Source organism: Vanellus vanellus (assembly GCF_965231255.1).
Source record: "Vanellus vanellus genome assembly, chromosome: 15".
Classification (NCBI taxonomy): Eukaryota; Metazoa; Chordata; class Aves; order Charadriiformes; family Charadriidae; genus Vanellus; species Vanellus vanellus.
Window position 1 is genome coordinate 2,939,445 of NC_138920.1, and position 144,179 is coordinate 3,083,623.

General features: G+C 41.9%; 4 protein-coding genes across 4 annotated transcripts; 1 reads left to right on the forward strand and 3 right to left on the reverse strand.

Annotated features, from left to right (window-relative positions):
- Nucleotides 1–3,000: 3,000 nt before the first annotated feature.
- On the reverse strand, nucleotides 3,001–9,254 carry DYNLRB1 (dynein light chain roadblock-type 1). Its single transcript, XM_082491284.1, has 4 exons — nucleotides 9,104–9,254; nucleotides 6,762–6,837; nucleotides 4,620–4,787; nucleotides 3,001–3,497 (listed from the first exon to the last, which is right to left on the reverse strand). The coding sequence occupies exons 1-4, from the start codon at nucleotides 9,251–9,253 to the stop codon at nucleotides 3,454–3,456; spliced, it is 438 nt and encodes a 145-aa protein (XP_082347410.1). The 5' UTR covers nucleotide 9,254; the 3' UTR covers nucleotides 3,001–3,453.
- Nucleotides 9,255–11,221: 1,967 nt separating this feature from the next.
- On the reverse strand, nucleotides 11,222–76,447 carry ITCH (itchy E3 ubiquitin protein ligase). The gene is made up of 24 exons (XM_082491150.1): nucleotides 76,422–76,447; nucleotides 49,051–49,141; nucleotides 46,326–46,464; nucleotides 43,447–43,571; nucleotides 42,049–42,186; nucleotides 39,789–39,831; nucleotides 37,543–37,712; nucleotides 36,139–36,373; nucleotides 34,755–34,850; nucleotides 33,315–33,489; nucleotides 32,280–32,346; nucleotides 30,366–30,450; nucleotides 28,266–28,394; nucleotides 27,529–27,601; nucleotides 26,542–26,613; nucleotides 24,285–24,373; nucleotides 23,451–23,610; nucleotides 23,040–23,173; nucleotides 19,041–19,181; nucleotides 17,145–17,265; nucleotides 16,003–16,107; nucleotides 15,675–15,771; nucleotides 15,222–15,294; nucleotides 11,222–14,738 (listed from the first exon to the last, which is right to left on the reverse strand). The coding sequence occupies exons 2-24, from the start codon at nucleotides 49,118–49,120 to the stop codon at nucleotides 14,639–14,641; spliced, it is 2,637 nt and encodes an 878-aa protein (XP_082347276.1). The 5' UTR covers nucleotides 49,121–49,141; nucleotides 76,422–76,447; the 3' UTR covers nucleotides 11,222–14,638.
- An 11,510-nt stretch (nucleotides 76,448–87,957) lies between these two features.
- On the forward strand, nucleotides 87,958–117,851 carry AHCY (adenosylhomocysteinase; the record flags this gene model as incomplete). Its single annotated transcript, XM_082491093.1, has 10 exons — nucleotides 87,958–87,985; nucleotides 89,809–89,999; nucleotides 92,852–92,927; nucleotides 94,810–94,962; nucleotides 102,644–102,756; nucleotides 105,219–105,426; nucleotides 106,264–106,351; nucleotides 107,279–107,396; nucleotides 113,327–113,521; nucleotides 116,842–117,851. The coding sequence occupies 10 exons, from the start codon at nucleotides 87,958–87,960 to the stop codon at nucleotides 116,971–116,973; spliced, it is 1,302 nt and encodes a 433-aa protein (XP_082347219.1). The 3' UTR covers nucleotides 116,974–117,851.
- Nucleotides 117,852–130,121: 12,270 nt separating this feature from the next.
- Nucleotides 130,122–137,519, reverse strand: ASIP (agouti signaling protein; the record flags this gene model as incomplete). The annotated part of the gene is made up of 3 exons (XM_082491232.1): nucleotides 130,122–130,298; nucleotides 131,943–132,004; nucleotides 137,339–137,519. 3 exons carry the CDS (start codon nucleotides 137,517–137,519, stop codon nucleotides 130,122–130,124), a joined length of 420 nt encoding a protein of 139 aa, XP_082347358.1.
- Between the last annotated feature and the right edge of the window lie 6,660 nt (nucleotides 137,520–144,179).

Below are 144,179 nucleotides of genomic sequence, written 5' to 3' on the forward strand. Positions count from 1 at the left end.
ATACTGGTTCAAGGAGCTGCTCTCACTCTACTAACGCAAGGCCAGCCTGTACTGGTGTAACTATCTATGCCAGGCTTTCATCCCCTCCAGATGTAACTACACGTAACAGAAGTGTTAAGACAAGATCAAACATCACCACCCCGCACGCGAAGAGGAGCGCTGCGCAATCAGAGCTCAGCCTTCGCAGGCAGAGGGAGAGTTGCTTGGGAGGGCGCTGGGGCAAACACAAGCTGGAGCAGCTTGGAAGAGCTGCGCTAAGACCCACAGAAGATGAGTTTCTACAAGACTGGCTTTTGCTTTATTAATACGTTACCACCTCCATTCCTCTGCCAGAGCCTTATCTGGGAGCAGAGTCAGCACGAGAGCACGTCCTTGGCCCTCAAGCGCTGCTGTTCACAGCCCAGAGCCATACCTCAAACTTCCTTTCATTAGCGTGGTAACACGTGAGGGTTTGTTTTCCATGTCTCAGCAGCAGATGCTTCCTCTGCCTTCAGAGAAGGATCCATGAAAACTGACTTCTCCAAGACAGCAAATCGGGCCAGTCTCCAACCGTAACACAAAGCAGCTCTGAGGCACAGATCGCAAAGGTTATTCGAGCCCTCCTTTGAGCCGTCTCGCCATACTTTCTGGCTAGAAAAAAGGACTGGAACCATAATGCTGGTTTTTCTATTCTTCCTCAATTTGACAATAATTTTACCATATGAATGACTAGGCCCAGACTCAGTAAACACAGGACAAGAAGCAGAACTTTATCCCATCTCTTTCTTAACCCTCTTTAAGATAACTTGGGAAAAGAGAAATCCTCCCCTAACGTGCACAGAGAAATTGCTTCTGCTCAGATCTCTGTGACTCTGATGTTCCTGATCCAAATATGACACTTTTTTCTCCATAGTAGAGTATCTAAATAGAAGTTGTTGTTCTTCAGCTTCATCCACCCCTTCCCGCGTTTAAAAAAAAAACAACTGAATTAACTTTGAATGCTGGTGTAAAGGCAGAGCTAGCATGGCATAAGCAAGGCCCTGCCCTGACCAGATGGATTTGACAAGCTCCACCAGACTCTAAAACCAGCTTCTTCAAGAGCCCTTTATTCAAATTCCTGCATAATGCTAACAGTCCATGAAAAAAAAGCAAAAACCAAAACCAAACCCCCAAAGCACCCTAAACCAACCCCTAGATCCTCTCCAAACCCCCAAAACAATCAGCATATGGCAGGAACTCGGTAATTTCACTGCAAATGTTTGGTCTCAACACAATGCAGAAAATAGGCATGATTTGTTTTGCAATAGGGTTATTTATTGCAGCTTGTTTAAAAAAAATAATAATCCCAGCACTCTCTGTCCCAAACTCAGATATGACACAAATCACTGGTAGGACAGCTTTCCTTAAGGAAGTGTTCAAAAAAATGCAGGACACTAAAGAAATTCTTCACTGTTCAAAAGATTAACACTGCCACCTACTAAAGAAAGCCAAAATACATAAGCAGGTCACCACCTCCAAGGAAACATTTCTCTGGCTAGGAACAACAAAAAATAGAGGAGACAACTGAAGTCACATTTTTCTTCTGCCTCGCCTCACTATTCAGTTATTATCCAGAGCCTCCAGCTTGCTGGAGATCATTTCTTTTTGGGAGAGCATTCAGTTATATTATGACAGATCACACGCGTTGCATAAGCTGCTGCGTATCCCTAACTACTCCAAATGCAGAGTGGGATTTCAGCCCCTATTCACCAGTTTGATGTCAGGGCTTAATCCAAGATTCAACAGTAAAAGGACCAGTGAATGCGTGCTACACAAGTTACCTGTCAGTCTGCTATGACTAGGAGATGGATATTTACACCAGTCACTTCTTGGCACAAAATGTGATCCCAGGGCTACAACAGTTTAGCGTGGTCAGACACACGCTGATGGGAGAAACGGTTTATCAACTGAATGACAGCTGAGATACCCAAAATACTGTAAAGCACCCTCACCCTGGTGCTGCAGGACCGACCACTTTACAGACCTCAAAGTATTTCTGACCTTCCTGGTCGTAAACACTACCTAAAAAATTAGACAGTCTATAAATTAATGCCCAAGCCTGAAAACGCACAGAAAACAAACGTTGAACATACAGGTTATCTCAGCTGTTTGAGCTGCTACGTATCCACCCCATCACTTTGTGCTCTGAAATCCAGAGAAGTGTCCAAGTCAACACGGACAATTTTACTAAAGACTCCAAAACTGCACTGCAGCCAGGTGCCTGGAGTACCCCCTAACCTGCTGGGATCACCCGTAAGTTCTTAGTCTGTTCCTCGGTGTAGAACTGGACAGTATCACATGTTCCTGCTACTGCTTGTAATTTTGAAAGAGAAGGGCTAAACGTGGGTTATACGTTTCTGCTAGGAGACACGCGAGTCAGGATTGATCCCTCACCAGCATAAGAAACAGCATCCCACAAAGAAAATGCAGTGCCAGACAGTGTGCATCATTTCTGAATCTGGGCTATGGCGTTCTGCACGTCTCTAAGACTCTTCAGTACAAGGCGGAGTTGCGTCTGTCACACATGTGATGAGTATCTTCAACGCAGACGTTTTGCACAAATTCTTAAGCTCTGCATGCAATTACAAGGCTCTTTCAAGGCTACAAAAATAACCCCTTTATTATTACAGAGGAACCTTTTTTTGTCCTTAGTGGCCATCAATAAAAAATTACTAAAGGAAGATACCAGATCAAATTGGCTACCGAATTGTGACAGTATGAGCGCTGCACCAGGCAGTCTTGATGGCCTTCCTCAGCCGCAACCCTCCTCTGCCTGAAACAAAAAGGAAGTAGTAGGAAAATGCTCCTACATACGAGGCAATTATGAGTACATTCCACATGCACTTAGACTAAATCCTTGCTTAGAGAAAGCAACGGGTGAGTAAAAATATTCCTCAGAAGGTTCTATTTTTTGAAGAAAAACTCAATCAATCATAAGAATAATTAAAATATTCAGAAGGAAAAGACATAACACAAAACCAGTCACTGATGACACTTTTTAATTTGATATGACCAGACTTTTTCAAAGTTAACTTGTAAAACCAACAGAATAAGACAGAACTAGAGGATAAGCAAGTTTCATATTTACAGTCATTCGAAAGTAATAGTGTGAAAAGCATAACTCAAATAGTGGTGACAGAAGCATGGAAACATACAAAGAATAATCTTTTTTTAGAACATTATTAGATTTTTTTTATATTATCTTCTTAACTATTAAAAGAATCTTGCATTTTTTACTGCCTGATTCTAATTCACCAAATCCTCGTGATAAAAAAAAAAAAAAAGCCACTTGTAAACAACAATACCACCTACTTTTGTTTTTCCAGACATAATTGAAGTGGCACAGCAGAGTTAACACTAATTCCATTCTTTACCATTAAATTAAAAAAACAGTTGGGCAAAGGGAAAAAAAAACAACAGACCAAGTCAGTGTAATCATTCAGTTGGATTCTGGATGACGATCAGGAAGTAGTCTTTATCTGAAGGGAAAAAAAAAATCGTTCTTTAATTGCTGATATTTGTTCACAGCAACAGTAAATGTCAACATCTTTTCATATCTCACCAATACAGAGTGGGAACTATAGAGTCCTGACACTCATTCCCAATGAGCAAAACAGGCTGAGCATGTCAGATCACTTATTTTCATGGGTCTTACTGAGAAAATGTCTCGGCTTTAGGAACCGCATGCTCGCAAACCAATTGAATTTAACTCAGTTTCTGCCCAGGAAACAATAGCAACAGGCACATGCAATGACGGACTCAAAACAGGTGGTGCAAGACAGCGATTGCCCTTATCTCACAGGCAGACTGCTGGGCTGCACTGGCTGTTGCTGCATTTTTTCTGGAGCAATGCTTATACCTCTCTTTTCATCCTTCAAATGGAAATCAGAGGCTGCCTCAGCATAAACCCCAGAATCTGTTTTAAGATCTGCCCTGAACAGTCCCTGCGGAGCACTCTGCTTTGACGGCAATCCCCTCCTTTGCCTCTGCATCGGCACAACCCCACCATGGAGCCAATGCAGTGCAAAGGTACAAAGCTGAATTCCTGCCACGGTACTGAACTGTACTCATCTCATTGCTTCCCATTTCGTAATTTGTTGAAATACTAAGGATGTTTCCTGAAAAGAAGGTTGCTGCTGCTTTATTCTGCAACTCATGATTCCAGCTACAATATGCTCTATTACTTTTCTCTGAGCTGGAAAATCTATCAGACTGCTTTGCTTTATCACTTAGCCTACAGCGCTGAACTGAAATTGCTCTCAAAACAAATTCCTTTCCAACTCTTGTGGTTTTATACTGAAAGACAAAAAGCAGGAGAGGCTGCAACACGCTCTCAAACACTATTTAACACTTTCTACTTTGATCAGCCTGAAACAAGGGAAGTGATTTCCCGCATTCAAATATAAAAAAGCAAACTTAGGTCAATGATAAAAGCTTTCAGCTCTGAAGAAAGCAAACCAGCTTCTTGGAAAAGAAGAGATTATACAACATGAATAAAAAGCAGCAGGCAGAACTTTTCTCTCAGGCTGACAGTGTCAATCTCACAAGAAAAGAATTCTGCTGGATTCCCAGATGCCTGCTTTCACCCCACTCACTTTTACCTGGTGCAACCATGATTTCGTTTTTCTTGGAGCGGATCCGCAGGAACGTGAGGTCGTTCTGGGGATCGATGTCTCGCACAGTGCTCCTTGCCTTCATGATGAAGCTGTGCATGAGGCCCGCGTACTGAATTGTTGTGGAATTGTCCATAGTACTTTTGATGGGAATACCTGCACGGAACAGGGGACAGCAAGGGTCAGGGACAAAACTCCAAAACTAACTCCACCTTGGGCATCATCAGGTCCAACTGGGGTGGCCAGTTAACTTCAGCAGATGTTGTCGCTACACCAGGGATTAGGAGTGTTCTTTTTAAAGGCTTAAAAGCCTTTAACGTGAACAGAAATAAGATGTGGAAAGGCTCAGATCTGGAACCACAGGTGTAGGTGAGAAGAACTGTTCACCTCACTTTTTCTTTTTCATTTATTTGTTTATTTATGAGATTTATAAATAGAAATAATTAATAACAAAAATAAATATCTGGGGAGGAGAGAGGAAATACCAATGTTTCAGTTTTGTTCTCCCAACTGGGGACGGCTTTTCCTTTCAGAAAGGCTACTGAACATCCCAGTTCAATGATATTCGAGTCAGCTAGGCTGGGATCGCTGCTGATGGTGGAGGACATCAGCTGCTGCATCACACAGTGACCAAGCTGAGGCTCTGACATTTAGCCAGAAGAGTTGATGCAGTCCTGCGAGGCCCCTGGTTTGATTCCTGTGCACCAGCCAAGAGGACAGACACCCTGACGCTGTTTGGCCAGAGCTTTCCCTCCTGTATCCTTCTGCCACCCATTAGATATGCTTTCCCACAAAAAGCCAGTTCGCATGTCAGAACAATGCAACAGTCAACTACCAAATACCACCATGGCAGAAAAACTGCTGCAGGTCACAGAATCACAGAATGGTGGGGTTGGAAGGAACCTCTGGAGCTCCCCCAGTCCCACCCCCTGCCAGAGCAGGGGCACCTACAGCAGTTGCACAGGACACGTCCAGGCGGGTTTGGGATGGCTCCAGAGTGGGAGACTCCCCACCTCTCTGGGCAGCTGTGCCAGTGCTCTGCCACCCTCACAGGAGAAAAGTCCCTCCTCATGTTAAGATGGAACTTCCTATGGCCAAGTTTGTGCCCGTTCCCTCTTGTCCTGTCACTGGGCATCACTGGAAGCAGACTGTTCCCATCCCCCTGGCACCCTCCATTGAAGGATTTAGAAGCATTGATAAGATCCCCCCTCAGTCTTCTCAAGACTAAAAAGCCCCAAGTCCCTCAGCCTTTCCTCATAAGACAGATGCTCCAGTCCCCTCATCACCTTTGTAGCCCTTTGCTGGACCCTCTCCAGCAGTTCCCTGTCCTTCTTGAACCGGGGAGCCCCAAACTGGACACAGTGCTCCAGATGTGGCCTCACCAGGGCAGAGCAGAGGGATGTAGAGTAGAGGTCTATGTTCAAATAAGCGCAGCTTCAGCCTGGAGAGCCCAATCCACTATTCGCTATCATGAAAAAGCAGCGAGCAGGAACACAAGCTGCATACAAGTACGCAATGATCTCATCTTCAACATATTCATATGTAGCTATTATCTGTCATCTTTTCTGAGGATTATTTCTAGGTAATATTCAATTTAAACTGATAATCACCGAATTTTCAGAAGCTGGGCTGCTCACAGTGTATTCAGAGCGCTCTGAACTAGTCTGCTCTGTTGAACCCTTTGATGACTCCAGAAAGAGATAACTGGCTTACGAGTCTCAGGAGGCCATGAGCACGAGACAGCGGCTAAGCTACTCGAAGTCTGCCAAGACAGCGGCATTCTGGACATGCACAGCAGCAAGATTTGAGATATCACGAGAGCTTTTAGTGCTACTGATAAAGGGTTTGACAGAACACAGTCTCAAACACTGGCATAACTCAAATGTTTCTAAACTTTTGCAATTTATTTTAATTTATTTATTTCCTAAAATAATGAAGTGAGCTTGCAGAAAAGCAGGAAAGGGAATCCATTTTTCTCTTGTAGCCTAACTACTGTCCATCTTGCTTTGGCTACAGGAAAACTTTTGCAAAAGACAGACTGTAATCTAAATGCAAACAGTACAATCAGCAGTCCTTAAAGTGCATGTTTAGAATAAGTTATATCTCAGAAAACCAAGACTGACACGGTACCTTCAGAATTAACAACAATGATTCCTTGCACTCCTTTTTGGCTCTGAATACGCTTCAGTGTTTCTTCTACCTCAGCCTGAAAACAGAGAAAGCACAAATCAAGAAGATTACAGCTGCTGTTTGCCTTCCACCAAAGCTTTGTAATAACGTGTCTGAAAATAAAGCTGCACAAAGATGATTCAAACAAGTACTACCTACACCGTTCTATACAGCAAAGTGTCTGTACTACATGGTACTACCTTTTCTGCATGACCTTTTCAGCTGTTTTCCACCTGTTTTTGCTCTTCACTCATTTGTGATTATAAGCTTGTGGTAATTTGGAACTCCCCTCTAATCTTTCCCTCTCTCCTCCGCCCCAACCCTCCTGCAACCTCACGCATCAGTTCCTTACTGGGGGCTCGTAACTGGAACACTACTTAGTCAGACTGCTACAATTTAGGTGTCAAGCAAAAATCATTTATGAAAAATACACATGGAATTTATGAAAAAAGTAGAAAAGGATACATTCTGGGTGCAAGACTATCTTCCCTTTTATCAAATGAATGCTAAGAACAATTACAAATTACAAATAAGAAAAGTGAGGGGAAAAACAGTGAGTAAATGCTATTTATTTATAATTATGAGTCATGCTGGCATAGCTACAAGATTATAATCACTCACAATAATTTACAGCTTTGCAAAAGAAAAAGAAAAAAGGAAAAATGAAAACTGAAGGCTAAAGCAGGAGTCCCTTTGCCTTCTCTGTAAAAATCACCATCAACTTCAGAAGAGCTTTCACATCCTTCTGCACAACTTCCATTGCTACAAGACATCAAAATTTAACTATGGGTTCTCTAACAGGGTCATAAAACCTCAGCGCCTGAGCTGTTTTCCACAGCTGAGTGAATATATGACATTTTTTATTCCCATTAAAGGAAACAGAGACATGCAGCGTCTTTCAGATTGTGCAAGAGAGTACCACAGAAACAGTCTAGGAGGGAAAACAGGAACCGCCTGAACTCAGGAAAGGTGAGACCTGTACGAGGCATTTGGCCAAGGCAACATGTGTGTTGTAATAATTTCCTGACTTCTTACTAGCAGTATTTAAGTCCCAATTTGTTAAATACTTTCTTCATTGGTCCTTAAACAAACCTATTTGGATGTAAGGAAGCACCTATACAGAACAATAACAGTTTTTAATTTCTTTTAACAACCAACAGATACTGTAACTCACAAGGCAGATGATCTGCTCTAACAGTTCACTGCTGTTGACATGGGAAGGTCTTGCTCCCCCTCCTCTTATTCCCTGACATACGCACACCACTTCACACACGCTCTGGGGCTTGTCCAACACCTCTGCAAGCCAGTTCGACTCACCAGACCAGCAAAAATATTACTGAGAAAAAAAATACATATTTAACTCACGAAACAAACAAAAACTATCTTAATAGAGGGCCAAATAACTACTGCAAGAAAGAGTACATGGGGAAGGAGAGATGCATTCTGAAAAGGAAAATAAATATTCCCCCATCACCAATTTGCTCTTGTGTAACCTTTGCTGTATATACAGTACAACCACCTTTATCTTCCCATTTTCATTGAGAAAGGTTCAGCTCTTAGGTTCGCCTGAAAATTATGTCTTATTAGACCATTTCAATTTTCCATCTCCAACTTAGCTCAGTATTTATTTCTTCAGAAATTTTTCCACATATTTTCATCCCAAATTTCATGAATGGGCGCTAGCCAAGAATACATTTGGACAGAGAGCAACCTCCAATACGATTACAAGAAAATTAATACCTTCCAGGTTCCAAACAATATTAAACTGCCACTTATCCTAAAATTGTCTTTTTTCCTGATTGCTTTCAGCTTTGCGAACTGTAACCTGGCAGCCATCAGAAACACAAACATCCTCCTCCTCCAGCCTGCCGTCTCGTGGCGTGTTTCAGCGCCTGACAGAATTAACGTGAGATTTATGGCAATTACACGCTTTCCACCGCCACGATTTCGGGGCAGAAGCCCACTGCCCGCGCTGCCGGGCCGGCTGGGCTCGGTTCTCCCGGCGAAACCCCTCCGTGACAAAGCAGGGGCCTCCACAGCCGGCGGGCGCGGCCGCTGGCGTGTGACACACCGGCAGGCCACCGGGAAGCTGCAGCCCCTCTGCCCGAGGAGGCCCTCGGGCCGTCCCCCTCCGCCCCGCCCAGCGCCTGCTGCGGGCCGGGCGCCGGCGGGAGCGCGGACACGGGCGTCCCACGGAGCGGAGCCCCCCGAGGGCCGGGCGAGAGGCGGCACAGGGCCCCCCCCGGGCCCAGACCACCCCCCCCGGGCCGGGCCGCCTCAGCGCCCGCCACCGCCTCACCCACCATGTCGAGCCGCCGCCTCTCCGCCCAGTCACGGCTCCGCGCGCATGCGCCGCCCGCTCCGCCAATGGGCGGGGAGAAGGGCCGGGCGGGGCGTCCTGACGCACGCCCTGCCCCGGAAATACTTGACCCACGGAGGGGGGTGTGTGGCATCAGCCCCCGGCCCGGCCGCTGCTGCGGGGACCCGCCGTTCAGCTCCTGTAAACCCCGAGAACGTCACGGGGCGCTAATGGGGCGGGGACAGTGGAATCCCTGGGCCGAGGCGCTTCAGATGCCCCGGAGGCCCCCGGGCAGGGCGGGGAGGGAGAGCCCAGGCCCCGCTGAGGCCTTGCCGGGCTGGTAAAACCCCCGGGAAGGCCCCTGCCGCCACCCCGGGAACTCACGGCAGGTGGGTAAGGGTGCCTTCTGCCCCCGGTAAGAAGTTGAAAGATTATTATTCCCCCCCCCCCCCAAGTATTTGACATGGCAGATGAGCTCACTGGCCCTTCAAACCTGTCAGGGACTACGTTCTGCTCAGAGAAAACATTTCTCCAACAACCCCTGTCATTTCTGCAGTACTGCAGAGCTGACAGGCTGAGAGCGGACATGGGATCGGGCATCTTCAGAGACCAGGAACAAATCCTTCTTTAGGATCCAAGAGATACAGCTATTTTCTCTTCCAGTGGATATTTACAGCTCTGCAACCTAATTACAATTCTCATCAGCCCAGCCATAAGTCTTAAAGCTTGGCTACAGAAAGTCATTTTGCCATAGGTTGATTCAATTTCTGGTCCCAATCTAATTCACCAACTCCTTCTCAAAAGGACTTTGTTAGCAGGTGACCAATGCGCAGCTGCCACCAGAGACCTAAACCAAACAAGGTTTTGTTTAAACTGGACAGGTCCTCACAGCTTGCCACGTACAAAACCACCACCAACCCCAGCCAGGACTGGCACTGACACCGACAACATCATCACAGAAGAAAATAGGAAGGAACTAATGTAGCGCTGCAATGGAGTTGTACATTTATCATACCATGGAGTTGTACATTTATCATACCATACAGTTCAGTTATCGTGCATTGCATTGTGATTCTGTTTGGGATTTTTTTTTTTGTCCCCCCCCCCCCCCCCCCTTCAGCTATACGTGAAATATCCTCATAGCTGTGCTAACTTAACATTACCCAAAGCAGTGCCAAATTCTGGGGTTGCACAACTCACTAGCATGCTTTTAAGTGATTTCTTCCAAAGCACAGAGGAAGCAACTCAAAATTAACCTCTGCTGCAGGGGAAAAAAGGTAATTATTATTGCCTATATTTAATTGGCACAGAAAAGCATACTTGGGATTTGCTATTACCAACAAAATTGTATTAACCGAGCCTGTGAGAACATCTGAGAAAGTAAGCAGAGCAAAAACCCAGTGGAAAGGTCTGCAGCAAGGAAGATTACCCTCAGCGGAGGAGGATCTGTTTAGGGAACATTTGAACAAACTGGACACAAGTTCAGGAGACCTGATGGGATGTACCAGGGAGTGCTGAGGGAGCTGGCCAATGTCATTGTCAAGCAGATCTCAATGATCTTTGAAAGATCATGGCCATCAGGAGAGGTTCCTGATGACAGGAAGAATGTAAATACCACTTCTCCCTTCAAGGAGGAGGACCAGGGTAACTACAAGGCTGGTCAGTCTCCCCTGAGCTTTTTTCCCTAAACAGAAAAGAAAACACAAACTTGCACAGTCATACCTCATTTTTGTTATCACTGCAATAGCAGTACAAGAAAATGTGAAGCTGCGGCTCCTGCAGAACCTTCCTCCAGACCGTCTCCCTCAGAGTACCGCCGCTGACAGACCAGCAACCTCACCATCTCCTTGGGACAGCATCCCCAGGACCACGAGCGTGAAAAATTCAGGAATTGTTTAATCTGCAGTTTCTAAACCAGTCACAACAGCAGCTGTGTCTGATATCTCCTAATGAATTTCCAGTGCAATCAACAATGGCAGAAGAGGTTTCGGGAAAGAGACGTTCCTGAAGAACTTTGCTAGAAGGACAATGTCAGACAGCCTAACCCCTCACCCCCAGAAGAGCAGACAATTTATTTGCACACAGATGCTTCATAACACAAGCAATAATGACGAGACTGCCAGCTCTTTAAGTAGTTTATAAAAGTATTTGACTTACTGAGATACTGTTACAGTTACCTGAGTATTTGAAATTACAATGCAAGGAAATTTCAACAATGAATTTCAGTACAGTATTTTACAATCCAGTGCTGCTGATCCCAGTTTATATACGAGTTCACTAGAGCACATATACACAAACAGTGATTCTTGAAGAAAATTAAAAGACATCACAAAATGGGGGCTGGAGATACCAATATAACAGAGAGCGCTGAGATTACAAATCCAGTGCAGCATGTTTAATTTTTTTGGTTTGCATTTTTATTACAAGCATTTTTTGTTTGTTTTACTTTTCTCAGAATAATTAAATAAAACCTTTTTTTTTTTTTAAACCACAAGCAACTGGATTAAACAAACCAAACAACTTCCTTATTAGATCAGTGAAGACATGACCACGTCTTCCAACCCAAACCATTCTACGACGCAGTTACTGTGTATTTCATTAATATATTAACATTTCCTGAGCTACCCGGAACAATAAGGCTTTGTTAATTCTTAGATCAGCGGCTCAGCGTTTAATTTGCTCATGTCATTCTCATAAGGCAAAATTCTAAACAAAAGTTATTTTAATACTTGAAAATTAGGATCAATTGACAGTTGCATATGAATATATGTTTGTGACATAATATGAATTTATGCAGCTCAGGCTGCTAAATCAGTTGAAGTAGTGGGAGACAATTCATTAATCTCTGCTGAAAATTCTAAGTCCAATTCATAATAACCTGTTATCTGGGATACCAGATGCTGTGGGCTCATCCACACGTTGTTTTCACCAGATCCCATACAGAACAGAAAAGTGCACCAGTGGCTTATATTAATTCCTGTTTATTTCTACAGAACGTGATGTAAAAGCTTAACAGATTCGTTAGCATTCACAATGCTGGCAAAGTACAATGCCTGAGTGATCTTAACCCCTGACTTTAGAAATATTGCCAATTTAACACAGTGAAGTTGCTTTAAATTTTTTCTATGTTTCAATGGCCAATGTTTCACAGATTATTCCTCCCCCCCCCAATGAATTCTTTATTTGCAATATTTTAAAATTGTATCTGGTGCTTGGGATATCCAGCCCCCTTGCCCCCATCCTAATACAGCAGAAAAGACATATAAACATGCCATTTAAATTAATGAAAGAAAAATGGAATAAGTGGAATCCCGGACTGCAAAAATATATACAAGCATTTACCTTTTTCCTGAACTAAACATTTCAACCATAAAAATATTAAACAGCCATACCCTATAGAACTAGGGCTAAGGCTATTTCAATTATAACTATTCTTTATTTTAAAAATATAGGGCTGAAAGCCTTTTGGGTGATATTTATACATTAACAATATTTCTAGGTTCCCTACACGAATCGTAAAGCATTATGCAGAACACAGACTAGTTTTCATAGCTTAATCTTGCATTATCTTGCTTAATTTAATCTCTCTTGTAAATATGTTAGATAACTACATTTCCTTGTAAGAATTAATATAAACAGAAAATATTTATAAGGCTTTTTTCTCTCATGAGCTGTATACTGTAATGTATCCATCACATGTTTTGAAGTTGGCAGATTTTCCTCCTCATAAAACCATGAAGTAAGCTTAACTTTCACCATCAATGAAACTGTAGAAGAGGGCCATTTCTCTATCATCAGAAACTCTTCTCCATGCCTTTCTTAGAATATGCATGACAAAAGAGCTGTTCACTCTGAAGTCTAATCATTATGCCTTCCAATAAGCATGTATTGTATGACCTGAAAAACGCCTGAAGTCAGTTAAAACCTGTAGTGTCTTGGTTCTTCTTAGACCTGAACCAGTTTTTCCCTCTTATCGTTTAGACAGAAGGGACAGCAGGAAAGAAATACTCTTTTCGAGACCGGAAGTTCAGTTTTACAGTCTCCCACTGTCCTGTTTCAGCTCCGGTATCTAGAAGCCTCTTAAAAACAGCTCGTGTCCCTATGCTTTGAGCTGCGCTTACGCTTTAGTACGTGCTACATGCTATTTCAAGTGTCATGTCTCTTACTATGGCTAACAGCTCAGCTCATTGAAGTTTGCTTTCCTCCCTTCAGATAAGGAAAGAGCTGACCATACCCAAAAAGTGCATTCAGTCTAAAGGAGCAGTAAAATGCAAAATGTTATTGTAAACCAGAAGAGAATTGAGTATTAACAGTTTCTAAAAGGAAGTAAAAGATGTTATTAATCCAATAGGAACTCACTTACAAAAGTTACTAGCTATAAGCAGCTTAGAATGAATTACCTTAGAAACCTCCCCCAAAAACTTTAGTTTCAATCTTTAGAGAACGATTTACTGATGCTCCAGCTTTTCAAAAAATCTGTAATCCGTGTCTGAACTTCCTAATCCTTTTAGCCTTAGCCAGTATCGTATATCAGTTCATCAGCAAAAATGATAAGCATTACCATTTTCCGAATCCAGTTGTTTCGCCCCTCTTCCTGAGAGCCCAATAAAGCCTTCAGAGCAAACTGACTGCTACATGTAAGAGTAACACTGAGAATAATGTCCATTAACACTTTTGACAAGAAACATCAGTCTGCAAACAGGAATCTAAATGGAATCAGTGCAATCCCAGGTGGTCTTGTCTTTTGCAAAACAAGTGAAGTACCACAGTGTTAATATTGATTTAGAAGTTAAATGTGTTACACAGAAAAAAAGATCAGAATTCTTCTGAGGGCACACAGAAATGTTTCAACAACTTTGGGCAGGTGTCTATTTTGCTGAAATTAGCAGGATTTAGAAAAAAAAAACCCAACCAAAACCAAAGCAAAGCTATGCCCTGGATTTGTGCCACAGTTTGACATCCCCTTAACAGCAGCTTGAGTCCAGCTGGCATGTGAGCAGACTCCAGGCGGGGGAAAAAACAGTCTGGCCACACTTGAGTTAGAAAAAAGAGCTTTAGCAATGAATTTGCTCACGGTACACAGAGGATGGTTACGAGCTGGCTCGAATAACACTGCTGTAAAGAGGCTTATGATGCTGCTGCAGCATTGCAGCTACCAATGAACTTCCCAGTGCATCAGTAGCAAAAAATGCTACTAAAAAGGAAAGACAAAACTATTGTTAAAAATGTGTCAGTCATTAAGGACACATTCTAATTAATGAATGGTAAAACAAAGCAGAGCCCAAAGCTGTATTAAACCTCTACCTAGGTCAGAATTCATGTGTAGCCATGTCTGATTGCTCATTTGATTTCTGAAAGTGCTCAGTAGAAATCCAGAGTTAATGTGGATAAAACCTCAGGGTAACATCCATTTACTTACACATTAGTATTGTTAAATAAATCCAACTCAAGTCTACTTTACAATGAAGTGTGCAACAAGCAGAAGAAGTGAAGAACATACATCGTGTTGAGTTCACATTCTTCAAGGTGCAAATTTTAGCTACTCTTGCCCAAATCCTTCTGTTTCTTCAATTGCAAACAACAGCTTTTCCTTCAACTGCTCATAATTCTTATAGGGTGGAAGGTCTAAGCGATTGAAACTGAAAATAAAGAAAAAACTTAAGTACTGAAAAATAATTAAACCATCACAAAAAAAATCCTTTATGAATATGGGTAATTAAACGTTTTGCTATGTAGACGGATACCTGGATTTATACCCTGCGAAAAGCTGACTACCAACATAAATTTCTATATTTATGAGAGCAAAAGTTAGACTTCAAGCACTTGAACTGTGACAGTTTTCTAGAAATGCAGTGTACTTGGTAAGAAGCTCCACTAACTTTTCCTAGTTGGTTAACTACAGTCATCATTCACATTTGAAGCTACCTTTTCTCTAGGGAAGAGTGTGAATGTGGCTACTTCACTATCAAGATGGAGATCAATCCCACCCTCTTCAGACAGTACTGTTCATTACTTTAAATTTTCAGTAATATACAAATGTATGGAATTTACAATGGAATCTACTCCATCCCACAAGAGACCAACCAGAACAACAGTAACATTCTGATTTGTTACAGACTCACCAGGTATGACTTCTAGGTAACCAGTTTTCCTTTCCGACTTTTTCAATACAAAATTTTTGGGGTCCGTTGCTCCCTGTAACAAATTCAAATGAACAAGGCATAGGTCTAGCTACCTTTGTATCAGTATGTAATACGTTACAACTGAAGTACGAAAGGCTTAAACACCAGACAAGATTACCATTACTCAAATGGAAAAGAGATGTGTCTTTCACTACACAACTCTGTCTAGATCAAAGTACGCACGTGGTGAAATGCATAAATTTGAAGTGATTTTGAAACTCAATACAACAGGTGTAAACATTCCCTCCATCTCTTTTTCCATCAGAGCTCAACTATATGCAGGACTTACAAAATAGCATTCAATATAAAATTCATTAAAAATGTTCACAAACATATAGCTTGGTTCTTTTAAAAACAATTATCTAACGCGTTAGAGGGATTATTAATGCATACCCATGAGGTCAGCAAATCCTCCCACTGGTAATCTGCATGTTCCAGTAACAAACTGCAAGAGTCTCATTCTCTTCTCATTATCTATTTCTTTCACAAACTGAAAGATAATAATTGAAATAAACATTTAGGTATAGGTATGACATTTAGATTTTCACATCTTCAGCACCCCTAGATTAACAAATTATGTGACCGTTATGAATAGTTGGTTTAGCAGTAACAATTTATATTTACACACTACAGATATGTTCAATAATTCTGACCACTGTTTACTGCTGCAGCTGTGCTCTGTACCATCTGTTGGTACGAGAATAAAACAAAGTCTACAGACCTGCCAGAACCATATTATCTGTCTGCTGGTCCTGGTATAGTGCCGGTAGATGGTATGCCTCTGCCAGTCATTCAAATCAATTTCTTGCATTCCACATAGAAGCACCTTTAGGGGAAAAAAGGGGGAATTAACATGTGAGTACAAGTTATGACTTTCCTTCTATGACTTCCTACACAGCAAAACAGAATGTCAACTGCACCCGCACTTAGAAGCATCTGCAGTGACAGGAGACCATCTAGTCCAACCCCCCTGCCAAAGCAGGGTCACCCAGAGCAGGCTGGATAGAAACACGTCCAGGCAGGTTTGGAATTTCTCCAGAGAAGGAGACTCCACAGCCTCTCTGGGCAGCCTGTGCCAGTGCTTCTCCAGCCTCAAAGTAAAGAAGTTTTTCCTCATGTTCAGACAGAATTTCCCGTGTTCCAGTTTGTGCCCGCTGCCCCTTGTCCTGTCACCGGGCTCCACTGAAGAGAGTCTGGCCCCATCCTCTCGACACCCGCCCTTTAGATATTGATGCGAATTGATGAGATCCCCTCTCAGCCTTCTCTTCTCCAGCTGAACAGCCCCGGGGCTCTCAGCCTTTCCTCAGCAGGGAGTTGCTCCGGTATATGAGCAAAGATATGAGCTCTGAGATATGAGCATCTTCATAGCCTGTGCTGGGCTCTCTCCAGTAGTTCCCTGTCTTTCTTGAACTGGGCAGCTCAGAAACAGGATGTTTTGGTTTTACGTTTTTATCTTTTTAAATTGAACAGATGCTTCAGAAAGTGTAATTTTGAGTGATCAAAACCCTCTAGAACCTGGTCCAGTCTATATGAGATCATCCACTGGCTTTATCTTCCTTTCTGTCAAGTTACTCATTCTTTGAACACAGGCAAATCAAATTGCTGAGGATTACAAAAGCAATTTGACAAGGAATTTCTACTGGCATAAACTTAGCCCTTGGAAACCCATAAGCAGGCTGTGAAGAGGAAAATGAAGGGAAACACACTAATCAAATACTACTCCATAAGGTTTCCCTCTTATGCCCTATAAAACAGAGTTGTCAGCCTCAGTGAGTTCTGCTCTTCTGCTCTTCAGACGCAATGACTGGAGTTTAAGTATTTTATGTGTAACAACTTGGATGTAGCAATCGCAAAATCCTTTACCTCCAGTTCCTTGGCATCAAAATACTGCAGATATTGTTGTGGCAGAATTTCATTGAAGCCTTCAAAGAAAGCCTGTGTCTGCTCCTCAACACCTCGGGAAAGTCTCCATTCTGCTACTAGCCTGTAAAAGAAGACACAGAAAGATAATTTAAATGGCCTGTGCTAACCCAAGTTCACATCTTTGTTAGCCTATTTTGAGACGAACTGTAAGCTAAGTTAAAAAAAATATGGAAAGTCTGGAAAGTTCTGGGGATACGGCATTGTATAATTTGATTAGTAACCTTTACTCTGTGCAGACGATTTTGGTTTTTCTTCAAGTTAAAACCCTGTGTTTCCAACCATTCTGCTATGGAAAGTATTTCAGACTCAAAGAGCAGGCAGCATCTATTCACTGATTATATTAATGAGAGCACAGCAGTCCCTAGGTATTTGACGAAAGAAAAAACGCAGAGCTATATTTGTCTAATATTCTCCCCAGAAATCTCAGTCATTATCCATGAAAATTGTAAAATCTAGGTCAAGTTGTACTGGTGAAGATAAGTAGGACTGCTAGCTTACCAAGAAACGACTATGTCCATTTGGAAAGTTCCATATTTGTTTCTGTTAATCATGAAACTTTGCTCTGTGGCAGAAACTCCACTCTCCATTAATAAAAGGGTGAAAAGCAGGCAGGAGACCCGAAGAACCTGAACCCAGGGAGAAGCAGATATTATGCTGAATTCAAGCCTAACCTGTCAGGAGAACTGGAGCGTAAAGGAGAGATGGCTATTTTCTGATTTCAATCCTAGAAACTTTGGGGACTTAAAGCAGGACTCAGAGTAAGACAAAAGAGTACGAGTGAAACTGGAATCCGAGCTCTCCCTGGGTTCCTAGAAACTTGGAGAGAATGGTTTTCTGCAGATCCTCCCTATTTCCAACCCCAATATTAATACTTTGCAGAACTGCACAATGCCAGTACATTTCTTCTGCAAATACCACCTTTTCTGTGAATCACTGAAATGTCTTCAGATTACTCATGCGATGAAAACAAAATCCACTCCCTTCTCCCTCAGCCCTTCCCGTGACAGAAGCCTTCACAGAACACATCGTAAGAAAGAGAGGAAAATTCTACTGAGATTCAGTTTATTTTGTGCCTGCAACGTGTGACTTTTTTTTTTTTTTTTTTTTGCAAGCACATCCTCCAAGCTTCTATGTTGAAGTTCACACCTTAAAGCAGAGCTTATGTACTGCTGCACATTGAGGAAGAAGGGGCTATTTCAGCAGTTGACTGTTCACATTTTATTCTTTAATCGCTCTTAGGCTCCTTCCCTCTTAACCTATTGCTTTAAAACATTCTGGTACTGCAAACAATCATTTATGACGATACAACTTATGACATCATGCATAACACCGTCCTGTTACAAATGCTAAGACCTAATTATAGTATAAGACCAGTTCAGATAAAACTAGTTGCAATCCCAAGTATCATTAAAAAAATTAGAATCATCACAAAAGCATCCAAAAAAACCCCAAATGTAAACGGCTGGGTAGAGTATCAGCAGGCTATGAAGCAATATTAATTCCAGTAATAAACACATGCAACAATTTAATTGAATACCTGACTTTCACATTTGTTGTCATCATGTTCTGCTAAACTTAAATATCTCTAGGAAAAAAAGTGAACCTTCTACTAACTGTAATCTTTGGGAAAAGTGGATTTAAAAAACTTATTTCTCTCAATATTCTTCTTTCAAATATGATATCCAAACTATCGCCACTTGTTGCCAACACCAGCAATTACTCAGAGACAGAATTTCAACAATGCTTCAGATTACATAGTTTGACATTCTTTCCTTGCTAGAACTAAAGAAAGAAAACGAAAGTGATGAGTATTCTAAAATCTTCATTTATTCTTACCTAATGTATTCTTCTTTGTTTTCTTCTGTGACCAGAATGTTGCTACCATTTGGCTTCAAATCATGGCTTTTGATTTCACCTAGAATTTCTTTATCAACTGAGAAAAACATTTCCAAGCCACATTCTTCAATATCATTCTCTCTGTAAGGAAAAAATACAATTTTTAATAACTGTGTCGAGACCTTGCACTCAGTAAGACATGGGTATGAAGAACCTTAAGAAAAAAAGTTTTGGAGCTAAATAATCAAGATAAGGAAGCATTCCTTACACAATAATTATGGTTTTGCAAGAAGTACTGACTCATTTTACCAATGTGCATACACGAACTGTACTCCTGATCAGAAAGTTTGGATCAGTAATACTCTTAAATTTACCAATCACAAGGCTGACAAACTACCTGCAGACTACCATCTGAGGAATGTCTATGGAAAACAGAAGCTTTTCAAATAATGACATTTCTGCATATTTCATTGCACAATTGCTTCTTCTAACAGGTAATGTAAGAACTGTGTTAAAATGCAGCTGTCACTTTGTCGGGTAATAGCAGATAAGAAGCAACTAAGAAAGATTTTGCATGCTTAATGAATTATCTTCAACTCCAGTATATTTATGGGTCTATCTTTTAAGCACACTAAAAGCCTCGAGCTCCTGAGTTAGCAACGTATAAATACTTCTGCTAAAGAGGAATTCTCTGAGAAATTTCAACATAGGAAGAATCTGTAGCCAACAAACATGGCTCAAATAAACCTTTTTTCTTTATAGTTAGTAATAGCCAGGAGAATAACAGTTACAGCACTGTAATTTATATGTTGATATGTGTTTCTGTAAAGTGAAGTATCACCTGCATATGCAGAGGTCTTGATGGCCATTTCCCCCCCCCCCAAAAAAGTGCAAAATTGAGATATTTGTCCTGAACCACAACACGGAAACATCAGTCTTGAAACCATGGCTGTGGTTTATCTAGCACCGGGACACAACAGTGCTTCGGAACTTAATCTTTCCAAAACACGTACTATTGCATGAAATCTCAGATGAGGAGGGAAGGCTCCAGATAGATGGGTGATGAAATAAAATCACCCCTTCCTTTTAAAATAAAAGGATACCCGCTATAGCTCAGCTTGAGAAGAGAGGTTTGACTCTATGACCTCTAGAGGTCCCCTTCCAAACTCAATGATTCTGTGAAATTTTCAAAATTGTGGGAATGAGGAAAACGGCCACCTGAGAGGAGAAGCGCAAAGAAATTCAGAACTACTGAAACTTCTTGGAAAGTTATAAAACTTGCCTTTTTGGTTAGGAACAAAATTATGTCCACCCTGACAGACGTGACATTTTCCCCTACAAATCTGCAGTCATACCCTTAGAGGACAATTTCATCAGCGTTACAGATGAGCAGGCTCAACTACACTCAGCTTGAAGGCTGCGAATCTGTACTTAGAGGGCAATGTGCACCCCTCAGAGGGGTCTGAAGGTTTTTCTCCAGAATTTTTATATCCTGAAGTGTTTTTTCAAAGGGGCAAAGCCTTTCATGGTCTCCAGCCTAGAAGATTTCTTTATCACTACAGAAATTGCTACTGATATTTGGGTCATATTTACTCTAGAGACAGCCTTCAGAAAAGTTCTTGGTACAGCCTTAGGCTTCCTTATTGCTTTCTTCTATGGTAAAAAAAGAAAAAAAAAAGAAAGAAAAAAATCTAACACTTAATGCAGATTAATAAAGGCATACGTAGTCAGTGCAGCTTAGTCATTTGAAACTCTGATGTACAGAGTGAGATATAAGAGCTGTTCTTGACAGCAAGTTCTGAATTTTCTAGTTCCTCACTACAGATGCGGGTTCCTCTCGTCTTTGAAAAAAATCCTTTATTAGGGACCACTGACATGCAAGAATTCAGTCTTGGAAGTTTCACACCAACAATCCACCGGGTGGTATGTGGCAACACTGCATATTTAGAATTAAAATGAAGGGGAAAAGTAGACTACGATGTCTGTGACAAGTCCCCGTTACTTGCCAAAGACAAGCAGCAAAATACTGACTTCCAGAAGCCTTTGTGCTCTCTTTTAGACCATTGTAAATTACATATGCACCAAAAGAACCGTGCATAAAATAAATGTAACACACTCAAACAGCACTGAAAGACCTTACCATTATTGGGTGTTATAAAGAAAATTAATTACTTCGAAATGTGGAAAGTGGCCATCCCATGCGCACTACACACACAAATGCAAAGGTGCAATTGTCTCCCCAGATAATGGCTTAAAATAACACCTTTTTACTCTAGCCTCTCCACAAATTATTAACGGATTGATGCTGTTCGTGAGGTAAACGTTGTATGTGCAATTTGTTCCAATTTAGTCAGAAGATCATTCATCAGTAATGGCTTCCCCCATGATTTAATACAGATTTCTTCCCTATAACTTGTGTTTTTCAGTATCGTATTTGCTTGGTCTCTAAAACTCAGTAAGTCACAAGGTGACAAAAAAGTGCTGCTCTTTTAAAAAAAACACATACATTTACTGTCTACAAAACAGGTAACAGGATTGCTTAATTGCAGAAATCGGGACTTAACAGCTTTTGAGACCTCTTCTTCCCTTTCAGATCTCAGTTTCATGGCATCATCACTCAAGTAGCAACTATTTTAAGATTTCCTAATGGAATTTTAGCTCACTACACCTTTTCACAGCACATACATTGAGTATGGAACATACTACTGTTTGAAAACCACACCAAAGTTCCGGTCTCAATTTGTAAACATCTCGTAAAGCTGCTTTTCCTCCTCCTTATTATTCAAGATAATGCTTCCAAGATTCACTGCTACAGGAGGTTATAATCTTGTATTTTATATTTATTTCTGCATTTTAAAAACCAATCTATCCCCACACCTTTTAGTAATTTCTCAAAGCATTTTTAAAACTATTCTGGTTTTGTATAATTCTTAAGTAAAATGTTTTATCTCTCTATTCACATTTTTTTATGTGAATTTTTCTACTAAATTGTCTTTACTATAGCAGAAGCAACAAAAGTTTTAAGTAATTTTGTCTTTTTGTCTTTCCCTTATTTTTTTTTTTTTTTAAACTGTTAGGAAAGGAGAATCATCTGTTACTGAAACAAATGGTGCACATCAACCGTGGACTACAACATGCTGGAGTCCTCCTATTATAAATTAAGTACAGAATTACCATGCTTTAGATCTAAGGGGTTTTTTTTAAATTATTTCTTAAAATATTTTAAACATCTAAGTCCAAAATAATTATGGTGTACAAACTCCATATCGTTTTTAATTGCTTCTCTCTGGAGAGGAATCTGCTAAGGAGTGGAGAAGGAAGACTCAGAGTATGAGTGTAGAATAGATAAGATGACTGACAATGGAGGGCTATATGTAGGAATGGCCTTGCATCATCCAGCTTGGAGCAAAAAAACAAGGACAACTAGAAAAATACATCAGCATTAACTTCTTTAAAGCATTAAATCTTCAATATTAACCTATAAGTCAAATTTTAGGTATGACTAACAGAAGAATTATGTGGTAGTAAATAATAAACTAAATTTGTTAACTTCATGTTATTGTAGCACTAAAAACTTTTTAATGTTTTCTAACTAAATCAGGTACTAGAGAGAAACATTGAGTGGATTTTTGCTGATTTCCTTTAATCAGTTACTTGAAAAGTTTCAGTGGAATTTACTCAAGCCATTTTATTCGTAACAGTGTTCAAGACTGCCACAGCTGTACAACGTCTAGCTAGATTCATTAAAAAACAGCAAAAATGGAAGGCAAGATGCTGTGCAGAATATTCAATGAACCAGAAAGGCTTTTGCATTATCAGATTATTATCTAATTATTATCTATTATTTATCTAAAATTACAGTAAAACTCTAGTATTGCTCTGCAATTGATATACTTTCCAGTAGGGCTTTTAGTAATAAATTTACACCTACTTCCTGGCATAACTGAAAGTGAAAAACATCATATTGCTATTTCAAGAACAAAATCAAGTCAAACTCACTTTACCCAGATGAGAGAGTTGTAAAACTCTGGGTCAACAGACTCTAAATCCTTGAGTCCTACTGGCTTGTTTAGGATACGTTTATAGAACGGCAGAGAGAAACCAGTGTCAATGAATTTCCCATGGAACAAAGCCTGAAGAACATGAAAACAGACAAAATAACGCAAAGGATGATTGAATACTTCATATTACAACATTTTGTACTTTGTACCAATGAAATTTGAGAGCCAAAGAATTAAAACAACCTAAACCATCATGACTGCTGAATTAACTTACACCAACAGTAGTTATATCCTAACACCTGGTAATAGTTTCAACTCAAAAATTAGTTGTTTAATTATCCATCTGATGGTATAAAATTTATTTATAGGAAAATTACATGAGAACACCTCTTTCTACTCTCGAACTTACCATGGCAATGAATCTTCCAATAAATCGGAAGTATTTCAGATGGTCTGGATTAATATAAGAGGCTGGGTTTATCTGTAAGCAGTAGTTATCCTTCCCTGCATATTCAAACAGGCAATACATTGGGTTCAAAACTTCATGTGACAATAGAAAGAACCATTCCCTGCAATCACACAAACAATAAAAACACATTTCAAAATAAATTAAATTATACATTACTTTCGCTAACTCATGTTGACTTAGGAACTTGTTAGCACACAGTTAGTCAATGTGACCTCTTTACCAGAAAGTAAGTTAGACCAAACTGACACCAAATTGAAACTAACGCAAATTATGAATTAATACACAAAGTTACAATGATATTCAACTATCAGTGGTTTAGATAACAAACACCCTTATCTAAATGAGCAGATTAAAAGTCTACCACTGATTTAAACTTTAGGGTTTTAGGGAATGCTAATTAACATATGCACTTCTCAGTTACATTCCAATAAAGACTTTTGACTTGAAAGTAGATCTCTATTCGCTTTTTCAATAAACTTCTACCTTGATATTAACGGTTGTGATAAAGGCTTACTATAGTTTAGTAAACTGCGCATCCCTCTAATCACCGAGATGATTAAAGTAATTCCTAATGTGAATTTAAAATAGTTTTACACAGTTTTAAGACATGCATACATCTTAAGAAACTGTCTTCCTCAGATATTCCAAAGAAAGATAAGGAATAAACTTCACTAATATTTTGAAAGCACTGCAGTTTAAGTATCTACTTTGGGGAAGTCTTCACACCAACAACTTGCAGAAAAAGATATTATTTGCCATTTCAGTTTAGTTTACCTTGCAACACCTCCATAATCTAAGCCTTCTTCACCAGGAAAAATAACCCATAAACGTCTCCGTAGATCCTGAGGGCTGAAGCTCATTATCTTAGTAAAAGAAAAAGAATCAATTCTTCTTAAGAAAACAGCTATAGGAACTGGGTAGACTTATTACTGTTTGCTATCAAGCAATATAGTATTTCATAATTCAGACCATAAAATGAACTATGAGTACATGAAGCACCTGCTTATGGAATGTTCATGGAATTTGAAGCGTTAGTGCAAACCTATTTCCATAGATTGAAAAGTAAAAAGGTGTAAAAAAAATAAAAAAAAATTCTCAAATTAAAGACTTGGGATACTGAGGCCAGCAGCCTGTGCATAAGTATACGACAGAAATCCAGCCAATAAATAATGGGCCTGAAGTGAGTAAATTCAGTGTTTGCTAACTACCATAACGAATGATATCCCAGTTACAAGTAATGAAGCGACATGATCAAGGACTCAAATAAATAAATTAGAAAAAAAACAATAATAAGCATACATTATTTTTTTTTCTTTTTACAGCTTCATCTCCTAAAGATGATAAAAATCTAGCTGGATGGTTTGTTTGTTTTTTAAAAGTTAGGAAGAATCACAGATGCTAAAGAACTTTATTAATGCTTTTTTATAATATAATAATATTATTTATTTAATAAAAATATTAATAAAAATATATTAATAATTTTAATACAATGACCAAATTTGTAATTATGCTAATTTCATCAATTGTCAGAGGTTTACATAAAGGAATTTCATATAACACTTTTGTGTGTCGAAGAACCTTACGTTTTTGTTTGCGATGAGAGGTACAGAATTTGGGTCAAGATTTGCATTTGAAAAATCTCTCTTAGATGTCTGTAGTAATCATCACAAAAAAATGTATAACCCCAACAGAGATATCTGCAAATGCCAAATGACTAACAAGTATAAAAAAATTAACTCAGGTCTTTACAATTATGTCATCTAAATTATTGATAAGGCACCCTGTTTTCCTAAGGAAACCTAGGTCTGCTGATGTTTACATAATCACATAATCTACCCCTTGATTCTTTCAGTACAGTATAATTTTATCACCTCTGCGGTTACTGTAAAAGGACCACGTGCAATTTTAGAAATAAGGCTGTAGCTAACTGTCAGTTACAGGATTTATTTTGCCCCCTACTAACACCTTTTATTTAAAGACATCACTGTTCCAAAGCAGTAGCTAACTGCACGATCTGCTGCTTCTGCTAAGGCAGTTTACAGTAATTTGAACAAGAAAGCATTAATGCTTATTGAAGAGTAGATTTGTCTCAAAACATACTATTCCATTTGTTCAAATTTCCTGGCTTGACATATCTGTGATAATTCCTACAAGAAATGAAGCCTGAAGATATATAGGAAGATTAAAAAAAAAAAAACAAAACACAACAAATCACCTAGGGATGGAGGAAGCAAAAAGTTCCTATCTTCCTAGGTAAGGTTTGCATTTTCCTAAGTTACTTTTAAGTTAGAAAATACAGACGTGGCCAAGACGAGTATCTGCCAAGAGGAATTGTTCCACACACTTCCAAGTCTGTTTCTGTGTATCTTATTAGACTGACAAAGAGCTGCTTTGGCGTCAAAGCAATGGGAGCGATGTATTGCCACAAGGAACATTCAAAAAGTAAAAGTAAAATTCAAAAGCACTTGAAAGTATTGTATAGGAACAAATTTTAACCATGGTTTAGGTCTACAGATATTAACAAACATTTTGCTACTAATAATTTAAATAGAATTAATTATTTCTGTTTTCTTTTAAACATTTCATTACTCATTTAAAGCCCTGTAACACCCAGACTAAGAACAACTTAATATATTTTGGTACATAGCCCATGCTTATATAACACACTGTTAGGAAAAATGTGCCAACGAACATAAGCACAACATGAAAACTTCCTGAGAACGGGGAGCTGCTCTGCCACAGTGCTCCCCTCAAAATCCACTCCCATTTTAAAGAATTCTGAGGAAAAATTAAAAAAAAAATAATCTCCTCCTCTGTCAGGTGAATCAGTCTTCAGAGCCAGAACTTCACATTTTAGCATGATCTTTTAATATATAAGTATGAATGCATCCCAACTATTAAACTAGTATTTTTTGTTAGTCTCACTTAAAATATCATCAGAAAGGTATCAAAGGATCAAGAATGACATGTGACACTAAATTTAATCAACTCAACTTTTCATGCCCACTACTAACATGTTTTAATACAATACCTGTTGAAATGAGTCTTCAAATAATGTTTTTCTGCTCACTGTAATCTTTATGTGTTGTGGCAGTGCCAGTTGCTGAAATGAAATTTTTTAGAGGTACAATCACTTCAAGTTTCTAATACTGAGTTTGGACTGTTATTTATTGTATATACTGTTTTAAGAGCTACGGTTGAATTTCACTAATACATATAAAACAAACAAACTCAGTAATCAAGATATCTGCATTGTAATTTACTCCAAGAACAAAACGCTTCCAGTATTGATATCTACAGTGAGGTATACATGCCTCCAGACTCTGCTTAGAACAGGTTCAAATACTGTACTCTTAAAAGATATTGGAAAAAAATTAAGATCAGTAACATATTCTAAGTCAGCAAGCCTTTCTGCTCCAGAATTTAATAAAAAATTAGAAAATTTAGATTATTCTGCACTAAATTCAAAGTGAAAAATTAGACTAGTCTCTCTTCTATTTTTCAAAGGATAAGTCATTGACCGTGGAAGACCGGGACATTTAAACCTAAGACTTTTTCCTAAACACCAAGTTACTTACTATTTTGATATACATAATGTTTAGAGGACCAAGACCGACACGCTAGGACTTGATATTATGTTAGAGCATGCTAACGTGCAGCACAGTACGTTCTTCAATGTTTAGACTTGCATGTTCTTTGTCAAATGCCCTGCATTTTCTTCCAGAAATATGTATTTGAGCGGAAAGTAGACCTTGCATTAACTATAAAAATGCTGTGCCTCCATATATATTCATTGATGTATTCCTTGATGTTTTACTCTATTCTAATAAGTTTTAAAGCCACAGCTTACCTAGGTTTAAAGCTTACGTGAGCTTATACAAGTCCTGTATTTACTCCCTCCTAATTTAATTCACCTTTAACCTTAAAGTAGTTTGATTACCATTACTTGCAAAGGCATCGAAGAACATAAGCAAAAGCCAAAAATGCAAACAAATATTCCCAAGAAATGAATCCGTACCTGACACCAGAATCTGAAATAATGGACCTTTGCCTTGAAATCACGCACATAAGCTATCTGTGGTCCATTGTCTCTGGAACCAAAAGGAGAGAAAAAAAAATGACATTCAAAAGTGGTTTTATAATTCAAGTAAAAACCTGCAAATGTAATAGTTACCTAGTTGAATGGTTCAGTTGGTTATCTAGTTAGAAGACTCTTGTTCACATTTTTTGATTTTGGGTGTAATTTTCTTGTTTTTAAAAAAAAAAAAATTTTCCTTTGTAAACTGTGGAATGCATACACAGTACTTTTAAAACAGCATCTGATTATTAACTGTAAAAAAGATTCTAACAATAAGGACGGGATGACATTCAGTCAATTAAAGTTGGGAGTTAAATTCTGGTTTTAACTCCAATCTGGTTCCTCAAAATCAAAGAAAAAGGGTCGAGTGTACTTCTAAAAAGGAAGACTAATAACTCTAAGGAAGGGATCAGATCATCAACAGTACTGACAAAGCTCCTCCATTACCCTCAAATCTTATCTACTCCTTGGCAAGAAGGATTCTAAAGTGTTCAAAACATTGCCTTTTTCAGGGACAGTTACCAGTGGATGGAAAAAACAGAAAATTAAGGAGCATTATTACATGTAAAACTTTCTGCATAAAAAAATGTATAAAGAGGAAAAAAACCTCCAACCTTCAAAAATGATGGGTGCTAAACTTCACTTTGAAAACTTAGTATAATGTTAAAAACACTTACAGAGCAGACTTGCCCGTGCGGGGATCTATATATGTAGTGGTTCTTCTATTGTGATCGACAAAATATGGAATACCATCCACGGTAAATCGCATTTCCCAGCCCTCTGGTAAGGGTTTCTCATTTAATTGCCTAAGGAAGCAAGAAAATATATGGTAACTGATCAACTTAATACGTTAAGTCAATTGAACAATACCTGAGACAGTAAAAATTTTGGCAGATCTAGAACAACTATGGATTGAGAAACTTTCCATTCGATATCAGAAGTGTGGCTTGCAGGCCAAAGGAGGTGATTCTGCCCCTCTCCTCCACTCTTGTGAGACCCCACCTGGAGTACTGCATCCAGCTCTGGAGCCCCCAACATAAGAAGGACATGGAGCTGTTGGAGTGGGTCCAGAGGAGGACCATGAAGATGATCCAAGGGCTGGAGCACCTCTCATGAGGAAAGGCTGAGAGAGTTGGAGCTGTTCAGCCTGGAGAAGAGAAGGCTCCGAGGAGATCTTATTGTGGCCTTCCAGTCCCTAAAGGGGACCTACAGGAGAGCTGGGGAAGGACTTTTTACTCGGGCATGTAGGGATAGGACGAGGGGGAATGGCTTCAAACTGGAAGAGGGCAGGTTTACATTAAACATTAGGAAGAAATTTTTCACTCTGAGGGTGGTGAGCCCCTGGCGCAGGTTGCCCAGAGAAGCTGTGGCTGCCCCATCCCTGGAGGTGTTCAAGGCCATGTTGGACGGGGCTTGGAGCAACCTGGGCTGGGGGGAGGTGTCCCTGCCTATGGCAGGGGGGTGGGAACTCGATCTTCAAGGTCCCTTCCAACCTAAACCATTCTATGATTCTATGATATCTATTCTACCTTTTCTCCCCTCTTAAATTTTCATGTCAGGTCTCAATTAGATTGTTTAAATAAACATTAGCTCATTTGGTTGCACGACCTGAAATAACGGCAAATAGAAACTTAAAGAGAAGAATGCAAGCAATGTTTATCAATGCTTCCTCCACTTAATAGAATTTTATCTTCTAACTATTAGGTTTTTACTTGAAAGCTGGCATAATTTTAATAAGTAGCTTTTGGTACCTCATGTATAATCACAGCAGCCAAAAACTTAAGAGTTTCAGAATGATAAAAATAAAAGCAAATACTGCTCTTCTGTAATTTTTCAACAACTTCCAACTCAATTTTGGAATAAACAATAATAGATCTTGATATATTTGGAAGACCTGAGTGGTATCACCCCAAAGTGCTCTCAGAGTGACTTACCTCCACAGAACTACCCTGTAGGACTGTATTTCTGCCTGTGAAGCCAGCACATTTGGTTGTTGGGTTGAATGAAGAGTAACAGTCTTCTCCACACAGTCAGCTGCTGATATGTGACTGGGATGCGCAAGTTGCCATCTCTGGCTACAGCTACTACGTCTCCACACATAATTGGCTATTCCACTCCCCCTCCTCTTATTCCTCTACAGAGGACAGATGAAGTTACTTCACCAAATGGAAATTTTCACCTCAAACTGGAGGAGTTGGGAATGAATGCCCTTCACCCTCAACTTCCGGCCTATGTTCCCTACCTCAAAGAGTCAGAGTGACCAGAGCCCGAAATAAACAGTACTCCATTAATTTCAGTAGTGCCTCAAGTTCTCTTCCTGTCTCTCTTTTTCTTTTTTTAAAAGGTGTGAGGAGGAGTGCTGCAGTTTTTCAAGTTTGTCTTCTTTCTGTCCCTTACCTATTGACTGTCTAGGAAATAATCAAATTCTTATTCAGGATCATCTGCACTATCCCATCACCGTATGAAAGAAATCCCTCCCTCCCTCAGTGATACCGATGTTCAGACATGTGTGTCTTATTTATAAAAAGAGCAGGAGCTGTTCTGGGGAATGAACTTATTGCTGTTGACCAAGACTTTCCTGGTAATTGTACTGTTACTAAGTAATATTTTGACAGTTTCCCTTTTGGCTAGTACCTTTTAAAATTGTAACGGGCTGTCTGAAGTTTGTGTAGGACTGTCTGTGTTTCAGCTGTGGGCAGCATTTCATAGCTCACAGTCTCACTACTTTGTTAACATTTTCGTTCCAGACTTACATGAATCTGCAACTAATTTCTTACCCTTGACTCCTGGGATCTTCCCACTGAGTGATCCGTGTGTTGTGATTGACAAAATACACTCTGCCATTGCTATCAGTTCTCTTTTCTGAAAAGATGCAAAAGGAAAAAAAATTCAATACCTGCTCAATGTACCACTGAGACTACATCAAATAAAATAAATGAATAAAATCAACCAACAGACTCTGCCACAGCCTCTACTGTCTTCAGGTTTCTCTGTACCTCCTTTGACTCAACATCTTTTCACTTTCAGTGACATTATTCCTTAAGAGGGTACTCACAAACAGGAACCTGTCCTAATGCCACTGACTGCTAATAGTCATGAGGAACTGCACTTAGTGTTCATAGGCAAAATCTTTATGTCTCAATTCTTATCCTGACAAGTTCGGCTATCTCTACCTGCACCACTCATACCAACAATCCTGACTGGGTATCGTAACCACAAACATTTGCATGAGGGAAGTAGCTCATCACAGGAGATTTACCTTCGCTACATCTATTGGCCCAATTTTAAAAAGGTATTTCACTATTTTTGCAAGTCAAAAATTTATATGTATTAAAATATTGATGAAATTGAAATTTCTGTCTTAAGATCCTTTACTATGCTATTTATTTTTCAGTTGTAGGAAAATTAGTTGGAAGAAAGAAAAAAATGTAAGCTGTTTTCACCACAGGAACTTCCAGATGATTATTGTGACATACTTTACAAGCAATATAGACAGTAAACACAAAATAGGTACCAACCAGATGTATACACAAGTATCAATAAAGTACAAGGGCTTCATATTCAAATTATGAGCAGGGAATAAAAAGTGATCAATGCAGGTTCCAAGAAAATACATTTATATGTTCTGTCAGATAGTTTAGTGTATGCCCATGATTGAAAAAAGCTCACAATAAGCGCCCTGGCTCGGGCTTCCGTGCCATTCTGCAGCTCTTTATGCAATTTTTATTTAGTGTTGGAAAAGAAGTACAGAATATAGAATACAAGTTATAAGAACAGCCCAAAATACTACTACCATAAGTAAAATGCTTCAGTTTACAAGAAAAGTCTGGAAGTAGACACTTGTCTATGATAGCAGAATTCAACATGATGTGGAAACTCAGTTTTGTTGTTTCCTGGACAATGCCAGCCTAAAGCACTTTCTTTGAAATGTATATATGTAATGCAATAACGCACAAGTGTGGGGAGCAAAAATTTTATGGCACGAAATCGCATCAACACCAGAACTAAAAATCCCAATAGTCACGTGTGAAAAACAGATGAGCCAAAACGCCAGGTCTAACTGCCAAGCAGTTACTTGCTTTAAAAATACACAATTATGAGAACTTTGCCTATGTATCATGAAATCTGAATGCTTATATCTGCTTGATAGTCACACCCGAAATTAGTTTTACACTTGTGGTTTTGTACATCACCCCAATTATATTAATTGTAAATTGTTAACCCTGTAAAGTACTAAACCAAAATTATTCCAGAGGGAGGGGCAAGCCAAAAAATGGTTAGTTGTCATTATAAAAAAAACATTCATCTTCAGACAAACAAAACTCTCCAAGAGTTGGCTTGCAGAGGGAATTTGGAGTCTGATTTGGCAGGAACGGGATCGTGAGGGTGAATCCTACCCAATGAAAGTGCTAAAAAAAACCCAAAACTGATGACAGTGTGAAAGAAGCTATTATGGTAGTTACAGGGAGTAAACCAGAATACTTTATAGTTTCTAATCTACTTTGAAACTGCACATCCTTGTCAGAACTCTGTTTTAACAGCACATTTGATTAGATTTAATTTTAAAAGATTTTTGATCCAGATTTTCATTTTAAAAAACTAGCCTAGAACAGCTGACAAAATAATTTGGCAGGAGTATGCTTTAATGTTTAATTATATTGCATTACAAAACACTTTCAAGTCAGTCTTACCCCATCCATGTGGCAGAGGGCCAAGAGGATCAAACTCTTTGTTCTGTGTGGATGAGAAGTCCTGGTTCTGCAAGTCACACAAACAAATGGTGCATTAATGACTAGTCATTTGCTTTCCAGATGCTCTACCATAGCCACCATGAATTATTGAAGTAAATGCATTTTTGTTAATGTTACATATAAGCAAAGATGCCAACAATTTATTTTTCTCCAAAGAGAAGGCCTATTTTACAGACCTTGGCATGCTTAATTAACTACAGTGCCAAGAAAATAATTATTCTTTGTTTAGTAACCCTGCCTACGCAGAAGGGAAATTAGTACAGTAGCACCCAAAACAATCAGAAAGCAAACCACTTCATTCCTGCATTCAGTACAGTTCTCCCTACCACCATTTATGAGGTCCATTTTTATGAGGTCTACACATACAGCAATTTCAGAACCTACACCATTCTTGATAAACTAGTAGCATGAGTTGGAGTCTACTATTCAGAGGTAAACAATGGAATTAAAATTCTGGAAGGATTATTTTCAATTTCCCTGCTTTCGTAACATTCATTTTGCATATTTCATTTTACCCAAAGCAGAAATGTATGTTCTGTGAGCTTGCTTGCCTTGCAGGCCTTTGGCCAAGCCAATACAAGACACAATACAAATAAACCGAGCTTATTACTAAGCTGTAGATTGTTTTGAACCAGTGGCTTTTATCAATACTGTACACAAATTTTATCAAAGAACACCACAGCTGACAAATAAAAAAACCCATTACATTGCATGTGCTGCCTGCAGTCATTGAAAGAACGTGAACTAAGGTTACCAATTATTACTGCCTGCCATGCTACACACACAAAAATACTATATTATCATAAAGAATAAACCATAACAAAGTCCAGTATCTTTATGGAGAATGACCCACAAATATGCCCCAAACACAAATACATATATACTTTCAATATGCAGAAGAGAGACTGATGAATTGAAAATCTGAAAAAGAGACCTCTCTTACTTAACCTTTATAGTAATCATCATATTCCTTACCCCGTATATAAATCTCTGATTAAATTGCTGCATGGCTCCTTGAAGCTGACTGCGCTGAAGCTGCCACTGCTCATAATTTCGGACAGACTCTAGCGTTGGTCTCTGCCACGTCGTTGTTCTAGTGAAGTGGTCAACATAATAAATTCTCCCCATGTTGTCAACTCGTCGCTCCCAGCTTTTAAAAAAATTACAAGCAACAGTTCTCAATAGCAGACAATTTTAAGGGCTCAGAAGCACTTTTAGGCAAAGAGGCATTATGCTGGTAGTGGCTACAAAGCAAGGGCTCATCAGCAGACTTTTTTTTTTTCCTTTTACCCTCGACTAAAACTACGTAAGAGCTAAAATCGTTTGAGGAGAATCACTTTTACTCTGTTGCATACTATACCAAGTTAGACTCATTCCATTTACTCTACTTTTAGGATTTTTTGAAATAGTTTAAGAGCTACACAAACCAGTCATCACTATACTGTTATCACCGTATTTATCCCGCCCAACCCAAAAGACAATAGACAGCAAAACCCCTGACAGTTTGGGATGTACAATGCAAGATTTCCTCACACACAAATTTAGCAGAAAAGGCAGGCGTGGGCATTGGGGTTTGGGTTGTTTTTTTGTTTTGGGGCTGTTTTTTTTTTTTAAAAATTGTTTTCAGTTCATATGAAATCAGTACTACTTGTAGTACTTGAGTGAAAACACTACCATTCTAAGTAAGTTTAATACACTAGTCAAACAGTGCAAAATAAACTGAGTACAACAGGTGGGTTCCCTTTCTGAGACTGCCAGTTTTTGTTCTTTAATATCAAGTTCTCTTTACTATCCCATGTTTTCACTTTGCAATTCTGTAGAGCGTGTGAACCACTTGAGTATGAACGAAGTGCAACAGAATAATTCTTATGTTTTTCTTACATTTTTCAAAAAATAAGAAACAGAACAAATGTGAACACTGCTTCCATGGAGAGACTAACATCACCGGCTGTTCTGATGCTAACAGCTGGAAAAACCTAATATCCAAAGCTGGTTTATAAGAGCACAGTAAATTAGCAGCTGGGAACCCCGAGAGAAGAGCAAAGGACTGCAAACAGTAACCTCGGGATAAAGAGCCAACCAAGGGCATTCTTACTCAAGCTGATAGTTACCTCAATGCCAAAATACTTTTCTGTGGTTTTGGTTCTCTTTTACAGTTGGGGGGGTCTATTCTCTTTAACTTTAATCTGTTTCTCTGTACTGATGCACTTGCTTCATCTTTGACAGGAAATTCAGATTCTGTTATTTTTGACATTCAACTCTTTTCCATACTATGCATTTTTGCAGAACTCCTTGGAGACAACTTGGTGCGACTGTTTGCACTGGGTTCACATTTCTATTTACAAACGTACTTTCTAGCTTTAGTAAATTGTCAGTCAATCGATTTCTGAAAAATCCAGACATATCCCAGCTCACCTTGGAGGAAGTGGCTCTGGCCGATCCCACGTTGTTCTTTTTTCAACATGATCTACATAGTATACTCGACCATGTTGGTCAACTCTTTGCTCCCAACTGAAAATAAAACAATATTTTTATCTTCCTCCAGATCAAACTACTCCAACGTCTACAACATCTACAGTATAAAGATGAGAATTGTTTGTTTTCATAAATGCTTATTTCTAAATAAAATTCTTGAAACTAACACTTGGTTCATGAGATGCACCAAAATGTTGTACAATATACAATGTTCATATTAGCACTAATTCTACATCTACTAGAAAACATAAAATGCTCTACACAACCACCTTCCACTTTCTGGGAAACAAGCTAAAATTCATGCCTACACATACAATTTTAGCAAGCAATGAAGCAAAGTTTTGTATTCAATATCAAGTATATCAATAAGCTGTTGAACAGTATCATCTGTAGAGCATAATCCCCTTTTAAAGTAACATTAGTTCAATTTAAATCCTCAAAATATGCAAATTTTCCACCAATCATATATATGCAAGGTTCATCATAAGGGCACTGGTCACACATTTTCAGTATATGCAGTATTTGGGATGCTGACTTAGCCATGTATTTGCATCAAATGTAACACTGTGGGGGAAAAAAGCATGCTAATCTGCCATTTCTGTTGAAAACAAAATGGTAAAGCAACAACCGATGTTTTCAAGACTGCTTTTATATTTCAGTTATCCTTGAGCAAGCGAGGTAATTCAGATCTCTCCTACCTTTTGGTTCAACTGCCAGCAAATTACAGCAGATATTTCATCAATTACACCATTCACATGGAGTGAGGGAAAGCAAAAGCTTCCCAAAGAGTCCAGAAACAATTTTTTTTTTTTTTTTTCAAGTTTAGATTTTAAATGCCTCTTTGAGGCAACAGACCAACCATCTGGCAAATTCTACATGTGCTGAAACACAACAGTGTGACCATGCTGCTCCCAGGAGCTGCAGTATGAAGTCCAACACTTCAGGACATATAGCAGATTGTGTACTGCAATAGCAGCTTTTCTTCTACTTATCTATACTGTATTTTACTACCTGGCTTCATTCTAATTTGAAAACAACAAGCTGTCACGCTATTTAAAACTTCTATGTTTCACTGACACGGGAATGTATGACAAGTATCAAAAATATCTGACGGATTAATTCTTTTCTTGAATAAACCATGGCTTGAAGGCCTACCAGACAAAACAGTTATGAAAACCTCCAAATTAATATCGGGGGGGATTTCTGTTATGCAGCAAAAGGCAGATGTTATGAATGCTTTATTATACCTACTGTAAGTAAAATAGAGTAAAACCAGAAATGTCAGCACAAAAAAAAAAAAAAAAAAAAATCATTAAAGTCATACCCAGGTGGAAGAGGACCTTGACTGACTGTAGTAAGTGCCTGAGGTGGAGGATTTACTGGCTGGACTTGTCTCGATACTGGAGGTGTGGTGAGCGCCGCAGTCGCAGGAGCTGTTGTTGCGGCTGCTGCCCCCTCAGGGCTCTGTTCTGAGGATGGATTTGCAGTGGTACCCGCCAGTGAGCCTGCACTGGCCCCGTCATTTTCTGTGGGTGTGGATGAAGGACCATTTACACTTGCTATGATGTCAGAGATATCAAAGACAGAAGAAAAAAAAAGCCTTTAACTGATATTTATCACCAATCTATTTCAGCAGTTGTAAATCACAAAAGTAAGCAGGCAAGACCTGGTATTTCAAAGTACACCCATCCAGCCACTTTTTACAGCTTACACAAAAACTAAAAAGCAATTTTGTTTCGCTTCATAAAAATGCTTTAATCCAAGAACTGCCATCAATGGCACAATTTTGATATTTCTGATAGAATAACTCATATATACTAAAGCAAGTTGTCTGCATTCTGTAAACATTAAATGATAATAAACAAAAAACCTACTTTCTTGCATTGGCGAATTAATTATTTTCCATTTATTATTTAGAATAATAATTTAAAAGATAATAAATAAGCATAAAAATTTCAAGAAGAGATCTGACTTTGCATGGAAATAAATTATCAGAATGGGAGGGGAATGCATACATTCTTTAAACGTTTTCAGTTTTTTCTGAATGCCATTTGGAAGGTGGGATTAAAAGTTGTATATAAATCAGGCTTTATTATTGAACTACACTGGATTAATCTTTCAAATTAATTGCTGTATCACAGTTTCCTATCCAGACTCAGCATTTATCAATCGTAATAATGAGACTACTGAAACAGATTGCAGTGTATGGGGGTAAGGGAGGTTTTTAAGTAATCAGATAAAATAAAATAAAACAAAAATCTATCCATTTCAGGTAAAAGTGTAATGAATGTTTTAAGTGGTTCTATTTCAAAGAATTTAACTAGAACAGTAGAAACCAATAACTAGTATTTCAAACCCCAATCTTATCAAATTGAGACAGTTCTGTGATTCCTTCAGCAGATTTCATCTCAAGCCCCAATCTCAGTGGAAGTCTTAGTGCAGTAGTAGCATTCACTTGTGTTCTTTTGGGACCAGCTCCACTACATGTAGCCCTATCACTGCCATCATTACTTAGCAGACATGGAAGGAAGAAATTTCTAATAATAGGAACAATGATTAAACAACCTGTACTGAACAACTGAAAGCAAGCGAAGTAATAGTCCTTCAGAAGTTATCTGCCAAAGAATTTACCGTGAAAAAACGTAATTAAAAATCAGCATCAGAAATAGCTACGTTCATTGAAAGAGCGTGCAGTTCTGGAATAAACGCCTGGCCCTAGAGTACGCACCAGCTACTGAAGTGGGTCTGCGGGGAGTGGGTGGAGGTGGTCTCGAAGGCCTGGGAGGTCTAGCAGGTTTGCAGTTTCCATTTGTGAGTAATGGAGAATCACTGCCATTAACAGTCTTGTTTTCATTGGGAGCAGCATCTTCACAGCTTTCAAGGCCGTTTGAGTTAGTCCTTTCACAGGAAAAAACAGAAAAAAGAACTGTTTTAATACTGTATGGACGACATTAAACTTTATGGAAGACAATAGAATGTAATAGTTATGACTGGGTGAGATTCTTATATTCGTAATAAACTCTTAGTATGTTTATAGAGATGTATAGGGTTTTATAATTATCTCCTGAGGTATACAAAACTTCAGGAAACTGATGAAAAGGTTGTGAAATATCCATCACTGAAATCTCCTCTTTCATTTCCCAACTCAACACACCTGCCTTTAGGCCCAGGCTCTGGATTTTGCTGCTCAGCTCTTTCCATCCATGAATTCCACTTGTCTCTAATGAGATGGGAAGCTGACTAAGACCTGAGAACAGCCTGGGTGCATTAGCTCCACAGGGCTAGCATGTGCTCAGAACACACAGAAGTTGCTTCAAGTTTTTAGAGAATGCCAACAGAAGTATTTTTAGAAATATACCAACTCTCCCCCTAAACTCAATTCTGGAAAGGGCTGGAGAATTTAGGGCTAAACGTTAAATTTCTGATCAACAGCTATGAATATGAGCTTCTCAAGAATTAAGAAACTAAATAGCAGTACTCACCCATTCTATACTGTTCAGTTACACCTAGCAGTGTATTAGTCTGATATATCTGTAGCTCCTTAAGCAGAGTTACAGGTATCTACATCTGTAATTCTAAAGCATTTTCTCTTCAGAATATGTTGAGCAAAATAAAAAGATTGTCAACTAAAATTCTAGCCAATTGGCAGGTTAAGTACTTGGGCCATCAGTAATACAACCATAGGTTATGGTTTCAGCCCAGTACCTCTAAAATGACATTGCTTTACATGTACACAAAATAAGACCTGGTAGGTAAGCCTCAGTAAATAAGTCATAGAGAACCAAGTACAATCATGTACGTTTGACCCCAATATCACTGTCAAACACACTTTGCTCTATACCAGGTGTGGTACACGTAATTCATACCATACCACACGAACCGCAAAGTAAATGCCTATGAAAGCATGTACAAATCAGTAGTGATCTGAAGTTTGTAAGAGCTATAGCCTAGGTCCTCCTCAGCCCCAGAAAGCGTGCTGATGTTGTTTGAACATTAAAGTCAAAAGTGTAATCTCTTATCTTTAGTGTATTTGACCAGTTGGCTTAAGGTATAACAATGCATATCAAAAAATTATACCACATGTAACAATAATCACTGCTAGACATGTTCCAGGTCATTTACATGATCCTCAAAATGGATCTTTAATGAACACCAAAAACCCCACTGGTTGGTACTAAAACCAAAGCAGTTTATTATTATTATACTATTACACACTCGTGCATCCTGAATGCCCAAGCATGGAAACATTCTTCTGAGCATGAAAAGGAAACAGAACAAAGAAAAAAAAACTTTCATGGGAAGACTTTAGATGTCATAGCTAAGAGAGTTACAATCTATTTTAAAAAATAGTGAAATTTAACTTAGCTAGTCCAGATGTCATCCAGGAGTGTTGTACATTGTACAGAGCCTTAAAATACTTGTAGTACTGGAAACTAAAGTGGCATGGTGCTCATTGCAGGTTAATCCACCATCAAGTATGGTCACACTTTTATCCTACCAAGCAGCAAGTTACACAATCTGATATCGACCTGAAAACACTGCAACTGCTAGATAGCTTTTGGTATCTTCTTAACAAAGCTAAATATAATTCTGATACCTCCATGCTATAAAGCAAAACAGTGTAAAAGTAACCAGTGCCATTTACTCACCAGTGGGATTTTTTTATATTATTTATTTTTTACTTTGGTTAATCACTGGAAGAAGGATGAGGAATATGAAGGGAAAAACCAAAAATCAGTCAGGTATGGAGGAAAACTAAAGCCAAAAGATGGGGCTCATATGGAAAACAATTTAATGTGTGAATGTACACCAGTACAGTATTTTTCCTCAGACCTTAACAGATACTGTTGCAGGGCAAACTCAGAAATTTTTCAATTGTCTTCTTTATAAAACATAGAATTCCTCTTTCAAAACTGCAAACACTAAAAGGCAGATAAAAAAAAAAAAAAAAAAAAAAGAGGAAACAAGTCTCACCGTGTATCATTCTTTACTTTGGAGCTATCATTCTGTGTAGGACCTTAAATATCAGAAAGAAAGAGACAACAGAAGTATAAGCAACATTCTGAATCATTCCCACAAAAAGAAGCAGTCTTTAATGCTCACATTTATTTCAAAATTGGAAGTTATACACTACACGCTGCTTATCTACTGTCTTATTTCAAAACTGTATACATTTTGCTTGTCTCTATATATGTGTGCATGTATACTTTTTTTTTTAAAACCATTACCACTGTGAGTAATATTTTCACCTTATGAAAGATATAACAGGATATCATTTAACTGTATGAATATTCCCAAACACACACAATTTAGTAACATTGTCTCCTGTCTTTGTAGCAGTATCAAGCAGTGTTCTCCATTCTTCAAGTGGAACCGGCTTTTCACGTTCTCTCCCTTTCCAATGATGACAGGCAGAGCAGGAAGGGCGACAACTTCTCTAAAGTCTTCTCTCTGGTTGGCTAGCAAGCAACCACAGGGGCTTTGTTTTCTGGGGCTCTCTAGCCTGGACCCTTCCCTTTCTCTGTAAATTATTTAGCATAAAGGCATTCAAGCAGGTACAAAATATGGCTGCACTCCAAAGAGAATTACAGCAGCTCTGCCTAGATTTGCAAACATTTTGCAACTGGTTTTTCAGCCGGCTTGGAAATATTTGCCTTTTGTAGCAGCATTTGCAATACTTGAATGTGCAGCACAAAACTGCTCGTTCATGTGGACAGCACAAACACTTTACTTTGATAGAATTAAACAATTGTCATTAACAAAGAAATCAGTTATCCATTCTGATGGGAACTACGTACAGATGTAAGCCAAAGACAAGGATGTAGGTATGTAAAGGCTTATGATAATGTGCTGTTAGTGGGCTGTGCAGTGAAGTGATTTTAATCCCAGAAACAGAAATCTTAAGTTAAAAAGCTATTCAATAAGCAATGTACTTGCCTGTAAGTACCTTCAGTCTGTACAATACGAATGTGTTAGACTACTTTAACTACTTTAACTCTTTGCTCATATGCTCCAGTCCCCTGATCATCTGGGAACCCTCTGCTGAACTTCTGGCTTGGTATGTAAAAATCTGTCTTCACCGTTGAGCCCAAAACTGTATAAAGTACTCAATTCCACGACCTGCATGCCTTTTTCTACTTGCTAGCACTTTTTTCTCAGCAGGTTAATTTCAGGAAATTGAAGGAAGCACAGATGAAACCCAAGTATTGCATAAGAGGAAAATTTGTTACTTTCACTAGGGATTTCTATCAACACACCTCAGCCCTGGTCTACAAGCCCCACACAATCCCAGCATTTGGCTTTTATTTACAAAAATATCACACACCATCAGATCATGTGTTGATCCTTTTAATAAGATGCAAAGAAAGATGGACTAAAAGCTGTAAGAAATAATGGTGACAAAGCTAGTGTGTTAATTCAGTTTTCCTGTGACACTTAGATGGAATCTCAAAGCAACTTCCTCTAGCCCTTAAAAAACCCCCAAAACCCAGAAGCCTAAAAGTTGCCAATTAATTGCCTAGCTAGTTGCTACAGCAGTCAGTCTCTCCAATGCTGCCTTCTGGAGAAATAACCTCTTATCTATTTCTACTTTGCAACGCACAATACCCTCAAAAATGCTCTGTTGCCGGTCCTGCATCAATGGAATTAAAACCCCTTACTTCTCATTTTAGTATAATTACACATTTTACATGTATTCAAGATTTTCAGTTAAAAATCATACTAGTTATCTGAAACTGAAGACAGCAACTAAAAAGAATAGTGGATCACTTGCTGCAGCACTCCAAAGGGAACAAAATCTATGAAAATATTTATTTAAATGAGATATTTTAAGAAAAATGAATATAAACCCATGTCTCCTAGTGAGCAGAATACTTATGATGATGAGATCAAACTAACTTATTTTATATTCCTTTCTGTTTATGATGTTATTAAACATTCAGGGAAGCTAGAAGCTTTCATTAAAGTTTGGGATTGCTAGATATAAGTTAGCAAAGTCCAGGAAGTAAAGATGCTGATCTTATTTTTGTTACAGTAAGGCTGAAAATCTTCACTGTGGACTGCAGCTCCACCTCAAATAAGAATGCATAAGAGTCCTTGCCTCTGCAAACAGAAAGTTATAGAAACTGCTCTTATACAATTCTTAAAACATTGCATTAAAGTTTCCAGAAAAAAAAAAAGCAGCTTTGTATACTGAATACACATAGAGGGCACATTTGAATTGAAAGTTACTTACTTCTCGTACTTGAGGCATCACCATTGGTTAGGAGCTCAGGATCTACCTGCATCCCATCTAGACAGACAGACAAATCTCCTACTACTTCTGCTGGTTCTCTGTCACCAACAAGATGCAACGTCACCACTACCTGCTCAACTGAAAAAGTACAGAAACAATGGGAGTTTATCTTACTACATGACATAAAAGTGCATTTTATTCAAAGCCAATCACAGACCACAGAGATCAAGGGGGAAAAAAAAGCCAAAACAAAACACAGAACTACAGCTCTGTCTCTCTGTAATTTTTTATGTTGTGTGGTAAAACTAATCATTTCCAGATGTCAGTAAAAAGTCATTATTTCTACAAAAAGGGGAAAACTAGAGCATAACCTTGTTGCTGCCTAAAGAAAGGATTATTAGAGCAGAGATTGAGTCTCACATTTCTGCCCAGATTTCTAAAGCAATTAATACACTCGTCCTCAAAAGCCTATTCTTAGGAAACGTACTTCACCATATTCTTCCTATAGAGCAAGGATCAATTCTATCTTCTGATTAAAATATTTCACACTGATTTAATGACATCAAGATTCACATTTAGAATGTGAAGATTTTGAATCATATCTCCAGGCCAAAAATATTTTCAGGGTAAATAACTATTTTTCAATGAAACAGAACTGTAAATAAACTTTCTTGATTAAATGGTTTGAAACAAAATCCAATGAATTACACCAGGGTGTCTGGCATCATACAGAACAATGTAGTTACACAAGGTTAATTTTCACCCAGATTCAGCAGGACAGTAACACTGTCAGGAAAACAGCTTATTACACTGCTATCAACACACTGCATTAACAATGCCCACATCTGAAAGTCTGGAAGCAACCATTTCTTTAAAGGGCAGAACATAAATATGACAGCACAAAGCTATACGCTGTAGCAACACAGATTCTGTAACGGGTGTGTAGAATTCTGTATTTCTCTTTCATGCTTCATAGGATGCATATGCTGCCTAAAGGCCAACCAAGTTCTAAGATGCATGAAATAATACAACCTATCCCTACAACATGATTTAGAACAAAAATAACTTTACTCACTTCCTGGTCTAGCACCAGGAACATATCAGAGTTTTCATTTTTAAGCTATATAAAAGGAAACACTTTTTTCTTTAATTAGGCTTTCACTCTTGCACATACTAGCAAAGTGAAAAAGACCACGTTTTCAATGACACCATAGCAGACTCTGTATAACAACAAAAAAAAAAGATTACAAGGATAAAGCAGGAGGAAACTCATAAAAGCAATCTGGAGCAACAAAAGGAATTCTTAAAGCCATCTACAGAGTTGCACACAGCACTCATTAACAGGTAATTCCTGACAAATTCTGCAGCGTTCCAAGGTATTGTTAATCTTATACTTACGTTTCATGCTGTTTGATTTCAAAGTCTCATGAATATCCAGAGCAGCACTTCCCAGAAGGACATCAGATTTTAGTGTTTGATGGCTCCAGACTCGAAAGTTTAATTTACTTACAGGAGTGACAATCCTGAAAAGAAAGTTGAGCACTGTGTAAGGGCATTTGTTACAGGGGACACGGGTACACCAAGAAATCCACTTCAACTGTCACTTAAAATTATTTAAAAACAAAGAAATAATGGTGGTAACATCAAACCATTTCTAACTATCACATTCTAGTATGTGGTCATGTTTATATGTCACGTAAATCAACACTGTTGCAAGACTTTTCATAGACTGAGTATGTTTTTTATTAGTACTATTTTAAGGGAAATATCTACAGAAAATCTACCAGCTCACAATTAGCAATCTGCAACCAGGATTAGAAAAAAAGACCGATTCTTGCAGGTTCACATTTCATGAGCTTTCAGCATCTGCGTACCTTAATGTGAGAATTTTTCACACAGAGAGGGAATACAGCAAATTTGTTTTCTGAAGACATTATCAGAAAATCTTAGGACAACCCATAAAAAGGGAAGTACTCAAATACTAAAACTTATTTCAAGTGTTTTTAGAAGATGACTGTTCCCCTAATAAGCTGGCACATACTTACATCATATTATGAAAAAGAAGCAGAAATATATAAAAAATTATTTAACATTTTACCGGTATGCTTCTGGCTTCACAATGCATTTCCTGAGAACTGAAGAAAACACTACATCTTCTTAACATTCAAAAACTTCCCTCACCATTCCCAGGAGCAGGATGTATTCCTTCTACAGTGTGCTAATTTGATTATGTCCTTGGAGAACTGGTTCCAGGTTTACTACCAGGAAAGCCCCTTATAGACCCAGCTATCACAACAGTTTCTCTTCATTCCAAATCAAGTAATTAAACAAAGAAGAGTTCAACCATTTATTTCTACCCCCTTTTCACCTCCCTGAGGCTTTTCTTAAATTTTTACTTGTTTTAGTGACACAAAAAACTGAACTTCATTCAAAGCATGGTGCTACAACCTGGAACGATGCCCTCCAGAGAACAGGCACAGTCCAAACAGCAGCAATGTAAGCCTCTACACAGTCCAAACAAGAGCCAAAGTTCTCTTGGCAAATCTTGGAGAATAAAGGAACTCTCCCAGTCATAAGAAAAACACATAAAAGCCTTTTTCCTTCTTAGAAGTATTCTGACAACAGCAGAAAGATGAGCATCACAAAATAGCTGATGCTACAATTAAGAATGGGCTCAGAACACTTTTTTTCTAGGAAGTTGCTCTTGGGGTAAAATACTCACCTGCCTGTCACGCTGTCTTGAGTTTTGAGAAGCATTACAACTGAGAAACAAATTTACGTCAGTATGAGTTGCTGATATTGTATGAACCCACTTCTGTTTTTTTTAAAAAAATCCCTAACAGCAACTTCAAAGTATTTTTTAATACTGATGTTCTTTTTATATAAGGAACATTCTAACATTTATACATATTTTTAAATTATTTTAATTGTGAGAGACAGGCATTACAAATGACTGTTTATATACTTAGTGGGTAATTTCACTTGCATATGGTTGATAAATCCAGACTTTCACAGTGAGACAATCCCTTCACAATACACAACTCCACCTAACAGACTGCTTCCTAGACGAGCAGCCCATGGTCCATACCCATTTGCAGAAGCCATTACACTTTTCCTTTTTATTCTGAATCTGAACATAAGCAACCATGTTAAAATACTTCCTAAAAGCAATTAACTTACTCCACTAAGTTCCATGTAGCATTAGTGTAATCGTCAATTAAGTTGATATGCATTGGGTGTCTCTGTTCAGCACTTACTGAACATGAGCAAAAACTGTCCATGTATTATAGCGTGGATTTGCACAGCACAAGCCACAAACATTTCAATTTAACCAAAAAAAAAAAAAAGGAAAGAACAAAGGCAGGCTTTAAAAGCTAAAAGAAAATTCTGCTCTTGCACATTCATACGTATGTAAAGCACAAAGTTTTCTTTTTTTAAAACACTTCTTTGCAGGGAAAATAAGGTAAATAGTAGTAACTAAAACTTCCTAATAATGTGAATTACAAGAAAAAAACAGGCACAAAATAGATTTTCATCAGGCAGGAACGTTCAAGGTGCCTCAAGAATAATATTCTAGTATTTAAGCACAAGCAAATGTGCAAGTGCAAGACTGACCTTTACCCCAGAGTTCCATGTGACACATTCTTAAGAGAAAACTAAATTTTATAGAAGCTGCAGACAATTTTCTGAATTTTGTAAATCTCAAAACACAAATACTGGGCCAAGCAAACATCAACAAGCTGTGTTCATCTTGAATCTAATGTTAGGCATGTACTCTGAAGGCACAAATTAATCAGGAATTTTGTACTTGCGATTGATTTTAGGCACACACAAGACAGAGCTAACTACCTGTGCTATGGCATGGTACACAACAAAGTGGTACAGAAAGAAGAGCTACACTTTTCAGCCACAGTATTTCTGAAACACCTTAACCTTAAACATGACCACAAGAATGCGCATGAGACTGTCAGTTTTAATATCAAATTACCTTACTTTCCTTACTACTCACAGAATTAAAGCTCCTTTGATATGCCACATACATTAATACAGAATATATATTTCTTCATAAGCACTTGGTCCTTTCCATAGGACATAATGCAATAGTTTGTAAATATATATTCCAGACTGTAGTATATTTGCTCCAAAAATTACATAAATATCTTCATATCATGTAACACTGAATGCCCTGCTTAAAATAAAAACACAGCTTCTTAAGTCCACTGTCAATTGCACTAATTTAGCTCAAATAAATTGGAAAACAAAACCATCAAACCTACACTGTAAGATGCTGTTTCCACTTGGGACTATTCGTATTGTTGCATTTTTCTGTCTTCTTTGACTGTCCATCTACTGAGACTTCCACATAAGGGCTAGGTCCAAACCATTTATTTTTTTCTTTTAGTTTTGCTGAAATAACTGTTAAGAAAGAGAAAAATTGCAAATAATATTTTTCAGTTGTGTGCTTCAGTATTCAAATACTATTGAAGTATCATTGATGCTTAGCATTAACGTTCAAGAAAAAAAAAAAGACATTATATGAACTAAAACGGTCTTGCATTCCAGATGGTTTTATACAATGCTATAGCTCACACAAATGCCTAAAACACGCAACAGTAGTTCTATACCTTCAGATACTATAATTAATAACAATCAGTACCAGATCCACAAAAGCGCTTAGGTGTTTGAAAGTAGAAAACATCCTCTACAAACTACTGTCTACCACCAGCCAAGAGAATCCCTGGAGTTTATTACGCTTGCTTGTTCAAAAAGCTCAATACGTGATCTGTCTTTCTCATTAAGGAATCATGGAAAACTGACACTACTTCTGGTCAAAATAACATCATTAAGAAAAAGAACTTTGTGTTAATTTTTCTGTATCAAAGCAAACTTACAGAAAAGCTAATTTAAGGGAAACTGTGTTCCAATAACTACCTATTGTTATAGAAGCAACAAAACCTGGACAGGACCTGCAGCTCTACAGCTTTGATTTGGGAGTGTAGTACAGTGTCTTGTTTGGTTGGTTTGGTTTTTTTTTTTGTTTTGTTTTTTTTTGTTTTGTTTTTTTTTTTTTTTTGTGTGGTTGTTTTGTTTTTGTCTTTTTTTTTTTTTAAAAAAAAAAAAAACAAACGCCAAAACATTCAACATCATTGACTGAAACATTCCTGTTTTTTCTGATCACTGTGGCTATGTTGCCTCCATTCAGCCAAAGAAGCCTGTGTGGGCATAAGTCTACCCCCGACACACCACAGTTGTACGAAACAGTACTTAAGACAAAGAAATTGTCATTTCCAAGTGGCCAGTGAACTTCACTCTGTTCTAACAAATGACAACTTGGTCTCCTGTGTTTTTGTCACCCACCTCAGCTGCACTACATCCTTAAAAAAAGATGACTAATTCAAGCCCATATGGCTAATCTACCTAGATTCCCTTTATAGTCTATGCTCCTTTAGAGATTTAGAGAAGTAGCTTAGTATAAACTGCTCTGAACTGCTCCCAAGGGAAACTCCTTACATATTACGGACATCTTACAGAAATTAGCTTCAGTTAGCTAGTACTAATTTTCACAAATAGCTCCCCTTCCCTTCATGTCTCCAATACTTCTATACCACAGTATCTCATGCCTCAACATCACTAGCTATCATCAAAGACATCAAGGCAGCACAAATCATCAGTCTCGTACCTACTTTCAAGTTTCTTACCAAGATAACCTGAAAGTTGATTTAAAACTAACAAAGACAGCAGAACAGGGAGGGGAGGGCATGTGGGGGGTGCTGTTTACACAAATGCCTATCAAAAGGTAACACCTGCTCGCACAGGAAATAGTTTGCTTGCAGACTGTGGCTGAACTACAGAAACTAAGAACTGTTCAAACATCTTAATAGTCTCAATTCTAAACACTGAGACATTTCTTCAACTTCACTTTCTTTATGCGAGTCACAGGCGTCTAACAGAGCAAGCCTTAGAGAGCAATCACCGCTTCAATCCTCAGCTCTGCTCTCCATGGCTATGCGGAGGATGTACCTCCTTCCAAACCTCTTCAATTTTTCTCCCCAGTATCAGCCTGTAGGGACAAGATTTCTCTTAAAGTCTCATGGCCTACTGAGAAAAAACAAGCCTGTGACCTCAGTGTGACAGCTAGAACCAGCATAACTTACTCAGTTCCAACCTCCTTTCTAGTCTAAAGCTTTCCCATCTATTTTGACAATTTTTTTCATCCCCACAATATCAACTTTGTGAAACTTCTGCATATACCCACAGATCTTCCACACTGTGGGTGCAAAATTTCCCCTCGACGCTTCTAAGCACAGATCTGCACGCATCCACAGATCTCCCATTCCCAGGATTCAACCTCTACACTTCAGTAAAAACTGTCAGAGAGCAAAAGTGAGGAAAACTTGGTAATTAAGTTTCTACTGCTGCTCTGTTGGTGAGGCACTACAAAAAGCAAAGCATGTCATGTAAATCCATTCCTATGAAATCTACAGATGCTCAGTTACAGTAATATTCTCACCAACATTTTTATTAAAGCTCCTTTACAATGGTGGCCATAAAAACGTGTAACAAGGTAGAGTCAATAAGTCCAATTTAACAAACAGCAGTTCAGATTCAGTAGCCTGAGATGTAAAAAGACTGTTAGGAGAAAGTGTTAGATTTGGTATTATGTCAAATATTAGTATCTGAAAGCAATATCGTATTACATTATTATATTTCACAGAGGACTGTTCTGTACAATTTACTTAGCAGCATTCAAGAAGTATTCCTTTTTCTAACACAAAAACCTATCATTTCAAAATGCATTTTTGATAAAATCCTGAATAAAATAGCTATATTTTTGCCAAGTAATGATGGCGTAACACCATGAATTTTATTGTGCAAATTCTCTTGGGTTTTGTACAACTCAAAACTTCCTGAAATACAGCATACTAGTAACTTCCGGTTAATTGTGGGAAAAACACTTTTACATTTCTAACCAGAAAAGATATATCCTTTCGAAAGGCTTACCAGTGATTTGAAGCTGAGATTTCATGGAAAACCCACTGGATGGTCCTGATCTGGATCCACTGCCAGCCATAATACGGGCTGGATCTTGAATCTGGATGAAGATACAATGTAAACATTTGAATCCTGAGAAAGTAAAAAAATTAAACCATCTGCTTTTTGACATGTAGATACATTATATCGCAAACAAAACCACCACACTTGTTTTCTTTCTAGTTCCTTTCCATTTCTTCAAAGTACAGAAAGTGGTTTACAAAGGGCTCAGTCTCTACGATTACATGATCTGTAAATATTCATGTTCTAGGCAAAAAAGGTCTTTTGATTTTGTCCCTTCAATTTGCCAATTAACTGAGAACGAATGATGTTCTAATCGCAAAGTTTGCTGTACCTCTTGTGTCTGAAAATATCTGCCTATTTTGATGTCGTAAGTCCTGGGTAAGAAGTTTATTTTCCCATGACAAGTATCACTTGAGTTTATAAAAAAAAAAGAAGACTACAATAAAAAAAAAAAGGTTGAAAATTACTTATTAAATTAAAAAGTTAATTCCAAATTTAAAAATACCTGCTTCTGTATGTCTTTTGTTTTCACTTGGTCTGATCAAGTCTACAGACAGAGGCTGTAATTCTACAAAGCACTTCAGTAAAAGAGGAAATCCATCACTTCTGAAATAGGGTAAGAAAACCTTCCTTTACAGCCCAACCTTCCCTCTTAGCACACCCCAGCCCTCACACCTGCGCCAGCCTGATCCTCCCAGCACCAACCAAAGCAAGCAGGCGTTCCTACTGTTCTTGAAAATTAATTCAGTTCAGTATTTGGTTTTGGGGGGCAGTGGGGAGAAAGCGGACAACGTGCATCATATAGCCTCAATATTAACAAACAGAAATGAAATGGTGTGCTATTATATTAAAAATAGACATCACTGGAAATATCCAGGTATCCCAGTCTCCTATTCATTTTTAAAACACATTTTCAGCTGACTAAACTAGGCATATATCAGTAAGTCCTGAACAGCAGATTACCCACTGGAAAATGAATGAGTTATTGAAGACTCCAAATTACCTGCTGGATACAACTTTCAGACTACTTATCCATCTCCCCCCCTCATGTTGTGTTCCCTCCTTTGTCCCATTTCCTCACTGTCTTACATGGTCATAGAATCATAGAATGGTTAGAGTTGGAAGGGACCTTGAAGATCATCCAGTTCCACCCCCTGCCCTGGGCAGGGACACCTCCCACCAGCCCAGGTTGCTCCAAGCCCCGTCCAACCTGGCCTTGAACACCCCCAGGGATGGGGCAGCCACAGCTTCTCTGGGCAACCTGTGCCAGGGGCTCACCACCCTCAGAGTGAAAAATTTCTTCCTAATATCTAATCTAAATCTCCTCTCTTTCAGTTTAAAACCATTACACCTCATCCTATGGCTCTCCTTCCTTATCAAGAGTCCCTCCCCAGCTCTCCTGGAGCCCCTTTAGGCACTGGAAGGGGCTCTAAGGTCTGCCCGGAACTTTCTCTTCTCCAGGCTGAACCCCCCCAACTCTCCCAGCCTGTCCTCTCAGCAGAGGGGCTCCAGCCCTCGCAGCATCTCCATGGCCTCCTCTGGACCCGCTCCAACAGGTCTATGTCCTTCTTATGTTGAGGCCCCCCGAGCTGGAGGCAGCAGTGCAGGGGGGTCTCCCCAGAGCACAGCAGAGGGGCAGAATCCCCTCCCTCGCCCTGCTGGGGATGCAGCCCGGGATGCCAGTGGCTTTCTGGGCTGTGAGTGCACTTTGTTGGGTCATGTTGAGCTTATCAACCAACATGCCCAAGTCCTTCTCTTCAGGGCTCTCTCAATCCATTCTCTGCCCAGCCTGTATCTGTGCTTGTGATTGTCCTGACCCCGGTGCAGGACCCTGCACTTGGTCTTGTTGATCTTCAAGAGGTTCACACAGACTAACCTCTCACGCCTGTCCATGTCCCTCTGGATGGCATCCCTTCCCTCCAGTGTGTTGACCACACCACACAGCTTAGTGTTGTTGGCAAATTTGCTGAGGGTGCAGTCATAACCTACTGCAAAACCATTCATCCCCCTATCTGTGTCTGACCTCTCTCTTTGGGGTCCCATGTGTTGCGAGGCTCAGCTGCTCTGGCCAAGGGGTTGGCTGATCAGCACACGCAAATCTCCCAAGCCCACTGCTGCACATCTTTGGTCAGTCACCAAATCTGAATCCCAAAGCAAATCAAATATCACGCGCCAGCTCTCAGGTCACTTTCTGCACACAAAAAGATTTCCAATAAGGAAAGGAACATGTTAGCTTAAGCTGCTGATATCTGTATCTTGAGTACAAAAGGCTGTATGTACGAACTTACCAACTGACAACAGCACAAGCAGTCTAAACAAGTGCGTGTCTTATCCTCTGCATGCCATGCAAACAGAACTTGTGAAAGGAGAGGAGATCTGAACATTGCAACTTTCTTTTTAGAGGCTGCAATCTGAAGCAAAAGTCTGTATATTGTGACAATTACTGTGAAATCGATAATTCCACAGTATTTCAGAAGCGGTAAAATGGGAAGTTCTTGCATCCTGCAGCTTGCTAATGTTAGTGTTAACTACTGGAGAACATGACACCACACAAAAAGGTACTAATGACTTGCTTAAACAGTATATAGTGTTATTAGTGGAGTTCTGTACTGTTAATTACTAGATTCCAGAAGTGAATGACACAAATCGGAGTCCTGCTAGAGTGAAAAAGCTTTCAATGTAAGTATTTAAAAAATAGACTATTTTTAAAAGATGTAGAGAACAAGTCTTAATTCTGATCCTGTGATTAGTTCTATCAAACTCGCTAGGCATCCTTTACGCTTTAAGAAAGCAGCTGAATAGCAACTAGACCAATACAGAAACACTGGATAGCCTAAAGGAGTTTGCTTTTACAGAGGAGCTGCCATTTTCCACCTGGACAATCAATACTGTACATAATACAAATACTATTACTAAAGGTGATAATTTTCAATTGAAATCACACAGTAAGCACATACAGCATACCACATTCATTCAGAAGCACACGTTAAAGCTAACTTTCATTTCTAAGCCTGCAAAATACACTCATTAAAATTTTATTACCATTTGATCATTTTCATTGAGAATATGCAGAAAAAATTCTAGCCGCTTAATCACATCTGAAATTACTGTCCTGCAAATATTTGTTGAGTTAGCATATATGTGCAAGCCTGTACCTACTGAGTCAGTTTTCACTAACTAGCTTAAGTAAAATGTCAAGAATCTATTGTCTCCCAATACTTCTAAAAAAACCCCCCAAACTACATCAGACATTGTTTAGTTCTCTCAGCTGCCATAAAGTTTCTAATTATTTTTGAACAATAAAACCGAGAGTTTTATTTTACTGCACTCTTGCTAAAATCCAGAGGCTCTTCACTTAAAGCAAGCTCTGCTAGTTAACCAGAAAAAGGGAGACTACCAGAGGAAGAAACAACAAGCAACAATCTTCTGCTCCCCTTAACTGCCAGCTGAAAAAGACCCGGCAAGCAGAATAGCTGGTTCCAAGCCAGGCATCCAGCAAGGAATAATCACGGAACTCACACTGCAGCTTCTCTCTCAGCCAGGGACTAATTCAAGTCACTTCCCTACCATACATGTATATACTCTACCCAGATTTTTCATAACTCATAGAAATTTAATCAACTTTGATACCTCCATCAATTTTTAGCTGGAATGGATCAGCAACTAAGAAAGTATGTAGTGCAACACACAGAAAAAGGGGAGGAAGAGAACAGAACAGGATTAGCAGGTGGAATTGTATACACCTCCTTTTCTTCAGGAACAAGGCTAAAATACATTAACTAATCAAGTAAGAACCCACGATGATTAATGAACTACACTTTGAAGAAGCACAAAGAGACTGCAAAAGACAATAAACCCACAAGTCACACAAATTCAGCTCATTTCTACATTTAAACTTAATTTTTAGTATTTAACTCCTCTTTGTTTATGTAACAAATACACACAAATTAAATCTGTTTGGTAAGAAACTACTGTATTAATGGCTATTTTTAATTGTAACACTGCATATGATTTCAACTCAAAACCACCCTAGGGCTACTTATAAACTTAATCACAAAATAAGACAACATACACTCCTCAATCATTAAAGTATTTCCATTTAGTTTTATTACAATAGAAAGAATATTGAGGATTCTGCGAAAAGCAAATGTCTTAAAGACAAGTAGTTCTGTCACCAACTGGATGCAAACAGGCCATCGTGTGTGAAGACCAACAAGCATTATAACTGTACTAGACCTCTGGACCCCTTGCCAGTAGAAAGGAATATAATGATTGCTTTCAAACTACGTTATAAGTAATCATTTTATGAACAAAAATATAAAGTTGTGAAATCATTATAAACTAGGTATGTCTGCTTTATCAATTCATTGTAAGGCAACAAGTACTTCCACAAGTTGAAACCGTCATTCCAAACAATTGAGAATGCATACTCAAGCTTTTTTCTACAGTAGAAAATTACACACATATTCATAAATATTTAGGGAATTGTTTTGTTTGCTTTATTGTTCTGGTTTTAATTTATAGTAAGCTCATATTGTCATTTTTTCCCCTCAGAGACTGCTACCCACTTCCCAGAAACCTGCCAGAATTTGAAATTTAGAAACATTAGTTGAAAGGTTTGAAAGCTGTGACAGAGCCGGGCAGTGTAACAGATGCTCAGAGCACAATCACGTAAGTATAATTTTCTTAGAAATGAACAAGTTATCTAGCATATAAAAAGATATAATAATACAGAATTACTATCTTCTTGTCATTAAAAATAAACCATTAAAACGCTTGCCTGAATTTCTTCAGTGGCTGCATACCTACTCCCAGGCAGGTTGGTTTGTTTTTATAACATGCTCCCATAATGTGTAGATTATTAGATAAATTATGCCCAGCTTCACAATTGCACAGGCCATTGTTTGTACTCAGGCAGGTTTGAACAAACATTGCTTAAAATAAATCCACCTCACAGTAGGAAACTGGCTCCTCGCATCCTCTGGGGCTTCAGTTCTTTGAATTCCACCTCTAGTGCTTTCTCAGAAGCCTCCCCTATGGCACCTGATGCTGTTAGGCCAAACTGCGTCATCTTCACCAGCATTTTAATTCAAGATGGCAAGCTTCATCTCCAGAGGTTTTTGTGAGGGGTTTGGAAGAAGGAAGAAATTCTAGAGGAGCATAGCCCAGATGCTACAAACAGTTTCAGAAAAAGCAAGGCAGAAAGGGAGGACCCTCATTTATTTGTCTTTCAACAAATCATGAGAAAGAGTGGGGAGAAAAGTTGCTTTGAGTGCTTCTTTGTTGAAGCAAAGTAAGAGAAGAGGAGGGAAGGAGCTTCTTACCCCACAAAATCAGGGAATATAAATAGAAGAAAAATGCTATCAAAGGCTTGAGAGATCTTTAGAGTGTCGCACCAATTTAACTTAGGGTGACTTTATTCAGTAATGGAATTCATCTGTTAAAGAACTGACTTGTCAAAGAAGGTAATTTTGTTTCATATTTATTTGAAAGAATAGAAGACACAACTAGGTCAAAATGAAATCCTGTGACTGCATATTATACATGCATAGCTTTGAAAATATGTTGGCACATGCTCTTTATAATTTAAAAAATACTGAAATAATTGCACATTGTTGCCTGCTGTAAGCCGTATGTTTAGTAATTAATTTTAAGAACAGGCTAAACTGCTTCTTACAGGTGTCCCAATTCAAAGTGTATTTACTTTTTCAATAATTCAGTAAAATTTGCATAATGAAAAATGTCTTTAACATACCCAGTAATTTTAACAATGGTTTTGAAAAACCTTGCTGTGTAACACAGGAATACAGACTTTTGGGAAAAAAAAAAAGTAAAATACACAAAAACACAAAACTCTGTTTAAAAAAACTGCATGCAACATGTACCATGTCCCCGTTACAACAGGTTTTTTTGTTTTGTTTTGTTTTTTAAATCAACAAGTATGTGAGTTACCAACAATTATGAAGAGATTAAACTAGATATTTCAGTGAAAGTTCAAAGTCACCTGTTTGCATTATTACTGCAATTTTGTGTGTGTGAGAAGTTAAATACAAATGCTTTCTCCCCTTTCCCCAAAACACTGAAACCTCTTTTTAATTGAAGGCATGCATATTGTGGAAAAGTTCTTTTCTCTTCAGTGTTTGATATAATTACCCAGTAAGCCTAGGCAGAGACAGCTAGGTTGGCAACTTGTTCAGCAAATTTGCAGTTACTTTAACTGTTCAAGTTTCATCTTTAAAGTAAAAAGTGGCTTGACAAAGCTGTTTTTATTGTTTTACATTTTTATCATTTTTTCCCCTAAAATAAGTTTTAAAGACATGGTCACTTTTGCCCAAGCAAGTAAGAAGACATACAGAAAGAAAGAAATTGCTGAGTAATCAACCAGGAAGAAAAGAATAGACACAGATTATAACAGCGTTGAGTCCACGTAGGAAAGGGAAGCAATTATGAGGTTTGCATCAAGGGATATTTATATAGGCAATGGAAACAAAGAGGGTTTTAAGAGCAGAATGCAGCTTAGCTCCCTTGGCCATTACCGCATGTGAGCAGCACTACACCTATTCACTGCAAATGCAGCAAAATCAAAGCAGTCTCTGCCATAATACAGCTGTTGAAATTTAAAATCCAGGCGCCTTAATTGTTTTTTTGAACAAATGTGAAATACAGTGCATACTGGGTCCAAAACCAGACTCTAGGTTGAATTACTGAGCTGTCGCTGTCATACCGCCACTGCTATCGGTAACTGTACTCACCAGATTCGAGCCGCCGATACACCCAGTAGCTCTACAGGCACACACCGCCCCTTCGCTGCGTGCACACTCCCTTCAGCTATTTACAAAGCTTACATGCAGGCAGCTGTTCTGATAAGAATGAGTGAGCTGCAGACTCAAAGACAACACTTGAGCCAATTCAATATACTAGCTAAAAATATATTTGTGGGAAATACACTTTAATCAGTTTGGGAAGCGACCCAAGTGACATGACCTTCAGAGGCTGCAATGAGGGAAAAGCAAGATATAGAAACCACAAAACATATGCAGAGAAGAGCTGCCCAACTTCTGTCCTTTCCCTACTACAGACTTGCTAATGAGAAATCCTTGACATTGAAGCAGCAACTTCATCCATTATGCTGCCTTAAAAATATATATTCTACATTTTTCCCTATTCATGTATAAAATATATATGATCCATTGTACTTTTGGCTCGACACAGAAACCACATTTCTACACCGTTTCAAAGTACAGTGGTATGTAAGAGTCAGAAGTCACATCTCCTTTAAATCAACAGGTCTAATTATATTTTATGAGTGAGATTATCTGAAACTATTCTAGATTATTATCTAAACGTTTCTATTGGATGTTCTACTGCTACAAGTAAACATACCTCGTAGAGAATTGCAATGGAGATGTTAAGATTGGTATGAACAAAGATGGAATGGAAAGGTGCATGTATAAATCAGCAAAACCAGCAAAACAAAAGTTGGAAGAACGGCTTTTATTGATAACAAAGGACACTTCTTGCAGCAATAAAACTGAGACATGTTTGTGCCGAGACCAGGATGCCTTCATTCTGATAAGACTACAGCAGAGATGACTGACCAGCAGAAAGATCCTGTGCTTTACAGAGAGGAGCGTCCCAAGAGGGTTACGGCACATCACATATGTCATTCCTTTTCCTGTTAGCCCAACAGGAAAACATACTGTAGCTGTAAAGATATGGATATTCCAAATCAGGAAAAAACAACTAGCCTTAGCCTTCACTTAAGATTTATGGAGGCTGAAATAAGCTAGATTCCAAAGCAAAGGATGAGTGTAGAACAACTCTTGACTCCCAAGGGATATAAAACATGTGTCTATAAAGCAGTTTGTTGTCACCAAAAGGAACCCAAAGCACGATAAGCAGTTGACAGATACCATTAGTTCCATCCATCCTCCATGGTGCACATAAGAGACACTGACTATACCACCTCAGCACACAAAAACGTCCTGGTGCTTGTGAGTACAGGAGAGTGAAAGAGTAAACAAAATGCATGAGAGAATGAGTGTGAGTAGGTAAAATTGATTTGAGACTTTAAGAGTAAATACCACATTCCCTTCCTGTAAAGTCTCACACTGAGATGTGTTACACTAATTTCCTGCAACCTCATACACAACATGAACAATAATCAGTTTGATACAATATTGACATCCTATGACAGGATCAAAAAATGGTTCTATTCTGTCATGAACACACTTAAAATTAAAGTAGCAAAGACTAAGGAACTACAGACAAACAGCCTTAAACACTTTTCCTAAAAGCACTCAGACAATTATTTATGCAACACTAATCCTCAGCGCCGATTCCTTGTTTTTCCTAAATATCTACCACTTCAAAAGGGAACTGAACATGGGAAATTCTTCTGAATCCAAAGTTTCTAAGTCAGAAAAGCTGAAAAACATTAAACCTGACAATCAAAACAAAGACATTGCCCAAGGAAAGACAGAATAACTCTGGAAACGTTGTCACCAGACACCAAGTGACATTCATGCTGTAACTTTTACCTCAATACCAGGGATCACCAGTGTTCCTTATGCAAACTGTTCAGATTAGAAAAACTGGTCCATCAACTTCAACCTGCAGAGAAAAATGCTTCCAACAACACTGCTTGCAAACCAAATTAACCTGTGTCTTCAGGCCTCTCAAACCAAAGACATACATCAAAATTATAGAGAATTCATTCATTAGCATTTCTATGCACCAAGAAGCCTGCCTGTATAACCCGCACCTCAGCAGAAATATTTCATATGACTTTTTTCTACATACATATTTGATACTGAATAGAAGAATTGGGGGAAAAAAATATGTAAAAAACACAGTACTGCCATATACAAAATTTAAAAAAAAAAAATCATGTAATTTGACAGGATTTTTTTCCCCTTTCAGTAGTACATCATTAATTCCCCAACCACAAGCTGTTCTTAGACTGAAACTGTGGCAGGCAGGACAAAAGGGACAAAACAGGCTTTGCCACTAACTCTCCTTTGTAACTAAAAGGATGTTAGCTTTTACTAACTTCTAAGAAATGCTCAAAGAGGAAAAAAAAAAAAAAAAAAGACAAAAATGTACATGAACATCATATGCCTTTCGCTTGATTCCAAAAGGCCTGGCAAGGAAAGCCACTGCAGAGAGCTGCACGAGATAATTAAAACCATTTGTAAAAACAAAGAGATAGTCTATTTTTATTTCAGCCATTTCCTTTGCATGGTACAATCCATTTCAAAGAGGACAACAATTCATATATGCAAACCACGAAGCTAAAACTGGTTCACTGCTGTAATCTTAGAAATAGAGCAATACTTAAAGAGGCTGGTTCTTAAATACCACCGTTGGAAAACAAGATATATTAAAGTTGGCATGCACGTTAAGCCACAGGAGAGAGAATTAAACTGGTATTAGGAAGACAGAGGAGAAGACAGTGAAACTGCCATCGCAACTCAAACTTAAACAGATTTTTTTAAACTGCTGGATTTACTGGACATGGACTGGATTAACTCCTGCATTTTACAAACCACTGCTTTTAGAAATCCATTTTTGCCTTTTAAACTCTTTTTAAAAAATCTTTTGTAATATTATAGTTTCCACACAAGACTGCATTGACTCAAAGTTACATTTCACCTTCATACTTCTGTGATACGGCTTCAGGAAAATTTTTCAGTGGTAGTGCACAACCAGAACAATGTTACAATCTGTGGACTGAAGGTAAGCAGTTACCTTGCTACTCACAAAGCAAGACAAATTGCTTTTCATTCAAGAAACCCAGATATTCAAGCCTCCTACTCTAATGTCAGAAAGTACCTGGGTATTATCATGGGCCGACAATCTACTCACAAATTAGGAGTTTGTTTATAACGATTTGTGCTTTTATCCATTTCACTATGGGCAAAACTATTTTCTCAGGTCCCCTCCTCTGGAAGCTTACCCTACAGGTCAAGATTTTTAAATCACTGTTGGGTGCCTTTTCTTGATGGAGTAACAAATCCCCAAGGGTATGAGTACAGAATATTTTTTATTTAACCTATCAAAGACAACTCAGCAAATTTAGCCCCAAACCTGTCTCCATACTAGGTGGTTGTATCGGATTTATGTGGCAAGGCTTTGGGAGCAGGGGTCTGCAGGGGTGGCCACTGTGAGAAAAGACCCACGTCAGACAGAGCCAGCTCCAAAATGGACCCACCGTTGCCCAAAGCTGAGCCCATCAGTGATGCTGGTACTGCCCTGTGATAACACATTTAAGAAAAGGTAAAAACCACTGCACAGCAGCTCTGTGAGAAAGGAGTGAGAAAATGTGAGAGAAACTACTATGCAAACACCAAGGTCTGTGAAGGAGAGGAAGGAGGTGCTTCAGGCAACAGAGCAGAGAGATCCCCACAGCCCACGGAGAAGACCATGGTGAAGCACGCTGTCCCCCTGCAGCCCATGAAGGTCCACAATGGAGCAGATATCCACCTACAGCCTGTGGAGGATCCCACGCTGGAGGAGGTGGATGTGCCCTGAAGGAAGCCGCAGTCCGTGGACCGCCCACACAGGAGCAGGCTCCTGGCAGAACCTGTGGAGAGGAGTCCAGGTGGGAGCAGGTTTTCTGGCAGGACCTGTGGCCCACGAGGGACCCACACTGCAGGAGTCCGTTCCTGAAGGACTGCACCCTATGTAAAGGGCCCATGCTGAAGCAGTTTGTGAAGAACTGCAGCGCATGGGAAGGACCCACATTGGAGAAATTTGTGAAGGACTGTATCCCATGAGAGGGAGCCCACACCAGAGCAGAGGAAAAGTGTGAGGATGACGGACTGGCAAATACAAAGTGTTATGAACTGACCACAACCACCATTCCCTACTCCCCTGTGCTGCTTGGGGCAGGGAGGAGGTAGAAGGGTTGGGAATGAAGGAGTGAAATTGAGCCCGGAAAAAAAGGGGGAAGTGGGGGGAAGATGTTTTTAGTTTTGTTTTTATTTTTTACTATCCTACTATTTTTAATTGGCAATAAATTAATCTCCCCAAAGCCAAGCCTGTTTTGCACGATGGTAACTGGTGAGTGATCTCCACATCCTTATCACAACTAATGAGCTCTTCCAATGATATTTTATCCTCTTCCTGCTGAGGAGGGAGAGCGAGAGCGCAGCTCGGTGGGCACCTGGCAGCCAGCCATGGTTAACCCATCACACTGGTCTACTGTGGCCATCACATTTCAGTTGCATCACATTTCTTGTAGGATGGTTTAGAGGAAGTCCAGTTTCCAACGTACAAATTAAACTCATGATCTGAAACTTACCAGCTGACAGTATTATGATCTGAGAGTTGATGCCCTGAAGAGGTTCCAGAACCTGACTGACGATATAGTGAAACAGCTTCTCAGAATGGCCAATATTCTTCTTTCATAAGGAAATACCCTTTTAACATCTCCAAATACCAAAGTTCCTCTGACCTTTCCTGTTATTAGGACTGTTAGACTGTTATTATAGATCTCTAACAAAAAGGCATCAAGTTCTAGCAATTGGAACTCTCACATCTTGTAGAAATTAATTACAGCTTTCCCTCTTAATCCTTCCACTTCCTTGCACTGTGAACCATGCCCTATATGGAGCTTTGTGGAAATGCAGGTTAAAAAAAAATAATCTGTGCTGTAACTTCAGGGACATCCTTCCTCAGAGAGGAAGGAAAGACAGTTACAAAGACTGAGGCAATGTAATTGACAGATGTGTATTGACAGAGCCCTAACAGGCAAAAAGCCTTTTTATATTTCACTTTTAAAAAACAACTTTGTTTTATTTCCAGGTTTCTAAAAAGAAAGTACCTAGAAAGTATAAACAACATTTTCCAGTGGTAGCCTCGGAAGAGAATTGTCTCAAGGGAAAAGAAGACTGAGTGGCCAGAAAGTTACAAGCAATCACTGTTTAACAATAAGCTGACTAAGTATCCCAAAGCATTGGTGCTTTCTTTGAACTGCAGATGTTTCACAAACACAATATTCTACAGCATGGAGATTGGTTATGGTTTACCAAAGTAAGATTGCACCCTAACTGTAGAAACACCTGCACTTGTTTTGTAATTCGGAGATTAAATTCCTCAACGCTACTCAAATCTTATCACAAAGCACAACTTTGAGTACAAAGAAGCATTGAAAAGAAGTAGTCCAAGACAGTTACAAAACACAGTTACCAAAAGCAATGATATTTTTTGTTGTCTGCCATATAAAATCTCATTTAGCACTACAGCTACGTTTACACTTCAGCTGGCTCCGAGGCTAAGAGGTTCCTACAAAGCAAAAAACCTAGTCTTAAGCATCTCAGTCAAACATTAATGGTGATATTAGCAACAGGTTATTTTGGACCTTACTGTGAAAGCATCAAAAAGAAATCTTCTTAAGAACTTTACTCAAATTCTCTTCCTGCCTGTTGCTATAGGAAAGGGGAGGAAAGAATTTACCTGGAGGGTTCCGCTTATCACTGCTTTAGCTACACGACAGTAGTGAGAAGAGATGTTCACATAAATCCACAAGCAATAAGCTATTCAATAATTTTTAATTAGGGCAATGAAATAAACCTAATGTGATCACCCAGAGCAAAAATATTAAGGCAAAATTATAAGCTATTTTCCCCCCTTTAAGCAATTTTCTTACTTGTAATCTATTAACTGATTATTGCCTGAAAGCGATATTTCAAATTACTTTCCTTTCACCCATCTTTTTGCAGTTTTAACAGTTTTCCCGATATGCAAGGAGTCAGTAGAAATAGTCAGGAAAAACACAAATTGACATTTCCAAATTTAAAACAAAGATATTCAAGGATTAGAAGTTATTTCACATAAAACACATGAACAAAACTTGAAAAATAAAAAAATGCACCATTAAAACCCCAAAATTTTGTCTGTTATGAAGTGCCTAGAAAATTAAGGACAGGGAGACAAAATACATAGAACAGTCAGTAACTTTAAAGCTGTGGTAGAAAGCCTTGTGAAAAATTTCACACAGGTTGAGAAGAGTTTGCTTGGTTTTACTCTCAGATATTTCTGAACATAGTCTAAACAACTGTCAAGCAGCATTTATATCTTATCTCTCAGAACTTTCCTATGTATATTTTTGTTCTCTCCTATGTTGTGCATTAAGAAAAACTATCTAAAAATGAACTGAAAATAACATAAATGAAAATGTGTTCCTGAAAGAGCATATAAGCAAACACAGGTATCTTAAAATGAGAACACACTTCTATGAATTACTTTCTAATTTCCTCCCCCAAAATATGGGGTTTTTTAATAGAACCATACAATAGTTTAGGCTGGAAAGGACCTCTGGAGGTCATCCTGTCCAATGCCCTCCCAGAACAGGGCCAACTTCAAAGTTAGACCTAGCTGATCAGAGTCTCATAAAAATGTTGAGTACACAAAACTAGTAGCGAGATGCAAGTTGTAATAAAGGTATCTCAAAAGATATTCAAGTTTCCAGATACAATAACAACAAAGTGAGCGTCTCTGTGGCTTTACACATATGCGTATCCTATTTTTCTAATGTGTAAATGTGCACAAATGCCTTACAATCCTAACATCTCAGGCCTTTCACATATCCCTGCCATACTGCTGCTAAAACTTATCAAGAGAAACAAAACATATTTAACAAAGTTAAAATATGAAGTTACCTAAAAATGCATTCCTTAGAAATTTTGTTCCTTTTGATATTTGCAATAATACAGAGATTTAGAGTGAATAAAGTGAAACAGGTGAACTCCGAAGACAACTGCCTTTTCTACCCTAAGCAGTCACTTTTCAATCAAGTTCAAGTATAAGCAGCTTTCATTTCATGAGAGATTTCTCACAGTCAAGATAATTTACTACTTTCAGGACTTCATGCCCACCATAAATCAAACTGCTTTCCTAAAACCAGAGGGCAAATCTAATAGTTCTAAAAAAACATTTTATATGACAAGATTTATTTTGTTACATGATTTAATCCTTAGAAGTGTAATCATTTTTCCAGTAGATGTTTATACATTCATTTCATACGGCTCTCAATTGAGAGACTGGGAAGAGCTTCTAAGCTAACTCCTTCTGAAGCACTCTCCACCTCACCATTTTCCAAAAATAATTCTGGGTTTAGTGAATGTAATAGCTATTCCTTTAACACCTTAGGATACATGTTTGCCTGCACCTTTTGTCAATAAAAATCCACATAAATGCTTCCCTTTGTATCAATCTAAGTTTCTTTTCGATTGTTTCTTTTTTTCTTCTTCAAGACTTTTACTGCTTCCTCTTTTCTGCACTTGTTCATATTGCACACATTCAAGGAAAATCAGAATAATTCCTTTCTAAAAGTTGTATTTAAAAATAGGTCTGTTCCCTTTTAGCTTGTGTTAGCTTATTACGTTGTCTTACGGCTTCTAAGCTTCACTGAGGGAAACACTTGCCAAAACAGATTCCTATTTTGTGACAGACCCATTTTTCACCTCCTGTACACTGATCTTTCTAAAAATTCCTGGCACACACCTTTCAGAAATAAGGTAGTCAACCTGTCTCTTTTTTGTTATGGCATCTTTTAGAATGGCAACAGCCTTTTCCCAGCAATGACAGTCTTTGAACTCTCACTGTACCTTCCTTAATCTGATTTGCTGTACCAAGTCCACATCAGCAAGCAGTGCAATGTGACAGAAGTGAAGCCAGGGAGTAAGAAAGGTCTGTAGACCCAATACCGACATTGTATACATTTCTGGAGTTTTATTCTGGAACAGCTCTACCCTGATCCCACAGCCCCACACCAGCTGGATTGCAGCTTTCAGTTTAGTTTCATCGAAAAATAATTCAGCTTCCTTGACCCAAGCTTATTTCACAAGTTAAATCAAAGTGCAGTCTGTGAGAAGAATCAGGGGATTCATTTCCAAAGTGCACTCTTTGTCCAAATTAAAACAATTAAAACACTAATGCAGATGCACTCCTGGTTTCCTCTTCACCTGCGCCTCTCTGGTATGCATCCTGGCGGTATGGAAAACCGCCACAGGTCTAAGTTATGTCCACTGACTCAAGCTCATTCCTTTGCATTAATTCTGTTCTCTTTCTTTAATTCTGTGAATGTGGATATGGGTACTTTCACGCATTAGTATGCTTAGTCACTTTGTTTCAAGACTTCTACCTTTCACTCTGTTTTGACAGTTTCAGAGGAGATTCTGTCACAGAATGTTTTCCTTTATAAAAACATGAAAAGGAAACCCTAAAGTTTCCCACTCTCCATCACCCGGACAGACCTGATTTTGGGATAGCTGTGCTTTCTTCTGCACGAAATTTAGACTAGATTTTTTTTTCTGCAAACCTACTGGAAAGACAAGACCACCGCACTTAAAATTAAGTAAATAATAAGGGTTTTTTAGTCAAATAGATTAAGATTGAATGTTAAGCATGTAAGTATTTAACTTGAGTTATTAATGCTGTAAGTTAAAAAAAAAAGCTATTTGTGTCTTCAAATAGGGTAACAGATGGTTTTTCTTTGAGGCCTAAGCAATGAGCTGGACCACAGAACTATTTGTTTCACGTGGAAGGAAGACAAGTAACTGAGTACCGCTATCTGTGTAAATACAAATGTTTGAAGCATTAAGAATCTACAGACATGCTGAAAAACTTAAGTTTTTATTTTTTCATTCATTCTATGTGCTAGAGAAAAACATTTGTCAAAACTAAAATTTCTGATAAATCTCTGAAGTCATGTTTGAGCTCAGTGAAGCCCATACTATGCCATGTAAAAGTGAAAAGGTCTCTCATCTGCTTTGAGTGACTCTCCACATTCCCAAGTACTGAAAAAAGCAAATGCTTTCTTCAAAAGGGCAAGAAGAATGATCCAAGAACTTACAGGCTGGTTAGTCTCATCTCAATCCCAGGGAAGGTCAAGGAGCAAATTCTCATAGGAGCCATTTCCAAATACATTATGGACAAAAAAGTGATTTTTTTTTTTTAATTAGTCAGCATGGATTTATGAAGGGGAAATCCTCTTTGACCAACTTGAGAGCTTTCTATGACAAGATTACTTGGTAGTTCAGAAGACAGCAGTGGATGCTTATTATCTTTGACGCTGCCTCCTATAACATCCTCACAGACAAGATGATGAAGTACGGGCCAGACAGAGGACTGCAGAGTGGATTGAAAACCTGGCAGACCTGCGAAGCTCAAAGGGTTGTGATCAGCGGTACACAGTCCAGTTAGAGGCCAGTCATTAGTGCTGTACCCTAAGGGTGGATACTTGGCCAATGCTGTTTAACTTCTTCATTGATGAACTGGACAATGGGACCAAGCTCACTCTCAGCAAATATGCTGATGACACAAAAGTTCCACAAAGGGAAGTGCAAAGTTCTGCACCTGGGGAGGAATAAACCCATGCACCAGTAAAAGCTGAGGGGCAGCTGGACAGAAAGCAACTTTGCAGAAAACCCTGGTCCTGTTGAACATGCACAAGCAATGCTTCCTTGCAGGAAAAAAAAAAAAAAAAGGCTGTCAACATCCTGGGCTGCATTAGGAAAAGCATCATGAGCAGAATAAAGAAGGCGGTCCTTCTCCTCTACTCAACACTGCTGAGATCACATCTAGTGTGCTAGTGTGTCTAGTTCTGCGCTCCCCAAATCAGGAGTGACAAAAACATTACGGAGTGACACCAGCAAGGGGTCATAGAGATGACAGCGATTGGAACATGACATATGGGGACAGGCTGAGAGAGCTAGAATTGTTAAGCCTGGAAAAGAGAATGCTCAGGAGGATCTTATCAGTGTGTATAAATACCTGAAGGGGGGGATAAAGGGGTAAAAAAGATGAAACCAGACTCTCCCTAGCAGTGCACAGTGACGGCACAAATTAAAATACAGGAAATTCCACTTAGAAACAGGGGATTTAGTTATTTATTTTATTGTGAGCTGGTTGAACAGTGGAGAAGCTTACCAAGAGAGGTTAAGTCACCATCCTCAGAGATAGTCCAAACCTGACAGAACCACATCACATTACTGATCGCTCTAAATGGCCTTGCTTTAAACAGATGAGTTTGGACCAGACGATGTCCAGAAGTCCCTTCTAACCTCAATTATTCTGTGATTCTTTGACTTCCCTAAAACAAACTCAATAATTCCTGTTGTACCTGTCCCATTCTTCCTGCTTGTTCTCTTTAGGCTTCCATTTTGTGGCAGATTCCTCCTGTAAAGAGACATCTATCAAGTTGGCTGTGTAGATTTTTTTTTTTTTTTTCAAACAGATGTTCCCTTTCAGTGCCCAGTTATTGATTACTGCTTAAGTTTTACTAGTTACTAGCCAGCATGCACCTTCTTCAGGGTCAGTAATCTTCATCTTGAGTGTCATCTACTCTAATTTTGACAGCTTTTCCCAAGTCCTATATTAAAACAGTAGGTATGTTTTCCTCACTCTTAAAAACTACTTCCATTTACCTTATTGCTGCTCTCTATGATAAAGAACAAAGGAATACAGTTGGAGTCAATCTTCTACAAAATGTCCAAGACTGTACATACCAAAGTGTTAGCTAGCTTCAATTAATGACAATCGGGTAACATAAAACTAAAAACATGCAAAAATCAAGGCTAAGTTCAACTGTCCCAACAGAAATAATGCTATTGTACACTTCATATGCACACTGCTTTCTTGGCTTATGTTAATTTTCTTTTGCTCTGATAAAAAAACCTCATAAAACATTCACATATCGCTGCCTTGGAACCTGTGGTATCCCTTAACCTCAGATGGAGAAGTCATTGGATATCATGGTTGATACTATTTCTTTAAAAAGATATTTTACTTCGCTATTAGCAGGTATCCAACTGTTCATATCTTTAAGAATTTCCTTCATTTTAACTTGTATGGTTGCTCTGTATCTCTCCCACACATCTATAATGCCTCTGTCCCAATCTCTGCAGTACTTTCAATCAAACTAATTACTGTATTTTACATTAAAAATATCCCATGTGTGACAAATTTGGGCTGGAGTGTCACTTAAAGGATGCTGATCCTCTAACAGTTTCTAAAAGTTTCTCCTAGGTATCTATATAAAATAATCCAAACTTCAGTGAGGAAGAATGGCAATGGAGTTTCACTTACGATACTAAAACCAAACAAAAATAACGCTGCCAAAATCCCAATGATATATACAGGTAACTGGATCGTGGAGGCATAATATAGCTACATATGAAGCTGATAAATTGACATCAATGTGCTGTTCTACCATTTTAGCCTTATGGTTTTAACATATCTGCTAACTTTCCCTAATTTCACAGTTCCCGGTGAATACATTTAGCCCCACTATCTCATTATTACAGAAATATCCATGCATCATCACAGTTCAGATTACAGTTTTATGTTATTTTCCAATTAATAAAAAGGTGGAAATTATTAACCTTCATGAGCAAATTTCAGAAACTGCAGAACTTAATTTGGTGCTCATGGGAAGAGAGATAGGAGACTGATATTAGTTGATATGTTGGAGAACCACTTGAGCTTTAACTAACTGGTTATTTTATGATTTGGTATCAGAAGAAAACTAATGCTTTTGTGTTACAGCTATTTCTAAACGTGTTTCAAAAGCATTACTTTTGAAGTGTCAGTAAGAAACAATCTCTATATTATAAACTCTCACAGTAAAACAAAATACAAAGCCACCACCTTCTGTTTCACCATCCACCTTGCAGCTTTTAAACAAGTAACTTTAGAAGCAGTTATATATATTCAGTTATGAACCGAGGACAGCATCTACAGAGGATTTTGTAATCTCCGGCCATTAGTTTTTCTTCTTGTTTACAGCTCGCTGCTTGCTTCAGCATATTTCCCCATTCCATTCTCAGTGCTACACTTCATTATCAATGGTTCACACACACCCTTATTCAAACTACGTAAAGTTTTTAACTCTGGGAGAATGAAAAAAAAAAAAAAAACCCAACCAACCAACCAGAAAGCTTGACCATTTAAGTACTCTGTATTCATTACTAAGAATGACAACTTCACCCACGATTACAGTTGTTTTAAAGAATGTTTTTAAAAGTAGTCTTTTGAAAGGCTGTTGTTTACTAGCAGTCTATAAACCCAGAACCAAAACCAGATTCTGCCACCTGGAAGACTCAAATCTAGCAGAAGAAGGTTCAGACGTGTACAAAGATCCCTCCCTCTGGGGGTATAACGAAAAAGAGAGCCCCACATACACCTCCATTTCTTTGTTTCCAAGAACACAGACGAGGGCCATGGAGCTATCAGTAGAAAGGTGCAGGCAAATTATATCACCTGACAAAAAATCTCTTGCTAAACACACTGCAACTGTCCGTACCTGAACAATAAACCAAATGAAAACAGACTGCACAGATCTGCAATTCAACCCGGCAAGGCTCATCAAAGAAATGATGAATCATTCTCTAGTACCAGTGACAACCACAAATCTGAAATTTGCTGATTATTTGAAATCTCTTGAAAAAGAGAGTTCTTTGTCACTTGCTGCTTGTACTTGCTTTAGAAAATTAGATGGTATAAGACAGTTCTCTTGATTAACTTTGACTCAGCTGTAAGAACAAGATCTACTGTAGCCAATGTATTGAAATTCTTACAGTTAGCTAGTTACCAAGGTATGAATATACATACATTGCCCCACAAGAAAAATAATCTGCTTCTCTGAATACTTTTAGTATTACAAACAATCAAAAAAACCTAGAACTGGAAATCTAGTATTTGCAACAAAATGAAGTAATATTCCTGCATGCTAAATTTAATGCCAGACAGAAAAAAAAGGTTGTATCTTTCCAACCTAAATTATGCATTACTGAAGTAAAGCACACAAATACAAAAGATGTAATGGAAACAAGAATTTTGGGGGTGGGGGGGGTGGGGGGGATGGGGTAGGGAAGGGGATGGGGAAGAGATTATTTAAGTAAACACTGAGGTATCTGAAAGTCTACTATGGGTCACTGTTTTTTTAAAGCTGCAAACTGCTGCAAGTAAAATCTTGAGTTCCAGAGGAATCACCTTCATGTTTTCTAACTGCAAACGTAGTCCATCACCTACCTCCTACGAATCTTTTGCGAGTAACCAGATGGCAACACGAAAGCATAGCCCAGACTGGACAACACAACCATCCCAACCCTGCGAAATGCAACCGCCTGCTGCATTCCAGCTCACACCTCTCTGAAAAATAAAACAGAAACTATAGGAAAAAGATGACTTAAAACTGCACCATTATCTCAATATTCTCAGCACTTGCAATTAACTTGGTTTTTGTGGTACTGCCCCCTAAAACCTTTTTGCCCTTTATCAGAAGATAAAGTAGACTTCTTTTCTGCAATGTTGGGTTACCCAAGACTTCTGTAGTAATAAATAAAATCCTTGAATGAAAGTTTCAGTTTTTACATCCTAGATCTTCTATATGAAGAACTGACAATTGTACAACATTAATTGCATCTTTCAATTTCAAGGGAATCACCATACTGCAGGGATACAACTTAAAGCCCACGGGTCTGTGAAGAAGCTTAGAACTGTCTCCTACACTAAAACTTGACAGTGAGCTGAAGGTAACCGTACAGTAAGAGTGACAGCAATACAGCTGCTGCAGCTATCAGGGGAGCACAGATAGTGAGTTCTACTCTGGCAGCTCGAGATTGCTGAAGGAGTTGTCCCACCTTCCCTCTTATGCTCCTCCCAGTCACACAGTCCTTCCCTATCTTTGTGCCAATTCTAGTGCAAAATTGACACTCACCGACCTATTTAAATTCAGTAAAACTTCAGGAAAAAAGAAAAGCCTAGGGCCCCTGATAACTGCAAAACTTTTTTTTTTATAAAATAGGCATACTTTGCATGCCCTGGCAAAGAATTCTGTACAAAGAGTGTAACTCAGCGTGAACACACTTATTACACCACATACACATCCCCTTCATGGCTTACCTGTCCATGCATTATGTGGCAAACCAAAAAGGTAGTCACATACTGGAGTAAAAGTATAGGCCCACAGGGTTATAATGCCATATAACGATTGTTTTAATCAGCAAAGCATTCTTCCAGATACAATCCCCGAGTCTGAATCATGTGAGAAGTCCTGACAATTGTTCTTCTAAATTTTGTTCAGACACTTTTTATTTAGTTTGTAATGCATAAGTACTTTACTGCATTTGATTCTAAGTCACAAATGCAGAAATACAAAAGACAAAGTACAGAGTTTACTATTTTAAAAATAGGAAGCGAAATTCCAAAAAGCAAGGAAATCCCAGCTGCGGCATGGGCTTTCTCTCATAATAAATCCTATCCCTGTCATTACTGTCTACAAAGTCCATCCCATCTCAACTCCCACATCATCCACCCTTAACTGTGAATTTCATTTTGTTGGTATCTTCTACACTCAAACTTACAGTTCACTAGGAAATGCACAGCTTCGAAATAAACACATATCAGTCCGAAAGCATTTTTACCTCTAATCACTGTCAGGACAGTATTATTTTGTTCAGACACTCACATCCCAGATGAAAGCAAGACCTTCCCTAATTGTTATATTTTGCTTTAATAACTCAAATTGTTACTAGTGCCATTGAAGTCTTGCAGTTCTGAGGGCCTGATAAGGGGGGAAAGGAAGGAAAAGGAAAAAAGTAACCATATGCCACACCTCACAGGACTATGTTTAAAGCCATTAAACCATTGAGAACACCTAAATAAACCACCAGCAATGTCAACAGGTTTCCACACGGAGCAAATCCACTTGCCCAAATTAGATTTCAGATCGGGGGTTAAACACACTGATTCAACCAGTGCACAAAAAGAAGCACAATAAGAACACCATTGCCTTGTGATAGCTTATTCATTGACCTGAACTAGATTTGGTTCAGGCAAATGTTTAACAAATGTAGCATTGCTCTGGAAATCGGTCACTCTAATATACAGCACACACCTTGTTTGCAAAAGACAAAAAAAAGATATTCTAATGTCTTACTGGTAAACTCAATTTAACAAGCACAAAATGGAGTATGCCAATTATGTGGGGAAGTACTGCCCATTGATCATAAGTTTTCTCTGTATCTCTAGACGATGAACACTTTTAAATGGAATTAGAAGTGTTACACATGGCCAGTATTTACACTAAATAACACAATGTAAAAAAACCCTGAAAATACAGATGACAGCTATTTAGTTTGGCTAGCTATAGAAACTTTTTTAATGTAGAGTGAGGTGGTCGGTGTTTTCCTAAGCCTTCAGCATTTTCCTCCTCTTTCCTATTATTATTATACACGTTAATCCCCTTCAAACAGCTGGAATAAGAAGCTGCTTTGAAGACTGCATCATTGGTGACAACACATACACTGGAGGAATCGCATACATTTAAGGACAGAAGCAGCCCTGCTATCCTTACACAAAAAAACAAGTCAGTGTCACACTGTTACTCTTTATCTTCTAAGCTCCTGTATTTTCTTTTTTTCTCACTTCCTTTATAGAGCAAAGTGTCCTTCATATGCAGGTTCGCCCCAGGAGGTCTTAACTTGAATAGAGAGGAAAGGGTGTTCAAGTAAAATCTAGTGAAAATATGCAGCTCATCACTTTCACAGAAGTTAGCAAGCCTGGTTAAAGAGTAGACCAAACACATTATCACCTTATGAACATTTTTGTGTATTAATTGCCACATTTTTTTATCTAGTCTCTGAAATTATATATTTACAGCAGTAGAAAATACACACATACATATACACAAAAGGCAAGCCCTTCATAGAGAAATTAAATCAGAGTGATCCAAAGGACAATTAATTCAGGCCCTGACAAGCCAAAGTAAAAAAGCCTTCAAAGTTGAGAAATTCTTATAAAGAATGACCTCACTCCATCTAGCTGCTTTGCAAATAAATCAAGAGAAGACCAGCTCATGGCACTGGCAGAGCAAAAATTAAGATGTCAGAATTCTAAGTACAAATGCAGTATTTGGAGCAACAGGTCTTAATCCCTTCAAATGTTTATGAAACCAGCAGTTAAGAAATAAGAATTCGGATATCTGACCACCCTAACTGTCAAGCAGCAGTACTGATTGTTAATATACGATTAAAAGACAGCTAGCTCTAGGGATAGGAGCAGGCACTTGGGATGGATAATGACCAAAAGGATGTTAAGAATTAACACAGTCCACTCTTGTATGTCTCTGTACATGCGCTTCAACTTGTTCAGCATCTAGTCTTCCTTACGTTTTTTCACTGTACTGGACAAGGCAGAGATAAAAAGGGCAGTAACCACTTAGGAATGACTTGCACAGGCAAAAGTTCCATCACATTCATGTGCAACTGAACCAATCAAAGAACCCATTTTATTTTTAAGTAAATGAACATGCTCCCAGTCACATATTTTATATTCTTGATGGGTATTTCACTGCAAACAGCTAACCATTTGATGAATTAATAAGTGAATCAGAACCAGATTATAGACCTGTCTTTACTATGTCTTTTTCTATTCAAGATTGCTTTAAACCTTAGCTGATCTTTCTTTCCTTAGTTTTAAACTTTAAAAAGATTACCAGGTATCTAGCTAATATTATGAGAGAAAAAGTATGTCTAAAGGCTACCCTTGACAAAAAGCTAGACCTATAAAGAACAGAAAACAGAGAGCATAAAGATTTTACAGAAGCTGATATTTGCACCCTATTCTTGAAAGCTCCAGCTTCTATATCATGACCTACCCAATCCAAAATCTGAGATCTGCACATATCAGGTAAAAGCTAAGTCCCCTATCTTTCACTTCTTCTGGATTAGAAACAGGGTTCCATGCAATAAAACTTTAACAATCCACCTGAAGAGAATAGGCCTTTTCTTGTTCAACAACAATACCATTTGAGTCTAAGCTCTGAACTTCAAAATCAATGATCTAAATGCAAACATGTAAGTAGTTCTGTTCATGACTGAAACAATAGGCCTCTCCTAGCAGCACAGTTTAGAATAGCTCTGGCAGGTGGGTGGAAGGCAGGCATTATCAGTTTCTAAATGGGAGGACTGTAATAAAACATTAAAAAAAACCCCAGCATATTAACAGACTGCCAAGTTTTAAAAATGATTTGAATAACCAGCATAACAAGATCTAGTATCGCATTTCCTTGGAGGAGGAAAAAAAAAATAAATCTGTCCTTGATGTTTTACCAGAAGTTTGTTCTATGCCCCAGTATAGTAAAAGTAGAAATTCCAGGCATAACTTAAGAGCTGGTCATGTGAAAGAGGGCCTTGGTTTCTTTAAAATGCTCTTTCCCAGTTTGTTACAATACTTTCATTTCTACTAAGTGTAATTTGCACTTCTTATATAGAAAAAGATCAATCCTTCAACTGCAGCAACTCTGAACTACAGCAAGTAAAACCTGAATGCCAGTCACTTACAGAAACTGCCCAAGTCCTTATTGCTTTATGCTTCAGATGAGAGGAATGAAGAAGAAAAACTACTTTTCCCTCTCCAAAATGTGGACACAGAATTAACTCAGGTAATAGTCAAACCAAGACCAAGAAGGATTGTCTAAAACCTTTAAAAATACTCATATTTATGAGACAGTAAAAAGTAAATATCTAGAAAAACAGAATACTCCCAAGCTAGACTATAATCATGGCTTGTCTACTTCCTCTTCTCAGGCAAGCACACACTTCAAAGTGCTTCTATAGTTGGGCAAAGTACAGTTACAGTAAGTAACTGAAGCAAACACTCTCCTCTAGGTTATGCACACGTATTCACTTTCCTTAGGTGTAAGGGCACAAAGCAGTTCCTTCAATTACATATCAGTATAGCAGACTGACAAAAATTAGAACATTACATGAACGTAACTGGATAGCCAAACATAAAGGCTTAAAAATAAACAGCATCAGTGATAGCACTCCCAGAAGCTTCACCATTACCATTTGCAAGGGGTTTTTCTTCTGCTCTAACCCTACAGACTCTTTTTCTTGCTTTTAAGCAGAAATCAAATTGGTTTTGCTGTAACATGAAAAGCACTTCACCATGGTTGAATACATTTACCACTTTGTCTGAACAGCTTAAATTTACAAAGATGTTTGTTTAGATGCTATCATTGACAGATACTAACTAATAGTGCTGTTGAGAAGCAACTTAACTATTGCACGTGCTGTAAAATAGAAGAAAATTAATCTCATAAAACATATTTTTCAAGCAGTTCTAAGGCAAGCTTTCTTAGAAACAGTGATTAATTTAAACTCTACAAGAGAAACACTAAGCTACTTTACTACCTGTCTTTCTATTAGCTTATTTTGCAGTTAACTTCCCCAAACCATTTTGAAACTTAGAAACAAAATAAACAAGACAACTTCATCTTTCAGGTCTGTTTCACCACAGAAGAAACAGAACTTGAAGAAGGGAGAGAAAATTGAGGGAAGAAAAGGAGGTGATGCTGCTTAACTAATAAATTCATATAAATAACCTTCTCTCAATCTCTCTTAAGCCCCAAAATAACTGTTTAATCTGTAAGAAGCTTTTAAAGTTAGCACTCAGGAGTCTCAGTTATTTTCCACTGCAACATCACCTTTCGCATGCACTGTATCAGTTCTTTGTTTTAAAGACAAGAAAATTCACTTTGGACCAGAATGCTACGTATTATTTCAATAATCACTTGGAGGTGAATGCATTCAGTGTGGTGATTAAAACTGTCAGTCAAGCCACAACTAAGAATGCACACTAGACCAAGTTCAGATTTAAATGGCTGTAGCAACAAGCAATGCAACTATAATTAAATTAGAACTGCTTTGGACTTCTGCTGCAAGAAGAGAGAAAAGAATTTAAATTTTTCAAACAAGACTTTTTTAAGCATTAAAATCCTCAGAACTGAAGACAGCTTGCAGTTCACATTTCATTCTTAAATATCTACACCTTTTTTCTTTAGGTAAATACAAGCAAGCGATAGCTGGATCTACTGTCATTCTCTCAACACAGGCTGTCTTCTCACAAACATCAGAGCTGATTTCTCTCCTTTTCTCTTTGAAAAGGATGAGTGGCAGGGTAGCAGAGACCAGACAAAACAATGAGAAACTCAATAAAATAAGCAATAATATATCGGGAAAAGATGGTCTAAAGTACCCTGGTTTCTGATTTCTTCAATTCTAACTAAGCTATAAAGATAAGCTTTGCTGGGGATATTTTGTGAAGCTTCAAGGGTAAAGGATGCCACACAAATGACAACAGATACCCCAAATGCTACACCCACCTTTCTCTCTGTATCACATGCAGATCTGAAGTTCTTTTGTCAATTTAACATTACAAATTACAGCTATTAAAACAAGCTGCATTCTTGGACATCAGAGCCAAATAGAGACAGGCATCCCCAAACACCCTCTTCTGCTTTTATCTGAATGCTACTGCCACACAAGGTCAAAGACACCCTATTTGGAAGCGGCAGAGTTAACAGCCAGAACTTGTCCGTGTTTCCAAAATAAAGCGGTGGCAGCAGCGTTGCCATTCTGCTGTGTTTACAAGAGCGAAGGCAGTTCAGTATAAACCTCCAGCTTAGAGTCACGCTGTATCGCCGGGAAACATTACTCCGAGGCACGGCTGTACCCTGACAAGACAAAGGCAGCGAAGCCCCGTAAAGCGGCAGCGGGAAGGAGACCCCGGGGCAGTGGGGACGCGCTCCTCGGAGCGGGGTAAATACAGAGGCTGGAAGGCGAAATGCAAAGGCTGTGCTACGGTACGGAGCGGCTGCCGGAAAGCCAAGCCTCTGACGGGAGCGAATCCCCAAGGCCGTCGGAGGGCGAAGATCCCAGCGGCAAAGAGCCTGGAAAGGATGGCAGTGTCCGGCCGGGGAGGGGAAGCAAACACCGCTGGGGACAGCCGGAGCAAGGGACGCAAGAGCCGGGGGAAACGGGCACCCCGGCCCGGTGCCCCCACCAGCCGGAGGGGAGAAAGGGCTCCGGCAGCGCAGGCCGGCAGCGCCGAGAAGGAGCGGCGGCGTCAGGCAGCCCCGGCAGGGAAGCGCCGGGGTCCCGGGACCGCCGCCCCATGCCCCGGGGAAGGAACGATGCCGCCGTCCCAGCCCGGCCCCCGGCCCAGGAGCTGCCCCCGCCGGGGCCCGGGCGGGCAGCGCGGCGGCGCAGGAGGGGGCGTGTTCCCTCAGCGAGGCCCTCCCGGGGGCGAGAAGCCCCCTCACGAAGCCGGGCCTACGCCCGCCGGGGTCCCCCGCGCCCCCCTGCCTTCGCCGCCGCGCCGCGGCCGCCCGGAGCCGAGGAGAACGGCGGGGCCGCCCGTGCTGTGCCGCGCCGCTCCCCGCAGGGTTCCGTCCCCACCGCTACCGCCGCCTCCGCCTTCTCCTTCCCGCCTCGCCACACAGCGCCGACCCCCGCTCCCCTCACCGGGCACGGCGGCGTAGCAGCTCCTCCGTCCCTCGGCCAAGATGGCAGCCGGTCCGAGCCCAACCTGAGGCAGCGACTTTACAAAGTCGGGCGGGATCTGCGCAGGCGCCGAGTCCCTCGGCGGCCGCCGCCGCTCGCTGACTACAAGTCCCGGCGTGCTCCGCGCCGGGCGCTAGGCGCGCATGCGCTGCTGGCGGCTTGAGGGGCCGCCCGGTGTTAGGGAGGCCTCGGCGGCGGGGTCGTATTGTACGGTCCGGCCGGGGCTGCGGTGTGTGCGGCCGGGCTTGGGCGTGAAGCGCGCCGGGACGGTTCGCGATAAGCACTCGGTTCACCCGGCCGCAGGTGGGGTTGGCCCGTGCGCTGGTGAGGCCGCCCAAGGCAGCAGGGAGGCGGTCGGGCCTGGTCAGCCCCTCACCTCCCGCAGCAACCTTCTGGGGCAGGTGCCTGAAGGGAATTGTGTGTATACACACACACACACACACAGAGTATACATATATATGTATACACACACTACAGTAAAAATCATCGAGCTTCAAAGCAGCCGTGCAGGCTAGGCTAACGATCTGAAGTTACAAGAATACCATAACGAACCTCCAGACATCCATGGCACTGGATTATCACAGTGATGCTAATAACTGGAAATTTCTGATAGCACAAAGGGACGTACTGGGTGATCCAAGTTTCTACCAGTCAAGCAAGTGGGACATCACTGGTAGCAGCGCAGGCTTTGTGACAGGCAGTTAAGGTTTTGTGGTGTTAATGCAGATACCTAATGCATTGATACATTCCTTAACCTTTACATAAACCCTTTCATGTTTCAAGTGTGTTTTTTCTCAACCAGGATGCATTATTGCATAAGTGAATACATAGAAATTACAATACACCTCCTCTTTTGACAGTGAGGAATGAGCGAGCTCAGTTTCCATGCACTGAAATCAGCAACAAGACTCCTTAATTTTCAAAGAGTAGGAGAATATCCTCACTATTTTTTTCAGGAAAATTACATACTTTAAAAATGCAAATTTTAGCATTTTCTTACAACTGGTAGGGTTGTGAAAATCCATCTCATCTTCCCTACTTCACACCTAAACTCCAATAAGAAAGCTCCCATGGCTACAACTGAGTGAGCGTTTCTGTTGATGAGCAAGAAAACAACTCGGCTTGTTTCCCGCTAACGGAATAGCAGACAATGCCAGTTGGCCATCTGCAGTCATGATTGACCAAGGTATGTATGGACATAACTTCAAGCACAGGAATCACTTCAATTCCAGCACAGAACAAGAAATGCTGCTCAGTCTGAGCTTGTGAGCACTGAAGGCAGAAGTGTGTGGCTTTGTCTGAAAGCTGTACGCCCCGGGGAAGCAAGTTTGAACCCAAGGTTACAGCCCGATATAAGAACCAAACAAACTGAACAGCTGGAATAATTTCTGGAGGGTTTGGGGTTTTTTTTGCTCTAAAGCTTTTCTGTGCACCTTTAAGTCTTTATGTTCCTTTACAGATATTTGACGACATATACATATATTTACAGTTCCATATTTAAATGGTCTATTCAAATTAATAATAACAATAAAAAAAGAGTTCTGCAAGGCTTACTTGACAGAAATTTCTCTCTCATGCATCGCCTACAATAAACAGTCACCTCTCATCCATCCATGCGGTACAGACTCCTGTCCTGGCAGGACAGTAAGGCTCAGGTGGACTTCAGCTGGAGTTCCACATCTGCATGGCCGGATTTCCTTTACAGCATATTTGTTCTGTCTCCCAGCTCATACATAACATTAGGCTTGTTTTTGCAGATTGTCTCGTGGTTTGATTCCTAAAACTGTAGGAATGTTGCAGCTAGGTGTAGTATGACGGTTTACCCCAGCTGTCTGAATTAATTTTAACTTTAGTAGAAGTTTAGTGTTTGCAGGAAGAAGCTGAATGCTACCGCAAGTACACGTAAGTGTGACTCCTATTGAATTGGACAGATGTGCATATATCCCTCGGGCAGTGTAGCCATTTGAAGTCTCTGTTTTTATCTTACTGTTTTTTAGGTTTCCAGGGAAAAACTTGCTAAAGCAGATGTGAATTAATAACATTCAGTGTGTCTTTTCAAGGACACCACATAAGTTGTGCTCTGTGTTATCATTTTTTTTCCTCCTTTTGTTAACTGGCATTTCAGAAAAGTGATTGTTGTTCAACCCCAGCAACCCTAATCTCTTTATTTTTCAGCTTCTGATGCCTCAAGTCAAGTTCCACTGGCACTATCTGCTCTGTAAAATTCATGAGAAAAAAGAATGCATTCCAGGTGCACAGACTACTGATTAGTTTATGCTTGCCAGGACAAGATGAACGTAGAGCAATCTTCACATCCATGCTCTTTCAGAGATAATTTTTCCTGTTAAAAATCACGGCCTACCAGTGAACTGGAACAACAAATAATGAATTAACACCAGAACAACAAGGCAGACACAGATGAATACAACTGAGTGGCAGAAGAGCCAGGTATCCAAGATGTTACCTTTCTTTTGTTTGCCTGTGTGGGGAAAGGAGCAGACTATTTGATTATTTTCTTTTTCCCTATACTTTCTGTAACTAGAAGACAGGCAGGATGGAATTTTCTTGCTATTCCCTGACATAACTTTCTTTTGACTAGTTAGAACCCCAACAGATGAAGAAAGTTTGCTGCAATTGTGCAAGATGATCTTGTACAAAGGCTTTTTAGGAAAACTGTGTATGCTTTATAGCTTTTCAGATTTCCTATGTTTGCTATGGTCAAGCAGTGCTTCTGAGTGTTAATTTCTGAGAGGTAATATTAAATATTATTCGTAATATTAAATATTTTTCATAATATTTTTTTCCATTCTTTCTCAGTCCAATCCAGATTTCAAGGTCACTGATACAGAGATTGTTTCTTGTGACAAAATATGCATAGCATTTATTCTCAGTTAGGCTATAAGTAGAGAATATTCAAATCACTAATGCAGTCTTAACCGTGGTGTTACAGCCGGAACTCGCACACTAAGTTAGGGCTGTTGGTGCTGGGAGTTGACTGGGAAACCACAGAGGCTAAGGGTCTGTGTGGCAGAGTTGTGTAAATCGCTTCCATGTTTGAATCTTTCATGTGGTAATGAAAAAAAATCCTGCAGGATCATGAAAATACTGTGATTTTATTAGATTTTTGAGCAGGAGTATGAGAATGGGGATTGCTCTCTGATACCTCAAAGCCCTAGGCTCCCTCAGCTAGAGGGCTGGGACTAGAATGCGTAACAGAAGCACCAAACACCCTTATTATTCTGATATCCCTGGAGTTTGGGATCCCCTCTCCTCAAATAGACCCTGCCTTCATTCACTCCCTTTTCCCACTCTCAACCGACAGATCCCCATTGACCTCACATATAACCAACCTATTCTTTCCAAGATCACACAATTTACTAAAGATTGCACAGCAAGTTGCTGTCAGAGTTGGAAACAGAACTGGGCTTCTTAGCTCCTTGGCAAGTGTTTAATGATTCATTATTTTTTTAAAATTTATTTTAGTGAAGCACACAAAAGTCCAGAGAGAATCACATAAATACAAAATAATTTAGGTAGGAAGGAACCTCTGGAGGCCTCTAGGACCACCCCATGCTTGAACCAGGACCAACTTAGATAAGGTTGAACAGGGCCTTGTCCAGTCAAGAGATAAGTATCTTCAAGGATGGAGATCCACAGCCTTTTCATGCCCTGGTCAAGTGTTTGATGACCTACATAGTGAATATTTTTTCCTTATATCAAATTGGAATTTCACTTGTAGGAACTTTTGCTTGTCCCTCATCCTGTCCCTGTCCACCTCTGCGAAGAGTATGGCTCCATCTTCTTTACAACCTCCCATTGGGCAGTTGTAGACAGCAGTAAGATACCCCTTTGCCTTCTCTTCTCCAGGCTGAACAGAATCAGCTCTCTCAGGATCTCCTCATCTGTCCTGTGCTCCATCCCTGATCACCTTGGTGGTCTCCCCTGGACTCTGGTACATCAGTGCCTGTCTTATACCAGGGAGCTCGAACTGGACCTGGCACTAGCAGATGGGTTCTCACCACTGCGAGTAAAGGGCAAGGTTCCCTTATGTCACCCTGCTGGCTGCACTCTTGATGACACAGCCCTGGATGCCGCTGCCCTTCTTTGTCACAGGGCCTCTCAGGGGACTGCTACTCAACTTGTTTACCAGGACTCCAACACCTCTTCCACCAAATTGCTCTCTGGGCAGTCGACCCCATATTCTGCTGCATTGAGGTTACTCCCTGCCAGACACAGAACTATCTTCGACCACCCGCATTTGTCTTTGTTGAGTTTCCTGAGGTTTTGTCCACCTTCATCTAGGACCTCAGTCTGCTAATACTATATAGAGGTTGACAACATAAAGCTGGTCCTGGTACTTAAGAGACCACAGTGACCGTCTCTCCATGGAAGCAATTTTGATAGTGTAAATTCTTACCCACTTTGGCCTAGACACAGCCCCAAGCAAGTATCACACAATGACTGTTGAATAGTCATCAGATGTCATCAGCATCCGTTAGCTGCTCAGTTATTTTAAATCTTTAACAGTGGGTTAACACTTCAATCTGACTTAACGCTTTGTAAAGTTGGTGATTTATAAATGCTGGAATATTTTGGTTTTGCATCATTTTTTTATTACTGGATTTCAAAGCACTATCAGGAACTATACAGTAAGTCTTATTTATAAGTCTTCTAGAGCTTTTTGTTTACCAGGTAATTATTGCAGCAAGTGCTTTATATTTTAAAATCAGGCTTATCTTGAAATTGTCATCCCTAAAAAGAGAATTTTTGTTGTGCTGCCTCATTATCGGAGTCTGAATTCACTTCATTCACACGAAAGTGAATTCTTTCACTTATGAAGATAACAGCGTGGTGTCAGAGTGTATCTATTTCTGTTTGACTTTAAAATCAGAATTGATTAATTTGACTTGGGTTTTAGAGAAGTATCAGTAGGAAAAGATAAATTACTTCCTGTTATCTGGAGAAGGCATGAATAAAACCCTCAGGTTGGTGAGAAACTATTATTATTTCCAAGTAACCTAATTAAAGGGTAAGACAAAGACATGTGGCTATTTAATTAAGTATTTTATTACTCAATTGGTCTACAGTGCATAATTAGAGAACTGAGAGGGAGTGATTAGGTGTCTCGAGAACGGAAATGACACAACCAAGATATGTAAATGTTTTAAAGGAATGACAAGATACTGGGAAAATTGTTCCTCTCTTCCCCACGCAAAAGGCTGAACGTTATTTTTCCCTAGGACTGAAGAACACAATACTGTAAATCTGCTGGGGAGTTTTCAGAAGAAGACGTGACATGCTGGTGCTGTGATATATGGAACCCACAACGCACTTTTTAACTGGTGGCTCTGTCCCGTTCTTGTCTACACAGAGACCTTGCAAGCAGCCTTCAGGTCAGCAGGGCCGGTGGGGTGACAGCATGGCAGACGTGCAGAGTACCCACAGGCTCCACTCAGATCCCTGTTACGGCTTTGCTCTCTGGACGCTGCATCGAGGACTCTTAAAGGACGGGAAGACACGCATTTGCTTGAGAAGAGTTTTTGAAAGGGAGATGCTAGTAGAGAGGGTGCCTTTGTCTTGTTTAGACCCAGGTTTGTTCCATTCCACCCTGACAACCTCCCTCATTTATACAGTTGTAAATTATCTACATCAGAAAGGCTGACTTATCCCCTGAGTGGTTTACCTCCTTGCAAATTGCTCTGGTATAAATCAGCTTGCATTTCAGAGCAGAACAGATGCTGATAAAAAGTAATGTAATGTCAAAACTAATACAAAGGGAAAAGGTACGATTTAAATACCTGATGCCAAAGCCAATTAAAGCTAACAAACTGCTTTCCGTTGTGAATTCTTTAAAAGCCTTTGTCCACTTCAGGGGCCTGTACCTTCTTTACTTTATGTAGTCCCTTATACCAGGACACCCCAGAGCCCTCCACTAAAAAGAACAAAACCACCCAAGCTATCAGTCCTGTTGAGTAAGAGGTCAAGTTGTGCGTTTCACTAAGTCCGTCTGTCCCTCGGAGCTGCAGCATTATACTTCTGAAGAAGGACTCTGAACCAAACCTCCTGCCTTGGACTGCAAGGAAGCTAACGGGGCCAGGATTTGAATAGCCTGTGCTGAATAGTAATCTTGCCCGTTCCCTCTATTTCATCCAGCCTTTCTTATGCTCAGTGTGCACTAAGTAACTGGGCAGCTGAATTGCAAACTTAAGGTGAGTAACAGCAAGGGGCAGGGAGGTTGCTGTACCAGTCCTATCGCATGCCATTAACATACCAGCTGCAGTGCTCATAATTTTCCAGACTGGATTAAGGGAGAATTTACTTGGTTAAACTTGCTCTACAAGGCTCAGGGCTTGGTCCTCAGTTCATGTTATGTTCGTGTTTGCTACAGCTGCAAGAGGGAGGAGAAGATGATGCTGTATTGACTTACCACCAACCCAGAGCCTCAGGCCCTCAGGGACTGAACCAGCCTCTTGTGTAACAGGTTGGCCCCAGGGCTCCTCTAAGGAACAAAACCTGGTGTTTTTTCTCTTGTTGGGGCTAAAAAGAAAATTAGAGGCGAGAGGTAAAATTAGTCTATGCTTCCCTTCACACCAGTACATTTATTATCTTCTAGCTTTTGCTTCAGTTCATGCTTGCACTAGGTGTACAGACGGAATGTGCACAAGTAAATAATTTCTAGTGTTCTTGCAACAGAAACATAGCCTCCTTGTAACCCTTGGCCCAACCATACTCCTCCCAAAAAGCACCAGCTTGATCGTAACAAATGTGGGTAGTCCTCGTTTGCAGGGAAGCCAAAAGGAAGGCGCTCTCTGCCCTCTGTTGGGCAGTTAATGATGGAAAGTGGTTGGTACCATGAACACAACATCAGGACCTGGTGAAGCGTAGAAGTCTTTACTGAGGAGAGGGGAGGAGAAAGGCAGCTGCGGTGAATCTGGAATGTGTTGAATTTAACGTCAATGGGGCAAAGGGTATTATCATTGCAACGCCAGTGCTTGCTACAGTAATATAAGTGTTGCTGTGGATTGAGATAGCATTAGCCGAACTAGATCCCCAGTGGTGTTATTCTGTACTGCTGCACAAGTTGACAGTGAGTGAGAAATCACGTTGTGAAGGACTTTGTGCAAATGCGCGAGGCAATACATGTCTCAGAGGTTACACTTGAGGCAGGTAGGGAGAGTTGACTTGCGGCATGAGCTGTAACACGTTTGTGAGTACTGTAAGTGTATGTCTGCACTACCCGTAACAGCAGTATTAAAAGCCAATTTAAGGCATGAACAACAAGGGCTCTAGTCCACATGGGACCCCTGCTAAGCTAAATTAGCAGTGTGAGTCATCCAGAGTGCATATAAAAAGGCTGCTGCAACCCTCAGCTGCCAGCTGGAGCTCTCACAAGCGGTAAGGCTACAGAGCAAAGCACTTAGAAGACGCCAGTGATGGCATCACTGGTACAACCTTCGTTAGGCACCTTGTGACATTTACCATGATAGGATCTAACTGGATCATCAAACACTGCGCCTGCCTCGCTGCACAGAATGGCTTGCGCCAGCTGGAACAGTAGTTGAGCAGCACCTCTTTCATCTGCGTCACTCACCACGGGGATGCAGGGTAAGGCAACATTAGTTTCCTAATTCAGGGTGCTCCTGAATGCCGCTGCCACAATATCATAGTGCTTCACAGGCAGCAATGAATTTATTTTTGCAATGTGTATGTAAGTTTGTGGGAAAGTGAAATCATTGTCTGCAGTTTGTGGGTAAAGGTGAACTGAAGTACAGAATATAAACATCAAATGTTCTCATTGGTTATGGGTACCACTTTGAGACATGCAGGGTTTGTTTTGTTAGTGTTTGGCGTTGTGCTGCATTTTCTAAGGTCAGTGAGGTACTCTGGACTTCAGTCCATGCAGCCTGGCAGAACGTTGGTCAAAGAATAGGAAAGAGCAGAGGATGCTTGTCATGGGCACGTAGAAAATGAATATGCAATTAATGATCACTCACGGAAAGCCTGTCCTAAGGGACTGAGCCAGCACTGCAAGGGGAGGAAGTGCTGTGGTAGGGATAGAACCCAGTTCTCCAGGCTCCCATGGTGCTGCATTAATTGTCAGACCATTCTTGCCACTCTTTGATACCCATCTTCTACCTGCCGTGACAAACGAAGTCCTGTGAACAACAGCCTCCTTTTCTGAGCATTGCTAATTCATGCTCAGCGCAGATACTCCCAGTGCACTGTCAAGCGAGAATCCTGCTGAACAAATCACGGGCATTCTTACAATAAAAAACCCTATCAGATTGCACAAAATCCTTCTTATAATGTATATAATATATAAAATCTCCCAGTCAAGGAACTACCTGGCTTTGTATGGAGTACCTGTGTGAAGTATCACCTGCACCTTAGGCTGATGCTTTCTCCTACTCTTGAAATCTACAGTATTTCCTGCCCACGTCAGTAAACTCAATCTTTTTAAAAATATCATTCTGAAGAAATGCCACATTCTCATTTTTTTTTTAAAAGTGTTTTCTTTCCCTGAATTTCACAGCTTTTCAGTGACTGTGAGATACTTAAATTTACAAGCCAGAACTTCCCTACTTGAACTACTACAGTAAATGAAACAGTCACAGGATGTATATAACATGAATAACATCCTGTTATTGTTTCATGTACTCTGTTAGGTAGTGGTTTTTGTACTCTTCGGTTCTTTTTCCTGTTCCTTCTTCTTCACTACATCCTATTCCCTCCATTTCGTGCTTATCTCATGCCACCTGGTGTCCCAAATCCACCAGTGACAGCAGCAATGAGAGGACCAGGCTGTATATGAGTAGTCAAGGTATGGACTACTTATACATTAAGATGTAGTACAATACAGTGCTGTGAGGTATTAATCTCCTAAATCAGAGAGTCGGGGGAAACCATGCCACTATAGCGTGCGTTAAGCACTCCTTATGCGGTTATAAACAAGCGAGGATATTTTGACAAGCTCTGGACCACCTTCACGCTAGGTGGAGCTGATCTGTCCTCATTTAATAAAAACTGTCAGCTCCTGCCACCCACTCCTTGGCTTAGTCGGAGTTATATGAAATGATGTCTTTGTTCTGGCCTTGCTCGTTCATTTAGGAAGGACATTTCACGCGTAGGGGTTGCTGTGGGTTAGCGCATAAAGAGGTGGACTATGACAAACTGACGATCAGGTTTGCTGGGGAGGCTGCGGGCTGGCACCTAATGTGAGGCGCATTTGGAGCATTTTGTGGCCCTGAGGTCGCACCGCGTGGCGCAGGGCTGTTGGGAAGACCCCCGTTTGCCTGTTGGCAGAGGCGGGCATGCAGAAGCGGGCAGAAACTGTGGTCTGCCAGCGATACACCCTCGGTGTCTCGGACGAGTGGGTGAGGAACGGCCAGAGCCCAAACGCCTGTCCTGCTGCTGCAAAACAGTCCATTCGAGCGGTGACAAAAGGTTGTTGGGGATGTAAACCGATGAAAGACTGACTTAGATGAACCTGTCGCAGGGAAATAGATATGCCGCTCCTTTGGGCACCTTTTGATTTAGAGAACTGCTTGGTACGGTATCAGGAGTGCTGGTGATGTCAAAAGAATATGGCTAAAAAGCTACATAAGCACTTTGTATACAATTGTAATAGAACTTTGATTGAAATTTAGCTGAACTCCTGAAATTAAAACTGAATTGGGCCTCTTGCACTAGATGTAGAAAACCAGTCAAACTTAATTGTGTCCTTGCACATCCACCTGGACGAGATATAGAAACAATTAACCGAAATGTAGATCAAAGAAATTGAATTGCTGAAGGATTACTGTATCGAGAGCTCATCGCAAGGGAACAAGGCCACCGAGGGAGTACACTCCCAGTCTCTGATCTGAGTGTAGACATGTCGTCTTGGGAATTGAGTCGAGATAAGAGTGTGTCCGAGAGGAGCCTGAGGAGATTATAATACTAAAATGCACACCCTCTGGTAGATAATGAGCATGCTAATTAAGGGGATCTCCCAAAATATTCCAAACATGAACCGGAAGGCACACCTATGCTGAGGGGTGCTGAAGGAACTGTCCCTCACCAATGAGCTGTATCTTATCACTGTAAATCTGGGACCGTCAGCAACGTGTGCTGTGCTGGCTGGTGTTAACCGCCCGGCACCCGATTCTGCAAAGCTGCAGCAAAGACCAATATCTCAACTCAGTGAGTCGACCGATTTTTGCACGGTGGGTGAAGAACCCCAATTTAGGGCCAACACCGGTGCGGCTGCAGCACTCCCAAATACCAAACACAAACACTACCCCTGCACCTGTGCTGGCTGCAGGGCCACAGGTTTCCTACTGGGACTTCTGTCCGCGCTGTAGGACCGGTCACTGCGGATCAGCCACTGCTCAGATAACAAATACTGAACCTCATTTACGGGGAGCACTGCGAGTTGGGGCGTCAGGGTGAACTCTGCCCAGAGAATTATTTCAAACTTTGCAAAATAGTTCAGTGAGAATTTATGGGTAAGTATGAGGAAATCTTCACTTCTAAATATTTCACAGATAAAAAGAGGTGTATGACACCCTGGTTGCAGAGTTTGCCCCAGTTTATGACTGAAGCTTATGAAAAACGTGTTTCAGATGTTAGAACAGGAGCAAACGTGACCCGCAGACAAGGCCGGAGCAGGGCTCTGCCTCCTGCGTGTGCGGCGGGCATTGGCTGTGCCCGGGGGCAGCTCCTGCCCGCGCCGTTTCTGCCCTGCACCTGGCAAACCGGCTCTGGGCTGCGCGGAGGAACAGGCCACAGCCAAGTCCAAGGTCCGGGCAGATAGAGCCGCTGGGGCGCTGCGCCTCGGCGCTGCCTGCGTGGCGTCTCCCCAGCGCGCTGCCCTGCCTCGCAGGCCCGCCTGGCTGAGGGGGCACGCTGCCCTCCGCCCCGCTGAGCTCAGGGGGGGCCCACAGGCCTCAGAGTCACCGCTGACAGGAACGAACCCAGGGGATGGTTCGGGGAACCTCCTGGGCGCATGGGCAGGGGTGTGCGGCCTGCCCAGTGCCCACACCGGCTCCACGGACACAGCTGGTGCTAGGGACTGGGGCCTGTCCTGGCGGTGGGTGGCAGGGCTGCTCCAGGCGCCCACGGGTGCCACAGCCTGCCCTGGCACGGTTCGGGGCCCACTGGGGGAGGCCTCTGGCGTCCACTGTGGTCCCGGGAAGGCTTCTGGGGCTCACTCTGGCCCCGGGGAGGCCACTGGGGTCCCGGGGGGGGGAGGGGGGGGCGCGCAGCTTCTGCCAGGCTCCGCGGCCGACCCGGCCCCACGACCCCAGCAGCGGCCAGAGAGAAAGCGGAGGAGGCGGCGGTGGCGGTAGCGCCGCCGGCTGGGCCTCCCTCACGCCGCCAGCGGCCGGGCCCCGGCGCGGCCCCGTCCCGCCCCGTCCCGCCCCACGCAGGCGGCGGCGCCGCCTCTACTTAAAGCGCGTTCGGAGTCGCCGCGGTCTTCTCCTCCGCCGGCCGCTGCCGCCTGCACGCCGCCAGGATGTCGGACAGGCTGCCGTACAAAGTGGGTGAGTGCGAGCCTCGGGCCCAGCCCGCCTTCTGCGGGGCTCTGGCGGCTCCCCTGCCGGCGGGAGGCGAGGGCGGTGCGCCGGGCCGCGGCCGGGCCGGGGGAGCCGCGGCTGGATGCGGCGGCGGAGAGACGGGGGGGGGGGGGGGGGGGGAAGATGGCAGCTGCCTGTTCGCCGTGCCGCCGCGGGGAGCGCGGGCAGGGGGAACCGGAGCCTGATTCCCCCTCTCCCCTTTGCCGTGGGGAAGGGCCGCGTTTGCTGAGACACCCGCGGAGGACGAAGGCGGGCGCCCCTGGGGGGCCGCAGGGGGTCTCTGAGGCCGCCGTGGCTTTCGGCGGGAGCGGGGGGGTTGCGGCCGCCGTGGTGCCGCTCCCCCGGCCCGGAGCCCCGGGCGGGCCCGGCGGCCCTGCAGGGACCCCCCGCTGGGGACAGGCTGTCCCTCCCCGCCTCGAGGTGGCTTCCAGGCTGCCACCTGTGCTACGCGTTTCCCTAAAGATTTTTGGCGGGCGTTTTTGTAGACCTGAAACGCCACGAAAAAAAAACCCCTGATTTTTATAAAGAGTTGCGGGTTCTCTGAAGGCTGAGTTCAAAGAAAAAGCTAGTCTATAAGGCTCAGATTCATAAATAATGTGCCTTGGAGGCTGTGAACCTAAAATACTGCGGGATATGTTTTTAAGCAGCCATAGTAAAAATACTGAGACCTCAAGAGGGGTAAGAATCAAGATCCCCTCCACCTTGATATAGTTGTTTCCATGGCCCTTCCATTGCCTGGGCTTTTTTCAGTCCCCCGTTGGTGTAAAGCCTGCACCCCGTCACCTAAAGCACAGGCAGTAGCTTCAGTGGCCCCTAGGCTTCATTCTGGAGCAAAATGCAATTAGCTTGTCTGTATGAAATGTGGCAGTCTGACTCGGAGGCCCTGCTGCTCCCGGGTGTGTTTAACAGCCGGTGTTCATGAGGTGGGTGAAAGAAAAGTGTCTGACTGTGTTCTTAAGTGAAATGGTAAACATCTGAAGCTTCCTCTGAAAGAGCTAACAACCAAGAGGGACACTTGGTGTTGGCCCATGCTGCAAAGTGGTGCACCTAGGAATTACCTGTTTGACCCTTGTCTTTTTAAGGCTGGAGTTAAATATCCATGGTAATGGCAGTGTTTTCTACCCCAAGTTAGCCTGGCAGAAGTCTCTCTTGTTCAGTTCTTGCTGAACTCTTCTATTGTAGGTCCTTTTTACAAAGGCAGAAACAGACTTGTAACTCAGGTAGTTATGGTGCCTTGAAAATAGTCTTTGTGGATCCAAGGGGGTAGGAACCCTGCAGCTTAGCTCCAAAGAGGGGGGGTTGGGCTGGGCTCAGCTCCTGGTACCCTTGGCAGAGAGCAGTCTGTGTGTGTTCTCAGGTGGGGAAGCTATTGCTGTACAGGCAGCCCCTCTCCCCATGCAAGTCTTAGTACTGTGGAAGTAAATCTCTCCAGGAAGTGTCAGACCGCTGGGCAGTATCTGTAAGGAGGAGTGCTTAAGGTTGGGGTTTACTGAATTAACGGGCTTCAGGATATCTGCACACTAGGTCACAGTTGATTAATATGCTCATACAGGATCACACTTTTTTCAGAAGGTCGGTGAGGTTTGGTTTAAACTGGTTTGAAAGCCTGTGCACCATAGTAAAAAAGCAGGGAGTAACTGCAATAGGGTCCCTTTTCCCCCAGCTCTATCTCCCAGCTGTTGCTGGGTGTTCAGTTCAGCTGTTGCAGCTGATGCCTATCCAGAAGTGTGTGAACAGATACCAAGGTCTCAGCTATTTAAACTCTGACACCTGTCCTCCTTCCCTTGCAGCTGACATCAGCCTTGCGGACTGGGGTCGCAAGGCCATCGAGATTGCGGAAAATGAGATGCCAGGGTTGATGAAGATGCGGGAGATGTATGCTGCATCAAAGCCACTGAAAGGTGCACGCATTGCCGGTTGCCTTCACATGACTGTGCAGACAGCAGTTCTCATAGAGACCCTTATAGCGCTGGGAGCTGAGGTAAAGTGTCTCTGAGTTTCTCCTTCAGTGTGCTCTTAGGTAATGCTCTGCCTGGGGCGCTGCTGCTTACACAACTACCTCAGGGGATCCTGGCAAATGTCTGTACTTTTTCGAGAGACTGTGCTGCAGTCTCTGGGTGAATGGATTATGTCTTCTCTCCTTAAGCCAAAGCTTGTCACCTGCACTGCGTGCACCTCTGGGATGTGGGATGTGTCTTTCCTTGGACAAGCTGCATCTTCATGAGTGCCCATTTTGGGTTGGGTCGCTGGCTTCAGCAGCTCTGTCAGCTGTGTGTACAGCACCCTGAGCAGCGGTGCCCAAAGCTGTTCCCACGCAATTGTGTTGTGCTTGGGCATGCAGTAGTGTTGCTGGTAATGCTGAAGCTCTAGTGACTGCCTCCAGCACAGATTAGCCTGTATTAAGAACCACACTGTGCCCTGGTAAAGTCAGCAAAAACTAATGAAGCTTCCTGAGAGCTCATGCTGGCCCTTGAGCTGTGCAGGAAAACAACAGGGAGGCAGCGTGGTTCAGTGAGGGCTGGGTCTTGAATTTGAATTTATGTGACTATGGACCAGTTACCCTGGTCCGTATTAAAGACTGAGATACTTAAAAGCCATTTACTACGTGTTGTCCCCTGCCTGGCTTGCTGAATGAAGTCCAAACATCGTGGCTGAGTGTTCATTGTACAGGGCATGAGGAGAGCCAGGCATCTGAGCGCAATCCACATAGCTTGCATGCTGAGCAGGAAACTGACTGGAACTTGATGATGGATTATGTTAAGTATGTATGTGATCTGAAATTCCTTCTTCCTGAAGTTTAGCTGCCTGAGCTCAGGCTGCCCAGAGGTGCCCTATATGGGATCCCTCCCTGGGAATGATTAAGAGAGTTGAGCAGTGTCATGCTGATGAAAAGGCACTGGGAGAAGGGGAAGCTCTAGCTCTCTTTGTAGCAGCTAAGGAATTTGCTCAAAAAGTGGAATGTGGAATGGGTCTAGACAGCTCGCCAGGTCAGCCTGGGCATGGTACGTACTGTTGTGCAGGTTGTCCTCAGCATGCTCAGAGCTGTTCTATAGTTGCAAATGGTGCAGCACTGAAGGGGAGCTTTGATGTGGATGTGCAGTCCTGGCTTTATTCCAGCTACTCTGTGTACGAAACTCTTGTTCTTCCACAGGATTTAAAAGAAAGGAGTAGCACTGAAATTTGGGAAGCTCTTGCTGCTCCTGCTGGTTGCTGTAGCACAGTATGGCTGGCCTAGGCAGCAGCTGTGTACTTAAGCATTGCAAGGCTGCAGAACCCCAAATCAGTGTTGTATGAGATTCATTCAAGGAGGTACCTGCAGACATTTGGTTCCTCTAAGCATAAGTTATGGTTGTGCCTTTAAGATGTATGCTGTTGTGTTAGCTCCTTCCTTGTCCTGATTACCTGCATGTTAGTTTAGACTTTGACTTGAGTTTGGATTCAGCCCTGGTTCAACTGCTCTGCTGGAACTTTGGTGCCTGGGAGGGAGGAGTGAAACTGATGAAACCATACCCTGCACAATGAGGATGCAGCTCACTGCTGCATGATAATCTCGGTATCCCCTTTTTCATCTGGTTAACAAAGATAGAATAAATACTCCATGCCTCAGATTCTAAATTATAAAATTGTAATAAAAATGCATCCTCTTCATAAACAGTGATGTAAATATTAGGCTCTGAGCCCATCAGGTATGCCAGTTATTCTAGGGTCTATGCCTTTACACCAGCTGGTTTTACAGATCTGAGGATGCAGAGCTGAAATGACCTATGACTTGTATCAAGTGCTTGGAATGTAAACAGTGTATAGATACTCTGTATACTTTGAATTTCATGACACTTCCTGATGTCATCTGTACTGATAGGGAGGGAGCTTAGAAAAACCCATGGGAGGAGATACAGTGCTTAAGGTCATGAATTCAGTTTTCCTGTGCTCCTTCCAGGTGTGTTTTCACTGACAAGTGTTGGCTGTGTAGGCACAGATGAGGTGCTTCCCACTGCAGCCCTTACTTTGAAGTGTCAATTCTAGATAAAGTGGGATGAGTATCTGCAAACAGGCTGAAGGATTATGCCTTATTGCCCTCCCTCCTCAAGGTCTGTTACAAATAAGCGTGCAAATACCTACCAGTCAGCCCTGCAGGGAGCAGAGTGAGAACTCCTGTGTGACGCTGGGATGTGGTGGTTTCTGTGCCCACTGGGGAGCTGCAGTAGATATGCAGATACTTTTCAATGCAACTCAGCAACATGCTGTTGCTTTTCTAGGTGCCTGAGACTAGTTATGAAATCTGTGTGGAAAACGCTGAGCTCAGCTGGAAAAGCTTCCATGGCTGGAGCACAGAGTGGGAGTTGGGTGAGCATAATCTTGGAGGATGCCTGTTGATCGAGTGTACTGTTTCAGCTGCATTTCTGACTCTTCTGAGTGCCAGCAGGTGTGTTGCTGCATGTCCATATCCCTCAGTGGACACTTGCTAAGTGGCTGTTCTGAAAATCTGAACTTTATTGACCAAAACATTCTAAACCCACCCTACTGTGCACTTCCTGAAGATCTATAGCTGAATGTACGCTCTGGCTGTCTGGCAGCAGCTCTCTTGAGTAAGGAGATGGCTGAATATGTGGCACAGCTAAAGCTCCTTTGCGTTCTCTCCCAAAGTGATGTTATTTTCCCTGGCCTAGTCAGATACTTAGTTTTCACCTTAGCTTTGCAGAGCTACTGAAAAAGACAGGAATCTGCACTAATACGCCTTTCTGCTCTTGCTCCCTTTTTAACTTCTGTGTCTGGAAGAGAGTGCCTGATATCTCAGAACTTTGTTCAGCAAACAAAACTTGGGTTGTTTTCCAGGTACAATGGTCAAGCTGCAACATTTTCTCCACTCAGGACCATGCTGCAGCTGCTATTGCAAAAGCTGGTATTCCTGGTAAGTTTTCTGTGTTTTAATTTGACTCTGAGTTGGGGTGAGCTGCCTGCTTGAGCTAAATCAAACTGTGTACAAATCAAACTCTTCCGAACAAGCTTCAGGATAGAGATTGCTCGTCAGAAGCAGTGAGTGTTACAAAACAGGACATTTGATTCAAGCTGCATTGCATGAGACTGTGCACAGCACTCCTGACAATGGCTGGTGTTAGGCTATGAAAGAGCCTGGCTGTACGTTACCAGCTTTAAGCCTGGTCATTAAGATGACTGAATGGGTTGGGTAATTAAATGGATTGGTGTGTAGGTGTGCATAGATGGAGCTGTTTGGTGCTTTCCAGCAAGCTTGGTGCTAAATGGGGGTTGGGGAAAGGATGTTAACTGTGGCGTGCCCTGTTACAGTGACAGGGTCAATACTCAAGATATTTTCAGGCTAAACCTAGGCCAGCTGTGTTGCTGCCTAATATCCCTGAAGTGGTTTATCAGGATGCTGCTGTTTAGTTACTGTCACCTCCCAATAAAGAATGGTATGAATACAGTATGAATACATTAAGCTGTCTGCTGTGTTACTTGGCTTAAGGACATACAGTCCTCAATGGCTCGGTGTGGGGAGCTGCATGGCCTGAGCCTGGATGTTGCCTAAATTCTGATTTCTGGCAGCCTGGTTCTTTGCTTTGGGAGGTGTCTTGCATTTCTGTTATAATTAGCTATTGCCACAAGTCATTCTGCAGCTGTGGTCCATTCTAAGGTAACAGAAGAAAGTGATCCCTTCATCAGCAACTTTGACATTACTGGCTGCAGGCATCACCTCCTCTGCCTGTCCCTGGTGTGTGATGTCAAAGGACCAGGCAGGACTCTCTAGATCTGATGTTAGGATATTGCCTTTCCCACTGCTCTCAATACCCAAAACTCAACTGAAGAGCAGTTTACAGATGGAGTGTTTGTTTAAGTTTTTGACCTCTGCCCTTGGTATCCTCGTTTTGTGGAACTTGCTCTTTTTTGTTAATATTGCACTTCATATACTGAATTTATGAGACGTTGATGGAGTGCTGATCCTTTGGATACAGCATGAGATACTGATGCACACTTCTTCAGAAGGGGCGATTGCATGATTGGCTCTTTGTGGCTCAAGAGTTAGTTTTCTGTGTAAACAGTGAAAACATCACAATTTAGCCAAATATTAGGATATGTAAATCACATGCCTAATACATGTTTGAATGGCTGAGTACCACTGAGGCCAAAGTATAGCATGAAGCCAGTAGAAATGCCTGGAAAGGCAAAAATACTGTTAGTGGTTATAGCATGTTGCTGGTGGTAAATGTACATATATAGAAATATGTCCTAATAAGAGCAGACAAGGCATGGCAGCTTGGATTTCAGTGCTGTGCTAAAGACTAGAATTTGAACTCAAAGTTTCTGAAGAGTTTGTGGTCTGGTGCTTAGCTCGTGCCAAAGTCTAGTCCCTCTTTTCTGCTGTGCTAGAAAATGCTGGAGTTGTGTTTTCATTTGTCTGTATCAATATATCCAGTGGCTATTTCTAATTCCTGGTAATGTAGGGTGTATCAGGGGAGCAAGTGGGGTGTTGGGGATGTGAGTCTGCTTTAGTTTGCTTTGTTTTCTCTCTCTTAACAGGGAAGAAAAATAAGGAGAGCAGCTATGTCTCAAAATTTTGACCAATTTTGTGGACTGGAACAGAAGGCAAAGTGATTTCACTTCTGCTAATTCTGAGATCTTTTCTTCAATGCAGATGTCTTTTCTGGCCTGCAGGCACAGATAATCATCTGTCTGTTGGCTCTGCTACTGAGAGCTGCTGATGAAATCTGCCTTTGGCTGCTTTACTACATGCTGAGTAAGAAGCTGCCTAATTGTGTGTGTTTGTTCCCCTGTAGTGTTTGCCTGGAAAGGGGAGACTGACGAGGAATATTTGTGGTGCATCGAGCAGACGCTATACTTCAAGGATGGGCAGCCCCTCAACATGATTTTGGATGATGGTGGAGATCTTACCAACCTGGTTCATACCAAATACCCACAGCTCTTGAAAGGTGACTTGCTTTTGGTTTTGTCGGGCACAGTTCTGCCTAGGAGGCTGTTTAGGCAGTCTGTTTCTGTGGGAATTCCCTGCTTGTGTAAAAGGGGTGGGGGAAGAGGGACAGGCATGTGCGAACAGGCTATGAATGAGTCTATGAAAACTGCTTACAGTCAAAGACCGGAATCTCTTACCTGCAGGAGCTGTTTCCGTTTCTGCTCTGTAGTATCTAAACTACAGTGGCGTGTCCTTCTGTCTGTCCTTCACAGTGCCCATTACCTGAGAATGACCAGTGGTACTGCTGACTTGCCAAAAGATTCATGTAAATGGGCCGTGTTTTAGAATTGTTTAATGTCAGCTTGCAATTAATATTTTTAACATTCATGCTTTTTCTTCCCCATCCTCTTAGCGCACCTCTGGATGAAATCGTGATAACCTGTAGCCTTTCTTGGAAAGGGAACAGTTTTCTACCTTATATAAACTACATGGCATTAACTCATCCAGTTTATGTCAGCGAAGATGCTGATGGAGTCAGGGTTGGGACTTTTGCTTTGTTGACTTCTTACCTTCAGTGTAAGTTAGTAAAACTGAAAATGGATCAGTGTGGTGTTGCTAGAACATGTTTATGTAAAAAGATTTATTTGAAGGGAATTTGGCATGCCCTGCATTAGCAGGCTGATCTGTGACTGACAGGTATGACACATTCTCCTTACCTTTGCCAGCATCCATCATCTGTGCTGCTGCACACTGCAGGTGCCCGATGTTGCCAAGGGGCATGTTTGATCTGGGATGTGAAGAAAATTGGGTGGTGATATGGAGTGGAAACTAAACTGATACGGTGGGGCATGCTGATGTTCATTCTTGGTCCGTAGAGGTGAGGTTGCTGTAAAAGCCTGCTGGATCAGCTCTCCTCTGACTCCTCTACTGCTTTAAGAGGAAGCTATGGGGAATAAACCTGGAGGTGCCAGGGCATGGATAGGGCTGTGTGATGGGAGGAGTCTGGGGCTGCTCCCCATCCATGTGCTCATGCGGGTAGGGGCACAAGGAAGAGAGGAAGCTTATTCTGTGTGACAGGCCTCACTTTCTCCTTCATCCTCAACCCGATATCATAAGCAATCCAACAGTCAACATCTTTGTGTTATTTAACTGTAATGAGTGGTTTTCATTGGTGTCTGCTCAGCCATGCTGGAATCCCCTCAAAGGTCTCTTGCTTCCTACATTGCCTCTGTCTGATGCTCATGACCTCTCACTTTCCTGCCATTTGATGCCAAGGAGTACCACAACTGATCATGCCTCCCTGTCTTCCTGGCATTGCCAGAGGCCAAAAAATGCATTTTCTATGTTCATACTCTGTTTTGCAGGGTTGTTTCCTGACCATGCATGCCCAACACCTCGGTTCATGTCCCTGCTCCTGGGGTCCTTGTGCTGAGCTCCTCTCACGCTTCCAGCCCTCCTGTTGTAGTCTTCTTTCTCCCCTTTGCTCCCTCTTACCTGTCTTGTGCTCCTGGTGTAGTACAGTGCAGCAGGGCAATGGCTGTTGTACTGTCTCCTGTCTTCGTATCCATTGATACAATGCATCCCTGCTGCCTGGAGTTGCTACTGAAGTTCATAGGAATGGTGCTTCCACTGCGTTTTTAAAGAGTCTGGGCAGGATGTCAACATTTCCCTTGCCAAAATGTGTGCGCTATCTGCACTGACCGTAGTTGAAAAGCCTCCTTGCAGCAGGTCAGTGAGCTAATTAAGACTGATTTCTGTGGAGGGTGACAGAACTTGACCTGTTTTATCTTGCAGTCCATTGCTCCTTGGAAACAGCAAAGCTTCCAAATGGGACCCACTGAGTAGAGTCTTGATCTCATTTAACTGATCTCTGTGCTTAGCCCTTTGCTGCAAAGACTGCTTAAATGAAGCTGTGTAGCATCCATATATTTTTTTTTTTTGGTGTGACTTCAAGTTGACAAAGGCTAATAGGTCCTCAGGGCTTGTGGTGATACTTGACCTTTTTGAGGGGGAGAGTTAGGACAGGAGTAACGTAGCATAGCATGCACACTGTGTGGAAAGACAGGCTTGTGAGCGCAGGAGACGTTTCAGCATGCAGCATCTGAAAGTGCCATTTGCCATTTAAAGGCTGGACAAGTTTTCTGGGCTAATTTCAAAGGGAGCTTTCCATGCTTCAGCTGCTTCTAATTTAAGTAGAAGTTAGTTTGTTGCAGGGGAGGTTGGACTAGGTGACCTTTAAAGGTCCTTTCCAACCCAAACTATTCTATGATTCTACAATTCTGTAATTCAGTCCTGGTGTGCGGCTAACCACTGAAAGCAGGACTCATTCAGGTCCACTTCAGCTAGGAGATGTGTTAAATAGCTGCGTGGAAGTGCTCAGCGAGGAGCTGAGCAGGAGAAAGTCATCTGAACTCACACAAGGGGGGGGTCTCTGGCATCTGTGCAGAAGACTACTGTTGGGAAAGGATGGAGACGATTAGATCATTTGTGATCCGTTAATGCAGACTCATTGATCAGGTAAGAAATAGAGGGGAGCAAAGCAGGTCAGAGTGTTTAGTAAGGCTTTTTCAATTTAATTTGGGCTTTTCCTTGCTGTAGACCCTTTGGTGTTCTCCAGTTGCTTAAGTCACTCAGGCATTGGAATTGAGTGGTGTGGGCAGCACTTCTTTTCGCAGAGTTGCAAAGGGCAGCTAGAAATGTCACCTGGGGGCAGTGGGCAGGTGGCCTTCAGGGAAGGGAAGCTGCTGGTGTACGTGATGTGAGGTTGGCTTAGTGCAGTTTTAAAGACAGCCTGCTAAGGTTAGAAATCTCAGCCTGGAGAGCTTTTGAAGGATGACAAGCATGTCTCCTGGTTGCCAGATAGACCAGAAGAGGGAGGGCAGGTGTGAACTGGAGACTTCTGCTATGACACCCCCCCCCCCCCCCCCCCCCCCCCATGGATTTCCTTCACAAGGGAATGGTTGTACTTGATCTGGGCAGTTGTGCTAGAAAATCGATATTTTTGGGATACTTACTGCAGATGCTGTGTTTCACTGTGCAGCAGGTGATGTTCTTTAAACTGGCCTGTCCCCTCCAGGCAAGCCCAAAATATGCTAAAGCCTGAACTTGTTCTCTCTGCAGGGAACCATGTGGGGAGTGTGGTTCCCAAAGGCTCTGTGTGAGGTCTGTGATGAGATGGACCTCTGTGGGCACAAACCTGGTGCACGGTCTGGAGAATAAATCTTATGAGGAGTGGCTGAGGGACTTGTGGTTGTTTAGTCTGAAGAAAAGGAGGCTGAGGCGAGACCTTACTGTTCTCTACAACTACCTGAAAGGAGGTTGTAGAGAGGTGTGTGTTGGTGACTTCTCACGAGTTACAACCGACAGAAGAAGAGGAAATGGCATCAAGTTGTGCCAGGGGAGGTTTAGGTTAGACATTAGGAAAAACTTCTACACTGAAAGGGTTACCAAAGACTGGCACAGGCTGCCCGGGGAAGTGGTTGAATCGCCATCCTTGGGTGTATTTAAAAGCCGTGTAGATATGGTGCTCAGGGACATGGTTTAGAAGTGGGCCTGGAACAGTTAGGTAACAGTTGGACTTGATGATCTTAAAGGTCTTTTCCAGCCATAATGATTCTGTGAACTGGCCTAATCAAGCTCTATTTCCTTCTAGTGTTGGTCTCGTTTCCTTCAGTGACACAGTGCCAGTGCTTCTACCTGGTGGTCTGGGAGGTGAAAGGGAAGTCTGAGGCTCCATTGAGACTTTGGTACAAATTCTGGATTGAAAACAGCTTTGAATTGCACTCGGAGACTTAAAAATAAGTTGTAATGGTTTTAAACTGAAAGAGGGTAGAATCAGATGTCTAAAAGAGGGGAGGTTTTTAGATTAAGTATTAGGAAGAAATTTTTCCCTGTGAGGGTGGTGAGCCCCTGGCGCAGGGTGCCCCGAGGAGCTGTGGCTGCCCCATCCCTGGAGGTGTTCAAGGCCGGGTTGGACGGGGCTTGGAGCAACCTGGGCTGGGGGGAGGTGTCCCTGCCCAGGGCAGGGGGTGGCACTGGATGATCCTCAAGGTCCCTTCCCACCCAAACCCTCCCATGATCCAGTGGCTCCCCCGCGGCGCTAGAGGGCGGTGTTGCGCCGCGCAACGCGGGCGGGGGGCGCGCGGAGCTCGCGGCGGGGCACGTGTCGGCCAGCTGCAGGCCGCGGGGGGCGCGCGGCGGACAGCCCCGCCCCGGGGCGGCGCCCTCGGCTGTGAGGAGGACTCCAACCGGCTTTGTTCTTCCGCGCTCAACTGAGCTCTGGGACAAATTTGGGATTCCCTTTCGACACCCCAGCGGGGTGACCGGAGCCCCCCTGGGTGCCTGGTGGCTGTCACCGGGGCTCTTGATCCAGCAGGGCGGATGAAACCCAAAGGGTCGGGTCAAAGCACGTGCCTGCCTTCTCCCGGGATGCACAGCAAGCACCCCTGGGTGCCCAGGGGGTGCAGGTACCTGCTAGGGACCTGTGTCCAGGAGATATGGCACCCCTGGGTGCCCAGGGGGTGCAGGTACCTGCTAGGGACCTGTGTCCAGGAGATATGGCACCCCTGGGTGCCCAGGGGGTGCAGGTACCTGCTAGGAAGTCCTGCCCAGGAGGCATGGTGCCCACAGGGTGCAGGTACCTGCTGAGGAACCTTGCCCAGGAGGCATGGCACCTTTGGGTGCCCAGAGGGTGCAGGTACCTGCTGAGGAACCTTGCCCAGGAGGCATGGCACCCTTGGGTGCCGAGGGGGTGCAGGTACCTGCTGAGGAACCTTGCCCAGGAGACATGGCACCCTTGGGTGCCCAGAGGGTGCAGGTACCTGCTGAGGAACCTTTCCCAGGAGGCATGGCACCCTTGGGTGCCCAGAGGGTGCAGGTACCTGCTGAGGAACATTTCCCAGGAGATATAGCACCCTTGGGTGCCCAGAGGGTGCAGGTACCTGCTGAGGAACCTTGCCCAGGAGGCATGGCACCCTTGGGTGCCCAGAGGGTGCAGGTACCTGCTGAGGAACCTTGCCCAGGAGGCATGGCACCCTTGGGTGCCCAGAGGGTGCAGGTACCTGCTGAGGAACCTTGCCCAGGAGGCATGGCACCCTTGGGTGCCGAGGGGGTGCAGGTACCTGCTGAGGAACCTTGCCCAGGAGGCATGGCACCCTTGGGTGCCCAGAGGGTGCAGGTACCTGCTGAGGAACCTTTCCCAGGAGACATGGCACCCTTGGGTGCCCAGAGGGTGCAGGTACCTGCTGAGGAACCTTTCCCAGGAGACATAGCACCCTTGGGTGCCCAGAGGGTGCAGGTACCTGCTGAGGAACCTTGCCCAGGAGGCATGGCACCCTTGGGTGCCCAGAGGGTGCAGGTACCTGCTGAGGAACCTTGCCCAGGAGGCATGGCACCCTTGGGTGCCCAGAGGGTGCAGGTACCTGCTGAGGAACCTTTCCCAGGAGGCATGGCACCCTTGGGTGCCCAGAGGGTGCAGGTACCTGCTGAGGAACCTTGCCCAGGAGGCATGGCACCCTTGGGTGCCGAGGGGGTGCAGGTACCTGCTAGGGACCTGTGCCTGGGAGGTACGGCACCCCTAGGTGCCTGGAGGGTGCAGGTACCTGTGGATCTGAAACACCTGCTTTGGCCTTCCTGCCCTCCGGTGCTCTTTTAGTGTCCTGGTGCAGCCTCAAGGAGCCTCCTTGGAGCCTGCAGGCCCCTCGGGTAGCTGACCTCTTTGCTTGTCCTCTGTGGGCAAAGGCAGCTGCTCAGCTGGAGGTGCTGATGTTTGCTTTGTTCCTGTTCCCACCATGGGCTGTGCTGCTGCTCCCAGTGGTGATGACCACTCTGTGTGCTGTTCAGAGAGGTGATTCTCCAGTTATTCATCCTGTCCTGTAAACTTCTCGTGGGTCTTGGTGGCTGGGGAGGTGGTGATGCTTGGACACTTCTCTCTCACCCAGAATTAATGGGCTAGATAAATAATTTGGGGGAGTTTTGTTGGGGTGGTTGTTGTTGTTTGTTGCTACTTGCCCATCCCTAAAGTAATACTGGCTACAGGGGAGATGCGTGGGCTGTGGTTGAGGACCCCTGCCATTGCCGCTGGCTGCTGGTCTTGGGCTAGTCCTTCGGCGCCTCTGCTTTTGCTGTTTGTGAAGTAGGAAGGCTAATGTTCGCCTCTTTGAAGTGCTAGGAGGGCTGTGTATAGAGTGTGGATAAAAAATGTACGTAGCAATTGGGAGTGATTGTATGTTACACAACGAGGGAGAGGAATTCAGAAAAATGACATGAAAAGGAGCACTATTCCTGTCTGTTCATGTGCACTCACATAGCATAACCTGGGCTGTCACCTGCTTCATCAGTGAAAGAGCCTGAACAGAACAATACGAATGTGTATTTCTCAGGTTTTCTATCAAAATGACTGTAAAATTCTTTTGCTTACAAGCATCCTTTCAATATTATTCTAAGGTCAATGTGAGAGGTCACTTGCCTGGAGGGGCAATATCTTCTCTGCATAAGTCTTTGGTGTATGTAGAACATTGTTTTCATATTTTCTCTTTTCTTGTGAATCTGAATTAGCTCCAAGTGCCACATGGATCTCTATAGAGATGTTGCTTTTGTTGGTGGTTTCATCATGATTTAACAGAATTCCTCTATTTTCCCCCAGTAGTTCATACTTCAACAAGATAATTGTTTTGCAGTATGCCTCCAGTCCTTAAAAGACAAATGTAATTACCATATCCTCTGCAGTGGAAGTTCAGCCAGACTGGATAGTTTAGTTTTGGATTTATTGTGATGGTAATATATTGTGTACCACTTTGTGCAGATAGGCTTTTTAAGTAATTGGGTATTATCAATGAGGTATTATTGAAACATTAGAGAGGAGGGTTAATCCAGAAGTCGTGCAGTGATGCTGCTTCTGAACAACTGGCTGCTGTTGAAAGGTCCACAAAAAGTCAGGCCCCTTAAAGCAGGGGGTGCCTTTACAGCTTTGGCCTTTCAGTGTAACGTGGAGCCAGGTAACCCCATGACAGTTCCTGCATTATCAGGATCTTAGTTTATTATATGATGTTGGTGTTTCTAGACAGTCCCCATCTTTGGTCTCTTCCTCCTGGACTGTTTTCAAACAAGGATATATTTGAAATAATGTTTTTTAATTGTGCTAGTAATGCCTGTGAAACTTCAGCTTCGTGTAGCTAGTATCCAGGTTTTGGGGGTGTGTGTCAGCTGTTTAATCAGAGCTGAAGATGATCACAACAGGAGGATTGAGAATTGTGAACTGTCTTTTTTTTTTTTTTTTTTTTAACTTTTTTCAGTTGATTCAAGTGCTTTAAATTTAACTGTGGTTACCTAGTATCATCTCCTTTCAAGCCACCTTGCAAGAATGGACGAGGGTGTAGAAACATCACTGAGGTTAACATCTTACCCTTTCTGCAGAAGATTTTTTTTTGATCATTTTGTGAGAAAATAGAGTGGGGTCTTTCCTGGTTCCCTGGTCAAGAGTTGGTGCCTTCCATGTCCTGTTCTTTTAATGTGGGGGAAGAAATTGGTTTGAAGTTTCAAACTAGCGTTTGAGGATCCAAATGAGGCTTCTTATATCTTCCTTGCTTCCTGCAAAGGGTTTGTTTAACTTAGACCTCTGGAAGATGCTCCCAGCACCTGGATGCATTGGTTTGCAGCAGCATTAAGTCCAGCTAAGTTGAATCCTTTTACTCTCCCCACAGGAATTAGAGGTATTTCAGAAGAGACAACCACCGGAGTTCACAACCTATACAAGATGAAGGCCAATGGGACCCTGAAAGTGCCAGCTATCAACGTTAACGATTCTGTCACCAAGGTAGTGCAGCTAGGGCTCTTCTGCTGTGTTCTGCTATCTGACCAGTTTGGTGTTGGGATGTTGTCATTCCCACGCAAGTATTCCTCTTGCTGAACTGTTCTTGACGTGGTATTGAACAGATTTTCACCGTATCCTTGAAGTGACCCCATGGTGTCTCTAATGGGGCATGCCATTGTAAATACCCTGTTTTCAGAACATCAAGGTCGGTGTTCTTTTTGTATGTGAGAACATGCATTCTTCTGCATTTTAATAATGTGAAAACACCTTTGGAAGCTATGGCTCCTGGGGAACAGTCAGTTCCTGTGGCAAGGGGCATGTCCTTGCTCTGAGTAGCTTAAAGCCCACAGGCAGGTGGCAGGTACCAGCTGGAAAAGAGTGTGACCTACATGAGCTTGTGGCTGGTAAAGGTCAGTTGATCTGACAAGGCATTTCTGTGAGCAGCAGTTGCGGAGGATAGGGCAGGAGGAATTTATTCCCTCCTTAGCTGTATTACTGCTTCCTGAGACAAATCCTTGGTGGATTGAGAGATGAGGGGGAATAATGTTTAAAGGGTGCTGATGCTTTTTGGATGCAGATGAATTATAGTTGGAATTTCAGGTGTACTTAATGTTTATGCATCTAGATGTTTTTTAAATCTAGTTGCGAATTCTATTTCAAGTTACCATACTAATGTTATCTTACTGGGCATGGCAGTTCCCACTGTTTGGCCTGCTTTCTCTGCAGTTTGCTATCTGAAGAGTCTCTTCTTTCTGCTCACAAAGATGCATCTGGCATTTTTATTTCATAGCTAGTGGGCTCGAATCCAGTTGATCTTGGAAGCAGCCTGTTTCTCTGCATCCTTTTCACCTAGATGTGCCTCCTGCATAATAACTATTAATACTGTTTAGTAGATTTGGAAATTCAGATGTTTCTAAAAGAACATCTTGAGTGGATTTGGGCTGAGCTCACTTTATTCTAGTGCTAAACAAGTCCTTATTTTCAAGCACTGTTTGGTAGTAAAGGATTTGTACTAACCACAGTTGCAGGTCTGCAGGAAGACACACTACTGAGCTGACAAATTCTGCTCTTCCAGTTTGGTATTTTCACTTGGTGCAAGGTTCCTATACTAGTATTTGGAGAGAGAAGGCAGGCAGCATCCAGTTCTGTTCTTCCCTCCTGCCACTCAAATTTATTTTTGGGTGGGACAGATGCCTGCATCTGTCACTCTGTTACCTTGCCTGCATGGGGATGCACAAGGATCTGGAAGGCTTTACTTGGAATTGGGGGATTTGGTGATGAGGAATCAAATCTGACCATGCTGTTTTCCTCCATAAGAAGGCTTATACTGCAAGGAAAATCTGCTGGAGGACTAGAAAAGAGGATTACCAACTAGGACTAGCTCTGGAATTTGAAGGATTGTAACACAAACTTTCTGAAATATTAATGGCAAATGGGCCTGTGATAAGACTTACAGGCACTGAGTCAGGAACCTCTGGATCTGAAGTATAACTTCTTACACACTAATCCTCAGCCAGCTTCTCAGGCTGGGAGCAATATGCCACTGTACCTTTTAACTCGCTCAGATAATGCATTGGAGTCATAGCTGCAACTTTTTTATACATGGACTTTGCATTTTTTTATTGTAAAAACTTACAGTTGTAAGCTGTAGACTGAAAACCAAACTGTAATGTCATCTTACACGTGCTAGGTAGGTCCCGTTAGAAAGACCAGTGCCCCTACTCACATCTAGGTATGGAGTATTAAGATTGCTTATAGCAGACAGAGTGCAAGTGAAAGCAAGAGTGGTGATGTAAGGCTGTGGAAAGCACAGGGCAGGCTTTGAGACCAGAATTTTGCTGTGAATGGTGAGTTCTTTATACCCCTGACTTGGGAAGCACAGCACAACTTTGGTAGCCAGATTTTTTAAATTCTTGGCTTCTGTAACTGTTCAAATAATCAAATCTGTTCATAAAACTCATCCTCATGGTCAAAACAAAGAGTCCAGAGAAAAGGGAGGGAGGAGCATTACAAAAAAAATCAGTACAGCAATACGTGTTTCTGAGTTTAGGAAGATGTCAAATAGTACTCCACTTGAACATCTGGCTTAGCAAGGGAATCTTGATTTGGAGGTCTGGCTGTTAAGCTTATGTTAATGTTACAGCAGGAGGATGTTGTGTGGTGGGGCATTAGGAGATGAAATCCAGGGGTTCTTTGTTGCAGTGACCGGTATTGTGAATGGCTACTTGCTGGATTTTTCTTCTGTGCTGAAGCCCTTATCTGGTGTAACTATATAGATTGAAACTTGATAAATAAAAGCATTAAACCAGGTTATCTTCTTCCCATCCCTCACTGTGGTTAAACTGTTTAGCTGACTGTCAGCCTCTTGAATGTAGTACTTGCATGCAAGTTCATTTTGTTTCTCTAAGGAATTTTTACTTGAGTGACTTCCATCTGTTTTGAAACTGTTCCTTTTTCTTCCTCAGAGCAAGTTTGATAACCTATATGGTTGCAGAGAGTCCCTCATCGATGGCATCAAACGTGCTACAGATGTCATGATTGCTGGAAAAGTGGCAGTCGTGGCAGGTTATGGTGATGTGGGCAAAGGCTGTGCTCAGGCCCTGCGGAGCTTTGGAGCCAGAGTCATCATCACTGAAATTGATCCCATCAACGCACTGCAGGCCGCCATGGAAGGTGAGAACTGGAGGAGATGCGGAAATTAATGCATCTGGTGGGAATCTCTGCACGTCAGTATACAGCAATAAATGATAGTTAGCCAAGAAAGTTTCAGTGGGTTTCAGCCCTGTCCCTGTTGAGGTACAGGTGACTCCAGTTTAACTGTAGGAATTCCTTCCTTGCAGTTAAGGAAGGACTTTATTAGTATAGGCCTTGAAGATGTGTTTGGAGTCAAGGATATAGAGACCATAGTGGGTTAAGGCCCCCATTTCATAACACCGTAAGGCTGGTTTGGAATGGGTTCATTATCTTCAAGTTATGCAACTCTAGCCTCCAGTGTGGGTTAAGACTTCACTAGAATATCTCCACAGTAAAACACCAGCTGCTTTTGGGGAGGAGTGCCATGCTGTCTGCCTTTCCAGTTGTGCTCATGGTGTGCTCTGGAAGCTGCGCTCCTTCTCTTTCTGTGGGTGCCTCATGTAACTATGCTTCTTTGTACCAGTTTGTCCCATTCCTATTCTTACATGGTTAGAGCTGCAGGGGTTGTGGGTGTGCTTTCCTTTGTAAACCTGACCCCCTGAATCCAGTCTGAGTGCTGTGCCAGATACTACACCTATGGACATAAGACATTGAATGTATAGATCTACAGATTGGAAACAGGCGAGGGATAGATATTTTCATGCTACGTTGGTATTTAGTAAGACAAGTATGCCCACTACTTTGCATCCTCCATAGGTCAGGTGTTGGCATCGACTTCCCTTATTCTTCCTCCATACATTTCTGCTTGTAATATCATAGCCCATTTTTTAATAAGTGCTGGTAGTTGGGTAGAGCAATAATTTTCTTTCTTTTCAGGTTATGAAGTTACAACCATGGAGGAGGCTTGCAAAGAAGGCAATATCTTTGTTACTACCACCGGCTGCACTGACATTGTTCAGGGCAGGTATGGTCTAGCCATGTGCTTTAGTGAAAGCGTACCTGTACAGTTAGGTTTAAATACAGTCATGATTTTACAGCAATATGGTGAAGGTTAGCACACAGTCTCATTTCTGGACATCAGGATTTAGCATTGATTTAGTGAGAAATTGGGGCTTTGGTCTTTTCAGTTCTGTTGGATGTTGCCATGTTGCAATTGTTCCTGTCTTACAGCATGTAATGATGGAGGAAAAAAAAAAAGATGTAGAGGGATAGATAGACTTTTGGAGAATAAGATCATCAAGGCTAAAAATTCTGTGTTAGGATAGATAAATGTGAATGGAGGAGTAGGTAGGTAGGTAAAGGTTGAAAAGTAAAGGTAGAAAGAGATTCCATCTGTGAGTACACATAGCAGACTTGAAACTAGCCTGTTCTCAATAAACTACCCTGCAGTCTTTTTGTTATCATTTCTTAGTTCTCAATTTATAGCCCCTCCACCCTACACAAATTCATTCCTATCTTTGCGATTATGATTGTACATATTGTAGTGGAAGGTCAGATTAAGTGGGAGGAGATAAAGCTGTTATTCTGTAGAGATTTAAAACTGCTGGAAACTTTCAAGTCATGAAGAAAATTGTTTCTTCTATGTAGGAAAGAGAATAACTGTGGGTATTCCAGATTTGACCAATTAAACAAAATAGTCTTACTTTCCTTACTGGGAAAATATTTTTCTCTCCAATAACCTCTTATATCCTTGGGAAGCATCCTTTCCTAGAAGCTTAAGAGTTTTTTCCAGTAGACTTCATGTGCCTGGAAGACTAACAGACCCACACATCTTGAGTCAAATGCAGTCAGTGAGCCAGGCACTTCTCACTTTTCCTTGACCAGAGCATCTTCTGGTGCTGAAGAAAAACTTCTTTGTTCATTAATGTTTGATGTAACTTTTTTTTTGCAGGCACTTTGAGCAGATGAAGGATGATGCCATAGTGTGTAATATTGGCCATTTTGATGTGGAAGTTGATGCAAAGTGGCTGAATGAAAATGCAGTAGAGGCGGTGAATGTTAAACCTCAGGTGAGACAGCCCTTGCACAAGCTCTCTTGCTAGAAAGAAGCAATAGCTACTCCGTGTCCCTTTCCAGAAAGGGGGGTATTTCTCTTCAGGTACTTTGTTTCTGGCTTTCTTGGAAGCCAGTGTTTTTCTGGGCTGATTAGAATTGAGATTCTGCTCTGCTCTTCCCCAATTAACCTGGAACAAACTGAATGTCACATTCTTATGTTGATACTAAAGCAATTGGTTCCAGCTGGTGCCCAAGTGTACAGCATCGTCTCTGGTGAGAGGTGCCTGGTACAGATGCATCTTTCTCCATGTGTTCCTACTTCCTTGACAAACAGGAGCCTACCTCTCAGTGGTGGGTGTGTAGACAATTAATTGCATTGAGTTCATTCCACAGAGGGAGTCAGCTTTGATGTTTGGGGTATGGTGAGGAGGTATGGAAAAGTGTGTGTTTTTTTTTTATAGCCTTCAGCTGAGAACAGCGCTGTAACTCAGTTTCAAAAAGCAAACTTAGATGATGAATACAGAACAGACCATTAGAGACCGTATAAAACTTAAGAATGCAGCCCAAATGATTGCCTGGTGGCTGATCTGCATTTCCTCTCAGGAAGCTGCTTGCTCAGGTACTGCTCTGCACCAGAGCAATCTTGATCTTGGTGCAGAGTGTCAGGATTAGAGTGAATCTCAGGCAAATGTCTTCTGGTATTCTGTCAAGGTTTGAAAAATTTCACACCTCTTTGTTTTCAAAGCTTTTTTTTAATTCAGAGAGTGAAGCCTCAGGGAAAATTCTTTGGAGCTCTGCCAAACTTAGACTTCTCTTCCAGGCTTAGTGGCTTCATTTTAGAAACCTGTGTAGACCAGAAGTCTCTGTGTGGGCAGACAAGGCGAGATGTTTTATCCGCGCTCAGCGTGCATTCCCACTATGTATTTACTGAAAGCTATGGCTGTAGCTACACAGGAAAATAACAATCTAAAAATTGCAGCTGTTCAGCTGTGTTTTCTAAAGCAAAGAAACAAAACTAAACTAAATCAAAACTGTTTTGTAACACCAGTATTGGGGGAGAACATAAAGCAAACCAGGCTTTGTCTGACTTGGCATAGGACTTCTAGTTACCTTTTGAAGACGGAGTGTGCTTGCTGATAGCAGGTTTCTGGGACAGGTTTTCAGCTTTTTCTAAAAACACCACACCCTAGCATATGTCTTAGATCTCGATCTGCCCTTCCAACTCTCATAATTCCCCTGTGTCTTATTGGCCACCCACATCAAACTCTTCCTAAGTAGTTGTGAGTCTTTTCAGTATCCTGTTTGTTGGGACGCTCCATGTGGACTCAACTAGGTATGAAGTTATACCCTCAACTTCTTGCTCTGTTCAAGTCTGTTCTTGCCTGTGACCTCAGTGTGGAGCTGACTGTGCTCAACAGCTCTTCTAGAGGAGCCTGCAGCTTGCTGCTTGCTTTCTGCTAGCTTGGGTTTGAAAACTAAAACTGGGTCTGCTCAAAAAGTAAACGTTGTTGAAGGCTAAATTGGATGTTGATAGCCAAACTACCTGCACGTGGCCATTCAATGTGGCTCTTAAAGTCCATGTGAAAAATTGTGTCACTTAGCAGAGGTAGTAGTCCCTCTTTCTTTGTATACTCTGTATTGAAGGAGCAGTCTGTCATAGATGTATTAGGTGCAATAAGATGTAGTGTAGTCCAAGGTACAAAAACTGTAACAAGTTTCTGGTTAAAAGCAGAATATTACCTTTTCAAAAGGATGGAATTAGGGCCAAGGTTGTCGATAAGGTTTAACGCTGAAGACCTACCTCCTACCTTGAATCTCTCTGGTCTGTTATTTAAACCTCTGCTGTCACAAGGAAGGATATTCGGAGTGATGCAAAGGAGATAGTCGCTCACAGAGTGGAAGCTGTGGAAATAGCTGCCCAGTGTGCTGAGGATGCCACAAGTGTTTACTAAAAAGTCATTAGCTAAAGTTTGTAAAAAGTGTTTCTGGCAGCCCTGAGTGGATCCCCTCTGGCTCAGCTTGATGCACAGATAGCTGAAGCTGAGCGGATTTACTGGGGGAAATAGCACTTTACCCTTGGGCTGTTCTTGTGCTTCTCCTTACCCTTATACTGGTTGCTACCGGTAACCAGTAAATCTGATCTAATGTGGTCATTCCACACGTTTGAAGCTCTACTGAAGTGAGGATGGCCTATAGATGTGTGCATTGGCAAGCCCAGTACAAGCTGGTCCCTAGCTCAGGTTAGTACTTGGGCTCTGTTGACTTATTGCAGTGAATCTGAAGCCCTGTTAACTAGTTTGAATCTCCAGTTGGACTCTTATCCGTGTTTTTAATGCTATAGTAGCTGCACTGTGCTAGTGGTATACCGCTGTGCTCCATTTTGTGTCTGTTTAGATTTCTGGGCCCTAAAGAATTCAGACCTACGTGACAAGGTAAGGAGGTACCTGCTGAGCAGGTGTTACGTGAACAAGTTCTGTTGTGTAAAAGCTTCATTATTCTTCTCTTTCATTCTCTGTGCCTGATTGCCATGGTGGCTGGGCAACTGAGCAAGAGTAGACTAATACACGTCTTAAACTTACTCATTTCTAAAAAGGGGGAGGCAGGACTGGGAGGCAAAATGTGACGTTAGAGCCCTAGATTCCATTCTTGAAACAAACTAAAAGGCATCATTGAGTAGAAAACTGTTGCAATTGCTTCACTCCTCCAGGACATCTGTTAACTTTAGCTTTAGAAACAAGCTCCCAGGAGGTATCTTGTAGCTTCTGTCCCTCACCACCTTCATGGGAATTTGCATGTGTTGGGACCTTTCTCAGGACAGCAGTGATGAGTCATTACAATAATTGATTGAATTGCTCTTAATCTGGGAAGAAAATTACCAGTTTGCCACTTAGGCCATTGCTGGTTTCTCAGTTTTGTTGCTCAGATTCAGAGGGACACTTCTGTGGTCATGTTGTCCCTGGTGTTTTGGGGTCCTCAAGGGGAGCTCAGTCCTGAGTTAAAGGTGTGAGATCCTGTGCTTATCCTTAGAATAGCATATGTTTTTTCACATTGAAGTTCTGGGTGAGGTATCCTATGTTTTATAATACTGAATCCTAACTCTCTTAAAAACTCTCTAAATATTCACGTTTTTGCTAAGACCTGGCCACTTTTTCTCTCTCTCCTGTAGCAGGGAGGGGAATATAGTACAAGAGCAAAAATCTCTAACCTCCTGTGAAGACATCTGTCTCTTGATCAGAGGATTAATACCAGAGCTGAGGGTTGCTAGACTTCAGCTTAGAGGTACGGAGTAATTGTAAATGTGTCCAACATGGTGGTTTTCTGTACCATATGGTCTCCATTTACATAGTGGTGAGCTGGTGTAAGATATATTTAATGCTTGGGAAAGGAAAATGTCTTATTGTACCATTCTGACTCATCTGTTGTTTTCAAAGTACAGTTAAGGAGGTAATAGGCTTATTACAGAAAAGCTGGCTAGTAGTTTTGAGTATGGCTTTGCACCGCAGTCCTGCTCGGCTGCTGTCTGGTATTGGAGACTGATGTGTAGCATGAGCTGGACTCCAGGAAGGGAAGGTCAGGGTGGGATCAATGAGCTTTGGCTCTGAAAATAAATTATTCATATTATCATGGTGTGGAGGGAAGGGCAAAGCAGCCAGAAAGTCCAGAGCAAGCTAAATGCTGATAGGGAAAGGGAAGAAGCATTTGTATATGTGTGGAGGTGAATTTAATGCTTGGATAACTTGAATTCTACTTCTGAGCTTATGAATCAGCCTGTTTATCTGCTCATAGATGAGATGTGTTTCCAGGGCATTGACTTAAGCCTCTGCTGGTACCGCTACTATTTTGTATTTATTTCTGTGTAAAGACATTCATTTTCATTTTCTGCATTACCCTGTGCATTGAATGAGTCATGTCAGCAGACCGCCGATGGTGTGTGATTCCATGCACAAGCCAGCAGCGGTCCAGGTGCAAGTTGTGTGGATGTTATATGGATATAATATTTTGACACTAAACCACCCGATTCAGACTTCGAAACTGAAATGCTATTTAGCTGCTACATTGTAGTATCTTAATCTGTAAGCATAGCATTTAATATAAGTAATATCATAGCTGTCCTCAAGGTTTTTAGTGTTCTGCTTTCTGTCTGCTTCCTTCTATGTTTCATTACTTCCATAATTTTGTGATAGCCCATGTGGTATATTTTGGGTGGATTGAGCACGGTCACTGACAGTCCACAATGGAGAATCAGCATCCGTAAGAAATACTGCAGCTGCTCAGTGGAGAGCCTTGTTACTAACCCTACCTTGCTGTATTGCTCTTGGACAGGGGAAATTAAGAATGTTATTTAGGGCTTCTGTTTGAGGTGGTTACTGTCTGCATATGTTGTGCTGAAAACATAATAATTTTTTACATGAACCCAAAGAGTAGAAAATAGTGGTGCAATTGAAGCATAGCTGGGGAAGACAGGTGGAGGCACAGACCTGCTCTGAAGGCAAAATACCTGTTCTAATAAATTAGTTTCTATCAATTTACTTGTTAAATCTCTGCTTAAGGACCTGCAGAAAGGTGTTTTTTCAGAAGATGGTATTGTTACAATTAAAGCTTCATCTCACATGGCTTTAAAGGGCCAAAGCTTTAAGAATAAAATGGAAAGTGATGTGTTTTGCTTCATATTATATAACTTTTGAGACTAAAAGGATAAATATAGCTGTGGGGAGGGACCCTTTTAAGTCTTTCACAGTTGCTGTGCTCTGACAGCATAAGGTAAATAGACTTTTCTACAGCATTAACCTTTGTTAAAGTTGGTGGTTGAGTATCTTTTAAGTCTTTCCAAAGGTTTACTCTACTCCCACATGCTTGGTGTGACATGAGCAATAAATACCAGTGACTACTGAATATTCTTGTAACCTACAGGTCATATTGGCATTTCATTCTGGGCTTTAATATTGTAACCCCCTACAGGGTTGAAGGCAGGGGAGAGAAGAGCTGGTGACTGGTGCAAAGGAGAAACAGAGTTCATTTTAACACTGCAGGAGCTCAATCTGGCCCAGACAGTTGAGGCGCATATCAAGTGTCATTATCTTCTGAGTTGTGTGGGACTCACTCATATAGCTGAAGACTGTCTCCTTAGCCCATGTGAGGCTTGATTTCGTGTGCAGAGTTCTGTTGTCAGCGGCGTAGCTTGGAAATCAGTCCGCATGGAGGACCATGTCTTTGGCCCCCTGAGAGCAAAGGACGGTACACCAGAAGCTAGGACAGCTGAAGAGGGGAGATTTAGAATAGATGTTAGGAAGAAATTGTTCGCTCCGAAGGTGGTGAGCTCCTGGCGCAGGTTGCCCAGAGAAGCTGTGGCTGCCCCATCCCTGGAGGTGTTCAAGGCCAGGTTGGACGGGGCTTGGAGCAACCTGGGCTGGGGGGAGGTGTCCCTGCCCAGGGCAGGAGGGTTGGAACTAAATGGTATTTAAGGTTCCTTCCAACCTAAGCAACTTTATGATTCTTTTTCTGTAAAGCATTGGCGTTATGGAAGTGGAAAGAGTTACAGGGGAGCGGTTTCAGCAGGCTGAGGTCTCTGGCTCTTACCACTGTGTTAGATGCAAAGCCTGTGGGCTGTTGTGTGCAGAGGTGTTCCCTCTTCTGCCCTGTCTCTCCATACCCCTTGTTACAATTAGGCATACTTGAACTGCATGTTGCTGCTAGCAGCATGCTCCCCACCGCATCCATCTTAGACAATGTGCATGTGGAAAAACCAGAAGAACTGGATAAGTGGTTAAATATGAAATAGATGCTGGCTGGGAATTGAGGAAAGGGTGTCTCAGTTGTAATCAAAGTCTGTGTTGCAAGCCCACTGCTGAATTGGTGATGTGGGGAGAAAGGCCACCAAACTTTGTATGATTTAAAATGTTCTCTTTGCCCTGATGTTGCACTGCTTTTGCTTTTCCCCACCCAGGTGGATCGCTATACACTGAGGAATGGACGTCACATTATACTGCTAGCAGAGGGTCGACTGGTCAACTTGGGCTGTGCCATGGGTCACCCTAGCTTTGTTATGAGCAACTCCTTCACCAACCAGGTGCTGGCACAGATCGAGCTATGGACCAATAGTGACAAATACTCTGTCGGAGTCCATTTCCTGCCAAAGAAGGTGAGTTAGAAGAGCAGAAGGATGCAAGCTTGTAAGGAAGCCAGCTTCTGATGCAATCATGTGGATTTGTTTCACTTATGCTTGAGTTCATTTTCCTATTGAATGTTGGTGTTGCAAGGAGCTTCTGTCCCTCAGAGAATGCTTGGTGTTGGGTGATGCTGAGTCTGAAGTGTGCTGGGTTTTGTGGCTAACCTGTTGTGCAGAACTGGGACTTGTCTGTCACATAGAATCATAGGATTTTTATGGCTGGAAAAGACCTTTAAGATCATCAAGTCCAACCGTTATCTAAGTCTACCAGGCCTACTTCTAAACCATGTCCCTGAGCACCATATCTAGATGGCTTTTAAATACATCCAAGGATGGCGATTCAACCTCTTCCCTGGGCAGCCCGTGCCAGTCTATAATAACCCTTTCAGTTTAGAAGTTTTTCCATGTGATAAAGAACATCCAGTCACTCTGGCTTGACCTGGGGCTCTTCCCCAAGGTGCTGGGGAGTCCTGTGCTGCCTCAGGGTAGTCAGGGAGCGTCTCCCAACGAACTGGTTCCTTCTTGTGAATGTCAGCATTCACAGCAAGCTTTCACATGCCTTTCTAGTGGCAGAGTTGAAGCTGGAGTGAAACTAGGAATCACATTTACTGTGGTTGGTAGAGTCTGGGTCCCATTTGCACCTGAGCAGAGCTTATCACAATCTGGTCCACAAAATTTACGAAATATTGACAGATTTCCCTCAGGTTTCCCTTTAAACTTATCTCTGCATTCTTTGTTCTTGGAAAAATCTGGATCATGTCACAACTCACAAATTCCTTTTATAAAACTAACCTGGTTTTAATTTTCCAAAACAAGCCTGAGAATTTGAGATGGTCATTGAAAAATGCTGGATTTAAATCCCACTGCCTTTGGAATGCAACCAGATGTGACACTAAATGTGAAAATACTTTTCATTTAGAAAGTAGAGCGTATATGTTCATGTTTACTTATGAAGTGTTTGCTGAAGGACTTAAGCTTCCAAAAGCATCCGTTAATGATCAAGCAAAGCATACCAGGAATACAGTGTAGGAGTTGGTCTGCAACTGACACATAATCATCTTCAAAGGAAAAGCTTCATTGACAGTTTTCTCAATGATAGTCCAATGTTGCTAATAAAATGTGGCTTCATCCTCTTCCTGAATAACAATTTTTAGTAAGCGTACTTGAACCAGCCAAGAGAAGTAATGCCCAGATGAGTTAGAGTTGCATGCTAGTGGAGCATAGGGCAGTGATCTTTTCAGGTTCATATACTGTGACAAAATGCTTTGTACCCTTTACCCTCCATAGAGAAATTCAAAGAATAAAGCAGTTGCCTTGTCAGAACCAACAAAAGGTGGGCAGAACAGCTTTCTCTGATAATTTTCTGGCTAGTATCTTTCCTTGTTCTGTGTAGTAGCTTTGAGGTCCAAATGTAAAATTTGAGAATTACCAAGTATGTTACATTGCACTCTGACTGAGAGAATTTTGCTTTGATGATCAGGTATTACAGACATGCACACATTTCTGTAATATGTGTTCCCAGAAATCTAGGCAAACAGTTGTGTCCATGTTCTTGGCACCAAATCTGTCCATTCTTATGCTCAGCTGTCTGATTCTTGAGGTAAGAATGTCACTTACCTTCATCTAAGTCTGTGTACCTCTTTATCTAAATCTTGAAGTCCCCAAGCTGACGCAGCTGTGAAACAGCTTGTCTCTGCTGTAGTTTGAGAACCTGATCTGGGAAATGTCAGGGACTCTGCTCCTTTTCAAGTGAGTGTAATCTGTCTTAAACTTGCTGGAAATATGCGCCTATCAGATCTTCACATCAGTCTAGTCAACCAGATATGCATTCAATTTTTAACCCTCCCTTTTTTCCCTGGCAGGATCTACTAAGCTTAGGTACTTGTTTCCCTTCTAAACACAGTCCTTCCAGTTAGCTTTTCTTTCTTCTGTGATTTTTCCTGACTCTTATGTAGTGTTTGGTAGCTTTCATGGTTTCCTTCAGTGTTCTTCAACCACTTCATCTTTATGTTTGTAATTGTCTCGTACATGTTTGGCTGTGTTGGCTCTCAAAAGATGTTGGCAGTCCCATGTTCTTGATATGTTGGCAGTCTACTTGGAGCAGGTTGAGCTGCAGTGTATTATACTCTGCACAGGTGTAGCTTTTCACCTGATCCATTACAATGGGATTACTTCAGAGTAGTTGCTTGTTACCACACTCCCTTTGGGTGGGGAATCTAGGACTAGTTATTGAATTGTTTAGGATGTGCTGGTTCACTCAAGCTGAAGATCTGGCCCTTGATTGTTTTGTTGATTTGTTGCCCTTCAAATATTGTCACCTTTCACATCTATTTAACTACTATGGGAGAAATATTGTTAGTCTTTCCTGTGCTGCTGGAATTTAGACTTACCTTATATCTGTTTCCGTAGCAATGAATACTTGTATTTTGCAGGAAGTACAAATGGTGATCAAACATAGCCTTCTGTTGTAACTCAGCAGCACCCGATCCTTTCTTAGTGCTGTCCTTTCTGTCTTTAAATAGCCTTTATGGCTGTACATTTGCCTTTGGCAGAGCAGCTAGTTTGCCATTTTACTGTTTGTTTTCTGACTCTTCTGTACCTATTGCCTGTAGCACTTAACTGTTTTGTAACTTTACATGTTTTTCAGTCCCTTGAGTTTGCATGTCTGCCTGACACCTTTGGGATAAAGAGAGCATATCAACATTTCTGAGCCTATGTCCTACAGCCCACCTTGGCTTTATTCTTCATGTAGATAATGCCAGCAGATACTAGTATTCTTGTTGAACTAGTGATTCGGGAATGAATTTCTTAATAATCTCTAAGATGGGATATCTGGAAAGGAGATGCTTTTTTTTTTTTTTTTTTTTTTTTTTCATTATCAGAACTTATCCAAAATTGTAAGATGAGAGTCTAGTATGTCCAGGTGTCTTTGTAGTGGAAATGTGACTGGGGCTCTACCATTCTACCAAACTGGGTATTCTTATTTCTGAATAGTTTCATCTCTGTTCTTTACTCGTTGGATGGATGTGAATGTGTAAATGGGATTGAAATGGGCTTGACTATATTATCTGTCTCACTTGAACTTGACTCCCTCAAGTGTGGGGCTCAAAGCAAATGCCTCTGTGCTCAAGCAGGAAAAGAGTTGTCTGGCTGTTTGTCTGCATGAGTCTGTTAGGTCCTCCTTAGGGCTACTATTGGTTTTCACATACTCATTTCTCCCTATTAACCATGACTTCCTGAACTAATAGGACTCTGTTCCACTAATATTCTTGTCTCCATGTTTTGTTTTTCAGCTGGATGAAGCTGTGGCTGCTGCTCATCTGGATAAACTGTGTGTGAAGCTGACGAAGCTGAGTGACAAGCAGGCCAAATACCTCGGCTTATCAAGAGATGGGCCATTCAAGCCAGACCACTACAGATACTGAGCAGGTGGCACTACCCAAAGACCAAAGTGCAGAGATACAACCTTCCAAAGCTCTTGTGTGTGCTGGGCTTCTGAGAACAGGCCCTTTGCCATACTCCTCTCAGTGCTGCAGAACCCCTCCCCTTAACCAAGGGAGCTCCAGGGCCTTGTTTGTTAGTGAAAGGATCACTCTGACTCTTGGAATTAGAATTGGTTACTTGGCTAATGTCATGGTGAAAAGGATCCTATGCACCTTTTATTGGCTCCTAATGTCCCAATGAGGGGAACAGGACAGAAGATTGCTAAATGAAAATGCATAGTCTTGTCAAATGTGTGGCACTCAGCCTCTTTGAACAGACTAATAATGGGGAATAAGACTAATAAGATGGGGAATAGTTTCTACAGGGAGGTGCTTTTTGCTATGCCCTACTCAAATTAGATGAATTCTATTAGGAGGCTGGCAATGTCAGGCTTCTCTCCACAAAGGTGCCCTAGCTGAAGTGCATGTTGTGAAATTGGAGGAATTACAGAGGGGTATCGGCTTCTTGGTCTCCTTCCTATAAAATCAACTTCATCTCCTACTCGGAGACTAGAGCTGGCATTTTTTTCTGGGTTAATTTACTCCATCGGTTTTGGTCAGAACAAAGACCCTTCTGTGCTTCTTCCATGCCAACTTGGAGGGGTGAGGCAAGAGTGACTTTTTTAGCAGCCTTCTAGTGTGTTGTGAAGGGCTGAGAAGCCACTGAGGGGATGGTTAGGTTTAGGGACCTTGTTTGATCCTCTGAAAATACCAGCAGCACACTTCTACCCCCAACTTGATTTCTCTGAGTTGTCATGTCTGCTGTATCTTGTTTGTCACTGTCTCAAAGTGCTTTTATTAAAGATCTGACTGTGGCCTGACTTGCTTTGTACAGTGAGATGCTTTGCTTTTTGCCATGGATTTGTTTACTTTTGCGTGGTCCTTAAGCTAGTGAAAATAATGTATCCAAATGGGGTTTCCTCAAGGCAAAAGCCAGTGCTGTGACTAGCCTGCATCATATGCTTGAGCTGGGAAAAGCTGCTTCTCGGGCTATTGAAATATTTAAGGACTGAATCATGCAGAAAAAAACCTCTTCCCCTCTGTCTGCAGAGATTTACTTCTGTATATGTCACGAAGTCCTCATCACTGTCCTCTGCAGTCAACATTAAACAGCAGGCCACTTCTGTTTCTGGATGTATGAAGGTGAAAGGTTTGGTATGATGATAAAACATGCTTGAAGTGCTCAGAGATTGATGTCCAAGCACCCAGTGTCATGTCAGTGAGCAATTAAAACACATTGTGTAGAGTATGAACTGTTAGAGGAGGGAAAAAAGGGGATGAGTAAACAAGGTGTTGCTCAGAATGCAACTCTTCATTGCTTTGTTTAGCATCAACCTCTAAAAAGGACCAATTCTAACTGAATTTGGGTCCCACAAATTCCACAGGGGATTATCCTTTAAACTTGCATATATACACTGAGCTCCACACAGATGCGGTTGCAGTACATGCCTAAATGTAGGTGATGGTCATCTTGTGTTGTGTATAGCTGTGTGGCAGAAAATAATGATGATAGAAAATGTCATTGTAGTAGAACAAATGCAACAGAAAAACAAGGACTGGGTGTTGTCCTTATTCTGCATTAGGTTCCCCTAGCTGGGCTTTGGCTTCTCTAAACTCATCAGTTGAACATCTGCTATCATGAAGTACAGGGTTGTAATTTTGCTGTTGGACTTGGATCATGCATTCATAGAATAATCTAGTTAGGAAGGGCCACCTGCAGAAGAAACACCATGCCCAGTACCTGTCAACAATGTAGTTTGAGAATTGGCAATGTTTAATGCCAGAGGGTGTTAGATATTTTTTTCTTCAGCTGTTATTGTGCACTGCGTGACCATTGCTTGGGTACCGCTTAGCAGCCTCCCTTCCTAAATGGGGTTATCTTACCTCTTGCTTTGGTGTGAGCTATGCTTTGCCCAAACTCATATGTTGTTTCAGTTGGAACTCTTCCTCAAGGGCAATTTTGAATAGTCTTTACAGTAAAAGAGGCAGATTTCACTTCTGTTTCAGAAGCTTTCCAGAACGGATGGAAGACTTTGAAACAAGACAGTTGGTGTAGCAGCTCATTTCCTCTAAAAAATGAATATTGTTGTCTCATGTCCTGACTCCCTGCTAATCTCTCAAGCGTCTGATCTGTATTGAAGGAAAAGTATGCCCAGGTGGCCAAGAAGGCCAATAGCATCCTGGCCTGTATCAGCCATAGTGTGACCAGCAGCACTAGGGTAGTGATTGCCCCCTGTACTCAGCACTGGTGAGACCCCACCTTGAGTACTGTGTTCAGTTTTGGCCCCTCATGACAAGAAGGACATTGAGGTGTGTCCAGAGAAGGGCAATGGAGGTGGTGAGGGGTTTGGAGCACACAACTGATGAGGAGTGGCTGAGGGGAACGGGGGGTTCAGCCTGGAGAAGAGAAGGCTGAGGGGAGACCTTATCGTTATCTACAGCTCCCTGGAAAGAGGGTGTAGTGATGGGGGGGGTTGCTCTCTGCTCCCAAGTAACAAGTGACAGGACAAGAGGAAATGGCCTCAGGTTGTGCCAGTGGAGGTTTAGATTGGATATTAGGAAAACTTTTTGAACTGAAAGGGTTGTTGAGCATTAGAATAGGCTGCCCAGAGAAGCGGTTGAGTCCCCATCCCTGGAGGCCTTTAAAAGGTGTGTAGGTGTAGCACTTGAGGATGTGGTTTAGTGGTGGACTTGGCAGTGTTGGTTTACGGTTGGACTCGATCTTAAAGGTCTCTTCCAACCTAAATGATTCTATGAATCACTCAGCCTTGTTGCTTGCTTTTTATTGGCAAGAGCACATCTACTGTCACCGAGAGCCTCACTAAATCATTTACAACTAATTTTGCAGCTGTCTTTTTTTGTTGTTTTTAATCTACATGCAATTAATTCAGTAGCCAGTCTAGCTTGAGGTTGAGCATCTTGACTCCCTGAATATAGGATTATGGTCCCACCGTGATTGCCTTACAGTGGTCCTCACAGGAGCTAATGAGTGGACAGCAATAGCACTGAAGAGAGGCTGGCGTCTGTAGGTACCGAGGCCCGCAAGTGCCCCCTCCTTGGCCCTGAAACCCCCTGTATCAGCTCATATGGCATCCCACATCTGGCCCGGTGAGTCATACAACAGTGACAGACTACAGCTTTTCTCACCTGTGTGACTCTGCAGAGCAGATGTGGCTCAGGTGGGGCGAGATGTGAGCTGCAGGCACACTGGGTCTGGCGCAGGATCCCAGAGACGGGGGAGATGGCTCAGTGCGCCATATTGCAAATATAAAGCCCTTCGCATGGGCAGGGATGAAATGGGAACAAATGCATGTTTCATACTCAGATCTGTGAAACTCAACAGGTCTGGTGCATGGGCAAGCGGTGTGATGCACTTAACTGTATGCTTGCACGTGTTTTTGGTGGAAGGCACCACGAGGAGGCCGTCCCGGCACTGTGAGGAGCGCTGCTCCACTGTGCCCTTCATCAGGCTCGCGTCCTCGGCCAGGCTGAGCAAATGTAGTCGGCCTTAGAGCAGCCCAGTTCATCAGCCGCTTCCTCTGATCTTGTTTGCAGGCGCGTTTTGAAAGGCAAAAGTAAAAGTAGTGAGATTTCCAACTATGCATAAATGAGGTCCAATTTGGGAAAGGGTGTACAGTACATCAGAGAAACATGGGGAGGTGCTGTGTGCTTTTTCATAAAATAGAGATTGACTCTGATTTACAGCTTGCCGTCACCCCGCTATCCCCCAAATACTGGCAGCCACTGGCTGAGGGTTGGGAAATGCCGAAGTCCACTCTAGTTAATAGCTGTTCCTCAAATTTAGCCATTCCTAGCTGTTAACTTAGTAGGGATATTTAAGTAGATCAGGGGGAAAGAAAACAAGCAGTAATAAAGTAGTGCTAAAACAGACCCGGTTACCACAGTGGGAAAAGTTCTTGTTTAATGCTATCACCAATTTCATGTTGTTTTTTAACACCAATTTCCACTGGCCCACTGCCTTTGGTGGGGTTGGGCTGTCCCAGGATGGTTATGAGCGCTGTTGTCTGCCCCACAAAATGATTGAACCTGGTAGTAAAATGAAATTAATGATGAAGGATTGTACTCCTCGTCTTTAGACAGGTCTCTGGTTTGGCCAAGAAGAATAATCGCATATTTCCTCAAATGTCTTTCAGATTAATTTTCTGTTCTTTCCGTATTGTTACTAGTGAAAATACTATTCTTTTGTAAATATGGCAACTCTTGCTCCTGTTTTTCCTCCACTGTGGAGTCAGAAGTGATAAGAAAGTACAGGCTGTGCATTTTTCTCCATTTATCTCAACCACATACACACGTCTCCATGATTTGTTTTTTAAAAAATAACTGATTTGCAATACAGTCTTGGCTTGGTCCTGCTCTTTTTCTTTTTTTTTTTTTTTTTTTTTTTTTTTTTTTTTGCACAGCTAGATGTTCTGTGAAATGGAGATTGATGGAGGCATAAAGATAGCCTTACGAAATAGGGATCACTGCGAGCGGAGAACAAAGGATGGGCAAATGAATGTTCCACTGTTGACTCTGTGATTCATGACTGAGCTTGTTTTCATAGCAGTGGTTCTTTTTGAAGATGATACGAAGTTTCTCAGAAGCCAATTGTGGTTTTTAGCCTTTGGGGCTGGTTTTGCTAAGATAAATCAAATGTATTAAATGTACACTATAAAGCCTCAGTTTTTGCAGTAAAATTGTTTGCCAGTGGGCAATTTTGCACAACTATAAGAAGCGTCAATTACAATTAAGTACTTTTTTTTTTTTCCTTTTTTGAAATCGCTAACCCTTCATGAGTGCTGGTGGTTTGCACGTCAACTTAGAAAAAGGAAAACCAAACAGACTGAAAGAGGGGGGAAAAAAAGAAAAGTCCTGTGCAAAAATACTTCCAGAAGTTAATAGGATGAAAACAAAAAGCATTTAAGGTTCTGCAGCATCCTTTTTGGACTGGATGGGGACTGACATACCTTCTGCTTGTCCGATTCCCTGAAATTGTGTAGCAGAGAGATTAAACTCTTTAGGATATTTAGAAAGTCTACAGCAATGTTCTTGCTACTTGTTCCATCCGTAGAGTCCAGAGACACTTTTCAGCAAACCTGTTACTTTTCTGTAGCACTCTGGTTTTGGTTTCATCAACTGGGAAATCATGTCCCTGAGGGAATATTAAATGGGCCGCATCCATCAGAGAAACGGAGCACAGGCCCATGAAACAGCAGCGCTTCAGAAGTAAACGGAACAGCTTCTTAGTTGCAATATTGCAGATGCTGGAAACACCTTTAAATGCTTAGTAATTAGGCTGACACTTGGATTTTGTTTTGAGCCGGTGCTTATTGTAGGTATCTGCTTTGTATTATTGATTTCTACTCAGAACAAACATTTGGCGGTCCTGTTTTTCCTCCCCTCCGAAATTTGCTTCTTATGTGTATTTTATTAACTCGATGCAAACTCCTTTTGACCTTTTTTGGCAGTGAAGGCCTTTGCCTGTGATAGCGTCTGACCTGCCACCGAGATGCCATTTTGTCGATAAAAAATGGCATCTCTGCCCAAACCCTTGCACTTGGAAGGAAGCAGTAGCGATGGAGGGATGTTGAACAAGGCGAAGGGAATAAAGGGACCATCTGGTATGCTCATTTAGTGCCTCAAATATTTGCTTCCTCAATGGAGGAGTTATGAATTGAATCACAGCTTTGTAGCAAGGAGGTCTTTTAGATACTAAAACCTTCTAGCATAAAGTGGTCTGGCTCTGCCGGATAGTTTCAAAGCCTTTTCAGGGTGAGGGACCACAGCTGGTGAGTTACTTTAAATGCATCTGCTCCCACTTCCATTCTAGAAGACTTTAAAGAATTGCTTTCTTTCACTGATAGGTGAAAGACTCTTTCACTGATAGGTGAAAGACCATTAGCCTTTAGTGAATTCAAATGTTTTCTTTTTTTTTTTTTTTTTTTTTTTAAATGCCTCACTTGTTTGTTATGGAACACAAGGAAGGGTGAGACTGTATGTTCTCATGGTCAATTTCTGGCTATTACTGTTTTAAGTTGTATAATACTGTCATTAACCTAGTTGAGGCGGCTGTGCGGAGCGAAGAGAAGCCCATATGAGATCACGACTGACATTTTAGCTGAGGAAACTGCCAAAAATAGCAAGGGTACCACAAGAATGCTGTTATTGGCTAAATCCACCTGATGGTAGAGAGTGAGCAATGAAGGTATTTATTAAAGCGTATTAAAGTCAATAGAAGATTTCCCCTGATTCAAAGGGGGCTGAACTGGATCACTGGGGAGGGTATATTTTAGTATTTTCCTGCCCTTATATGTATAAAATGAATGCCACATGTGAATTGTGTTATGACACTACTACAGCCATTTTAGGGCTCCCATATTTCAGGCCAGGATTTCATCTCAAAGGATTTCCTGGATAGAAATACATGAGCATATGCCATGCAGCAATTGTAGTATTTTTTTTCATTTCACTGAAAAATCTTGCAGAAATGACTGAAGCCGCCTTTTTCTTCTGAGAGAGGTGGGAGAGGGACTTAGCCATATGTTGGCCATCTGCATATCATCTGGGAAGTTTGCCAATAAAATCTTTGTATTACCTCAGAAAGTAATCTGCAGGCACCACGAATTTAAGAAGGGCACTTTGAGAGTGATGGATTGCTCTTTCGGGCAGCCTCGTGTGTCTCTGGCCTGTGCTGCTGCTCCAGATGGGGACAGGCTCCTACAGGTCCCATGTCACTTCTGCCGGCCTTGCAGGGGCGTTCACGATGTGTCGAAGGTGGCACTGGACACTTACACTGATGCTGCTGAACTGGTCCTTTTGTGGAAGTCCGTTACCAGAAGGGAGGGCGGGGGGAAGAGGAGGAGGAGCAGATTTTCACATCCCTTTCTTAGCTCCTTCAAATATGTGTGAGAAGCAGAAAATACCTGCGTTGATTCTGGAGGACCAGAAAAACCTAACCTAGCCCAGCATGCCAGACTGCCATTTGGGTGTCTTGGCCCCCACATCGAGGTAATTTGCTGGGGAAGGGGAAGAAAATTGCACCAAGTCTTCCCTAGATATAAAACTTCTCTCACTGTTGTTCAGTGTACTGGAAATAGATAATCAACAACAGAGCTGCAAGGTCCTGCCCACTTTGGGATCCTTGATATATTGTTGGATCTGAAGAAATCGTAAGCATTGTTAAAGCATGTTAGATCAGTGGTCAGCAGAACAGCTCAGGATCTCTAATCTGGAGCAACTGTTGTCATTGTGTTCAAGAATGTCACTAAGTGTGGTATGGGTACTGGGATATTACAGCAGGCCCTGTAGCTGGTTAGTTGACTAACTTGGGTGAGGAGCCACAAGATTTCGCTTCCATCTTACAGGCTTAAGGAACTACTAAGAGTGAGGAAATGTGTTGCGGGTCTGTTGTGTATGTTCCTGTGCTTTGTGCATCGGCGGGAGCTAATGATGCCATTGAAAAACACCTAGTGGAGTCTGGATACTGGCAAAATGAAGGCTGAAACAGCTCAGAGTGGAGACTGTATGAACAGAGAGGAAAGAGCCGCTCACGAAGGGCCAAGATTCAACACTGCCCCTGTGTCGACCCACCTGTGATGCTCCCGGTTGTGTTGTTATGACTTCGTTGTGACTTGCTAACAGCAGCCTTTGGCAGACTGGGGGACTTCACTCATTGCCTTTGGTGGGGTGCCCATCAAAAGCGACCTGGGACTTTGTCTTATCCCCACAGTTAGAAAAGCACACGCTGGTCAAGGTGGTTTGCATCTGAAACAGGACGCAATTATTTCTTTTCAACTATCAAATGTGCTACAAAAATCTAAGATTATGTTTTTGTTTGAAAATGTTCGTGTCCTGGTTCCGGCAAGGATGGGGTTAGTTTCCCCAAGGAGCCGGCAGGGGAGGCAGTATTCCATCCCACCTGACCCAAGCCCAGCTATAGGAGGCGCTAGCCAGGGAGGGGGGGGCAGTCGCCACTCGGGGGCGGGCTGCGGCGGTGCGGGTCCGGTCGGCGCGCAGAGCGGCGGTACTGTAACCGCGTCCTTATACTCCTTTATCGGTGTTATTGTTTTTCTTTCCTCTTCCCTTGTGGCTGTTCTATTAAATTCCACTATTTCAACCCACGAGGTTTGCCTGTTTCTGCCGATTTTTCCCATGGCTGTGGGAGTCGAGCGAGCGGCTGTGTCGTTCTTTGTTGCTGGCTGAGGCCAAACCGCGACAGTTTGCTGTGCACTTTCAGCTTTGGAAATTAAGTGTCCGTGACTAATTTGTTCCAGGTATTACAGTAGCAAGTGGGATTTTGCAATGCAGTAACCATAGCATGCCATCCCACGCCTTTCCTCCTGTATGTTGGAGATCGCTGTGTGGAGAAGGCTGTCCAAAAGGACAACGGTTCAGAGCTCAGTAGCAGACAGAAAAAAATGTGAAGTGCTCATGCATTTGTTTAGGGGAGTCCGTTTTAAATTATCTTCTTTTTCAGCACTGATTCTGCAACACAGTTATGTCTCTCTGAGTTAAATAGGATGCTGGCTGTGAACAAATGCTGAATTGGTCTATTTAGTGTGTTTATAGAGTCACTTCTGGCCATAGAATGGTCTAATTCAACTTGAAATGCTTTGATGAAAAATGTTATTATTTAATGCTTTTTTGTGTTGGCCGTGGATGTCATTTAATGTCTACACCCATACAGTGAGTGGCCTCAAGTCTGCAGTATCTCACAAACAGCACGTCCCACAATACCCCGAGAAGTATGTTTGTCATACAACTAAGATGTAATTTCTGCACTGTAAAATAGAGCTCCCACAGAGTCAGCTTTGGGCACGGCATGTACAATTTCTTCCTTGTCTCCTCAGTTTGGTTATACAAATCTCCATCTGCTTCTCCTATAATTCATTTTGTCATGAGGTTTGTGCTATCTGCATCTCAAAGGGACTTTATTGAATCTTTCATCACCCTCTGGCAAAGCAGCAACACAGATACTGTTGACTCATCTGTAGAACTCGGGAAAAGTTGTTCTACCTTCCATCAAATCTTTCCTTCTGTGAGAAGATCCTAAAGACTGACGTGGGGACTTGCTTGTTTTCCTTCTGGGGTCTCCCAGAGAGTTTCAGTAATTAGCCTGGAAAACTATGAGGTGTGTAGAGCTAGTTTGGTATAGTCACCAAGATATTAATTCTACCACTTGTTTCATCCATCAGGATAAACTTGAATTTGTGGTCTTTGGGTGTGACAATAAGCGATCAAGTCAGGACTCTGGATGGGCAAATACAGTATCTGTTTTAAATTCACACAAGATAGGCAATGTTTGGAAAAGCTAATAGTGATTTATTTGTGCTTAATCTTACTAAGCTGTCATGAGGGTAAAATTTCCATTAGTCACTAGGAGCAAAATGACTCTGTCATGGAGCATTACTGGGTCTGTTTCAAAGCTTGAATTCCAATGAGTTTTCAGTGGAGACATTTTGGTATATAACAACGAAAAATTAAGCACTCCATCTTTGTCATGTGTACGTTTTATCTGTGTGCTGATGACATTTCAGATAAGTCTCTTAGGGAACTCTTGCACTTGCAAACAAATCCTCAGCATAAGTATCTGTTCCAACTAAATACAGGAAGCAAATATTAGGTGTACATGTTTTACTGATTTATGTATCCTATAAATACCTCATGCAATGGGATCTTTACCCAGAAAAGTAAAGTCATGAAGGCTAATAACAATTTCAGAGTACTTGACTACATATATTCTTTGGTGTGATAGATGAATGGCAAAGAAAGCATAACCTCTTTCTAATCAGTTCCAGTTACAAAAAAGGCTTATTAATAAATCAGATTTGTCAAAATGCACTACATATAAATGCTATATTAAAAAGTACGTGCATATGTGTTGAAAAACAAATCTCCTTGTTCTCATGTGAAAGGATCTTTCCTCTTCCTTCATTGCATAGGTGCACCGTCCCGTGCTTCGCTGGTTCAGCTTCCATGTCTCTCGCTCCTCAGTGCAGGTCTCGGCACTTTCTGCTTCCTTAGCCGGCAGCCACAAGCTCTGGCTGTCACCTTCGTTAATGACTCCGATGATGGGGCGGAGTGTGCCCTCAGCAAGTCTGCGTGTGACACAACCCTGGCAGGAGTGGTATTTTTAGCCAGAGGGTCATGCTGCTGTCCGGAGGGACCAGGACAGGCTGGAGAAACGGTCAGACAGGAACCTCACGCAGTTCAACAAGGAGAAGCGCAAAGTCCTACACCTGGGGAGGAACAACCCCATGCGTGAACGTTTGCTGGAGCCCGCCCAGCTGGAAAGCAGCTTTGCAGAAAAGGACCCCGGGGGTCCTGGTGAACATCAAGATGGACATGAGCCAGCGACATGGCCCTGGGGCAAATGAAGACAAACGGTGGCCTGGGCTGCACTAGGAGGACTGTTGCCAGCAAGTCAAGGGGGTGATCCTTTCCCTCTGCTCAGCACTGGTAAGGCCACACCTGGAGTACTTTGTCCAGTTTGGGGCTCCCCAGTACGAGACATATGGACATACTGGAGAGAGGCAAACATCGGCACTTTTTTTTCTTTTTTTTTTTTTATAACGGGGCGGTTGACTGAGCACTGGCACAGGTTGCCCGGGGATAGAGTCTTTCTCCTTGGAGATACTTAAAAATTGTTTGGACAATTGAAGTGGCCCTGCTTGAGCAGGGGGTTGGACCAGATGACTTCCAGAGGTCTCTGCTAACCTCAACCATTCTGTGAGTCTGCTAAGCTGGAGTGGGAGCTGCTGGCTAGAGAACAGCCTTTTGTTTGATTTCTGGCTCTTCTTCCCTCCCTTTCCTCTCCTCCTGCTCCCATCCACCCTGGTAAAATAGAGTTTTTCTGACCAGCGGGATAGTCTGGCAAGAAAATCATATTTTTTTTTTCACATGAGAAGTTGTTGTGTGATTATTGATATGATTTTAGTATCAACCAAGGACAACCTCTTATAGTTATGAGAATTTTGAAACGACTTAATGGGAACCTACATCTTTACCTAGTAAAAGAAGGGACCAAATTCTGTTTCCTAAGCGCATTGTAATGTATCGTTCTTCCTTCTCATCCTCTTTTTATTGTAACTGAATGGCTTACAGATTCCTGAGCCAGGATATCTGATTAAAAGACATACTTATGTACATTTAAAAGAATTCAAGCTTGCATCATATATGACAGCTGATGCATATTATGAAAGATAAGGAACACAATGACATCCTGTCATCATTTGGGCTCTTTCTTAGATTAGTCTCTGTCATCGATATGTATCTCCAAGATAAACATTTCTGTCAACATTTGCCATGTGTTTTTAGCTCTGTGCTTTGGATTGATTGTTAGAAGAAAAACCAAAAAGTTCACATGGCTTGAGCCCCTTGAGAATGTCGTCTGCGTCATCTTTGCCCACCTGGAAGATTTTTGTAGCCCTCAGCTGTGCTTAGAAGTAAATCAGTAAAGAAATTTACTCTCAATTAGACCTGCACAGAGCACTAGAAAATCCAGGATTTGGACTAGAAATTCATGGTTAGAAAATACTTGATTGTGAAAGCTGAAGAGCATCAGTAGGGACACTGGTGCAGCCATCTAACAGGCAGGCGGAGTGAGCGTGGAAGATGTGGTTTTAGCCCTGGGAGCGCATGTGGCTCCTGCGGTGACTGGCAATAGCGGTAGGACAAAGGGAGAATACTAAAATCAAGAAAGGCCCATGTAAGAAAAAATTGTTCACAGGAGTGGGGGAAAAGAATATTCTGGACATGGAACAGAGGAGGTAAAAAGCAAGAGCTGAAGTCTGGCAGGAGAAGAGTCTTCAGTGTTGGGGACAGCTTCTGGGTCTGCTCCCTCCTTGCTCTCCTGTGCCCTACCACATCTCTCCTGGTAGTTTAACCAAGAAGGGGTTTCCTCCTGTGCCATCTTGGATAACTCAAGATTAACGCAAAGAACTTCAAGAACAAGAGGAAGATGTCTTCTAGACTCCTGTTTGCTGCTGCCCTGAGCTTCATCCATACCTTCAGAGCTGTTTCTGAGACTTTAAGGGTTGATACAGCATTCAATATATTCCCCCCCCCCCCCCCCCCCCCCCCCGTGGTCACTGGTTGCATGCATCACATCGAGATTGCCACCTAAATTCATGCTCAGGGTAGGTATTGGGAGTTGCCCATAGTAAGAATGGGCAAAGAATGAGAGATCGATTGCCTGTAATGGTTTCCTTCAAGATGTACATGTGGGATACGCATTCCTTTTTTGCTGATCTTTCCTTTCTTCCTCAGAGTCCTGAGTACGTGTTCCTGCTTTTGGGCACAATATGCACTGTGTCTGTGGCAGCAGGAAAAGAAGAGCTGAGGACTCTATCCCTATGGATACAGCTGGGGAAAAAAAGTCGTCTTTTTAAGTCATGAGGCACAGATACATTCAGGGTTCAAATAAAGGTGTATTACACACCTTGGGGATACTGGTTATTGGTAGAATGACTAAAACCACTGGAGGTGGATGTACTGATGCTCAGCTGAGGGTGATTAAAAAATTCCCAGATTGATTTGGGTCTGCCTTTCCAGGTAGAATAGCCTATATAAATTCTCATCCTGATATTTGCTGAACATGTGAAAAGGGGGTTAACACTCAAACCTGCGTTTTCCACATGGTATTTTGGCAGTTCTGGAAGCTGGCGCTGTGCTGTCTTGTGGGCAAACCCAAGCTTTGGTCCCTCCCTGGATTAACCGGTCCTGGTTTAGTGTGGCCGTTTGGGTGCCGTTGGTACAGGGTTTGCGGTGCTGGTTGGGCAATACTGCAGTCTGTGGTTAATATCACCCTTCAAAACACCCCCCAAACCCCAAACCAAGAAGAACCCAGAATTCTTAAAATGCAGGCCAGTTTTGCTAAAAATACCTGTTCGATGTCAATCTCCCTGCTTGTCTGAAAAAAGCATCCTGTTCATGATAGTATTAATCCATTGAAAAAAAAAAATCGCGCATTTAATTTTAAGAGGGGCAAATCCAAGCTGCCAGCTTCAAAGCTCTGTGATTGCTTTACACTTTGAAATATACACTTCAGAAGCTAATGAAAGACAGAAGCCTTATTGTATTCCCAGTTTGGCTTAACACTTTGGGTTTAACATTAGACATTGGCAGATGGTCTGAAAAATTCGGCATTTGCACAAAGCACAGTAGTGACAACATGAATTCAAGTGTGGTTTGCAGGTTTTGAAGTTTGGCACACAGTCAGCAGCTGGTGTGGGTCTTGGTTTCGGAGATGTCTTCGGTTCAGCATTTTTCTAGAAGAAAAAAAAAACATGAGAATTCATATAAATGTGAAGTGAGCAGAGTAAAGCATAGGTGCAAAGAGAGTCAACTGTGGGAGCTTCTGGCTTGAGATGAGGAGGCGGTGGCTAGTAGTGAGACTTACGTGGTGGGACTGGATCATACTGGTAATGCTTGAGACCGGTCTACCGAACAAAATGGTAAACCTTGTGCGCCCCATATTTTGAGCCGTTAGAAACATGGCTGGATAGATAGACCGTTGAAAAACGCTCGGTAGGGAAAAATGGGGCAGCAGCGAAGAAAGGGATGGAAGACTGCAAAGACAACGACGTAATCAGTAAAAGGAAGAAAGGAATTACTCTTGGATCCCCAAACTTTTCAAATGAGAGTGAACCCTCCCTGTCCATCTGTGGGGCTGGTTCCTGCTTTGCTTCCTGAGCTGTGAGGCTGAGAGAGAGGGGCGGTGACTTGGCAGCGCTGTACCTCGCGTGGTTTGTGTGTCAAGCCGCCTCTGGAGCTCGGTAATCCTTTGTGCATCGGATTTGCGTGTGGGAATCCTTAACTGCAGACACGGGTAAGCGAGCTGAAAAAGATCTCTCGGCCTACCCAAGGAGGGCTGCTCCTCTGTCTGTGCTTTGGAAAGGTGGAACGCTTTGGGTTGACCAGCACACGCCTGGACCTGGGAGAGCTCTCTGGAGCCCACCAGCTAGAGGAACCTGATGTACTTTTCTAACTTGGTAATTTCTCGGGAGTTTCAATTTTAGGGCGAAATGTTCAGTGGTGTCTAAGTGACTTAGGAGCTTTTAAGCCAAAACACTTTGACAGAGTTTGATGGTGCTTTGAGCTGAAGGTGTCCTGAGGCCCCTTTCAACTTGGGTCAACCTGTGAATTTAGGAAGTGTTTCAAGGAAATTTAACCATACAAGACATCAGTTAGAAAGGAAAGGAGGAGCTCTAAACGTTTCTGTTTGCAGCAATGACTGGTTTGGCTATAAATGGATAACACGACATATTAAAAATAAGGTAAAATTGCCATTTTCTATTTTTCCAGACAATCTTTAAAACAGAGGAGTCCAGCCCATGTAATACTTCACATTTGAGACCTATGGCTAACATCGCATTGAGGAAATCTATCAACCTGAATCTACTGGTCTGATAAAATTAATAGTTAACATTTTCAACCAAATACCGACTTCTTTGTATCCCTCTTCTTTAATTCTTTGGCACCAGCGGTTAAAAAACAGTAGATAGTGAGTTTGTGGCCCCGGGCTGTGGAGCCTGTACAGTTCCCTACAGGGTGCGGCCGGGAATGATGCCTCTTTATGGTGGATCCCTAAATAATTTTACAAATATTTAAATTAGCTCAAGGTTAAAGTACCTTTTGTGTAAGAGAAGACTGTAAAAACCAAAAGCAAAACCAAAACCAGCGAGACCCCCCCAAAACCCAGACAATAACCTCTGACTAATCTAAGATCGCATAGTTTTCTTTCCACCATTAATGTTTTAAATCTGTTTTTTACAGTATTGAGAATTTCAAACTGTATGTAAATTATTTGCATTGGGGAATGGCTGTAAAAGCCTCGCAATGAATGCACCGAGGAAAACCATAGAAGTAATAAACTGTTCTAATTCAACAGTGTTTTCTGAACCGCCACCTACCTTGGAAGATTTCTTGTTCTCTGCTTCTTTCCTGCTGACTTTCTGGGATCTTTTAGTTAAATCTTCAAAGAGAATAGCACAACATAATATTAAATCAATTTTACAGCAAGTGTTATTTAATTGAGATGCTTAACACTGGTTTTGTACGAGAGAAGGCGGGCAACCTGCATCGCCAGCTCATCGCTGTGTGCTTCGCAGCGAAGAGGTTCGTCCGTAGGAGCCGCCCTCACTTACACATAGCGCGGCTGAACTGCCGTCGCTCTTGCTCAGGCGAAGCAGAAGGGCGCTGATGTTTGTATTTTAGGAGGGCTTTTTTTGCACATTGTTTGGTCAGACACGAACAGGGAGAATAATTTCAGAGAAATAAAAAAAAAAGATGTAGAAGATGTGTAAAAGATGGGGGTACTTGTGTGCATTAGTCACATGAACAAAAAATAGGAAAAACCTTTAGAATTCACTTTTTTTTTCCTGTTAAAAGGTGGTGTTTCCTGCATAATTTTGGTGGGAATTAACAAGTATGTTGGTTTTCACAAGCAAAAAACTCTTTGTTGATTTGGCATGAACTCTTCGTCTGTATGATGCCACTGTTCATTCTTCAGTTCTTTGTTCCTTTTTCCCTTACCACTTTGCTTTACAAGACGTTACTTGCAAAGGTGAAAAGGAGGCTGAGGGGAGACCTTCTCACTCTCTACAGCTCCCTGAAAGGAGGGTGTAGAGAGGTGGGCACTGGTCTCTTCTCACAAGTTGCAACCTGAGGCCATTTCCCCTTGTCCTATGGGTTGTACCAGGGGAGGTTTAGGTTAGACATTAGGAAAGACTGCTACACTGAAAGGGTTACCAAAGACTGGCACAGGCTGCCCAGGGAAGTGGTTGAATCGCCATCCTTGGGTGTATTCAAAAGCCGTGTAGATACGGTGCTCAGGGACATGGTTTAGAAGTGGGCCCGATAGAGTTAGGTAACGGTTGGACTTGATGATCTTAAAGGTCTTTTCCAGCCATAACGATTCTATGATTCTATTAATGTACCCGTAGCTTTGAAATGTTTGTGAATATTTGCAGAGTTGAAGCTTGGATCTGGTAAATTTAGGGGTTGGGGATGGGGGGGTGTTCAAACTATGCCTGATGTAACTTTTTAGATCAGATCAAATCACTAGTATTTGTCAACTTTCTCATACTATCCCTTGAGGGCTAATAGCCTTCACTGCAGTTGTTTTTATTATCGTATCAGCTCTAATGCTGTTTATCACTATAGATAAGCTCCCTGACTAAGACTTGTCTTGGGATCTAACACAAGACTGTCAAAGTGTGAGGCACTTCCCAGCTCACTAATCTCTTACGGTATTTTTGTTACTTTTATTCTGCATGTGTGAGGTTTGTAATAAGCACTACATGTATGTAATGAACGATTGGGATAAAAAATTTACATACGCCCATCGATGAACGGTGGCTCCTTATACATTCCAGTATTTGCCATCTATATCTTTTTGAATATTTAATAATTGCCAGGATTTACAGAATTACGGGATGATGAACATACACTTTGGGCAGGTTTGTGGGGTTTCATTTATTATCTTTGCATCGTTATAGTTAGGGTTATACATCTCTAAGAAACAGGGGGAGGAAAAACTATACTTCAAGCCTGTAAAGTTATGGTCACTTAATAAGAGCACGTCTTAAACAAGGCTTTGCGCTAACTAGAATTAGTGGTTTAGATCCAGTTCCAGCTGGCAGATGCTGCCCTTTGAAACTTTCTGTCGGTAACCAAGACGCTTGTAAGCAATTTCATTCTACAGCAATTTAACTTTCTACAGTACAATTGTACAGGATTGTCTGGACTGCTCTGCCTAGAAAATTGTTTCGATAACATATGGATATATATATAAGGATAAGGATATATGATGTCATTATACACAGATTTAACCATTGCCGTGACATAAATGCGCTTGAACTATTCCAGGGTATAAGGTAAACAAGAAAATGATGCCCAGTGGGCAGATGGGAGGGAAATGTGGAGATGCTTTTTTTGACAGGTGAGTGCTGTAATTGACTCTTCTGTGGTTCCTCCGGGTTGGGTAAAACACCCGCTTTTCCCAACTGGCCTCTAATCTCATATTCCTCGTGCTCTACCTACTGTGTTTCCAACAGCTGCCCGACTGACCAGCAAAGCTCATCTCTGAAAATATGGGGAAAATGTAATACAGGCTTGTTGAAATATTGATAACATGCACCTCTAACCCCTGTTGACACAACTGAAATTTGAAAAGCACATATTAGTTAGATGATTGCACGTTTTACTAGTTGATGTTAGCAAATCCTCCGCTTACCTTTTAAGATGTGATTCAACTCCAGCCTTGGGTTTTATTGAATTTGAGCCAGACATATCATCGTTTCGTACCATGAGCACTGTGATTGATCGACAGGTGTATAAACAGCTGATTGCAAAGGAGTTTTATTACTCGGATATGGCTACAGCAACATTTAAAAACTGGGCTGTAACACAAGTGCCTTTGTTTCTGCGCTGTGTGGCCAACCAGAAGGAATGGGACTTGGTATAAGAACATGTCCCAGAGACAGGAAGCTCTATCCAAAACATTTAAACCAAGCTGACAAGAAATTTTTCTGTTAGCTTGTATGAAAATAAATGAGGTATATCAGCATGACAAATTGTAGCTCATAAATCATAAAGAAATTGATGGTATCAGGAGGGGAGAGGAGGCTGTAGGTATTGAAACGCTCTCTTAATTTTTGCTCCAAATTAACTGATTCCGTGGTGGTGATGGGACAGACCAGCCTGTCAGCCTTTTGCCACGCTGCTGCTGTTATAATAAATATCAGCACGCGTGGCTTCATCGTCCCCCCGGAGTGCTGCAGGGGTTTTGCTGGGGCTGCAGGCAGAGGAGGAGCCACCTCTGCCCCTGCCCTCCCCTCTCCTCTCGGGTGCTTTTCCCCGTGGCTGTCCCCTCTTTGCATTAGTTTCTCCCTCTTCAACCCGTTCCCATCCTCTGCAGGACTGTCTCCAAGGCAGCCTCTCTCCCTCGAGCGACTCTTCCCACTCGTTTCAAGGGCACGGCTCCATTTCTTCATCCAGCTGCCGCGTAAAGCAGAGAGCCCGGCAAAAACCAGGGGAAAAGGATGGGCCTCCGGTTGCGTCTCGCAATATGCTGCAGTGAGGCAGGTGACGTTATTCTCAGCTCGCTTCGGTGAAAATGATGAGGTCTGCGGTCATCCCCCTGCCCTCAGCAGGGCTGGAAGGTCCCTCGGTCCAGTAACCTGAACCCCAAAACCACGTCAGTGCCTGTCCTCTCTGCTGCACCTTCTTTCTCCACCCATTTGAAGGGTCGTGGCTAGGGACTTTCGAACACTCTTCATACGCCACGCATTAATGCATGCTTTTGATTAATTTGTATTTAGTTTATCAAGCTATAACTCAACTATTTTAGTCAATAGCAAGAGCAATAAGTGATAGAGGTAATGTGGCTTCTGGTTGTCTGAAATAAAACCCAGAAAGATTTGAGCATGTGCCATTTTCAGCTCCAGAATAAACTATTTCAAAACTTAAGTCAGATTCTATTGAATGAGAAAAAGAGGAATGATCTATCTCAGTTTCATTACTCACTTTGTATTTTTTCAATTTTCTTCCGGTGTGGGGTGGTGGAGGATCAGCCTGGCCTCTCGCCGTTGGGCTGGTGTGCTGCAGAAAGGCCTTGGGATACCTCTGGAAGTGCCTCGTGCCCCAAGAAAGTGAGTGCAGCCCTCGCCAGCGGTGTTACAGTGGGTTTCACGTCTGTATTTTCCTTTTTGGAATAGTCAGCCAAGACAAGCGGACTACGGAAGAGGTGAGCGTTGGGCCGAGTTCTGCTCTTTTGAATTACTCTTGCATTTTCAGCATCAAACGTTCATTCTGTTTGTATGCGTGTAGGAGAGGAACGGGTGTGAAGGTGAGCTGGAGGCCATGCTCTTTGCTCAGATTCAGCCCCTTGGATTCAGCTGTGGTCTTCTTTTTTCACCTCGGCTAATTGCTTCATCTCTCTGTTGACCGTAAAACGGGAAAGCAGCGCAGCCGGCCTTCACCAGGGAGCGCCGAGGCTGCGCGGGTGCTCTTGCAGACCACCAAACACGGGGCAGAGAAGGAGGAAAGGGTTTTGTGAGGCCTTGCAGAACCGTCCAAAGCAAGAGGACCTGGCAGCGATAGGGGATTTTTGCTACCTTGGATGTCTGTTGGCAAAGCAAGATGGGACGCCGTAGCCTATCCACCATGTGTAAGGCCCGGGCACATTTTTGTGAGAAGATAGAGAAGACAGTTGAAGGGAATGTATTTTTTTATCTCTGATTTTAACTGGAATAAAAAAAAAAATATTGGAAGCGTGAGACTGAAGGCATCTAGGGTCACGAGGACCATGAAATGATATGGCTTGGGAGGCTGCAGAACAGCACAAGCTTTAATAAACTTGAAGTTAAACAATCTTGAGTTAACTCGGGATTCAGAGGTGCCAATTTCATTGGAAGTGCACGTGTGGGGGAACTGTTTCTCCTTAAAAACCCTCACCTGAGCAAGAGTGCAGAGAAAATACAGGAAACAAGGTAAGAAACCCACCTGCTTTAAGCAAAAGTCCTAAAAGCCTGTTGAAAGGAGCTAAATGAGAGAAGTTTTATTCTTTCAGTTATTAAAATTTCAACACAGTTATGAATAACGTCCTGCAGCTAATTATCTCTAAATACCTGTGAGTTTCTTGAAAGAAAAAAAAGTTGGCTTAAATGACATTGAAAGAGTTGGGGCAGAGACGAGGAAAAATTTTGCGAAGAAAAAGAGTTAAAAGCATTGCCCTAACGAAGTTCCTCCCTGCCAGGAGAGACGGTCACTGCCAGTAAGGGTAGGGACATAGCCGGTCCTGTCTTGGCTAAAGGGATGACCTCTGGCTCTCCCTTGCAGTGCTCTTTTCTTCCCCTGGTTAAAGATCGTTTGGTGCACAGGGAAATTGAGGTTATATTAATACCTTAAAGAACTGCTGATTTCTCTGGCACAAGAGCAGATCCTAAAAAAAATAAAAGTTACGTTCCCTTTTTTTTATTTGCACTCGTCTTTCAAAGGAAGATTAATGCCCACATTAACAGAAAAACACTTCTCTGCAATATAAAAAGACTTACAGTGTGATAGGACCTGAAGTGAAATCTGTAAAACTAGAATAAGTTGCCTGATTTTTATTTATTGATTTTCTTACTCTAAACGGTGGTTTGCCCCGTTGCCGTTCTTGGATGCTGTGGCTGCATTGCCGCTACGAAGGCGTTTGTATGAAGTTGCAACGTTGGGGTAAGCTATCAAAATAACCCATATTTATCAACAATCGTATTTTCTGCAAATCCTGTTAATTTGGCACCGAATGGCAGCTTTTACTAACCTACTATGGAGATGGGTGGGAGATCTTGGAGGTTCATTTTGTTGTTCCTCGACAGGGTACATTCTGTCTTCTCTTCTATTATCAGATGGGAATCGGCAGCTCTGAGCAAACTGTAGCAGAGCAACAGGCTTAGGAAGAGGTTCTTACTTTCCATCCTGGGGAGGAAAAATTCCATTGTCATGAAAACCAAAGTCGGTCAAAACCTGCATGCAGAAGAGACGCAAGGATAGGAATCTCAGCAATGGTTTTCCCTCATGTTGTGCAGCTTTAGCAACGTACCTTTGACGACTCTTTTGTTTCCAGCACTTTGCCTCTGATACCGGAATGTCTGTGAGGAAAAACACTATCTCAAATATAACTCTCTTAGATGGTCTTTTTTTCTTTTTTTTTTTTTTTTCCCTGATTCTATCCCCAAAAGGCTTGTTTTTCCAAAAGCTGTGAGTTCTCCGCACTGAGTTTTATAGTGTTGTTGATTATATGACGAAGGGGAGGAGAACATCTGCTGTTACTGCTGACAGCTCAATCACATCATCAGGTTTTTCCTAGAAAATCTCGTTTACAATTTTATGCTAGAAAACCTAGACGAATAATGATAATTTCAAAACCCACAAATTATGTTTCCTATTAGTTTTCTCCATTTAAAAATAAGCCATGAAGAAATATCTCGTTTTATTATACCCTCATGGGGCTGCTCTGATCCTAGGGTGAATTACAGCCATAACTCACGCAAGTTATAAAAGGCCCAGTGCTGTAAAGCATTTATGGGCCTTCAGGCTTAGCATGCACTTAATAACTTCAAAAATGTACCAAAATCTATGGGATTTGAGCATACTTATGGAGAACCCTGAACTTTGCAGGATGTGGCCATACACCTTGGAAGAAGGCCACTGGCCCTGGCCAACCTTGGTGTGACGCAGTGCAGCCATAGAGGGTACACAGAGCGTATCACCGTCCCGGTCTCCTTTTCTTGTAGATTCTTAACACTGTTGAAGTTTGAAGTTGATTTTTATTTCCATGTGCAATAGTTTCACGCTGAGTCAGAACTATGGGAGCCTTCCTCCAGAGGCACACCCGATTTATGGGTAGCTTTTTATCAATGAAAAGCTCCTAGTAGCGGTAAAAAGAGGGAGTGAAACCACATGTTCTGAGCAATTAATCTGGTTGTAATGACTTAAGTACTCGAGAGTTAAAAGATGCAGAAATTCTGCATTGGAAGAGCTTCAATCTATCTAATCACTGCTGCTAAACTGAGACTGCATTACACTTTTTAGATAACCATTTAGGTCATAATCATAACCATTCGGGTCAAAATTAGAACTTTTTTTTTTTATGTAACTAATTTTACCAACCTGAGTATCCCCAGTGGTGTTCATATTCTAGGTATATGCTTAAAATTCAAAAATGAGCTGAATAACATCTTACGTTCCCAAAAGCTTGTTTACGTTTTCCAAATATACAGTCGGTCAAATAAAATATATTACTTAAAATATCTTAGCTTGCTTAAATTTTAAGTATGCTATTTTTTGCAGGATCTAGGCATACAGGGAAGGAAAAAATTTTTCCCTGTGCGGGCGGTGAGCCCCTGGCGCAGGGTGCCCTGAGAAGCTGTGGCTGCCCCATCCCTGGAGGTGTTCAAGGCCAGGTTGGACGGGGCTTGGAGCAACCTGGGCTGGGGGGAGGTGTCCCTGCCCAGGGCAGGGGGGTGGAACTGGATGATCTTCAAGGTCTCTTTCCACCCAAACCATTCTATGATTCTATGGTACAGGGCACATCTATGACAGGTAGATGTAGACATTTGGGCTCTAATTCTTTCCATGCCCTGAGCTGGAGTGAAGAGAGCAAGCTGTGAGCTGGAAGATTGTTAGATTTGCATATAGTGGTGTTCATGCTGTAGATTTTGCTTTTTTAAGCAACTTTCTAGCGTAGTTGCAGGATATGCTTTATAACATACCTATGATTTTCAGATCAGTGTGTGCTGCCCACCTGAAGTATTAGTGTAGCTGGCACATAACCGTCTGCTGGAGACAATGTCAACATGCCCCCAAAGCACTGTTTAAATAAACTTCTTCCGTCCCAAAACGTTGTTTCCATTTTATTTCCTTGTCCTTATCTCGGCAAAACTGCCAATGAATGCAATCGCACCTGTGCGAATGTAAGAAAATAGTAAAGTTTGACAGCTTGCATCTGTTCACTTCAAAGAGTCACGTCTGAACATGCTCTAGCAAACCTGGCTGCATGTGCTGATTTGAATCCTTGTGCATATGTGTTTGGTTTTTTTTTTTTTTTTTTTTTTTTGCCAAAAGCACTTGGGTGGTAGGAGTCTTACGGCCTTTGAGTGACTGTTCGAACCTGGGAAATGCATACATTGGTGAATATGCATTTGATCTGAAAACTATGCCAACTGGCTAAAGAGGTAAGGCTCCTTGGAGCAGCGTAGTCTGCTAGATGTGTGCAGCACAGCTCGTGGGAAGGTAAAAGAGGTGGAACGTGGAATCAGAAGCGAAGATGAGAAAAAAAGTGCTTAAAGGTGTTTGTAATCTTGGGTTTCGTCTTTTGCATCGTATCACAAAACCCTTGCCAAGGTTCGCTTTTTTTTTTTTTTTTTTGGCATTTCTTCACCTACGCTCTGCTGCTGTGCTCCCATTTTGCAAAGGACAGGGCAGAAAAAGAGGTAGTGCAAGGAAAAAAGCAAGAATTAGTGGATACCTTAAAAGATGTTGAGCTGTTGAGATGTCTGGTGTGGCTGGATGTAATGGGAAGGTGTACACATGCAAGAACTATATGAGCTGTGCCGAACAAGTTTTAATTCCTGGCACAATTCCCTAAGCTATCCGCAAAAATTAAAAGCTATTCAGGCCATCAGGCTGGTGTAGGTATGATTTGCCTCTGATATGTCTGCGCTTGCTCTTCGCAATTCCCTTTTGTCCTTCCCGTGGCTGGAAATGGCTTCAAGGAGTATTTGCTCTACAACCTTCTCGGGGACTGAGGTGAGCCTGGCTGGCCTGTAGTTCTGTGGATCCTCTTCTTGCCCTTTTTGGAGACGGATGTGATGTTTCCTTTTGCCAGGCTTGAGGAGCCTCCCCCAGTTGGCCTTTCAGAGCGAGCAGCCTGGCAGTGGCATCAACCAGCATTTTCAGCGCCCTGGGGTGCACCCTGCTTGGTCCCACGGACTTTTCTGTGTCCAGCTGGTTTGAGTGCCCTCTGTGCTGCATCTTCCTCTGTGGTGGGTAATGCCGTGTTCCCAGAGGCTCTGCCTCTACGCTCAGGCCAAAAGCAGACCCAGCCAGTCCTGGGAAGACATCAAGTACTTTGTCTTTTTATATACCTCTGCTCCACTGACAGCTTGAGTTGCTCTGGATATGCTCAAAGCCTCCCTTGGCTGTGTTGTTGTCAGCTGTGTGGTTGGGCAGCAACAGGTAATCGCACGAGGGTCTAGAGGAGCCTTGGCAGTCTGCAACTTCCCAAATCTCAGCCCCCAGCAAGCAACAAACCTTTGGAGTTTGGCAGATAGGGGCCTCCATCTCCAGGAGGGTGTCTCTGGTGACCGTCTGCCACCGCTTCCTCTTGAGGTGGACATCAAGATCCTTGTCCTTCTGGATGCCACTGAATCTGCGAACCCCCTCCTCACCTTCACCGGTGATGGGGCACCCCAACCAGTGTGCACCTCCCAGAGGTGTGAGGCTCAAGGGGACGCCCGGGGTACCTGCTGCGGCTGAGACCCCATACCCGCATCCTCCTCCTGGGTGGTGCCACACGGCAGTGCCAGCAGCGTGCCCTGCAGGGTATCACCGCTGCCGTCACACCGTCCGTAGTAATCTCATGCACGCTCAAGCAGTGTCTCCAGAGTGTCCGTGTGTTGAGAGTGAAGCGCTGTGATTCGTGCTGGTCGGCTGCTGAACTCCAGCGCGTCTCCCCCGTTCACAGCCCCCCTACGCATGTGCTGCTGAATGCGCTACTTTCACTTAAGTATAACTATAACCTCACCACCTAACTACCAACAGTTATGACAGCAAAAGTACTCTTATGGCTCGCTACCCACGGCAAAGATGGAGGACAGCGGGTCTCCTCCTTCGCACATCCATCCCCTCCCTTCCACCTGAAGTGCAGGGTCAGTATAAAAGGCTTTTTCCTGTGGGAAATACACCGTATATCCCCATCTGCTAATAGGAAATCCTCAAAATAATCCAAGTTTTCCTCTTTTCTTCAGTACAGCTAGATGTAGTATAATAAATACCGCTATTATTGCCTGGAGCTAACCTGCCTGGCTACCGCCAGCGTCACTGTTTGCATCTGCTTGCATGGCCATATCTCTGCAGGGTTTGTTTTTCACTAGTTCAAATCACATGTTTTTATAACCACTACAGCATTTGAGTTCTGCCAAACTCAGCTGTTCTGGAAGCCATGAGGGCAACGTTAATTCTGCTTACCAATGAGTTTTGACATTGAATCAGGAATTCAGATTTATGTGGATCCCTTGTACATAACCGTAAAAAACATGGCACAAATTTTACACAAGCTGTAATGGCCATTGTTTTTTTTTTTCTGAACATGATTACATATTTATGAGTCAACAATTCCTGATTTTTTTATTTTTATTTTTTCACAATATCTGTTTTGTGTTAGTCAAGGGCCAGGGGTTATATCCCTTACTTGATTGTCCCATTTGTGTAGTTTTTTCTGGGAATCTTCCATTCTAACTTAACTTTTCTGTTTCGCTCTTAAAAAATCGTCCATGATTGTGGAAAACACGTTCCATATTTCGAGAGACTGTTCCAGCCCGATACTCCGTTTGTTATTTCACGTCCTACCTTTGCATCTTGGCTTGTTTAAAAAAAATGCAAAGCGTGCAGTCGTGGCGCTTGGGTCTAACTTCGGTTCGGTTAAAAAATGATCCATGTGCTATCTGTGAAGACAGACGTGTCTGTCGCTGAAAAGCAACCCTTTTCAGACTTCAAGCAAATTTAGATCCGAGCCTTTTTGCTTGAAGTCCAAAAAATGGTGCTTTTCAGCTACAGACACAAACAGTTGAGACTATTTTGATAGTTCTCCTCTAATACCTCTACTTAGTGCTATCAGCTAAGTTTCTCCTCCAGCCGAAATGTTTTCCCTTAGGCTTTCTAGAAATTTCCCTGGAGCCGGAACTGCAAGTGAAGCTGAGCGGTTATGTACCTTTAGCTCAGGGATTTCATCGATCTGCCCAAACCGCTGCCCGTGCGAGAGCCTCGTGCGGAGCAGGGTTGGGATGGCGGGACACCAGCCTCCTCCCTGCCGTGGCCAGGTGGCCGCAAGAGCTCATCTTTCCCTTTTCATAAGACGGGTTTAAATCCCTATTCCCCTGTATAAAATGGTGCAATCTTAACTTGTTTTTAAACAAAAGCATGACATGACACGACTAAAATGTTTATGGGACGCCAGTGTATTACGTCCAAATTTCTGCTTCTTTTCCCCTTTAAATTGAAAACAAGGCTGTAAAATACTATTGACAAAAGTCAAACTGGCAAGCGGCATTGGAGGGCTTCCCTCAGTTCGTTCTCATTCCTTTTTGTTCCCTCAGTTCATTCTCATTCCTTTTTGCTCTTTCTTCCAGACTCTTATCTCTGGTCTTTTGTATATTCATTTTTTTCATTCCCAGCTATAGGGGCCGAGCACAAGGGACAGTCTTTTCTCTAGCTCCTCTATACCAAAACCACACTCCGTTTGCTCAAATGAGTTGTGTATGTTGTACAGAGATAAGTGCACCAGAGAGAATTCTGTAGTGTTTGATGTGGTATTTTAAGTTTCTGTGCAATTTTAACTTCAACTCTTTTTTTTACGTTATTGAACTCAGTCTACCCTTCTCCCTCCTCACTCCTTTTATTTCTATTTTCTGGTTCTGCCTTTTGTTTTCTTTCATTTTCAGCGATCCACTGTGCCCTGTTGCTTTTGATGCAGAGTTTCCTTTCGACGATTTTCTCTTGCCTTTCAAGCATTTAGTTCCTTTTCCTTTTGCGCTCTTTCATTGTTTCCCTACCTTGTCCTCATCATCTCCAGCTGGATAATCCTGAGGAATGAAGCAGTGAAACTGGATGAGATGCGACAGCGCAGAGGCCAAGTTCAAACACTCACGCTTGAGAGCAAAAAAAATTCTGAAGTTAATGGCTTCTGGATTTCAAATGATAAAAGGGAAGAACTGGGTATATTGCTCACAGCATGACCAAGAGTGACAATGTGATGCAGCTGTGCAAAAAGCAAACTAGCAAATTCAATTCTAGGGTGTATCAAGAGAAGTGTTTGTAACAGAAATATCAAAGCATTTGATTTTATGGGCAGGATACTGATCTTCATTTAGAGTATTGCGTCCAATTTTGGTTACCCATGTGGAGCAAAAATGCATTTAAATTAGAATGGATGCCAGCAAAGACTAATATAATGATTACAAAATGTCACTGCTTAAGATACAAGCTTTACTCTTCTTGCGTCTAATGTTACCTGTTCCTTCATTAAACAAAGAATAACATAACAGTCATCCCTTCAAGTCCTCAAATCCTGGAGGACTGCGGTGCTCAAATGCTGGATGGTTGGTGGTCTCAAAGTCTGGGCCAACAAAAAAAAAAGCAGGAGGCTTTACAGCTTTCATACCTTTGACCATCTCACATCGTGCATATATGTTACAAAAGCATCAATATGAAACTGATGGCATCCTCTGCAGTCTGCTCCTGTTAAGAATGGTCATAATTTGATCAACGGAAGAAAGTTGACCCTTTCCTTTGTCTGTGTCTGATAACCACACAGAGACGCAGCTGCGAAAGTCGTACGGACTGCATCAACCCTTCTTATGACCTCAAACCGCTTGGGGCTTCTT

What these genes read in the sequence shown, in the direction of transcription:
- DYNLRB1 (XM_082491284.1), bottom strand. Translation starts at nt 9,253, where the DNA reads ATGCCACACACCCCCCTCCGTGGGTCAAGTATTTCCGGGGCAGGGCGT. An exon ending in AGAGGCGGCGGCTCGACATG is followed by an intron (nt 6,838 to 9,103) that starts GTGGGTGAGGCG and finishes CTCTGTTTTCAG; the next exon opens with GCTGAGGTAGAAGAAACACT. An exon ending in CGAAATCATGGTTGCACCAG is followed by an intron (nt 3,498 to 4,619) that starts GTAAAAGTGAGT and finishes TTTTCCCTTCAG; the next exon opens with ATAAAGACTACTTCCTGATC.
- ITCH (XM_082491150.1), bottom strand. Translation starts at nt 49,120, where the DNA reads ATGGCTGGCAGTGGATCCAGATCAGGACCATCCAGTGGGTTTTCCATG. An exon ending in CAGACCCACTTCAGTAGCTG is followed by an intron (nt 36,374 to 37,542) that starts GTGCGTACTCTA and finishes CTGACATCATAG; the next exon opens with CAAGTGTAAATGGTCCTTCA. An exon ending in CCAGAGCCACTTCCTCCAAG is followed by an intron (nt 33,490 to 34,754) that starts GTGAGCTGGGAT and finishes TTTTTTTAAAAG; the next exon opens with CTGGGAGCGACGAGTTGACA.